Source organism: Engystomops pustulosus, chromosome 1 (assembly GCF_040894005.1).
Source record: "Engystomops pustulosus chromosome 1, aEngPut4.maternal, whole genome shotgun sequence".
NCBI lineage: Eukaryota > Metazoa > Chordata > Amphibia > Anura > Leptodactylidae > Engystomops > Engystomops pustulosus.
The window spans coordinates 142032114-142154009 of NC_092411.1; the positions used below are offsets into that span (position 1 = coordinate 142032114).

The following is a 121896-nucleotide window of genomic DNA, read 5'->3' on the forward strand; positions in this document are numbered from 1 at the left end:
TAGATAGGACATGTGCGCCATATATCTCTATGGAAAGAAGCGGGGGCGCACAACGCTCACCCCCTCCTCCTCCCCAGTGAGCCGTACCGTAGACCGGCGGAGCTCAACGTTAGTGTGAATTCCACCTTAGTATAAGTTAAAATAAAGGTTTAATAGAAATCTACCATAAAAATCAAGCATGATAAAGCAGGGGCACTTTCAGATTCAGGCACCGTGACTGTAGTATTCTTCTTATATTTGTTATCCATGCTTCCGTCATTGAACTCAATTTTTAAAATTATGCTTATAAGCCATAAGGACCCTGGATGGTATTAACAGAGTACCTCTGTGTTGTAGCTTCACATGATGTTACACTGTGCATGAGCACTTATCTCTAGTAAATAGTATGCATTGAAGATTGTGGCTGTAACAATGGTTTAACCCCTTAACGCCGAAGCCACTTTTCACCTTCCTGACACGGCCCGTTTTTTCATATCTGCCCTGTGTCACTATAAATGTTTATAACTTTGAAACACTTTAACATATCCAAGTGATTTTAAAATGGTTTTCTCGTGACACATTGTACTTCATGTTAGTTGAAAAATTTTGGTGGTATGTTTTGCATTTATTTATGAGAAAATCAGATATTTGGTGAAAATTTGGAAAAATTCTCGATTTTCGAACTTCAAAATGTTCTACTATTTCCACACATAGTCATAACAGCAAAAAAACTTAATAACTAACATTAACCGAATGTCTACTTTATGTGGACATGGTTTTTTATGCATACTCTTATTTTTGTAAGATGTTAAGGGCCTATGAACGTTAGGTGCGATTTTTCACATTTTCATACAAACTGCAAAATCCTGCTATTGAGGGACCTGCTCAGGTTTCAAATCACTTTGAGAGACCTAAATAAAAATAAAACCCCATAAATTACCCCATTATAGAAACTACACCCCTCAATGTATGTAAAACAACTTTTATGAAGTTTGTTAACCCTTTAATTGTTTTACAGGGGTTAAAACAAAATCGGATACAATTTTGAAAGTACATTTTTTTTGGCTAAATTAATGTGTTTTTCAAAAAATGTACAAATTCTCAGTGGATAAAATACCAAAACGCTCCACCAAATTTGATACCCAATCCCTCCCGCGTATAACAATACCCCATAAGTGGTGGTAACCTGCTGTATGGGCACACACCAGGGCATCAAAGGGAAGCTGCGCCATTCAGAGAAGATTATGCATTGTCACTTTTTATTGGCTATACAATCTTTATTTTTTTGGCAATTTGAACATATAAGGGCTTATTTTTTGCGACATGAGATGCACTTTACAAATACTTCATTTTAGTGGGTCATTAGCTTATTGGTGAGATTTTATTAACTCTTGAATGTATGGGTGAAAAGAAAATTGTCAATTTTGGTTTCTTTCGTACACCGTACACTAAAAATACTATATTATCTTTATTCTATAGGTCACTACGATTACGGTGATTGGGGATCCGATAATCTCATCCCATTTTGCCATATACGCGTGTGTGACCTGCGCCTTCGGTTCTGGGTGCAATAGTAGTGCATAAATACTACAGATTAATCCCGCTGTATGAGCTGTATTTTCCAAATAAATTCGAATTCTGTAGGTTTAGAAACCGTATCAGTTTTGCCCACTGTCTGTAGCAGGTGGCGTATTTGGAGGTAGTGATAATGGGATGCTAATGGGATGTCAAATTTCTCCCTAAGTGCGTCAAAGGGTAAGATTTTCAAAGTTGTATGGTCTACTACATCCGCCAAGCGGAATAACGATTTATCGTGCAAAGGTTTGGCATTCCGCCCCTTGAACACATTAGCCATGGTTGGAGTGTAAAGGAACGACTGCATGGAGGAGGTTTTCAAGGAGAGTGGGAACGTAGCATTACAAGTTTGCCAAATTTTTAGAGTAAAAGCTATGAGACCCAGCAACGGGGCCGGTGGCTGATGGCATCCAGTATTCCACAGATATGAATTAGGATGACATGGAGCAAGCCACAGCTTTTCTATTTCCATCAATTTTGAGTAGGCCAAAAGGTTTGACCACGATCAGGATACTAGATACTAGATCAGGCATAGATAATCATCCTTTTGATTTATGTGCAAGCAGGACAGATTTTGCAGCCCGATGGCGTCTCTAGGCCCACACAAAACGAAGTAGGGAGGCCTGTAATGTTTTCAGCACCCGTAAGGGGACATGAACTGGTAATGTCTCAAATAAATACATTAAATTGGGCAAGATAGTCATCTTAATGGCGGCTATCCTTGCGAAAAGGGATATCGGGAGACTGTTCCATCGGGACAGAAGCCTTCCAATCTCTCTGGGCAAGCTAGGGAAATTGTGGTCATATAATGTGGCATACGAAGGGGTTAAATTAACTCCTAGATATTTTATAGCATCAGTCTTCCAGGTGAATTTGTAGTTTGTTTTGTAATGTCTAATCAGTTCGTCAGGAATGTTGACCGGTAACGCCTCTGTTTTGGATACATTGACCTTGTAGCCGGACAGGGCACCGAACTGCCTCAATCTAGCTTGAAGGTTAGGGAGCGTCGTTAGTTGCTGGGACAGGGTTAAGAGCACATCGTCAGCAAACAGTGAAAGTTTAAATTCTACCCCTTAACTAGTACACCCTGAATAGTAGGATCTTGTCGGATGATAGCCACCAGGGGTTCGATGCACAGCACAGAAAGGAGAGGGGATAGTGGACAACCTTGCCGCGTTCCATTTTTTAACTGGAATTGAGACGAAGCAGCATGCGGTAGCTTAATTGTGGCCGTCGCATTAGAATATAAACCACAGATTGCTTTAAGGAATGGTCCATTAATTCCAGTTGTAATACCTGAAACATAAAGGACCAATTCAGCCTATCAAAGGCTTTTTCAGCATCTAAGCTAAGGATAAGGGCTTGATTGTCTGTTTTGTTCAAAGCATCTATGAGGTCAATTGTCCTTCTTGTGTTGTCACCCCCCTGGTGGCCAGGAATAAAGCCAACTTGATCCTTGTGGATCAACTGGGGAAGCCAACGAATCAACCTGTTGGCCAGTATTTTGGTAAAGATCTTTAGAACCGTGTTTAACAATGCAATTGGTCTATAGTTTGCAAAGTCCTTACCTGGCTTAGGGACAAGGGTTAGATAGGAGTGTGTAAAAGTGGTTGGGGGAATTTCGTCATTTAAAAATGCATTAAGCAGTTTTACCATATGTGGTAATAGTACTTGCAAAAATGTTTGGTAATATAAGTAGGTTAGACCATCAGGCCCAGGGGATTTTCTATTTGGCAAGCCCCCTATCACTTCACTCACTTCCTCTGAAGTTATAGGCTCATTAAGGAGCTCGCTGGCTTCTCTTGGTAATCGGGGAGAGAACAGGAGTCCAAGAATTCATTCAAGAGCTCCTTTCTTTCCATTCCCGAATCAGGGAGGGGGTCCGGGAGGGAGTATAATTTGGAGAAATAACCCTGAAATTGTTTGGCTATCTCTCCTGGGTCATGGAGCGGTGTACCTGTATGATCTCGGATTGCATGTGGGATTTGATGCAGTCTGTTCTCTCTAAGCTGTCTTGCTAAGAGTGTGTGAGATTTATTGCCTCTCTCATAATAACGCTGCATGGAAAAAGTCAGTAATTTCTCCACATGTTTTAGCTGGATTTCCCTTAACAGCTCTTGCAACTCCACTAACCGACGCAACCGCCTCGTGCTGGGGTTGGCCGTCATTTCCTCCTCCATATTTTTTATGGCTTTGTATAGTTCTTGTTCCTGATGCTTCCTATCTTTTTTTGTTCTCGCCCCCTGCTCTATACAGTGGCCTCTCATTACCGCTTTATGTGCTCCCCATAAAACAGTTTGGGACGTCAATGTGTCAACATTAAGGTGAAAGTATTCTTTTAGCGCCTTTGTGAGATCTTCTCGTGTGTGGATGGATTTCAATAGGGTTTCGTTTAATCTCCAGTGACATGTGCGAGTGTATTGGAATTCATCTCTGAGGTAAACAGATACAGGGGCGTGATCTGACCAGGAGATGATGCCTACCTCTGCGCCCCTCAGCATACAGAGGATCTGGATGTCCCCAAAAAAGTAATCGATTCGTGTATGTGTCTCATGCGGTGTGGAGTAGAAAGTGAAAGTTTTATCTTTCGGGTTACTAACCCGCCACAGATCCTATAGGCCATGACGCCTAATTAAGCTGCGAAAAGCTGCGGCCATGCCGTTCTGGGATCTACCTAAGGGTACCTCTCTAATCGCCAATCTATCCATGGACTCTGAGAATATAAGGTTAAAATCACCCCCTAGGATTAACGGTGCTGCAGGTAGTTTGGCTATCTTATTCAGTACCTTACTGAGAAATCTAATCTGGGATGTGTTTGGCGCATATACGTTGCATAAGTGTACAGGTACTCCGTGTAATGTGGCTCTTAGTATAATGTATCTACCCATTGGGTCAGATACTACTGAGGAGACTTGTATAGGGCAATTAGCAGAAAGTAGAATGGCTACCCCTGCCTTTTTACTGTCGTGTGAGGCTACATAGGTTGTTGGTAGAGTTGATTAGCAAAGGCAAAAGTGCCTTTTGAGTCATAATGTGTTTCCTGTATGAAAACCATGGCAGCTTTACTCTGCTTAAGTTCTCTTAATGCGAGTCTTCTTTTGGCTGGGGAGTTCAGTCCCTTAACATTAAGCGTGATTATCTTGACCATGTTGTGTAGGGATAAGTAGCTTACCAGGGACTTGATACTTTAGGTTTCCTGTGCGTTCCTGGGTCTCCTCCTCAGGGACCGATAGATCTGTTACCTAGAGCCCCTGTAGAAACAGGGGCAATTGGGGAGGGAGGGGGAGATTAAGGAAGGTAGGGGATCACAAGACAAGAAAGAATGGTATTCTACCTATCTCAGTAGTATTACCCAATCAAGGAGGTGTACCTCACCTCCTTCTGGGTGGGGTAAAGACTAACCTACTTTCCCTCTTAAGTTCCCTTAAGAGTATGAGCTCAGTTGAAACCCCAAGGTTGAGGCGATACGTGAACCAATCACCTTCCAAAGATGATATCAAAAACTTAAACTACTACAATGAATAGTGTATTTCCGATCCCTGGTGCCATAACCTGGTAAGAGAAAAGAAAAAACAAGGACAAAGTACGCTAGCATAACGTCCTCAGTATTATAGCAACAGGAGTAGGAGCAAAAGGATACCACCCTTAGCAAAAGGGGATGTTCAAGACCGGGGTTCTTTGGGGTACCCTCTGGAGGGCTGTCGTTTCCTTTTCTTTGGAACTGTATTCCACACCGGCACGAGCGTAGGGGGAGGATAGTCCAATTTCCAATCATGAAGAGGTGGGATCGGTATCTCCCAGGTGTTGCAGAAGGATTCAAGATCCCAGTAAGAGCATAGTGTAGCTGTTCTGCCGTCTCTGGTGGCAGAAAGGGCGAATGGAAAGCCCCATCTGTATGAGATGCCATGATGTTGTAGAATGTCCAGCAAGGGGCGTAGATGTCTCCTCTTTTGTAGTGTCACCCAGGAAAGGTCCTAATGCAACTGAACCCTGGCTCCGTCAAAGTCGACAACTCCATGCTTTCTAGCTTCATTCATAATTCACTCTTTCAGCTCAAAATCCTGTAAGAGGCATATTATGTCTCTTGGATTTGTGGTGGAAGATTTCGAGCGTAATGCTCTGTGGTCTCTGTCAAACTTTATTCGGATGGAGTCATCTCTCAGGATTGTTGCAAACAGGGATGTCAAGGTGGCTTTCACATCTTCTCTCCCCTCCACCTCTGGGACCCCCCGCACTCTTATGTTATTCCGTCTTCCTCTATTATCTAAATCTTCCAAATATTTGGACATTTATCGCAGTACATCTGTTTCGGTAGCGACCGTCATTTGTACTTGTGACAAAGTGTTTCTGGTTTCATCTGTAGCTGATTCCAGGATGTCTACTCTGCCCACCATAGTTTGGAATTCGTTGCACATTTCTGCTATCTCAGTTTTAAATGCATCCTTTACCTCTGTTATCAGTAGTTTAAAGTCCTCTTTAGTGGGGAGGTTTTGTAAGAAGTGTTGAAGAGAGGTAGTCTCCATTGGTGGAGGGAGGCCATTTTTGTGAGTCTCTGGATTAGACTCCGGGGAAGAGGCCCAAACTGGAGAGGGTTCCTGGTAACTTGTAAATGTTGGGGTAGCCCCTATGTCTTCCTCTTGTACATCTTCTGATCCCCATACTGATCATACTGACTGGTTGACTTCCGTTGCGGCTTTGGAAGGTGAGGGGATGTAGGGGACCTGTCCAAGATGATGGAGCTTGGGCATTAGACTGAGCACATGTGTTCTGTTGGGGCATAGAGTCTGGCTCTATAGGGTTACCCTTTATGTTTTCTGCATCTGCAACGCTATGCTGCTGCTTCCCCTCTGAACGGGGTTTATTCCTGTTCACAGCTTTCTCCCCTGCCCACACAAAGAGGGGAGCTATTCTTCCGCTGTGCCTGCTTGTGGCTCTGCCGTCTTCCCCTGCCCCAAAGTAGCTGTATTCTGTGGGAGCCTGTTCCCTGAGGACTCAAACCAGATCACCTTCTGCGGCTGAGCGGCTCACTTTACTGGTGCTGTGGGTGCCATTACTCCTCCTCACTGTTCTCCCCTGCTCCGGCTTTACAAGATGGCACCGGCCTGTGCACAGGGATCGCTTCTGTGGACTTAAGCGGCTGCAGGTACCGGGCTTATAGGAGAGAGAGCTTCCCGATTCAGCTTACATGCTGTCGTGGGGCGTTCTGGCTCCTTACAGGAGCGTTTCCTTAGCTTTGGTGCCAGGGTGCTCTGCTGTATTAGGGCAAAATTGGCACCAGGGATCCGGAGCTACTCGCCTAAGCAGCCATCATGGTCAGTGGTTGGCCACGCCCACCCTGAATACTATTTCAGCCCACTGTATCAATTATTTAGGGCTACGTTGACTTTTAAACCATGTCTTAAAGCATGAAATATAGATATAGAAATACTAGTTTTAGGTTGCATATGCAAAAGACCACATCAAGGATACAAATTGCTTTGCATAGCTTTTCAAAATTCTTGATATACAGGTAGTCCCTGTATTAAGTACAGGAAAGGTTCTGTAGGTTTGTTCTTAAGTTGAATTTGTATGCAATTTAGGTATATTTTGTAAGTGTACGGCAACCTAGGATAGCAGCGGCTAGCTTTTCTTCCTGCTATAGATCGTTGGTAACCAAGGAAGCACTCACCAGCATCCACAAAGTACTTGAGTACACTGGGCTCCGCTGTTTTAACCCCACTTCTGCATGTATACATTGCTTTAGACTATACAATGAGTAATTTGAGGACAGGCATTTCTAGCCTGAAATGCATTGTTTCTAGACGGTATCTGTTCCAAAAATTTATATATCACAGATCGATTTAAATCTCCTTTTATTAGCCATGAGCTTCATTAATTAATTGTCCAAGAACATATGGACATGGCTAAAAAATATTAATGGAAAAGACCCTTGTTTAGATAATACAGATAGATAAAATGAAGCAGGATTTAACCCATGAAATGTTCTCATTCTTTGTTTTAATTCTGAGACTTTGCAAATATATGTAAATTAATTCTCCTCACACCCCAACATGCTTTGCTTTATCTCATGTGATTGCAATTCACCCAAGCTAACACAAAACTTTACAGTTCATTATCAGAAAATTACTGGTTGCTTTGTGAACCATAAATTGTATTAGATTTTCAAGTACAGTAGCGATATTTAATTTACAAACAGGAATATCAAAAACTAGCGAAAAAAATTTGTAGAACTGCAGTGTGATCTTATTCATCAGTAAACCTGTTTTATATTTGCATACCACCATTTAACCATAGTCCTAATCAAAGTCTCACAATTTTTTAAAGGGAGCCTGTCATCAGGATTTCACATTTTCGCCTAATGACAGGTTCCCGTAACCATTTAAATACTGGTTAAATATCATTAACATCACTGCTTCCACTTACTTTTAAAAGTATATAAAAGTGTACCTGACTCCCTGCCAGCAAACTGCATCATCTCCTCTCAGCTAGATCTTCCTCTTTGATGATGACAGCATGGACTCCAACATCCCTGTAACTGGAGCCATTTGCTGGCAGGGAGCCAAGTAATCACTTGTGAAGTTATAGGAACTATTAATAATAATAATAATTATAAAAGCAGATTGGTAAATAATATTAAATAGGCTAGAAGAACCTTTGATTAGGTGAAACGGAGTGTCCCGACGACAGGCTCCCTTCCACTGGGATTTTGTTATAGCTTCTAGATAAAAGATCTTATAACAAAATCTAAATACTAGTGAATAGGTAAAGCCTATGGGATATCAGATATTTTTACCTCCACATTAAAGAGACACAAAATAAGAATGGATATTGTTTATTGGTGACCACTTCTTTATATTGACACATGCCTGCCCTTCTACAAGATCAATTGGAATTAAAGTTAATATTTTTAGAGAGGTATCTTCTTGGGAACCATTACATCAAAAAAGGTTATGCAACACTCATAAATATTTAATACAGCCAGGTCTCACCTTTGGAGCGCTCAGACTGCCGGGGCGAAAGCCAGCAGTGTTAAAATCTTGCAGAGACTTTCCTTCAATGCACCGAAAAGGAAAGTCTCAGCGTGCATGCACGAGATTTTTTGACTGCCAGCTGACGTCACCGGCAGTCTGAACAATCCAAAGGTGGGACCCACCTGTATTAACCACAATGGGATCTGCTACCTTGACAGCCTTGTGTCATAAAAAGACCCAATGCTGTCTGATTTTAGCCATCTATTACAATATGAAATTTTAATAGATGATGTGCAAAATTCCCATACACTGCTATCCTGTAATATGGCAGTATATGACAACCTAGTGTTAAAGTACCCTAGGGGGTTTGGGAAAAAAAAAAAAAAAAAGTACAAAAATACATTAAAAACCTTAAAAATTCAAATCCCCTCACCTTTCCCTAGAACCGATATAAATAAATAGTAAAAATCATAAACATGTTAGGTATCGCCACATCCCAAAATGTCTTACCTATCAGAACATAATGGTTATTCCCGGCGTTTAACGGAAAATAGCGCCTAAAGTTGAAAATAACAAATTTTCACCATTTTGCAACATATAAAAGATGTAATAAAAAGTGCTCAAAAGGCTGTACAGTCCTCAAAATGGTAGTATTGAAAATGTCATCTCATCTTGCAAAAATTACAGCACAGACAGCACAAGAAGATGGCAAAATACCCTGTTTCCCCATAAATAAGACAGTGTCTTATATTAATTTTTGCTCTAAAGAGGTACTAGGTCTTATTTTCAGGGAAGGTCTTATATTTCCATGAAAAGTAATGCATATTTATTGTTGAACAAAAAATCAACTTCTCTAACATCCTTATAATTCTCCAAACTCTGAATTTCATGCTGAATTTCTTGTGACTCCATTTCTATTAGAATCATTGGCCCCAGTCTGTCATGTTTAGCAATAGCTCTTTCCTTAAATGACCCTTCTTATCCTGGTAACTACTGGTATCACATTTTCAACACAACAGTCATTGATTGATCCCATGATTTCTTCCATGTCAGAACCTCTTGCTGTATCCAAATGATCTACTAACACTAATGCACAGTCTGGGGGGAGCCTGGTCGTTAAGGGGTTTTCTTGTGTTTTCATCCCATGATAGAGGTATGTCCTGGTATGGCATATAAAGCCCCTTACACCAGGACCATAATGTAACAATATGAGAACTACAAATGTGTAGAATACAAATGTTCTGCCATAGCTACTACACTTATTTGTATTCTATGTTTTTCAAGAATTACGTTTGTTTTTTTTTTAACTCTGCAATTATAAGTTGCATTAGAAACAGAAACAAAAGAACAAAGAAAGCCGAGCAATGTTTTATTTTAAGATGATGTAGAAAATTTACAGTAATTAAACTGTAGCCGAATCTCTCACTAAAAAATATTACTTCCCGATAACAACATTAAATTTAAGAGAATAGAGGAATTTTCTAGGACACAGGTTCAAGATGTATTCCCTTGCATCAGACTGACAGATCTGTAAGGTCCTCTCATCCTGATCAGCAGATGCTTAATGTGTTTTGGCTTTTTTTTTCCTTTGCTTAATCTTAAGTAAACTCGGGTCAACATCAGAAGGTCTCCATTTCTTACGTTTCCTTTTGCCTTTATTCAGTTGATCATTACATTTATCGTTCCTGTAGACATCTTTAAACAAATCATCTTTAGGTTTTTTCTTTCTGTTAGCTTTTATATTTTTTTTTAGCAATTTCAACTTTCCTCTGGGAAAGGGTTCTTCATCTTCAACAAAGTGAAAAAACTTTTTATTTTTATTTTTGAACTGCTTCTTCGAATTTATGGGGAGGCCATTTTTATCTTTCTGATGCTTTCTTTTCCTCCACTCTTTCTGTTTTTGTAGCTGTGTTTTCGCTAATGCATTTTGTTTGAATTCTCTTTCAGCCTGTAATGTCACTGGTCCCCCTTCAGCCTGCAAAGGTACTAGTCCTGCTTCTTGAAGCTCTATTGAAGGACAAAGAAAAGAGAAAAATAATAAATGCTGACCATCAGAGAAAACCAGTGAAAATGCATTGGAATCTGCAGGCAGCATGGTAACACATGTACAGCTGTATGGAGAGGGCTCATAAGCGGACCTTCCTCCATACAGAGCGGCTGTTAACCTCATAAGTGCAGTGGTCTAACGCAAGCCGATGCCATATTGCATTTGATCAATGCCCTATGTCACCTCTTTGGAGGGGTGCGATTAGTTCCTATCATCGTAGAATCAGCTGTAATGAAGTAGTGATACATGAGAAACTTGGGGCTTAAATAAAAAAAAAAAAAAGTACTAAAAATGTAAAAAATAAATCAGCTCCTCTTTCCCTACAGCACAAAAAATGAACATCTTGGGTATTCGTGTGTCCCAAAATGCCCAGTCTATCAAAACAAAAATATAATTATTCCATATGGTGACTATATTAATGGGAAAAAAAACATCCAAAAAACCCTACTTCTTCTTCTTCTTCTGAATAATAAAAGGTGTTGTGCATCTCCAGTAAAAACTTTAGCTGGTCCTGCAAAATATATTTAACATAATAAATATGGTCTGAATTTTGTAACTCTATGATTGTATAGACTGTAAAAACAAAGCCTGTAAGAAATTTGTTCTTCACTGATCAACAAGGGCACGTCATAAATGTGCATGATGAAAAAATATAAAAGGTAAATACTGTCAGTGAATTACACATATCCAAATACAAACAGACCAGAATATTTATTACTTATCACTATAATAAAGTACCGTTCAGTTTCCATTTTGCCCTCTGACTCCTCTTCCAGATGTGGTTTGTCTGGTCATACGAGAACACAAGCTCACAATTGGGGTACATGGAGCTGTACATTCGTTGCCCATTGCACTCCTAAAAAAATACACATGGATTTTCAGTTAAATGAGAAAAGAACCATATGAGGCTACAAATATGCTGTACATAAAGTTGTTTGGATATCATTCAAGAAAGACACAATAGTTTCCATGACCCCTAACATAAGCAATCTAACAATTTTAGATTTTTAGTGGATATTTTTATATATACTGCTAGCGGTTTGTTTGTTCTGCTGTAATTTTAGAAGCCTACTAATTATCTATAGGCATGCACACAACCACCACAGTGCCTCTGTTTTACCACATCTACTCCCCAGTGAATGTCACTACCAGGGCTGTGGAGACAATTGTCGGTGACAATTTTATTGAATTTGGAATAAAAAGGACCGACTGACTCCATATAATATATTATTAAAATTATGAAATTTCCTGGGTGAACAACATTTATTGGTCCAAGGGCCATATTGTCATTCTGCTCCATTTTAAGGGGCCACATCAGTAACCAAGACCCTAGTTGCATCAACAACCACAGTACAGCACAAAATGCGATCCAGACACAAGACAGCAATGAGTATAACCCCAAAAAACAAATACTGCATTCAGAGCAGACTATAATAGTGCTGACCCCAGAATAGATAAAAGAACTGGCTTAATATACAAGAGACCTCCCGAGAAGATAATAATAATGCTCTCCTCTGTGTGCTGCACTGGTTGTATATGTGTCGGTTTCAGGACGCAGAGCAGAGCCACGCCAGTAGCACTGAAGGACCCGGCTGCAGCACAGTACAGCACAGTTGACAAGCACTTGCCACTCCTGGGACCTCTCCTGCTCCTCTGGGCTGCTCTGCTCTCTGTCCTAACCCAATGCATACCACCAGTGTCAGGAGTCAGGACACAGAGTAGAGCGGCAGGAGAGGACCTGCGAGAAGTGAGGATTTCTTAGGTGCATCACCGCCACACAGCATTCTGCACCAATTACATCTTCAATCAGTTATGGAAGCGCTCATTGCACTCTGTCTGCAGGGTAGGGATCACAACTCATGGCTTAACTGGCCGCATGTGACCTATAGGCATGTGTTGTGTCTCCCTCTTCTAGGCTTTTAGCTGAGATGAATGTGCACTTTATGTACATGCCCAGTACTAAAGCTCGGTAGGAATAAGGCAACGGGAAGCAATGCCGGCATTTATCTCAGCACCAATAGAATGACCAAGAAAACAAAACGGTGGAGTCTGTGACCATTGTGGTGGAGCTGCAGTTGAAGTTTGGGAAATTGAGGAGTCGGAAGTGTGGCTTACCAACTCCACAGCCCTGGTCACTACTAAAGTACATGTATCTATATATCATTAGTGTCTGCCAAATGCTAAGCCATTTGAAAGCATGCAGTTTAACCAGTAAACAATAATAGACCTATACAATATATATTTTATTATACCAAGATTATTTTTTTGCCATTTTCCAAATTTTATAAAATAAGTAAAAGATACTCACATAGCCACAATGACCTTTCCTGCCACAATTACAACAGTACACATTATCTTTTGGGTTACAAGCAGAGCTTGATTTCTTTATTGGCCCTGGCTTTACCTAAAAATTGAAGAAAACAGATTAACAACAAGAAATCCTAAAAAAACAAAAGAATATTTAAGGGCAGGGCACATTAGAGAAGAGATATTTATGATGAGAATTCTGACCCCACACATGATTTCTACAACTGAATGCAATGGCACAAAGTAAATGCACAATTTAATTGAACATTTTCGGAAACAGATTAAAAAACAGACCTGCAATGTAAGAGAGCTGCAGATGAAACCAAATACAGGCAGTCCCCGGGTTACATACAAGATAGGGTCTGTCGGTTTGTTCTTAAGTTGAGTTTGTATGCAAGTCGGAACTGTATATTTTATCATTGTAATCCCAGCCAGAACTTTTTTGTTCTCTGTGACAATTGGATTTTAAAAATGTTGGGTTGTCATAAGAATCAATATTAACACTAAAGCTTCGTTACAGACACCTTTGATAACTGTTTCAGCTGATTTTTGTAGGCTGGGACTAAAGTACAATAAATTACCAATATCCAGAGGTCCGTTTGTAACTAGGGGTCGTATGTAAGTCGAGTGTTCTTAAGTAGGGGACCGCCTGTAAGCCATTTTAGTGTCCAATAGGTTGCACCCCCCTCTGGCAGCTTATGTAAAAGGGCATTTTCTTGATGTTTTTGAAACCTTATATATTCCCCTATGTTTTGCCTGTGAGAGAAAGTGAAGGGTGCAGTTTGGGGGGGACAAGTATCAGACATACAGGCAGTTAAGAGTGTGTGGTAAAAGCCCTGGAAATGTCCACAGTAACCTAATGGTTAAAGCAGACATATGATAAACAGGAGTAGCCCACATTGTTGTCCTAGCCAGAATAAACCCTTTATAAAGCCTATATTGGGCCTGCTTACTATGTAGTAGGGGTAGGATGGTAGTGGGATGCCTACTTTATCTGGGCTTTGGTTTTGCACACTCCACATGTGTGGGTCACATGGCTTATTAGGCTCTGACAAACTGCATGACAGTGCTAGTAGGTCAGGCATCATTTGGGAATCTGAAAGCTTTATACTGTATTGGCCACATACAGATCATAGACAATTCTGTTAATCCGCTGGCTCTCCCTTCATCATTACCCAAATCTACATGTTTTCCAGAATGCAGAAATTAGCTCCTACTTATGGCCTTCATGTACATAAATTTGTGGCAAGGAAAATGTGATAGACATTCAATATGATTTTGTTACACCTCTTAGATTTTCCTAAACAATCTATTTTGCAGTGTGCATAAGCTTGATGGAAAAGTTAATCTGATACCAAAAACCAAAACATTTTAGTAAGACAATAATGTGCTTTCCCAGTAAGATGTTACATGAAATGTATCAGCACATTAAAGGAGGAGGATCATGGGAGCACCATTTAAATAATGTCTATTTGTTGGGTGATATCTTGAAGATTATTTCACTATCAATATTTAGAAAGTAATAGCCTGGTAGATAGTGTTACCTATAAGGAGCCCATCCCATCTGTTTTTCTTGCTGAAAACCTTTCATGCACCAGTAAACTCAGTAAATATCAGAAGATAAAGGATGAGGCTACCACGCCAAGGATTTAAGTCCTAATGTCTCCTCAAAGTGCTGGTGATGCAAAGATTACAAATCATTTTTTCTTAAATGTGATTTTTACATAACCCTTTTTTCTGCTTGAGTAGTTAGTCCGGAATGAATGAATGCCATTAAAACACTTAATCATTATCTGGGAGCTGGCCTCCACTACTAGGAATCTCCATGACAAAGACCAGAAGATCAGACAGGAAAACTGCCTCAGCACAGTGTGTCTGCTGGCAATAGTATATGCAAATGGAGGCTCTGGCCAGTTCCCTTGGTGACCTTGAACCGGCCCTTATCGGAACTCGCTTGAATATGCAGTTCCTGTTTGCAAGCCAAACCTCATTACTATGCAAGATCAAGAGTATTAATGAAAGACAGATACTCTCAACATGAATAATTACCAATCTTATATTATAAAATTTCCATACTTGGAGTACAGGAATGTACGGTTATGTATGCTGATGGTTACAATATTTGCTTGAGCAGACTGTATATGCTAATAAATTACATTACATAGATTTGGCCCAGGGAAATCTCTAGGTATCAAAAATGGACAAAGCAATTTAATGAGAAAGAAAAATTAGGATGTAAGAATATGTGCTCATATGACATTATAGTATGGGCAGGGGCGGCATGGTGGCTTATTGGTTAGCATTACAGCCTTGCAGCGCTGGGGACCTGGGTTCTAGTCCCAGGTCAACATCTGCAAAGAATTTGTATGATCTCTCTGCGTCTGCGTGAGTTTCCTCCGGGTCCTCCGGTTTCCTCCCAGACTCCAAAACCTACTGGTAGGTTGATTACATTGTAAGCCCCATTGAGGACAGTGACTGTGAGCGCTATATAAAGGAATTATTATTATCTTGTTAAAAAATTGTTTGTAGAAATGTCTTAACCTCAAAGACAAAACTTTTTTCAAGCTCTGTGCATTATTATATGAATGGGATGAAGAAATGTCAGGCTCATCTATATATGAGGAAAAACACATCTATTTGCACAATGTGATAAAATCACTTTGGATTTTAAAAAGAATAGTAACTGAAGTGTATCTCACAGGCTGGCGATATATTGGAGATGATATTTAGTAAGTGGTCTGTTTCACAATTCAATCAAAAATAGGACTTGGCACTTGCAAGAGACACTATCTGTAAGGTGGCCATGCGTGTTGGACGCCTGTTCCATATTTGAATGTTAACAGCTATTTCTTCTGACTTCCCCACACACATGCCCGCTTGTCTCAGCTTGAACATATGCCTGCGTTTCCAATAGCAGATGAGAACAAGTTGAAACCTTTGATGTCAAAAGGGAGCTGCCTTACAAGGTAGCTTGTAGGCAAAGTTTTTCTTTATCCCACACCTTTAAATTCTTGGCGGTGCCTGCATGGCCTCTAAGTCTATGAACACCTGCAGAGGTGGCCTTTAATAGGGATTTCTCCTGAAGGAGTTTAATTTTTTCCCTGTCTAAAAACCTTTGGTAGTAAAGGGCTAACTCCATTTTGAATAGGATCTAAAATGATGGTCCCTTCTTTCTCTAATATTTGGGATAACTCAGAAAACATCCTTTACACATAGAAAGAATGGCTGACCTTGCCATGATTTATGTGTATGGGCATGTTGAAGAAAGACTATTAATGTAAAGTCCTTCAGATCATATTTAAGATTTTTTTTCCTGGAGAATATTTAGCCTTTAAATTAAGTGAACATTTTTTGACTGGATTAAATATCACACATAAATGACCAGTCACAGATAATCTCGTCATTTGCATGGATGTATAAAGAGATATTAGTCATTGAGGTGTAAATGCAAAATATCTTACAAATCCTCCAGTCATTGTACCTCTTAAGGAACATTACAGATAGACTTACAGAAAAAATAACTTCAGGATATTCAGGAGGTAATGTGTTGCCCAGTAGTGGATTTAAAAAAAATCCCATGTTATTTTCACCCTTTGTTAAGCCATTACAGAGCCAGTCCATCAATATCAGCTCATTGAGGGCTTGACTCTCCGCACTGTCACCAATCAGTTGTTTGAAGGCCTGCAGAGCTAAGGCGAGCAATGCCGTCTCTTCATTTTTTAGAATGGGTCCATCAACCTCATTGCTGTCTACTTAGTAGTGGTGGTTCAAGGCATTGCAGCTTTGTCCTATCAAGTAGACTGGATGCAGGTTAATTCATTTTAGAAGAGAAGGACGAGACTGCTGCGCTTCCTGTGCTCAACAATTTAGGCCCTTCATGTTGTGAAACTGGAAAATTCCATCATCTAACAAAGAATGAAATAAAAAGTCTACATTTTACAGATCTTTGTAGTAGGAATTCTAAAAAAGGAAAAAAAGGAATATGGGTCCATGATGTCCCGTGGATTTCATTATGGGGCATGCCAAGGCTTTTGGCTCCATAATAAAGACAACACTTGACATTGCACAGGACAGAACTTTAAGCAAAACCGGTCACCAGGAATGGCATTTTTATCTGGTGACAGATTTCAATAGCCTATCCTAAATGTAATTTTCTGAATTATTTCAGTACTTTATATAAGTTTAAGTCACATTACCTGGCTTGCCAGCAGCATGTTGTGAGTCCCTTGGGAGGGGCAACTGAAGCCTGTGTCTGCTCAAGTATTCTTCCTCTCCTTCACGCCATCACCCTCCCTCCCCTGCCTACTCAATGCACACAACACTGGCACACACAGGCTGCAGCTGTCCCCTCCCTGGGGTCCAACCTCATGCTGATGGCAGGGACAAAGGTAATGTGAATTAATATTATGTAAAGTACTGAAATGATGTAAAAACGGAAAAAAGCATTTTTAAAATCAGCACAGCATGGGCTACCTGTCACCACCTAAAAGTGACAAGTTTGCTTTAATGTAGGTATAGTTTTGATTATGGAATTTACAAGTGTGACATCAGTAAATAACCTGTAAAATATATATCAACCAGTAACTATATACCAGTAACTATTTTATCTATATTTCCAACAAAGAAATAAAAATCAATGTTTACAGCAAAATGATTCATACCTAATAAACAGTTCTTTTAAGATCATTGATAATAATATTATGTTGTGATATTTCTAGCACATCGGCCATTGCCAGCATGGAATACATTTCATATTAAGGGGAAAGCTCCACAGCTTTGATAGAATTCAAAAGCAGTTTATGTCTATTCTAATTTCTTAACTTCTTTGTATCCAATCGAACAGATCATGGCAGTGAACACATAAAGCAGCAACCCCTCAGGTGAAGCATGAGGAATTACACTCCTCATTTCCATGGATTGCCACTTTATGATAAATAAGCCACAGCCATAGGTCTTACTAACAGGTCCAAATAATGAATTCTCACTGATGCAAATGCAACACGGTGCCTTTAAGGCTTTAGTGTTCCCCTTTTTGTCTTTAGGGCTAATCCAACTGTCAAGAGAAGGAGAAGAAGATAACCTGGTCTTTGGCAATCTGAAATCTAACTGCCTGTTTCTACAAAGAAAAGCGACTGTAATGTTAACCAGGAGTTTCCCTTCAAAGGACAAAAAGCCTACAGCGTGTGTGGAACAATGCATAATATATGCAAGATGGGCTGATAGGAGCAATTCACTCCATGAATAAATGTAAATCAATGGCTCCAAAATCTTCATGGCTTAGAACGCATCCCAATTTTCTCCAAAAGGTGGTGACTTTTATCCACTGGTCCATAGCTAATTTTACATGCAATGCAAAAGCGTTATTCAAATGGGGCCAGAGCATTAAACTTCAGCACTCTCCCCACATTGCTCTCCGCACAGTTATCTTTCCTCCATTTTAATTTTAAAGTGACTTAGCAACAGCTTCCCTTGAAATCCCCGGAGGCTACCTACAGTACGCAGCTTACAATTTATGACATCGGTACAAATGCTTCTTTGCGGTAATGTGCAACTTTAAGTGAAATCACTTTCTAAGAAGATATACTGCTGCTATCTATATTTTATTTGCCATCTTAAACATATCTGGATCTTTATAGTCTTATTTTTTCTCTCTAAAATGTATTGCTTCTCTCCAGTTCTCGCTGCAGATGGACTGCATAAATAAGCAATGTGCTATGAGGCTTCAGACTAGCCGATAAACCCCTTTCAATTTTCATGCCAGCTTCTTCTTTTGTAATTCAAATCCGCCTGAAAACTGGCAGCTCTGAAAACTGAAACAAGCACTGCCACAAATACCTTGTAATGCTATCGACCTTGTCTGCCCATGCAGTGAGAAAGGGGGATGCATATGTGTCTGCAGTCATCCAGATAACATAACTCATTTTTTCCCCTTTGGATAACAGGAGCCAACGCAGGCCTTTGGACCAAAAGTAGTCATTACTAAGCAAACAGGAGACCATGTCTCTTCAAAATACATACTGCATGTATTATATGTACATATAGAAAACATGTACATGCATGCAGAATACACCGTTTATAGATAGTTAGAGCATAGATAAGCTGTAACATGCACAAACCTTTAAGTAAAGGGAAGTCATCAGTAACCTGTTCTGGAACCACTACAGCACATACAATTCATTTGCTCTGTAATATGGCACTAGAGATAACTACTGACCATTCTGTACTATAAATATGTATTTACACAATGAATTAAAAAATATACCAGAACTTTCTCTTAATAGCTGCACGTACTCTGATACCCAGACTTTGGAAAACAAACAGAAGACCGACCATCACTGACTGGTTTAAGGAGATATTATATCTTCAGAAAATGGAAGAGCTCAGAATAGAAAACAAAGAAACCCAAGACAAATACTCAAATATCTGGTCCCCATGGATTACATTCATGAGTTCCCCTAGATACCTTACCATATCTGATTAATACAAAGTAATTATTCTACACACCGAAAAATAGACCTACGCAACAAATTAGAACACAAATTCCCCATCCCTCTCCCCCACCTGCACATTCTCTCCTCTCCCCCATCCCATTTAGGTTTATCTTACAAGATTGATAATTGTGATGAATCTTAATGTTTTACTGTTATCTTGTCCAAACTATACTTACCTTTAAGATTAATCATATCTTTACCAAGAAATATATTCAACTGTAACGCTTTTTTGTTATTGTTACACTTTTTTCAATAAAGCTTGATTGATACTAAAATAACTCAAAAAATATACCAGCAGCAAAACAACTAAAAAGTTGTGATTGTATTTTACCATTAAATAGGGGAACGTTCTTCCTTATACAGTATAGGGAACAGGACACTAAATCAGGAGTGTACATAGGACAAGTGCAAAAGGCCATCACAAAGTTCTGAATATTTGCGGCCAAATCAATGTTTGCATAACATCTGACTTCTAAAGTCTGAGAATGTGTTTACATGTCTAGGTTTTTGATGCAGTGTTTAACTACTTTAGGGACTATTTTTTTTAGCATTTTTATTTCTTACCCCTTCATTCCTAAATATAAAGATTTTTTTTAGTTTTCCAGAGGCATATGTGTGGAACTACAAAATATGTGTGATTTAAAGGGGTGGGGCAACTTTTGTGCACTGGTGTTTTTATTAACTTTAATTATTTTTTAATTTTTTAAAATTACTTTGCCCCCTAAGGAAACACTGACATGAGATTGTTTGATTTCTTGTATAATGCACTATTTATGCAGTGGATTGACCTAATAGACAGTTAACACAGAGAGCATAGGGGTCCTTCACCATCGGTCCTGCAGGGTGCTGATGGAGGACAGATGGAGCTCACTCCCTCTGCAGCTCCGTGGACAACATGGTCCATGTCTCCGATCTCAAGCGTTAGTGTTGGACTCCTCCAGGATGCGTTAGACCAAATTTGGTTTATTTTCTACAGCATTCGCCACATTGTTTTGTATATGTTAATAGTATAAGCAAATTCAAACATGAAGAAAGTATTTTTTTTCATTTAAAAACTTTTTTTCTTACTACTCCCATGGGGGCTTTACATTGTGATCAGAAGAAACTACCATGGACTGCAATTTTATACTATTACTGTTGAATGCAGCCATTCAGTACACATAGCTATAGGAGCGTTAAGGGGTTGCATGTGCACAGGCCCCTCTTCCCCACAGTGGACTCCTGCCAGAAAAGACTATTCCTTGGGGTGCTAGAGCAAAAATCTGTATCTGCATCTTTAAGATGCAGATATAACTGGCACTGAGAGCTGCTCTCACTGAGGCTACATGCATACAATCATTTTTTCACCCAGTGTCATCAGTGTGTAATCTGTTTCCCCATGTAAATGATGGGAAACTGCAAGGACACTGTAAATAAAAGTTCTATTTTAGGGGCAGCAAAAAAAAAAAGTTATGTGACCATTAAATGATTTCATTTCATGGATGATTTTATCTGCCATCTAAATAACCCACTCAAAAGAAATACTTAATAAATGAAGTAGGAAACTAGGAACCCGGCCGGTGACGTCAGAGCTGGGGCATGGAGCGAGCGAGGCCTGTGCTATCTCCTAGTTCCCTGTCTAGGAGGGACAGGTGGCGTCTAGGTGGGTGGTGGTGTGTGTGTATGAATTAAAAGCCAGGGAAGTGATCGTGCGCTATCAGCCTGAGCATCTCCGGCTGTTTTACAAAGTTAATATTTCGTTATTAAAGATGCTCGAAAACTTGTAAAAACCAGTTCCCCCATTCCCTAGATGAAACAAGCAGCCTAATTAGGAAACTTTACCACCAGTAATCTGGCAAAAAATAAAAAATTAATAAATGTCCTCGGATTCCCCATCCAATATAAAAGTCAAATACAACATGATAAAGTGAAATTTCTAAAACCCATTACATATTGGGTATCCCCTACGTCCATAACAACCATACAATAAAATAAAATTGACACTGAACCCATATGGTGAACGCTGTAAACAAAATAAAAAGTGATCAAAAGTAACATTTACCCCATGATACCAATAAAAACTACAGCTTGTCCCGCAAAAAAAAAATAATCAAGCCCTAAAACAGCTCTGTAATTAAAAAAAAAGGCAAGCTCACTAATACATGGTAATGCAAAAGCAAGTAAATTTCTCACAAAATGAGAGCTATATTCTGCAAAACAAGTCAACCATAAAAAATATAAACCAGTATCGCCTCAATCATGGGGACCCGAATAATAAATACCGTATAAGCAGAGGTACCTAATTTTAACACTGGAGGCACCGGAAGCAAGAAGATGATCTACTGGAGGCGTCGGAAAGGTGAGTACAGAGTCCATTTTTAAAAAAAATATATTCGAGAATATATTTATATTCGAGTATACGCGGTAATACGATATTTTTAGGATACGTTAATCAGAAAGGAAAAAAAAAGCTAAAAACCGGAAACCAGAATTATTTTTTTTTAACTACCACCAAGAAAGAGTCAACAAAGTCTCATCAATTAGCAATTGAATTCTTCCAAAAGATATACCTGAAAAGTGGATCTAATCCCGTAAAAAATATTCCCCCATATGTCCAAACATTTTATAGCCTGTAAAATGTGACAATGCAAATCTTCTCTGAATGGCCCGGCCTTGTGCCCATTCAGCAGTTTATCATTACATATTGGGGCATACTCTGGAGAAATTGGGTATCAGACTTTGTGGAGTTTTTCATCTTTTAATACATTGTGACTGCTTAATATTTACCCAAAATTAATGTATGGTTTAAAAAAAATTACAGCTTGTAAATTACACCTCCATATTGTTTTATCCCTTGTGAAACACCTGAAGGGCTAACATACTTCTTAAAGGGGTATTCCCATCTTGGCATTTACATTTAATTTAATTCATTTGCTATATGTAAACATTTCTTCAACTGGATGTTATTAAAAAAAAATGTTCCTGTGTGAAGATAATGTAGTCCGGTTGTCCCTTAGAAGCTGTGCATTATGCAGTCACACCCAGATGTTTAATATACAAACACCCTTTGTGTCTTTGTACAATCACTCCAGCAGAGGTGGTCGTATCCAAGGAGTCAGTCTTGTTTCTAAGGGACCATAAGATTACATTTATGAGAAATTATCTTCACACAGGAACATTTTTTTTAATAACATCTAATTGAAGAAATGTTTATATATGGCACATTAACAAAATGTGAATGCAGAGATGATAATACCCCTTTAAAGTTAATTTTTCATACACTAAGGGGTGTAGTTGTTAAAATGCCATAATTTACAGGGTTTCACTGTTATTTAGGCTTCTCAAAATAACTTAAAGCTAAGCAGCTGCCTCTAAATACAGGTTTTGGAGATTTTCATAAAAATGAGAAATATTGCAACCAACATTCAGAACTTCATAATAACCTAGAAAAAAAGAGAATATGCATAAAAAACGATGCCGATATAAAGCAGACATTTGGGAAATGTTAGTTATGAAATTGTTTGGGTTCTATGGCTATCTGCCTGAAAAAGCTGAAAATTTAGAACTTTGAAAATGAAGAATTTAGAAACAAATTTGCCAAATTTGTCTTTTTGTTTTATTACTAAACACATAACACATCATGTTGTCATGATTAGGGAATAGGAGATGGGAGCCTAAACGACACAGCTAAGGCTCCCTCTGGTGGTGGAAAATTAATAAAAAATACAGTACAGACCAAAAGTTTGGACACACCTACTCATTCAGTTTTCAGCATTTTCATGACTATAAAAAATTTTGATTCACACTGAAGGCATCAATACTATGAATTGACAGGTGGAATTACATTTACCGGCCACTTTATTAGGTACACCATGCTAGTAACGGGTTGGACCCCCTTTTGCCTTCAGAACTGCCTCAATTCTTCGTGGCATAGATTCAACAAGGTGCTGGAAGCATTCCTCAGAGATTTTGGTCCATATTGACATGATGGCATCACACAGTTGCCGCAGATTTGTCGGCTGCACATCCATGATGCGAATCTCCCGTTCCACCACATCCCAAAGATGCTCTATTGGATTGAGATCTGGTGTGGAGGACATTTGAGAACCGTGAACTCATTGTCATGCTCAAGAAACCAGTCTGAGATGATTCCAGCTTTATGACATGGCGCATTATCCTGCTGAAAGTAGCCATCAGATGTTGGGTACATTGTGGTCATAAAGGGATGGACATGGTCAGCAACAATACTCAGGTAGGCTGTGGCGTTGCAACGATGCTCAATTGGTACCAAGGGGCCCAAAGAGTGCCAAGAAAATATTCCCCACACCATGACACCACCAGCCTGAACCGATGATACAAGGCAGGATGGATCCATGCTTTCATGTTGTTGACGCCAAATTCTGACCCTACCATCCGAATGTCGCAGCAGAAATCGAGACTCATCATACCAGGCAATGTTTTTCCAATCTTCTACTGTCCAATTTCGATGAGCTTGTGCAAATTGTAGCCTCAGTTTCCTGTTCTTAGCTGAAAGGAGTGGCACCCGGTGTGGTCTTCTGCTGCTGTAGCCCATCTGCCTCAAAGTTCGACGTACTGTGCGTTCAGAGATGCTCCTCTGCCTACCTTGGTTGTAACGGGTGGCGATTTGAGTCACTGTTGCCTTTCTATCAGCTCGAACCAGTCGGCCCATTCTCCTCTGACCTCTGGCATCAACAAGGCATTTCCGCCCACAGAGCTGCCGCTCACTGGATGTTTTTTCTTTTTTGGACCATTCTCTGTAAACCCTAGAGATGGTTGTGCGTGAAAATCCCAGTAGATCAGCAGTTTCTGAAATACTCAGACCAGCCCTTCTGGCACCAACAACCATGCCACGTTCAAAGGCACTCAAATCACCTTTCTTCCCCATACTGATGCTCGGTTTGAACTGCAGGAGATTGTCTTGACCATGTCTACATGCCTAAATGCACTGAGTTGCCGCCATGTGATTGGCTGATTATAAATTAAGTGTTAACGAGCAGGTGGACAGGTGGACCTAATAAGGTGGCCGGTGAGTGTATATACTTAGCAAAAAAAGTGTGAAACAACTTAAAATATGTCTTATATTCTAGGTTCTTCAAAGTAGCCACCTTTTGTTTTCATTACTGCTTTGCACACTCTTGGCATTCTCTTGTTGGCCCTTTTGCCTTCACTCTGCGCTCCAGCTCACCCCAAACCATTTTGATTGAGTTCAGGTCTGGTGACTGTGGTGGTCAGGTCATCTGGGTGATCACACCATCACTCTCCTTCTTGGTCAAATGGCCTCTAAACACACATCCAGGCTGTGTAAGGGCAATTGTCCTGTTGAAAAATAAATGATGGTTCAACTTAACGCAAACCAGATGGAATAGTATGCCACTGCATGATGCTGTAGTAACCATGCTGGTTCAGTATACCTTCAATTTTGAATAAATTCCTAACAGTGCCACCAGCAAAGCACCCCCGCACCATCACTCCTCCTCCTCAATTCTTCACGGTGGGAACCAGGCATGTAGAGTCCATTTGTTGGTGGTTGGAGCCAAAGATCTCAAATTTGGACTCATTAGACCAAAAAAAGAGATTTCCACTGGCCCAATGTCCATTCCTTGTGTTCTTAAGCCCAAACAAGTCTCTTGTGCAGTGGTTTCTTAGCAGCTATTTTAATATGAAGGCCTGCTGCACACTGTCTCCTCTTAACATTTGTTGCAGAGATGTGTCTGCCGCTAGAACTCTGTCTGGCATTGACCTGGTCTCTAATCTGAGCTGTTAACCTGCGAGTTCTGAGGCTGGTGACTTGCATGAACTTATCCACCGCAGCAGAGTTGACAGACTCTTGGTCTTCCTTTCCTGGGGTGGTCCTCATGTCCGCCAGTTTTTTGCAGCGCTTGATGCTTTCTGCAACTGCAGAAGTTTTCCCAATTTTTCGGACTGACTGACCTTCATTTCTTAAAGTAATGAGTATACACCTGTCTTCTACACAATACAACTGATGGTCCCAACCCAATTTATAAGGCAAGAAATCCCACTTATTAACCCGGACAGGGCACACCTGTGATGTGAAAACATTTTTGGAGACTACCTCTTGAAGCTCATCAAGAAAATGCCAAGAGTGTGCAAAGCAGTAAGAAGCTAGAATATAAGACATATTTTCAGTTGTTTCACACTTCTTTGTGAAGTATATAATTCCACATGTTTTGGGGCCTTCAGTGTGAATCTACAATTTTTATAGTAGATTTTTTGAAAATACAGAAACATTTTTAAATGAGAAGGTGTGTCCAAACTTTTGGTCTGTACTGTACAGTATATATACCGTATATACGCGGGGACGGGAGCATCGTGCTCAAGGGGGTCTGGCTGGCCACGGTGCTCAAGGGGGTCTGCAGGGGGCTGGCTGGCCGTATGCTACAGGGGGCCGGCTGGCCGTATGCTACAGGGGGCCGGCTGGCCGTATGCTACAGGGGGCCGGCTGGCCGTATGCTACAGGGGGCCGGCTGGCCGTATGCTACAGGGGGCCGGCTGGCCGTATGCTACAGGGGGCCGGCTGGCTATATACCACTGGGGGCTGGCTGGCTATATAATGGTCAGCTGTGACCAATACATGTCCCACCCTTGGCTTATATTCGAGTTAATAGGTTTTCCCAGTTTTTGGTGGTAAAATTAGGGGCCAATCTTTTTGAAATGTATAGAGGAATAAAAACTGCACAAAAGAAATCAGGAAATAAAATGAAATGTACGTCCATAAAAATTTTGTGTGTGACATTTTAATTATTTTTTATTTTTACCCCTTGCCATTAATGGCCCTTTTCCATTTCAGCTTTTTGCTCCCCTCCCCTTTTGCTCAAAAGCCATAACATTTTTATTTTACTGTTTATAGAACTATAAGAAGGTTTATTTTTTGGCATAACAAATTGTATTTCTTAATCTTAATTTAATATCCCGTACAGTCTACTGAAAAACTGGTAAAATTCAAAAGACACTGACATTTACAGGAAAAAAAACTTGTGCCATTTTCTTGAGAGCCATGTTTTTACATCTTTCAATGTACAGTATTTTTCGAACTATAATTTTTTACAATTTTGTCTAAAAAAGGAAAAAAAAACACAACAATGATCACATTTTATCAATCAAACACAGCAGTTGGGGGATGTTGCAGCGATTGATTATTCTGCCTGGCAGGAAGAACATTGCATAACTGTGAAAGGAAAAGCGCCAAGCCCAGGCACAGAAGCGAGAAAGCTATCATAATTTTATAATTGTTTTTTCAGCAAAATCACTCAGCATAAGGATTAAACAAAATATGATTCTGTAACAGTGTAGCTAAAGCATTCTCAAGGTATGTTTGGATCATAATGCAGCAAATCAAATGGTACGTTTCCTTTAGATTTTGACAGATCGAGCATTTTGGGACACGACAATAACCAACATGTTTATGATTATTTATTTACATTCAAGGGAAAGGGGAGTAATTAGACTTCTTTGGCCACTCAGAGTTTAAAAGGAACCTGTCAGCAGAAATTGACCTAACAAACCACTACCAGTATGTTGCTAAGCAGCTGAACAATTTCCCTTTAAGTCTAATCGTTCATACAATATACTGCAATACAATTGAATAAAACAGTTACAGATTATAAGCCTTGATTTTTGACAAAAATTTCCTAAATCATTTCATTAATGACCGTAAAAACCTACCAAAAAAAACACGCATTTTTACAAACATTGTACTGTTATAAAGTACAATATGTCCCACAGAAGACAAACATTCCACTCCTTTTTTCCCCACATTAGGTTTTTACTGACCATTAGAATAAAAATACCATTGCTTTCACATAGGCATTCTGCGATATACAGACGGTCCCCTACTTAAGAACATCCGACTTACAGACGACCCCTAGTTACAAACGGACCACTGCATATTAGTAATTTACTATACTTTAGCCCTAGGCTACAATAAACAGCTATAACAGTTATTAAAGCTGTCTGCAATGAAGCTTTATTATTAATCCTGGTTCTTATGACAACCCAACATTTTTAAAAATCCAATTGCCACAGAGACCCAAAAAATTCTAGCTGGGGCTACAATTATTAAATATACAGTTCCGACTTACATACAAATTCAACTTAAGAACAAACCTAAAGAACCTATCTTGTACGTAACCCGGGGACTGTCTGTATTATATTATTTTTCACATTCAACTTTCACATTCACAAAGAGCCATCCTTAACAATATCACAACAAGAATTGTCATTTAAAATTGACTAAAGATTTGACTGGAGCATTTGTTTGACAGCATAAAAAGTTTTTGGAACTAAATTTTATGTGGTTTATCCAAAATGAAGCTATATAGGCAGAGAGACCTGCAAACTACCACAGCTTTTACTTTTATAGAGGTGGTCACACTTGCTGATGTTCAAATAATCAAGGACAATAGGTTAGAAGCACTTTCCATATTATTTTACTTTTCACACACTAGTTCTTCAACTACTTAGAATCTAAAAATGAATAATTCAAAAATGACACACTTGGTCACTATATGTACTATATATATATATATATATATATATATATATATATATATACATATACATATACATACACAAGCACATAGACCTCTCTTATATGGTAACAGAATATGGTGCAGGCTGTATATTGTATTGCTTTTTAATTTACCTCCTCTAGCTACAATCCTGATAAATTCTTTAGTGTTATGTGTGTTTAATCTATTTGCCACATTTGTGATCCAGATTAAAGCAAAAGCATGGAATGGAAGGATGGAATCACTTTTCTAGGCGAATAAAAGGACGGATCCGCTTATCAGCAGCCATCAGAAAGTTCATTAATCAGCTTGGCTTTGTGCCCTCCAAATTGAAAGGTTAAGTAATCCTCTGAGGAATATTTCTGGGAAGCATTGCCAATTGTCCAGAGAGAACCTGACATACACTTCATATAGGATCACTAACTTGTAGTTTAACACTGTTTTGACCCCAAACAATTGTTGAAGGATTAATAAGCATGAATTTTGGAAAGAGGTTTATAAGACACATAGGAAAGGGAAAAGAAAATGAAAAAGCTGTAGATGTTAAACAGACGATGAAGAATAACCCAAAATAGAAGTAACAATCATACAAAACGTATAGACTGAAAGCAGCATCTTTTAAATTGCTTGGTACTGCAGGAAGATTCTTTGAGTCCTTTCTGGTGTGCTGGAGCGATGGCCTGAGTGCCAACAGAAATGGCTCTGAGTGCCGCCTCTGGCACCAGTGACATAGGTTCGCCACCACTGTCATAGGTGAACCTCAACTAAGAGAGAGAAAATGTGAAAACAAATCCAGAAAATCACATTGTATGATTTTTAAAGAATTTATTTGAAATTATGGTGAGAAATAAGTACCGTATATACAGGCAGTTCCAAGGTTACATTCAAGATAGGTTCCATAGGTTTGTTCTTAAGTTGAATTTGTATGCAAGTCGAAACTGTATATTTTATAAATTGTAGATCCAGACAAAATTTCTTTTTGCCCCTGTGATAATTGGAGTTTCAACATTTTTTGCTGTAATGGGACCAAGGATTATCAATAAAGCTTCATTACAGACACCTTACAGCTGATCATTGCAGCCTGAGACTAAAATAAAGCATCCAAAGAGCTACACCAGAGGTCACAGTGGACAGAGAGATCCGTCTTTAACTAGGGGTCATCTGTAAGTCGGGTGTCCTTAAGTACGGGACTACCTGTACTCCAACATAAGCAGAGTTTTTCAGCACATTTTGTGCAGAAAAAGCCCCACTTATTTATATTATATATTATATTTGAGTATAAAAAAAAATAAACATAGTACTCTCGGCGTCCTCTTCTTCCCGCGGCACCTCTTCAGGTTCCCGGCCGTTCTGCCAGATGCACGTCTATGCGATCTTCCGGCACAAAAACTATGATGTGGCAGTGTCGCCACCTGCAGCCGTCATAGTTTGTGTGCCGTAAAATCGCACAGAAGTGCATCTTTTCCAGAGTGGCTAGGAACCAGAAGAGGTGCTGCAGGGAGAAGAGGACACCGGGGGTCAACCATGTAGGGTAAGCACTAAGTTTATTTTTTAAAGGGGCCACTCTGCCGGACATTACATTAATTGTAGGGGCTGCTGTGAACGTTTCATTCATGAGGCTACTGGACTACAGTATTTTTGTCACCTACAAACAAGTAAGATTTCTGTTACAGAAAGTGACAGTCACAGATCTGTAATTTCTTCTCTGCTTCTCTGTCCTCCACTCATTACCTGTAGTAATGACACCTGTTTGAATTTGTTATCCATATAAAAGACACTTGTCCACAACCTCAAAACAGTCACACTCCAAACTCCACTGTGATGAAGACCAAAGAGCTGTAGACAAAATTGTAGACCTGCACCAGGCTGGAAAGACTGAATCTGTAAAAGGCAGCTTGGTGTGAAGAAATCACACTGTGGGGGCAAAAATTAGAAAGTGAAAACCATACAAGACCACTGACAATCGCAGTGGTCAATGAACTTTGCTAGAGAGCATTCGGATGTTCTAGAAAAGTATTGGGTGAATGTCATATGGTCAGATGAAACCTAAGTAAAACTGTGTGGTAGAAACACAACACGTCGTGTTTGGAGGAGAGTGAATGCAGTGTTGAATCTAAAGAACATCATACCTAATGTGACGCAACATTATGCTTTGGGGTTGCTTCTCTGCAAAGGGTGAAGGAAAGTCATTAAGGGGTTAAAGGAAACCTAATGAGTCAGGTCATCAAGCTTTCCCATAAAAAAGACAAACTTCCTAATTATTCATGTATTAAAATGATTGCGATAATTCATGCAATATCCAGAAAATCTTAAAAAGGAGCCTATATGGGTGGTATGGTGGCTTAGTGGTTTGCAGTTATAGAATTGCAGCGCTGGGGACCTGGGTTCAAGTCCCAGGGTCAACATCTGCAAAGAGTTTGTATGTTCTCTCCGTGTTTCCGTGGGTTTCCTTTGGGTCCTCTGGTTTCCCCTCACACTCCAAAAAAATACTGGTAGGATTAGATTGTGAGCCCCATTGAAAACAGGGACCCATTTGGCAAGCTCTGCGTACCGCTGCCTAATCTGTGTGCACTGTATAAATAAAGGAATTATTTTTGTTATAAGAAGACAGCTTCTGGAATCTCTGGATGATGCCAACTTTATGGTCCACCAAAGCAGCATGATCAGGAAGTTGTTAAAAGGGTTTTCCCACAAAATAAAATTCTCAAATCTCAATCCCTTTACACAATAAAGATAATTTTAACCCCTTACTTTACAATTTTACTCAGTTCTAGTGCTGTTTTAACTCCTATCACTCGCCAGGCTGCTCATTGCAAATTCCCAAGGGTGTGGGCAGGGACTCTCTAAGCACATAATAATCCCTCTAGTTCTGTGAGGTAACAATGTGGTTAGATCATCATGGTAGAGGTGTAGAAACACTTGCATCTGGCTTCTGACATTGTACTACAACACTGACACATAGAAAGAGATGCATGAGATACCTATTACACAGAGACATGACAGACAGAGGCTGACAGACTTTTACACAGTCAGCCCTGCTACATCTCTGTCCTCACAGATATGTGCCTGTCTCCCCTTTCCCCCTGATCACTTATCTCCTTGTAGTTTGCAGCTTATCTCTGTTCATGATGTGCTGGCAGGAAATGAGCGTGTCTGTGAGCTCCATGCTAGGACTGCAGGGGGTGGAGCTACAGACTCAGAGCAGAAAAACACAAGTCAGAAGTTACAGGGTCGTGTCTAGGGGCAACTGAAATTGTGTACACCAGGACTGATAGAAACAGGTTGCTGTGAAAAGTCTGTGAAATGTCTGTGAAATGCTGTATTTTTGTTAATAACAGTGAATTAGAGAATGTGTTACTTTGTTATTCTGAGTACATATAAGAAACATGTCTTCATGAGAATACCCCTTTAACCTGACAAACCTTACATACCTAACCTGACAGACCTACTGAGTTTGCAGTGTTTCCAAATCTTCCTCAGCAGCAGAGAAGTGGGTGAAGTCTAACCTCTGTCTTTACTCTAAATCAAGGTTTTTAAGAGCACAGTGGGCTGCATAATCCTTAAATGGAAAATGTTTGGGACAACCACAAGTCTTCCAAGACCTGGACATCCAGCCAAACTGAGCAATCGTAGCAGAAAAACCTTGGTGACAGAGGTTAAGAAAACCCCGAAAATCACTGGCGCTGAGCTCCAGATATGCAGTAGGGAAATATTTTCACAAAGTCAACTGCACTGCACACATATCAAAGCCCGAATACAGCTTGCAAAAAACACAGGAAGGGCTCCCAGATAATGAGAACTAAAATTCTCTGGTCAGATGAAACAAAGCTTTAACTTTTTGGTGTTAATTCTAAGTGGTATGAGTAGAGAAAACCAGTGACTGCTCATCACCTACCAAGTACAATCCCAACAGTGAAAACATGGTGGTGGCAGCATCAATGCTATAGGAGTGTTTATCTGCTGCAGGGACAGAACATCTGGTTGCAATTGAAAGAAAGATGAATGTGGCCAAGTACAGATATATCCTGGATGAGTGCTCTGGACCTAAGACTGGGCCGGAGGTTCACCTTCTAACAAGACAATGACCCTAAGCACACAGCTAAAATAATAAAGCAATGGCTTCAGAGCAACTCTGTGACCATTCTTGATAGGTCAGGGCTCTGGCTGGGCCAAAACCCCAATTTAAAGAGACCTGTCGTCAGCTCTCTGTCACCACTACCTGTTGGAGCAGCTCACAAGGATTCCGTCTCAGCCTTTATCTAGTCAATTCAATTAATTATAAAATCATCTTTTCTTTATTATGTAAATGGGGCTGGTCACATGGTCAGAGGCTGTGATGTTACCCCTCCCCCTGCTCATGTCTTTGTGTAATGTATAGTAAAGCATTGCTAGTGTCTGTGCTTTATCTACTGACATGCTCTCCCTCCTAATACACATGTGTGAGACACAGAAATCAGCTATACATGAATCTGACATGTTCTGCTATAACATGGCTGCCTGGAGCTGTTGTATCTCTCCCATACACACACAGGCTGCAGGGACCCAAGCACCAGGAAGCACATGGAGGAGCCATTACACCATTATACAGGCTGTCAGTCATATGTATAATAGTATCTCATAAACATAGGCTGCAGGGGGCGTGGCCGCCAGCACCAGGAAGCACTTGTATATGTGTATAGGAGTATGTAATATACACACACAGGCTGCATGGGGCTGCCAGCATCAGGAAGCACATGGAGGAGCCATTACACCATTATACCTCACACCATTATACAGGGTGTCAGTCAAGAACTAGGGCTGTGGCTGTGCCTCCCATTCATGAATAAGCTGGACAGCTTGAATATCATAGTTCATAGTATCATAGTTTATACGGTTGAAAAAAGACACTTGTCCAACAAGTTCAACCGAGGAAGAGAAGAAGGGATTTAGGGGAAACAATTCTATATAACATAACCATCAATGCTTTTTAGGTGTAAAAAGGCACCTAGACCCTTCTTGAAGGTCTCTGCTGTCCCTGCAGTGACCAGCACCTGAAGCAGGCTATTCTACAGATTGACAGTTCTCATAGTAAAAAAGCCCTGTCGCCTGCGGTGATTAAACCTTGTTTTCTCCAAACAGAGACAGTGCCCCCTCGTCTTTTGATTTGATTTAATCTGAAAAAACTTACCACCATATTTTTTGTATGGACCATTCCTATATTTAAATAAAATTAATCATGTCCCCTCGTAGTCGTCTCTTTTTCCATACGAAATAAATCTAGTTGTTTTAATCTTTCCTCATAACTGAGACCATCCATACCCCTTATCATTTTTGTGGCTTTATGTTGAACCCTCTCCAGCTCCAGGGCATCCGTTTTATGGACCGGTGCCCAGAACTGGACAACCTATTCCAGGAGAGGCCAAACCAATGCCTTGTACAGTGGTAATATTACATCCCTATCACAAGAGTCCATACCACTTTTGATACATGACAAGATCCTACTGGCTTTAGAGGCAGCTGATTGACATTGCATGCTGTTATTCAATTAAAGATCTGCTAGTTCCCCCAGGTCCTTCTCAATAAGGGACTCTCCCAGATTTACTCCCCCAAGGACGTATTTGATAATATATTTGATGATATTTATGATAATGACTCATTGAACATCTCACAGGTTATTTGCATACAGCTTTAGGACCCCATTGCTTATTTTATAGCCATGTAGAGGGACAATGAAGGGATATAGACAATGCTCTCTAATGGCAGTTTATGAAAATATATTTAGTTTAGGGGGTTAATTTGCCTTACGGGTTCTCTGTGAGCATCTCTGGAGAGACTTGAAAATGGCTGTCCACCAACTTTCACCATCCAACCTGAGGGAATTGTACATTGCACAGTGTACATTAATGAGCAGAAAAAGAACATCATGTGGCATAAGGGCCAGTGCCCCAGAGCTGTTGGAGGGCCCAACACAGCCAAATCTTAGCAGACTGCTGGGCACTGGCCTGCGTCTCTTCACGGAATGTGCTTTGCGGTTGCCGGTAGAAGAGAGTTGAGAACTGAGGTATTCCTTTCTTTTTTTATGATTACATTTTGTCCATTGGGGATACTTAATCTATGAGGTTTGAGGGAGCTGTATATAACCCATGCATACTTTTTAAAAAAAAAACACAATTTGGAAAAATTACAAAAAAGAATGTTTTCACATTTGTAGTCAATTATTGGATATTTTGAATATGTAATTATTAAAACTATTATGTCAAGATAAAGTCTCAAAAAACAAAGTTAAATTTGTTATGATACGTCAGAAATTGACCTGATCTTTATGGCACCAATGACCATCGTTTTTCTAACCATGGATAGCCTCTGCAATAGTAATCAAAGACTCCAGAGGAAGACACCAAGCTAACGGACAAACCAGTCCTGAAGCCAAATGTTACAAGCAGTGTGACCACCTGCTTTCACAGGATATCATCTCCAACCAGCCTTGTAGAAAATGGTCTGAGGGATGGAGAAGAGTCACATTGACGCTTCTCGCGAGACGTCACGATGTTACACAGGAGGTGCGAATGATTAGTCCCTGCACTCCGGCCTGGTTTTTCTTACTCTTTTTTTTGCCATGCAATCCTGGCATGTCAACATTAACAAAGACCACCGCCCGGATTAGGATGAACTACTATGTGTAATTTGTTTTGTGTTATCCCTACTGTTAGTTTTCCTTTAAAGGAAACCTACCACTTGTAGTGGCAGGTTTCTGATGGAAACACCGGGCACCAGCTCAGGGTGAGCTGGTGCCGGAGCTTATTTTCGTTAGTGTTTTAAACCGCGGTATCGCGGTTTAAAACACTTTTTAAACTTTATAGCCGGCGCAGGCAGGTACGCACTCGGAGCTTACCATGCGCGCGGCTCTCATTCACTTCGTATGTAGCCGCGCGCACGGTAAGCGCCGAGCGCGTACCTGCCTGCGCCGGCTATAAAGTTTAAAAAGTGTTTTAAACCGCGATACCGCGGTTTAAAACACTAACGGAAATAAGCTTAGGTAGGTTTCCTTTAAGGATTAAGGCCCACAGGCTCCGGTCACCTTGTTCTAACGCGGTTTTCCAGGTGATGACGGCGTGTCAGCGTTAAAGAAGGTCACCGCTAGGATCAGGATGAAGAGGACTTTTGGTGAGTATGTGTAGTTAGTTTTGTGTTATCCTTACTGGTAGTTCTAAGCTATTTTTCAGAGTCAGAAGCCAGAGTTTGCCAAACATTTCATGAAGATGCCCAACAACCTTCCATATGATAATACAAAATGTCTGAACCACACAGGAGATCTTCATAGATGATAGAAAGACTGCACATATCTTAAATGTGCCTTACATCTGTTGTGCAACTGGACTACGTGAGGACTTTCTGTAATGTGACTTTCCAGCTACATTCCATGGGGCTTAACAGAGTTGAATGCTCTGTTTCTAAGAATCTTTTGCCGTATGCAGTATTAGCCTTTTCCTATTAAAAAAAAAATCTACACAAAACATGATACACCATGATCCGCTTTCATCCAGCAGAGAAGCTGAAACCATCGCTGTCCATCCCACTGCTGAAACACTGCAATCATTGAAGTCATTCAGATAAAAGCAGGGCACTTTTTTCAATTATTACTTCATGTCAAAATAAATATGTGTTTTACTGCAACTGATGTGGCATTGTAAAGCAAGTATAAATAGCATTTAAAAGGGACAATCTGGTGACCCAATGATTTTGGAGACAAAGGACACATTTAAAAGATTTTCTTTACATTCTAATTAAATGCATGTATATTCTGGCTTAAAGGGTTTTTAATATGGACTGTACTTCCCAATACCAACTATTTCTACAGTATGTGAAACTATTAAATAGCTAGTCACTGCATGGGATGATGCCACACTCGGGATCCCAAATCAAACTATAGGAGAGTTGTGTTATATATACACTGGAGATCAAAATGACAGAACAACACTCAATTTCCTAAATGCCATAGTGTAGTCCTATGTGAATATATCCTAACAGGGGTAAAATAGCAGTATTAAGCTTATTTCATAAATTGTATATATTCTAAAGCACAAAATAAAAATGTAAATGAGATAATTCTAAAAGACACTGATCCAAAGTAGAGAACACTTTCATATACCTGCAAGTTATTGGTGTTAATTTGGCACATGGTGCTAATTTTCTAAAAGGGTTTGGCCACTTTACCTCATGATTTTGTAATGTGTGTAAGTGTGGGAGCAGGATATTAGGTAATATACCAATATACATCTATTAAATGATTTGTGCCTCTTTATTGATATATAAAATGAAGCCTCCTGTTACCTCATCAGTCAGACATTCCTGTCCATGAACAATAGCCCTGCAGTACCTTATTATAGTATTTGCGAACCTCTACACCATGGGCAAGACCAAAGAGCTATTTAAGGACACAAGGTACAAAATTGTAGACCTACACAAGGTTTGGATGGGCTACAGGATAATAGGCTAGCAGCTTGGTGAGAAGACAACTGTTAGCACAATTTTAGAAAATGTAAGAAACACTAGATGTAAGAACACCAATGACCAGAACAGAAACACTAGAAGAGCATGGGTGTACTAGTAGGTCACAGATCAAATAACAGCATGCAATGTCCATCAGCTTCCTCTAAAGCCAGCATGATCTTGTCATGTACCAAAAGTGGTATGGGCTCTCAGGATAGGGATGTAATATTACCACTGTACAAGGCATTGGTCTGGCCTCATCTGGAACGTGCTGTCCCGTTTTGACCACCACTCCATAAAAAGGATTCCCTACAGATGGAGAAAGTACAATGAAGAGCCACAAAAATGATAATGGGTATGGAGGGTCTCATTTATGAGGAAAAATTAAAACAACTAGATTTATTTAGTCTCGAAAAGAGACGACTAAACAGGGACATGGTTAATTTATATAAATATATGAGAGACCCAGACAAAAAATATGGCGGAAAGTTCTAAAGAAAAATCTAAAGACAAAGCGGCACTGTCTGCATCTGGAAAAAACAAGGTTTAATTACAAGAGGTGACAGGGCATTTTACTATGAGAACTGTCAATCTGTGGGATAGTCTGCCTCAGGCGCTGGTCACAGTGGGGACAGCAGAGAGCTTCAAGAGGGGCCTAGATGCCTTTTTACACCTAAATAACATTGACATTTATGTTATATAAAATAGTGGTTTCCCCTAAATCCCTTCCTCATCCAATCCCTTCCCTGGTTGAATTTGATGGATATGTGTCTTTTATATAATATATGTGACTGGGGCTTCCATGCAAGATCTAAGCTTGTGGAGTAAGGATAATCCTTAGAAAGGACAGGAATCAGCCTAGAACTACACAGGAGCACCTGGTCAATGACCTGAAGCCAGTTGTTTGTAACATACTACGCTGTCACATATTAAATTCATGCAGGGCTTGCAAAGTCTCCTGCTTATGTCAGCACATGTCCAGGCCCATTTGTAGTTCCCTACTGACCATCTGGATGATCCAGAGGAGGCATGGGGTTATGTGGTCAAATGAGACAAAAATAGTACTTTTTAGTAAAAACTCCACTTGCTGGTTTTGGAGGAAGAAGAAGGATGAGTACAACCCTCAGAACACGGATCCAAACATGAAGCATGGTGGTGAAATCATCATACTTTGAGGGGGGTTGACTGCACCATATTGAAGGGAGGATGGGCCATATATTGCATGATTTTGGAGAAGAACCTCCTTCTCTCAGTAAGTATGTATGTAGGTAGAATATATATATATATATATATATATATATATATATATATATATATATATATATATATATATATATATATAAAACACACATCTATTATACAATACACACACACAGTGAAGGAAATAATTATTTGATCCCTGGATGATTTTGTACATTTGCCAACACGACATGAACAGTAGGTTAAATTTACCATTTAAAGCTAGGATATAAAAATAATTTGGTGCCACTGTAAGAAAATGGCAGAAATACAAAATGACAATCAATCGAAATGGATCTTACAGCTAGTTATAAAATAATTATTTTCTTCACTCTAAATTAATAATTAAACAACAAAACAAATGGTGTCCTATATTCAGAGGAATTCAACGTTATTCAGTAATAAAACTTTAACCCCAGAGTGCATAGAAGAATTATACTAGGGTGTGTTTTCCTGACTTATTTTCCCATAGTCCAGGTCTATCATTACAAATCTAGGTGGCTGCTGCTGAAGGTAGATGAAGGTGATTTACTTGTGCTAAGGGACATTGTGTAGGCCAGGAGCAGTTAGGTCAGTGAGAGTCTTAACCACCCATGTGACTCAGGTGATTTGAATAGTTTCAAAATTCTCTTTCTTATAGCCAGATCACCCATAATACAGAGGGACATCAATATGATGCTGTCTCCATAACAGTATTTCAACTCCTTGATCACTACACAAGTTGAAACCTTGAAGTTTATCATTGCATTTTATTATTTTTTTATCATTAGGTGGTTCATTTGTTATCAAGTTATACATTTTCTAGGAATTTAATACTGATGTTTTAACCATCTCATCAGGTGCTTGAAGGGACTAGGGCATTGTGTTCACAATTCATCTGATACAGGTGCCCAGAGGGCCTAAAAGGACGTAAAGTCATGAATATATTTAATAATTTGCACAAAAACAATTAAACTGGACACATGGATTATGATGTGTATTGTTCAGTAACAACGTCAAGTAAATTTCACCACCAGAAAGAAAGATAGAAAGGAGGAAAGTAGATAAAAATAAATGGCTTCAAGGGACTCAAAAGATAGAGGAGGTCAGACAAGGATGAATGTAAGAAGGAAAGTAAAAGGGATGAGAAAGGAAGGTCACACAGACAGTTACAAGTGTAGAAGGGTGACAGACAGTGAATTAGGTGGACCAGTAGAAAAAAATCAGGGGGATAAACAGAGGATGAGAGGAAATTAAATAAAACTAGAAGGAAAATAAAGAATGCAGGAAGCAGGATTCAGGAGTGAATGAATAAATAAATAAATAAATGTATAGATAAAATGTTTGAAAACTATGTTAGGGGAGGAGCAGAAAAAGAATAAGGTTTAAAGAAATAAAGAGGGGAGTAGAAAACAGCAAGTAAAAATATTGTGAATCAACGAGGAAGAAAGTAAGAGAAAAAGCAAGAATTGGAACAAGGGTGAAGAAGTAATAAAATAAAAAAATAAATCTAAAGTTTTAGGGAGTAAATACATTTGGAACACTGACAAAGTAGGCAACCCAGCTATTTTTTGTTCTATCTGCCCACAAATTGGTGCACTAAATATGAGATTTTTGCCATTAAAGATTAAAGAGATTAAACAGCAAAACACCAGAAATAAATATCTAAAGTCACCATATTTTATTGGTTCATGCTTTATATGGATAAGTATTTCAAGAGAATTATTACCGTTTGTAGTCTAAAGGTCCCACCAATCAAAATATGATACAAATCCTAATATTACACAAATGCATTTATAGGGGAAATTTTGAAAGTGAGACAGCAAAAAGCAGTTGATTAAAAGGTGTAACCTTTCCCTCGGATTTGTAAGCAAGATGAACACAACCAGAAACATTTTGGGTCTAATTTCCTGGACCTTAAGGAGTTTTATACTCCAGACTAGATTTTGATTTCAAAATGTAATATTTCACCACAAATGTATTAGAATGAACATTGCAAACATTGAACCATTTCAATAAATCCATTTCACTTCAATACAGTCTAATATACTGACACTGAAATTGTAGCTCAATATTTAAATCATGCAATAATGATAGGACCTTTATTTTCAGTTATGTATATTTAAACTGACGTTTAGGACATCAGAAATATATATTAGTGATTGAAAATATAATAAAAAATATATATATAAAATTCAGGCATTATCAATAAAAAAAATGTATTATTTACGATTTTTTTTTTAATTAAGACAGGTTACTTTTGGGACACTAAAATGTGTTTATGTCTCACAAGTCAAAGAGAATTGTAAAGATATAAAGTGGTATACGATCATCTAACATCTTTAATCTTACAATTGGACATTTATGCACACTTTAATAAAGGAAAAATGTCCTGAGTAGATGACCTGACACTCTAGTGACTAGAAACTGACAATTTTTCTGTACAATATACTAAGGGCATGATCCTTACCCCTCCCACCTAATTTTCTTGACCTTAAGAAACCCTCAATCTGATCCTGCAGTTAGGACCTTAATCAGTTGTTGTTGTTGAGATAAAATATATTAAGACATTGTCATTATTTTTCAGGTTAAGGATATTTTTAATAATAAAATTACATGCTACCTTGTTATACCCCAAAACTAAGCATATGTACAGATCATAATCCTATAAAGAACTGTTATATAGTAACAGATTAAATGATCATCTTCACCAGATGAAATAAAAGGATTAGTGGAAAGCAAGAACTGCACAGTATATCGCTGAAAATCAGGATCACCTGAAATATTGGGATCAGTCTACTTTTAGCCCTTCCATTTCAACATTTATTAATATACATTATCAGTTTTAGATTCAATGATTTACAATATCATACAATAAAGGTCAAAGAAATAAAGCAACAAATCTCTTCTGAAAAAATGTAAAATATTAATAAACATTTGAACTTTAACAGCATTGACTTTACTCAATTAGAAAGGTTCAATAAAACCCATTTAAAATATTTTCCTGCATAAAAATAGCACGGTAAGGCCATTAAGATATGTTTTATTCTGCAATGATAGGTCTGTCTCAACATACACCCTTAGCAAAAAATTTCCAAACATTCCTGAAAATAACATCCCAATTCAGTTGGAGAATCTTACAAAAATCTTATTTAAAAAATAAAAATCACTAACTGTGCATTAGCAGCCTTTTACCAAAGCTACCAAGTATAAATAATAAAAGAATATAGACCAAATACACCAGCAGACAAAAGGTTTTGTATTTAAAAGGAAAAAATTCTAAATTTAAGGGATGCACGGTAGTAGTAATGCAGTGTATAAATTCTCTAAAGGATGGCTGTACACCTCACCTAAATAGTAGTAATCAAATTTGTTATTAAAAAAAGATAGAATAAAGAAACATAACCAATAAATGCTATAGGAAAAAATGCACAACATTCTTACTCCCTTGGGTAGTATGTTTCTTACGATTGCTGTGATACTTCCTCCATATGCTATTGTTTTTCTTAGTCCTATAAATAATATCACATTATTTGAAGGAACCCTTTTGTAAAAGAAATTCTAACTACAAAGTGACGGCAATGTAGTTTTACCGATGACTTTATGCAATCTCCTTAATTCTCCAAAATGGAAAGGCAGACCTATGGCCCTGCAAAGCTGCAGGGACTGTATACTAGACTGTAAGACTGCTGACCCCAGAACCAGCAACATCTATTGAGATTGTCTGCATTATTCACCAATACACAATTCTAGATTCTTTAAGAAAAAGGCTGCTGTTTGCCACTAACTCTCTAAAAAAAAAAAAAAAGATTTGTTACATTATGGTAACTTGTAACTTTTTTTTACATGTAGGGATGTACCAAAATTAGTGATTATTAGCCAAGTATGGAAGTTCTAAACATCTTTTTATAATAGTAAACCGTTATCCAGGGCTAATCCATCTATTGTCCGTGAAAACACCCCCAGTCCGGAGCAGTGTGCTCTCTGCTGGTGAATCAAGGCCAGGGCAGACTTCCATAGGAAACAATGGCCGCTAAAGCAATCTGCCTGCAGGGAGCAGAGGCCGTTTCCCTGACTGTCCATCAGAAATGTAAAAAGTGACAAATGCCGCTACACCTGTCACATTCAATTGAGTAAAGTGTAAAGTGTATGGAATAAGAGGCCACCACATATACACCGCAAAAATAAAGGGAAGGAAAGCACTTACAAGGTCAACATGGGCTCAGAACTAAGTGATTGAATTGACAAAGGATGGTGGTGGTTCTTTCTACAACTCCTGTTGACTTTTCCATGGACAATGTCTCAATAAATATTAACAGATTACCAAGTAAATAAAAGCCCCTCTATTCTGACCTGTGGGATTAAGCTGAAAGCTAGGCGTGTTCACCACAGCAAACTGACAAATTAGCATTCTTATGACCGAGAACTTATTTAATAAGAGATTATTCATATTCCACAACCCTAGTCTTGATACAGGGAAGTCTTGATACACTATAAGTCTCATAGTAAAGCCTTGCTTCAAAAAGCACATATTGATTTTGTTTAAGTCGGCCGCAAAACATGAAGGTTTCTAAATGGTTTGTAAAGTACAATATGACCAGAGAATAAGTGTTAAATACATATTTCATTATTTCTGCTCCAAGAGAACCAATCATCTATCCATATATAGGCTAAAAAGTATTTTATACAGCCTCAAAGGGTTCAACATTTTCAATAAAAATAGATTAATTTCAACTAAATGAGTCCATCTAATACATGCTATTTACAGAAATAACCACAAACCAGTCACTGTCCAGCAAAAAAAGGGCAAACTTTAACAGAATAAACTTTGCTCTTATGAAAAGTGGCCTAGGGTTTATGGTTTATTAGGGCTAAGACCCATTTTGGATGATATGTAAACATTGTAGAATTTGTATAAGCTATAAAAATGACAAAAGGCAGGTTATGATATGCTTATCAAACTGCAACACCTCAAGTTACAGTTAACACATAACCCTAATTCTATCAGTTTTCCCACAATTAAATATTTAATACTTTCCTTTTATTACTACCACTATGAATTATTTATTGTACCCTGGTAGTTCTTCCTATGGATAGTGTATTACAGTTCAACACTAGGTAATGATGTGCTATTCTGAACAAAAAGGTACACTCGGCAAACAAATGAACTGTATCATATTTCATTGATCATCATCTAATCTACTGCCCAATCAATACGTGTCAAGTGGGTTTCTTCATCAGAGGCCACTCATAAGTAGATGCCGCAAGTTTGCCATAGTTCTCCGTAGACATGGGACAGGGACAGATCCCAGCTTTGTAATCTCTCCATGGAGCAGCAGATGGCGCTCTTTCCCTTGGTAAATCAGAATGGATTGCTATGTTATGGTGTTTATTACAAAGTTTTCCTATGTTATGGAACCATATTTATTCCACTAAATGAGACTGGTGTGTGCACAGAATTAACTAACTTACAGATTAGCTATGAGTAAATGTTGCCAACCTCTCATATGGAAAATGTGAATAGTCAACTGTGCAAGTTATAGTCCTCACAAGAAGTACAGTATGTGTTGTAGCTTTGCTATTTAATAAAAAGTAAAATCTAAGATTGTTTTAATTTGGTATAACAAATTCTGAGAATGGATATCTTGTATTACTTGTATGAAGCTCCTAAGCAATAATCATTCGCTAGAATATTCCATATAAAATGCATATGTAGAAGCAGAAGGGCTGGTTATGTCAGCAATGCAGGTAAACCTAAAGCATTTTCCTGACAATGTAATGAGCAATTCATATTATATAAAAACAAATATAGATGCAGTTGCAAAGCACTTTACATTGGGCTAGCGGCCAAATTCTCAATCCTCCACTATGGTATAGTGCACATAAAGCAGAAGCCCAGCCTTCAGTCCAGGGAGAAGCTCTCTAAGGTCTCTGATTATCTTTCAGCTGAGGGAACACGACTACATTCTAGTGCTGGAAACTTCATGGAAGAGTAAATAGTTTAGTCGGAAGAGAAAATAATCAAGGTGGATCTACTTACAGTTAGGTGGTACTGCCTCCATATTTCTGGGCAAGCCTAGAATATAAAAAATATTGATCAGTTAGCAGCATGAAACAAGGTGCTTTACAGCCTGTTGGTTTTGGCATAATAAAACATCTGCTGGTGCTGGTCACAGGCAAAGAAGAAGCTTAGCTGAAAGGCCCTGGATTTCAGCTTCAAAAAACCTGGCTGCACTGTTTAATTGAATTTTACACTGCTTTAACACACCCTGTCACTGAAAGTAAGCCGGAAAAGCCTCCACCTACTTAAAAGTTTTCAGAATCTTTTACTTAACTCATCCGAATCCTGGGTGTGGAAAGAGGGTCTGCTATTCATTGTATTCCAGACAGGGACATTATTGATAAATAATATATTATACACACAACCATATATCCATGACTTATGCAAGTTACAAATACATGAACAGTAGTGGATTATTATACAGGTGGTTTGGGTGGTAGCCTAGGCCCAAGCCAAATTTTATACGGAGAAGGACCTTCACCCATGAAATCAAGAAGGGACACATCTTTCACATCTTGATTCCAGTACCATTTACAGTGAATTCCAGACTTGTAGGGGCTATAATAGTCATACAGCCAGGGCCCGCAGAAGTATTAAATTGGCCCTTTTGTATGCACACACCACAGTTGTTTTTTGAGTATTAAGACTGTGGAGTCGTACTTTAGACCAGCTAATAGTTGGTTTAGATTAGGACTGAATTGTCTAGTGCACCCACTGTCTGGGACAGACAATGTCCCCTTTTCAGGCAAGCCAGAAAATTGTCTGAAAATGGTTTAAAGCCCTCAATAAATGTGGTAGACAACATTTATGTTGCAAATTACTTCTGAATTCTCATGTAGACAGGTTGATAAATCTCCTCTCCTGAATCAATCTTTCTGAAAACAGTCCCATTCTAATGAGCCATTTTTTATATGTAGGTTTCTAAGGACATTTGGATTTAGCAGGCTAGGTTTCTACAGACTTATCTAGTCCCTTTTTCATGGCCAAAAGTTTTATAGTCATGGAAATCGCACAACTTTCTAGTTAAAAAATGTGTGGCTATGGAAACCTGTGCAGCCATTGAAGGGAATTTGACAACAGTTAGGACCATACAAAACTGCAGAAAGTGTAAGGCAGCAGCCCTGGAGATCTGTATAACCTTACCTTTGTGTATGTTATTAGTAGTGACAAGACAGTGAAAAGTGAAGTTATAATCCAGTTTTGCAGCTTTTTCCAGGGCTCTGGGTGGGTCTTTCAGCCGGTAGAGCTTTATACTCACTGCACTTTGCTGCTACACAGCCCCTCCAGTCCGCTACAAGTAGGAGCTTTATCAGGATTTTGGGTGGATACTAACAGTAGTTACTCAGAGCATAGTGGTGGGGCTGTAGAAGAGTTCATTGCAAAGAGCAAACAGTTATTTGGATTTAAAATTTACTTTTCACAGTCCAGTTGCTACTTAGTACACACAAAAGTAGGGTTATACAGCTTTCCTGACCCTTCATTATGGCCAAAACTGATCCCTTTCTCAATTAACAAGCCATAGGCAACAATTAGAAAATCTTGGTAGTTTGCAAAACCCTTTGAATTTCGCTCACCAAATCTTTCCTATGATAACATTGTCTTAAAAGGGAACCTGTTACCATATTTCCACATATACAACGAGTGACAGGTTCCCCATATAGTTCTGTTAAGCAACTGAAACACTTATTTTAGCTAAAAGGTTTCCCTTACATCCCCATAATTCACCTTTATCATATATAGCCTGACATGAGAGGAAACGTGCCCTTCTGCCCTGGCCCCTCCCATCCCCCCCCCATGTCCCATGCCTCTTCCCATGTCCCATACCATGACCAGGGTGATGTCATCTAAGGTCCTTTACCCAGTTACATTTGGTGAAACAAAGCTCTCTATCCATGTTCTACAAGGCTGCATGTCCTAGCAGTCAGACTTGTCAATCACGAACAAGGAGGCGGGTCAATAAAAGTAAAATTTATCATGAAGGACTCTGTTTGCATGTAAGTTTACAAACCAATTTTCTTAAAATTGCAGTCCTGAAAATAAATCATTTAGGGATAAGGGCAATGATTTTTAATGAAACGTTAACTATTACAGGTGATGATCACTTGTCCCTCATCACAAAAGTAAGGTGTATCCTACATGATATAACTGGATCTTCATAACAAGAACAGAACAATAACAAATTGTATTGACAATTATGTTTAGCAGCCAATAGGCTGCTAAAACAGATCGCCTCTATATAGACCTTGAAAGAGCCTTCATTTATCATTTTCACAGGTTAGACTGAGAGGAATCGTGTCATTTCCACTTTAGTTATGGTTAGTTTTCAAATACTCCCAGCGTTTCAGAATAACATAGTTGAAAAATGGCAATTACAGATATGAAGTATCCTGGCAGGTTGCCACAATCTTGTAGGATCCCTGGAAACAGGCAAAGAAAGTCAATGATTCACAAACCATTGATTAGAGTTCCAGCTTCTGGTTTACTAGGATGTGTCTAGTACCTGTTTACATACAATTTAACTAATAATAAATGTCCATACAAGTCAATATACCTGCCCCCAGCAGTTTGTAACTATTTTCAAAGGTACTGTAACTTCAACCAGAAAAATCTTATACAAAGCATAGATGAAAGTCGGAACTGTATATTTTATAATTGTAACCCCAGACAAATAGTTTTTGTTCACTGGGACAATTGAATTTTAAAAAATGTTGGATTGTCATCAGAACCAGAATTAACAAACTTTAATTGCAGACACCTTTGATAACGGTTATAGCGGTTTATTGTAACCTAAGGGATAAAGTACTGTAAAATACCAACATCCAGAGGTCCGTGTGTAACTAGGGGACATCTGTAAGTCGGTGTTCTTAAGTAGAGGACTACCTACATGCAGGCTGCATAAAATGTATATAAAGTGGGTATGGTGTATGGATACTTCATAAAACCAGAGTTATCTACTCATAGTTTTAGAGTAGTAAAATAATTTTCTGTAAAGCATACATAATCCACAACATGAGACCAGAATTGTGTTTCTGGGTGCCAGGGTTCAGGAGATATAGGCATTTGAAATGTGTCCCCACCAGCATGCCAGATGAAGGCAGAATGTAGAAGGAGCTGCCGGAAAGACTTAGATTACAGTTTGCAGATTTGTAGAAGTACATGCATCCTCTGCATCTGTAGTTGAACTTGGGGAAAGGGTGATGGAATTATACTCTTCATGTTTATAAAATTTTCATAAAAGTTTTACATTCAGTTTTACATTTTTTTCAGTAAAAACACTTTAATCAGAAAAATGACAAAACATTTTTTCACATTTGTAGTCATAAAATACCTGCAGATGGAGGGTCATGTGATCTCTATCTGTCCATGAACAGTCATCAGTTAACCCCTTAAGGACACAGGGTTTTTCGGCTCATTTCTCGCTCTCCAACTTCAAAAATCCATAACTTTTTCATTTTTACGTGTACAGACCTGTGTGAGGGCTTATTTTGTGCGTAACAAATTTTACTTTCCCGTAATGTTATTTATTTTAACATGCCGTGTACTGCGAAGCTGAAAAAAAATTCCAAATGTGGAAAAATTGAAAAAAAAAAACGCACGCCACGTTCTTGTGGGCTCAGTTTTTTCGACTGACTGTGCACTCCAAATAACACCTCAGCTTTATTCTTTGGTTCGGTGCGATCGCGGTGATACCAAATTTATATAGGTTTTATTGTGTTTTAATACATTTTCAAAAATTAAACGAATGTGTTCAAAAAAGAAAAAAAATTTTTTGCCATCTGACGCTAATAACTTTTTCATACTTTGGCGCACGGAGATGTGTGAGGGGTATTTTTTTGCGAAATGAGGCGACGTCTTCATTGCTACCATTTTGAGGTATGTGCGACATTTTGATCATTTTTTATTTCATTTTTTATGTGATGTAAAAAGGTGTAAAAGTCGCATTTCAAACATTTGGGCGCCATTTCCCGCCACGGAGGTCACCGCTGCCCGTAACTGTTTTTATATTTTGATAGATCGGGCATTTTGGGACGCGGCGATACCTAATATGTTTGTAATTTTTTACTGTTTATTATGTTTTATATCCGTTCTGTTTTAATATTTTATTAATTTTTTTATTTTTTAAACTTTTTTTTTCTTTTTTTTCACTATTTTTTAGACCATCTAGGGTACATTAACCCTAGATGGTCAGATCGCTCCTACCATATACTGCAATACTACAGTATTGCAATATATGGCATTTTTGCACACTATACATTACAATGAGCCAAAGGCTCATTGTAATGGATATGCAGAAGCCATGACGTTCGGGGGCGCGGCGATCGTAACAAAGATGGCAACGCCCGCGCGCCGGCGACTTTGCCGGCGGCAACGGAGGGGTTATTAGCGGTTGGGGTTTTCTGCAATATGCAAAAACCCCCACCTTTGTATGAAGAGGACTCAGCCCGTGAGCCCTCTTCATACATCCCTTATACCTCTGCGCCGTAGAGCTACGGCACAGAGCGTTAAGGGGTTAAAGATCATATGGCCCTCCATCTGCAGCCATTTTATGGACAGGAATGTCTGGCTGAGGTAAGAGACTTCAGGAGGCTTCACTTTACAAGAGAGCGGTGCAGAACTATTAATAGATGTATATTGGTAAATTACTTAATATCCTGTGCCCCCCACATTACACAAAACAAAGTGGCCAACCCCTCTAATAAGAATCTACAATCTGAGATTTAAAATGGGATACAATACTTTATGTACATAGGAGTAGATGTCAGGAAAACTACCCATATGAGCTACCCAAGCTCTCCGACTTGCTAACAACACACATGGGCATCAATCTGTTGATTTGCTGGTAATCCGCAAAATGTATGACAAATAAAGACTAGCACTCATTTTTAAAAGGAGTTACCAGGTTCCAGATCCATAAACAGATTCACATAAAATATAAAGCTCACTTTTTTGTGAGATCCAGCACTGCAAGTTTCTGCAGACTTCTCCGATCTTTCTTTTGTATTAAGTGTAACAAGAATGTTACAGCCAATCAGTAGCTTTACATACATTCCATACTCATTGGCACGATGCCTCCTTGGTGGGGACCAGCATGCCAGTAATACTGAATGACATTGCTTAGCAATTAATTGGATCTCCACGGGAATAATTAAGGCAAGAAAACGTTATTATCTTATGTTAATGCTCTTGTGGATCTATATATTATAAAAACCTTTCAATAGGTTGTACATTTTATATCCCTTGTGGGGCTGCAGAAAAACTTAAAGGGAACCTGTTATCAGCAATTCAAATAATAAACCACTAAAAGAATATTGTCAAGAAGCAAAACACCTTCTAGTTTTTGTTTCTTTTATGGTCCAGTGTGGCGGCATAATCCAAAAAATCAACTTTGAAGTGAGATGTAAATTGGTTGCATAAAGTCAAGGATGAGGAGAGTTTAACTCTGGAGTCAAAATGGGGAGCTCTGAATACCTCCCCCCCTGTGATTGACATCATGCATGAGACTTCAAAAGATCTGGTTAGGGATGTTTTTTGATGCATGACCATCAATTACAATGAATGGGGGCTTTCTGAGGAAGAGAGAGCTTGACTTCAGCGTTAAAAACTACCTCCTTGACTTTATACAATCAATTTAAATCTCACTTCAAAGTAGATTTTCTCAATGATTCCATACTGGGTCATGAAAGAAACATGATTGGGAAGGTGTTTGGCTGCTTGACAACATACTGGTAGTGGTTTATTCGTTCAAGTTCTGCTGACAGGTTCCCTTTAAGAATTATACAGCTGACCTTAAAATCAAAGCCATACAAAGGGTCTACTGCAGCCTATTCAAACAGTAGGTGATGTAAAAGTTAACGCTTATCCTTAAAGTGCAACTAAACATTTGAAACCTTTAATTTTAGAAATGAACAGCACAACTGAGAATACTACAATTTGTAAAATACTTCATTAACCCCTTAATGACATGGCCTGAGTGACCAAGGATTTTGGTGAATTTATACATACCGGTTTAATGGCCATAACTTCTTTTTTTATAATAACTTTTATAATTACTTTATTGCAAAAGGAATATCACAACGAGATATAACAGTGTTCTGGAAGGCATACACAGATAATGTATCATAGATTGTCCACTGCTGTGTGTACTGTAGAAACCATTCTGCAATGGCATAGTCTTACACAGCAGAAAACTAAATGCACATAATCATGGTGTTTGACACACATTTTGAGGCATTAATGATAAAGATTCCTTTTGTACTGTAAATCATTGTAATTCATAATTGCATTATATATTATAAAAAATAAGGGCCCTTTTACGCAAGTGAAAAACTGATGATTTTCCATAAGAATCAAATCAGGTTTTCAGATTTTGTTGCATTTTCATAGAACAAACATGGTCCATGTTTGTATATCAACAGATCACTGAAAAATGAATTGCACACGCATTAATGTCATGGAGAAATGCAATTTTGATGCGCACCCAGATTCGAATTAGGGGTGTTTTTCAAGTGCACCTCTTGCAAAAGTAATGCATGCTGTGTGAATGTGCAAGAAAGAAAAATGTATGTCTGAATAAATCCATTGCACTCGCTGTCCATCACAAACTAATGCTGGATGTGTGTGTGTAAATCACTTGTATGAAATGGCCCTTCTTATAGTCTGGAAGTCCTTCATGTGTTTTTTTGCAAGTCTTGCACTGAGGAGAGGCTTCCATCAACACACACTGCCATAAAGTCCCAACTGGTGGAGGGCTGCAGTGATTGTTTATATTATGGAACCTTCTCCTATCTTTCTACAATATCTCTGTAGTTTGGTCGAAGAGAAACTGATGCATACACATATCTTGTTTAATCCTTGAACTGAGTGGTTTTGCTGAAAAAAATAAAAACTAATTATAAAATTCAGGAACTTTGGAAAGCTGGGTGCCAACATAAACACATAACCCAAGGAGCTTCCCAACTGTTGGACAGGACTAATCAAGTTGAGCTGATTGACTCACACACAGCAGCTTGAGGATCATGCCTGTCAGGGACAACACAATGATGACTATTCTCTGCTTATTCTGGGCGGAACAAGGCTGGTGCAGTGCATAATTAGGGTGAGGAGAAGCACCAGGGACAGCCACAGGCGCGAGTGAGCCTCATTATCAAATATTTTTTCCAGTAAAACCACTTTGTTGAGGGATTAAACAAGATATGTTTCTGCATTAGTGTAGCTACAGCATTCTCAAGGTACTGTATGTTTGATTCAAAATGCATAAAAGCAAATGGTAGATTTCCTTTAAGGATTATGGAGGCCACTGTGCTCTTAGGAACCTTGAGTGTTGCAGAAATTCCTTGCAACCTTGGCCAGATCTGTGCCTTGCCACAATTCTCTCTCTGAGCTCCGTAGGCATTTCCCTTAGACCTCATGATTCTCATATGCTCGGACATGTACTGTGAGGTCTTATATCGACAGGTGTGCGTCTTTCCTAATCAAGTCCAATCAGTTGAATTCAACTCAGCTGGACTACAATGAAGAAGAAGAATCATTTCAAGTAGGATCAGAAGGAAATGGACAGCATGAGAGTTAAATATTAGTGTCAGAGCAAAAGGGCTAAATGCTTATGACCATGTTTTTCTTGTTTAATAAATTAGCAAAAATATCTACATTTTTGTTTCTCTGTCAAGATGGGGTGTAGAGTGTACATTGATGAGCAAAAATAACTTTTTTGAAGTTACCACTTGGCTGCATTGAAACAATGGGGTCTGATTACTTTTTGTACCCACTGTATGTATGAACAGGAGGTGAAATAAACTTCTATTTTTTTTTTTACTTCATTGGGAGTGCTGCCTTCTTTGAAGTTATATATTTATATATCTAATATTCCAATACTACAGGTATACACAATTTTTGAGAGCAAAAATTAAATATATTCATTTTTGCACTAAACAAGGAAGCAGCATGTCCTCTTTAATTTGTATCAACCATATGGACACATGCCATTCTTGGAAAGAAAAAAAAAAGTCTAGCCTCCTGTATATGCGCATTTATTAATACCAAGTCTGGGAGCTGCCACCAAAGAAGTAATTTAGTCTATCCTAATGGATTCATTACTATACAAAATGGCATGTAAACACATCTATTTTTATTTATGAGTGTGTCTCTCTCTCTATACATGTGTATATACAGTATACACACACACACACAAACATATAGATATATATTTGTATGTATAATAAGTAGATGTCTGTGATCTATAATTAAGGTATAGCACTTGATGGTAGGAAACATTCCTCTTGTGTTAGAGCAAGATCTCCATACCTTGTCTTTTATTTTCTGGTCTTGGTAATGTTTGCATATATTACACACATTTTATACAATGGGCATAGCTGAACCTTTGGAAGGAAGGGTGGAATTACTTAAAGTGCTGAAATGTAATTTTTCTTTTACCTCGCCACCCACTGAAATGTTTTACTATCAAATCTCCTCATAAGACGCCAGATAAGGTGCTTTGGCATTCATAAAATAATCTCATAAAAGGAAACTGCCACATCAGAAGAAATGAGGGTTTTGAGCAGCATTTTGTGCGCCCATATTGAATTTTATCAGGCCCTAATTATTATTTTACAAGTTAAAAACAGCTTAGTGCATCTGTTGTTTAATTCCCACTTCCCCATTCTCAAATGTGAACATCAAAGAAAATAAAACACTCAATCTTAAACAGCCCCTGACAGCAGACCGAGACTCAAGTGCTCAATAGGCAAGGCCCTTGCCACCAGTTCTTGTATTTCCACAACAGTGAGCAAACACAAAAACACCACTAAGCGGCCTTGCCTCCTTTTAAGCTACTCTTGGCCAGTTGTCTGCCTTGTACCAAAGAGAACTCTTGTACACAAACCTTCTGGGAACATAGCACTGGAGAAAGGATTAGCCGCACTAACATGCTAGTATTTGAAAAAAGTAAAGGGAGGGAAGAGCAAAGGGAGTAAAAAAAAAATAGAAAAAAAAAAAATAAAAATCTACTACAGTATCCGATATATGAATAACCAAAATGTATGAGCTGACAAGAGACTCGGAACAAGTCTGTGTGCTCCCTGGGAGAAAATGTTGCTGTGATGAGTGACAGGGCTTTCAGGAAATATGTTCACAATCACAGACAGGGAAGGCCATGACCTAGATCGTTTAAGAGCTTGTCTTGTCAAATTATCAAAAGCTCCTTCCTTTTCTGAATAAAAAGGGTGACATAAGTGAGTGTCAGGAAGCTGTGGGCTGACAAGCCAAGCATACAATAACAGGACGTCACATACTTGGCAAAACACCGCCACTGCTGGCGGCAAATCTTAATGAGAGCGTGGCTGGCCCAGGAGACTCGAGTCCCTGCTGGCACAGCAACTCATCTCGCAGAGAAAATCCTTCAGCTCCCAGTCAGTTATGCTCTGACACGATGCCTACAATTACTAAACACAACTTTTTAACAGAATCCTCTGGTGCTTTGTCAAAGCCGCTTGCTGTTACAGCCTTCCCATTACAAGACACAGATATAAAACAAAGGCTTTATTAATATCTGCAATATTCAAAACACTTCTGCAAGGGGAGACACGGCCAATAAAAAAAACGGAAATTAGCCTTTGCCATGCATATTCAGGATTCAATGCAGGGGTCATAGGTCAAGAGGGAATACCGTCCAAAAAGATCAGACTGTCTGGAGGTTTAAATACGTAGGAATTTTCTCTGGGAAAAAAAAAACCTTAAACCATTATGCGGGCAAATGAATGAGAAGATACTGAAAAGTCCTGTCCCCAGATATTAATATATTATACAAGGATATCACTTATCGTGATATGCAGAAATGTCTTAATATTATGGTTCTAATAGAAGCTTAATATAACAGTTGTATTTACAGCTAGGCACATAATTACATTTGGTCATCCACTTAATCAATTTATGTACTATATCTAAATTGCCAAAAGTCACTGACCCATTTAGAACTAAATCAAATTTAGGTGACGGATGAAAAGTTGAATCATACATTTGAGTCCATGCATAATAAAATGCTCAGTGACAACAATGATCCGTAGGTCACGTGTTTGCCCATTCAGGGGGAATCAGAAGACATATGTAAACAGAGTTCTCATCTGCCATACATAAGATATAACTTATTCAGTATTAGGCCTGGCAGGTACAATCCTAATTGACAAACCAGTCAGAACTAATTATATTGCTATTGATTTGATTTCTGAACTTTTACACTGTTGCTTCCTTCTCCGCTGAGAAATGCTATAGTGCAAAGTCTTTGAGATCAATTCGGGTTTGGCTGTCTTTATTACTGCAAGACAGAAATTTGACACAATATGAATATTAATTTCCTTTGTAATAGATACTTCTTCCTACGTACAAGTATAAATGCAACTTTCCTTTCCCTGGTCTCCTCTTTTAAATATTTGGGGATCTGGGTATCACCTGAGGTTGAGGAATTTGACTCCCTTAATTTACAACCATTATAATACCACAGGTCAAGGTTAAGGATTGGTGTAAGCTCCCTTTAACAATGGTAGGTACAATCACTCATTAAAATTATATTGACGGCATAAATATTTATCTGTGCTACACAATGCCCCTATATGGATCCTGCTTAAATGGCTTCATAAATTAAATGACATATTTAGAGACCTAATAAGGAAGAAGGGCATCCCTTATATTCAGCTAATGACTCTCCAGAACTCCAAAGTGGATGGTGGCCTTGCGTTCCCTAAACCTTGGCTATACTATAGGTCTTCTCAGCTTCAACATATGAGGGGTGGGGGAATCCCTCTGCAGGGTTGTCATCTTCTTTGCTTCTTAAAACATTGATGGGAGTGGATAATCTGCTGAATGGCCTTGAGGGAGGACTGTTTAGGAAAGTTGGGCAACACCTAGAAACGCTAAGGGCAAAACAAAGTGTGGTGGAAGGTGAGGCAAGTGCTTGGTATTCAGGGTTATACAGCTCACACTCCCATTTAGCCCAATATCTAATCTGAATAACACAAAGTACCTAAATTTGTTCAGTGGGAGTCTGGGGGTTTTACTGCTTTGATGCCTATTCTGGAAGATGCCTCTAATAAGTAATTTGATAAATTGCAAGAGTAGTTCTCCCATCCAAATTCATGTTTCTATTAGTTCATTCAGTTTGGCCATGTAATATCTTCTCAGAACTGCATTAGTCACAATGGAAAAGCTCCTAATAAATAATATGGTGCTTGAAATGGCAGAAGAGGGGGTAAACACCAAGGGGATCATCTCCACACATTATAGCAGTGGTTCTCAACCTGTGGGTCTGGACCCCAGCGGGGGTCGAACGACCAAAACCGGGGGTCGCCTAAAGCCATCGGAGCCGCAATTTTACTGTGTTTTTACTGCGAGTTGCATGGTTTGGGGTCACCACAGCATGAGGAACTGTATTGCGGGTCACAGCATTAGAAAGGTTGAGAACCACTGCATTATAGTTATCTGTTATAGACACTCATTTGAAGTCCCCACCGACAGTAAAACCGAAATGAGACTTGGTTTTGGGGAGTATCTCACATGACCAGTGGCGGGACAATCTGGAATTCATATCTAATGCCTCAGCTAGCGACGCACATCGCGTTTCTAACTTGTATCACCTTCACAGAGTAAATTTCAATCCCACCAGGTTTTTTTTTAAATGGGCTAGAGAGCAGATGACAATTGTCTGTCCAAGATGTCAAGAATCTAGAGCGGGTTTAGTACACTTTATGTGGAACTGTCCTCGACTCAGGAATGGTTCTGCAGGAGTTGAGGGTCATTTCACAGGTGAATATACAATCTTTTTTACTTTGTTTACATTCCCCTGCACTGGGAAAATCATTGTAGATCTCCATTAGCAAAATCTAAAGCTGGTTGTTTTCTTCAACTTGTATGGAAAATCTTTAAAAATAAAAATGCAAGCTGATATAAAATTAAAGGGTTGGCACAAAACTTTTTTCTATAGTAGCCTATTCTATGCGATTTTAAAAATGCCTTTGTCAGCATTCTGAATCATTTCAGTAGTTTATAAAAGTTGGTTACATATTACCTGGCTCCCTATGGCGAGTGTGGCGAGTCCCAGGGGAGGGGGCAGTTGCAGCCTATGTGTGCATGTGTCAATCTCCTCTCCTCCACACTCATGCAGCTCCCTTCCTACTTCCTGTTATGTGCATGGAGCAGGTAGGTGGGGAGGTAGAGGGATGGTGTGGAGGAGAGGAAGAATATCTGAGGTAACACAGGCTACATCTGCCCCACCCTGGGATTCACCACATGTTGTCGGCAGGGAGCCAGGTAAAGTGAATTAAACGTATATAAACTACTGAAATCATTTAGAATGCTGGCAAAGGCATTTTTAAAATCATCATGGCATAGGCTATTGGAACCGGACACCAACTAAAAATGACACTCCTGGTGACAGATTCACGCAAAAATAACTACAATTTATCAGCCTAATATTTCTATTTTTTATATTTTAATTTACGGTATTTTTTTTTTAGACATATTGTTTTCATTTTTGAAATATATTAAAACCTATATAAATTTGGTATCACCCTGATTGTACCAAACCAAAGAATAAATTAGACGTATCATTTGAAGCGCACAGTGAAAGTCATAAAAACTGAACCCACAAGAAAGTGACGCAAATGCATTTTTCGCCAATTTCACCACCTTTGGAATTTTTTTCCAGCTTCCCAGTACCTGGCATGGAATAATAAATAACATCATTGAGAAGTAAAATTTGTTACACAGAAAATAAGCCCTTACACAGCTCTGTGCACATAAAAATGAAAAAATTATAAAATGTTTGAATTAGGGGAGCAAAAAATTTACAGAAAAACTCTGCAACGCAAAGGGGTTAAACGACGATATCTTTGAAACCCGCTTTACGTATCGTAACAATTTTTACTTTGTTTTTTTCATGATACGTGACACTAACTCAATAGAATAATTTTGTGCACAAGATTTTATATAGAATTAGCAGACAAAACCAAAAATGTGAAAAAAATATGATTTTTTTTGTCATTTTTCCCAATAAAAAATGTTTAATAAGCGGTAAAACTGTATAAACCTTTACCAAAATATGTTATAAATATGTACAGGGTTAATCCATCACCATTTTCCAGGTTCAGATAAAGATGCAGAGGGTGGATGTACTTCCATATACAAAGTATCTTCTTCAGCCACTGCCTACAGCGAACAGGGTGGAGTGGGACTCAATCCAAATGGTCATGTTTCCTAAACCGTGGCACCTAGAAAAACATTTTTGGTTCCTATTAAAGAGTGGAATTGAATATCAGGATTCTGTTTCTATGTGAAACAGAACTGGAGATATCCACTCCTAAAGTTACAGTCGGGAATTAAGATGTGTATTGAAAAATCTAATTTTTTACTGTAACTTAAGTGGAAATCTTGGTTCTGTTTCACCTAGAAACACAATTCAAGGTGCCACGGTTCAGAAGATATGACCATCGTAAGGGGTTAAAACATTCTTTCACTAATATAGTGACCGGGTGAAAGTTCATCTCTTGCCAAATGATCTAGTGACTTCTAAACAAAATTGAATCTTTGAAAAGATCAGGTATTTTACTCTAATTCCTGAGCACTTTAAAGAAATATGTGACAAATTATTTGCAGACATAGGCTATGAAACAAATATAACATAAACCAAACTAATACAAATTCACGCCAAATATACTTTATGAATCTAATAAATAAAATTTTTAAAAAATTAAAGGAAATAGATCCACAGTGAAAACCAGACTAACATAGGAAAATCCAAATCAACTCCCTCAAATAACTAATGTGGAAGTTGTTAGATACCTCTAAACCAGGGGTCGGGAACCTATGGCTCACGAGCCAGATGTGGCTCTTTTGATGGTCGCATCTGGCTCGCAGCCAGGGCTCCTATCTAGGGGTGTAACTACAGCCGTAGCAGCTGTAGCTGAGAAGCTGTCTTGGTTGCCTTCTTCTGGGGGTTGTGTCAGAAAACATGTGTCATTGCTTATAAAGAACTATCCACCAATCGGGACAGTTCATAATTAAGCGAAACAAGTATAAATACTCACATCTGCATAATGGCCAGTCATATAACACCGATGACATTTTTTCTGCCAACAAGGTCGCTCTGTACAGTCTTCATAGACGTGACCGGGCATAAAGCAGTTCGTACAATATTGGGAGGTGCAACCAAACTGTAAATGTCCTCGTCTACCGCAAAGGCAACAAGCTGGCAGTTTCTGAATAAGAAAATCATTCATTGTTAGTAACTGATAATGCAAAAGAGGAAAAACAAACAAAATATTCAAAATATAGCCCCTTCTCTTTCACACACTATAGTAATGGATTTGCCAATAGACGCAGAGAAATATTTGCTCTATTTTAGTCATGATCAAACCGTAAACCAGCAAATTAAAGCTATTCCATTGAACAGGATGTCTGCAGATGCCATATTATAAAGCAGGAGAAGCTTTGAAAAGGCATTCCTAAGACTCACAACTTCAATGACACGTTTCACCCAACTAGGGAGTCCTCAAGAGTTATAAGACTCCAAAGCCCAGAGGAAGCCCCAGTCAGGTAAAACATGTTGAGTAACCTGCTTGTTGTTTTTAACATACAATTGAAACAGCACAACACTTCATACTTAGTGAAGTGGCTTGTAGTCACTTGTTGACTTTACATATTACAAATACCACGTTCATAAATTGAATTTGTGACAATTAGGAATGAGATTGTGCACTAAACTGTGGTTGGATTTTTAAAGTTTTTCCCCATTTCATTTTTTTGTGAAATAAACTTTTATTGTATAAAACACTGAATTATATACCAGTATTTGGTATATTATTTGGTTATTATTTGCCTGCCCTCACAGACTAGAGCATTTAAGAGTCCTTTCAGCACCACCTGACCCTGTCAGGTCCATAAAACACTCTAGCTGCAGATACTAAAGGAAACAGCCCCAGCCCTCCCCCAGTTAGAGCATTGTTAAATTTCTAGCATTATCGGAACATGCAGAAAAGCTATGAAACACTGAGGCATGTAGTGGTCCGATGATTGGACCTAGCTTCTGACAGTTTAGCGTATTCATGAGGGGGTGGTCTGAGGAGGTGGCAACTGCAGAATCAAGCCTGGCAGTAACTGCCGGCATCTGATATGAGAGTGCCGGCCCCCCAAGAGAAGATGAAGAGAGGTAAGTGCCTGGACCACCCCCACATGAATAAGTCGTACAGTTGGAAGCTAGGTCCATTAATCGGACTACTACATACATCGGCATTTAATAGCTTTTCGGTATGTTCCAATAAAGCTAGAAATTTACAGTGCTATACCCGGGGAGGGCTAAAGAGCTGTTTTAGTATATGCAGCTAAAGTGTTTTAGTTGGGACTATCTACGGCAGTCTTCCAGCTCTCAGATCAATCCAAAAGTAAAAATAGAACTGTAATAGACACTCATATACATCAATGCACCCCTCATCCCTAAAGATATGTACAATTTCTGTTTATATAATTTATGAGTAACTTATTGTCCAATTTGCATAATAACCTTGCAGCATTTTTGAGAAATACAAGAGTAGCGAGGTAGAATGCCACAGACAATATTGTTAATTACATTGGGGGAGGTTTATTAATCTGAGGCAGAATTCTGTCGTAGTTTACACTAAAAAAAATTGACTGTACAACATTTATAAAGGGTTTTGGACGGTTTTCTGGCTCTCCTACGACTAGCTCGACAAAAGGGGCGTTAACTAAGAAAAGGGTCATTGCCCTGCGGCAAAAAGGCCAGTGCGCCAGAATTACTGCTGACCCGATAGAATTGTGCCCTAACTTTCTGGTGTAACGTAAGCCAACTTAGAGGTGCAGAGTACAACTAGACAGTCTTATACTAAGACAGATTTATCATTCAGAATCAGACACTTACCGTATATACTTGTACACACCTTACGATGCCCTTCACCTCCTACAACAGGTCCTCTTCTATACAGTGATGCTCCAGCATCGGCATACACTATGTCGTCAGTGAGCGGCTGAGTCATGGTGCCTGCAACTGACGGCGCGGGGATACGAAGCCTATGCTAGAGCATCAGGGTATAGAAGAGGACCTGCTGGGGGGCAAGTACACGGTTTGTTTTTTTCTTACAGGAATTATATTGGGAGCAGGGGCTGCAGGCTATAAACTAGGGGTCTGGCAGGCTATATACTGGGGAGGCTGTGACCAATGCATTTCCCACCCTCGGCTTCTACTTGAGTCAAAAGGTTTTTCGTGTTAAAATTAGGGGGTTTCTGCTTATACCCGGGTTGGCTTATACTCAAGAATATACGGTATAGGAATCTGGTGCAGAATAAGACGGTTTAGTCTAACTCTGCATAGTCTAAGCTTAGTCTAAGCTTAGAACACTTTTTTATGAATCTGCCCCGTTGTTTTTTTCAGTTCAGTTAGTATGAAAAACAAGACAGACCTGGTCAGAGTTTAGTGGAAAAATAAAACATTTACATAAATAGAAATAAATAAATATAGATTAGAACAAAATATTTACCCTTGGCTGTGGACAATTTTTGGAGAGATGACCTCGATAATTACAATTCCTGCATATAACATTTTTATCTCCTGCATAGTAGCGTTGGCTGGAACGCCTTACTGGAGTATAGTTTAAGATTTGAGCCTAAATATGAGGAAAAAGAATAGAAATTAGAGTAACTATTACATAATTCTCAAAATAAACAGTTTTCTGACTCGTGAATTAATTCATCTCATGCTCATTACCTTTATATGTACACTTCGGTCAACGTTTGTCAATCCTGAGAAAGGTGTCATAATCCCCAACATTTTATTTATTTTTTAATACCATGAAAGCAGAGAGCTTCTAAGTTATTCTGTGCTACTTATTTAGTTTCTGAGAAGTTTACATATGTTTAACTAATGATCTGATTATATTATAATAAACCCAAGTTTCTATTTCGCTTCAACTGTTTTATGTTTAAATACTCTGTACTGTTAAAAAAATTGTTAACAAAGTAATCTACACTAGTCTATGATGAGTCACCCTGCCAAAGGATGACAAAATATAAAAACTTACAATTTATTAAAAACATCTAGGTGTATACATGTAAAAGAAAAAAATAAATCGGCAGGACTTCTAATCCTACAGTCCCAGGCCCATTTATGACAACTGCAAAAATTTAGGATGAAAATTAGGATTAAACTAAGGCTGTGTTTACATGGGGTTGGAGGCTCCATTCCATGACAATTTAGAGATCTCATTGAAATCAATGGGGTATTTTGGGGCATGGCTTGTGCCCGTTTCACACTATGAGGCTTAATTTTATTAGCTGTTCTGCTTCCAAAACAGACCAGAACAATAGAAATAATTGTTGCTAGTGGTAACATAGGCTTAGCCAACATAACAATTGGCATAAGGTTAGACAAAAGTGTGTGGGAAAAAAAAATATATAAGTAATTGGGGCACATGTGCCGTATTTATGCCGCCTCTTTTCAGTTTGAGATACATAAAAATATATGTTGTGTAGGTGCATATATGGAAGTATAGGTTAGTTGTACTTTGCTTTGCGATTAATAAGTCTCTTATTTGCTCATAAATAGGGGGTTAAGGCGGCATATATAAATGAAAACATTAGGAACACTGCAACAGACACACACATCTGCAGACATCTTAACACCCTGGTGTCGGTGCAAAAAAAATCGTAAATACTCCCAAAAAGGCAAAGCAAAAAAAAAAAAAATGTGCAAAACGAGAAGAAAAAAATAAAGATACATGTCCCAGATTATGTAGAATTACCCACTGAGGGTGCATCTCTATACAGTATAATCCAAGGTTACATGGCATAAAAACTAGAAAGAACTTGAAATATGCACGAGTATGCACAAACCCTTCGAACATATAACAATATAGATGCAGTAAATTTCATGTCTTTTTAAGCAAAACACATTAGGAAGGAATTATTAAAAGCCCCAACAAAAGTTGTGAAGAAAGCTGTACATTTTTATAAAATTTAATTTTGACATCTTTCAACACAAAAAAGAGCATGGAGGGATTTAACAAGAGGTATACATTTATACCAGAAACAAACATATTATACTTTAGATCTACACTATCTCCTAGAACATATTTAATTACCTCATAAAAGAACAGAACCTATAAAAACTTTACAATTTATACTATAACAATTTAGAATATTCATTCAGAAATATTATTAGGTGGGACACAGTTGATTTTTAGCATTGTAAGTGATTGTGTCCTGTGTTGAGGAGGGGGATCTATAAATTGTTTATCTTTGTATATTCGTTTATAGATCTCTTCACTGGAAAACTTATAGTGCTATGATCGTTTTGTTACATTTTTCATTAGATAACTTAACATACAACGTAACAGAATCAACATAACATAACATTCATATGATATTACCTCAGAATCCCTCTCAATAATTGACCACTCCAATCCATCATCACCTAAAAAAAAAAAAACAAAGTTCAAGTTAGGGTCACTTATTCATATAAACCAAATATTATATATTTTCTTAAATTGTTATTGGTATAAACAAACACTTATATGATATTAATGTGACAACTTATTTTACACGTTTAGTGCCCTCAAAGTATAAAGGCAGACTACAGGCCACTATTTGGTTCTGGCTTTAGTCTACAAATAACTCCAAACAGGGTAGAAAAAAAACCCTGCTTTCTCAGAACTTAAATTCTCTCAGCCTTAGGCTAGGCCTCAACACGTGCATTCTGGACCACGTGGTGGCCGAACTGAACCAACCGAACACTGGGAGGGTATCATAATATATATAATGCAAGAAGCCGCTAGATTACCTCAGGACAACAGTACTCAACTGTTATCAGTGCAGAAGAGATATAAAACTATGATGCTTGAAGTTCAGTCCCCCGAATAGTGTTGGGTCTGTGAAATTCATCCAAAAACCGTCCATGAACCACACGTTCTAGTGCTTTTAGCGTTAATGCCTGGTCAATGTGCTTAGAGTGGAAAAGGGTGAAACTCCAAAAGGGTACACCATACATTCTACTTTTTCTATTTTCGGGCAAAATGTAGCACTTAGAGAAAGAACTTATTTAATGATCAAAAAAAAATACATTTTTTCCCAGCCTAAATTTTATTGAATTCATATATATAAATTCTTTCTTATTCTTTAGGTCAGTACAAAATGATACTAAATTTATATACCATAGGTTTTATTGTGTTTCAATACATTTTGAAAAATGAAAAGCATTCTGTGCCATCTTCTGGCACTAATAATTATTTTATACTTCGGTGTACGGAGCTGTTTGATGTCATTTTTTGCAAGATGGGATGATGTTTTCATTGCTAACAAAATATGGGGACTTTACCGATCATGTATTACAATGTCCCACAACAAATGATCAGAAACTATACATTGTTGTCATAGCAATAGATCTTCACTCCCTGATGACGTCACAGGGAGCAACAATCTAACCATAGATGGCGTCGCCAAAGGGCCCGCCTTTTACCACTGCCGACAGCGATCGAAAGGTTAACACCCAAGATCAAACACTCATTTTGTATGGAGTGAGCCCCCTCCATACACCCACAGACGAGGTGTGACGTACTAATATGTCACATGTTAGTAAAGGGTGAAAGGTTTTGCTCTACTGGTCTCCATGCAGTTGGAATCACCTAGCAATCACTTTTGAATACTTGAGTATCTATCTGGGCTCTGCAGATGAGTGGTGCTCCCTTGCTTACTTAAGTCTAGGACTGCCTACCTGACAAAAATAGCCTTGATTAAATTCTTATTTGCTTAGAAACAAATTCAAATTTGCTGGAATCAAGTTGGTGGATCTAATGAAAGCTCTTCTCTAAAAGGGTTGTCCAGGGATAAAAAAAAATGGATATATGGCTGAGGGGCTTAAAAGAGAATGAACTACTTATACACACCTCTCCCAGCACTACCATTCTACCATGGCACCTCCCATCTCTGCTGGCCTCTTGTTTACAGAGGCCAGCGGTGCCGTCATAACCTGCTATTGCTAGGCGCCCAGCAGTGGTTGAGACGGCATTGTAGCCATATTTCAAAATGTTTGTATCCCCGGACAACCCCTTTAAAAATAAAACAGTCCATTGGCAGAATGAAACAAGAACTTTTTTGGTCTATATTCTCAATGAAAAAAAAAAAAGTTAGAAAAAAAACTATAAATAAGGGTGTATAGTAATAGTGGGGATCAAGGGGAGATGCACACAACAGTGAAAATAAGCCCCCTGTACCGTATGTTTTGCAATGGATCAAAGCTTAAAGCTGTTATTTTGGCTGTGATTTTTTTTTTTTTTAAAAGAGTGAAGCGCGTCCTAGTCAGAGCCATTTTTAATGGATCAACAATAGTCTATAGACTCTATAAGGATGCTACTATATACTATTTCAATGGTGATGAACAATCATCAATAAAATTTGCTGCATTTAACGACGAGTGTTAATTTTACATCATTGCACATTTTTGTAATTCATCTCTCTTTCTCATAAACAACTTATTTCATATGCATACTATCTATTGTACATCATTATGGTTTAAGGGGGGACAAGCAGAATTGGTGCAAAATAGTATAAAATATCAATACATCATCTCTTTATTCAAAATATAACAACAGAACACATAAAATGTTATTCATTCTTTATACAGGATTCCGAAAAATTCCATTTATGGTTCAACTGGGAATCATCACATAGGGTATTTCTAGATGACTCAAAAGAAGAAAGCTAGTGCTCGGTTATCCGGGATAGTAACCACACGTATACCCCTAGGTGAGTGACTAACAAATGGTAAACAAAAATCAGCTAATCTTACCCATAGTGGTAAAATAGAACCAGTTGGACACCCCAACGCACGTTTCGCATCTCTTGCTCCTTCAGAGGGCTTCTTACTATCCCGGATAACCGAGAACTGGCTTTCTACTTTTGAGTCATTATTTGACTCTGCCCCAGGTGCTTTGTGGGAACATTAAGGAAAATGATTTCTTAAATATCTAGAAATGCCTTCTGTGATTATTCCAAGTTGGTCCATATATGGAATTTTCCGGAACCCTGTATCTAGAACAAAGAACAATTTGTGCGTCCTGTTGTTGTTGTATTTTCAATAAAGATGTGCTAATTTAACTACTGTTGTATTTAATGACCCACATTCTTGAACAGGATTTAAAAATATCTAAAAATATTTTCAGTACAAATTATTAAAATAAAGCATTTTAGAATTATTGTTTGAAAAAAATAAAAGCAGCTATTCAGTGTAGGGAAATTCCGGGAACGCTATGACAGTTATGCCCAGCTAAATGCCCCACGCTTGCCAAAAATCTGTTTTTCATGCTTGCATTATTATGCACCAGAGAGACATTCACTACACTGTGTAAATTGGGGGCAGTGACCTCTTGTAATCACTGCAGAAAAGTACATGGTAAGACAATGGGGAGCTACAAAGTTACACAGCTCAACTCAATTAAAACACCTTTGTCTCAGATCTGGACTGGAAGGTTTCCATAAAAGACTGGGAATGAGAGAGTGCCGAGATACTCACCAATACTAAAACCTGGGCAAGCCTATAGATCATGCTCCAATTCTGAAAATGTATACATGCATGCCAACAAGTCATATTCACTAGCCCAGCTTTATATGTTCACCATGTATTTACCGCTCATTTACTTCATTCACTATCTAAATGACATTGGCACATTCACTATTAAGTCAGATGGACAATTCTTATGCTTCACTTCCTTTTTAAATCCAGAAATCTGTTTTTCAACTGTTTTGTCTGTCCTCTGTTGTATGTGCGATGAGTACGGGCGTATCTAATTTTAAGCCTTTCAGTAATGCTCTTTCATGAAATGCATAAAATGAGAAGCCACTGATAATGAGTCCGTTATTATGCTGGTTAGTAACTTCTACTAATCAATGAGGTTTTATTCTGTACACATCTACAGAGGGCTAAAGGGGAATGAAAGGATGTATGCTTAGAAGTACAACACGCATACCACACATGCATGAGAGTGGGGTTATATAAGTTACTATATGAATATACTGTATATGTGCTTGACCATACTTTTATCAACCACATAGTATATGCTATCACATGTTTTACTGCCATTACACACATTTCAATACGCTTTTTATAAACTAGTTGAAGTTACATATTAATAGTCATCTAAATAATTGAAGTAAAGAAACAATGATACAAAGTTACTTATATTAGATGAAATTTTATCCAACATTGAGCTGTGATGGCTACAGTTCATATCAATTTCTGACAGATTGTGTACAGGATTTAAACAGTGAACCTTTAAACTTAACCTAAATATTGGAGGTTTTCTGTAGAATTAATCTCCTGCTGAAAAAAAGCAAATGAGAGTCCTGCTAAAAACCATACTGCTAAATGAAAGCAATACAATATAAAGGATTTAACTTAGGTCCAGGTTAGATACTGAAGGACAAGACCTGAACTATGAAAAACCCCAGTGGTTGTAAGTGATAAATGATCATTATAGATATATATCTTTACATAAATTTTTATTAATTTTGGTTACATCCCAATTCAATAGACTCTATGCCTCTGGAGCAACAGAACACTCACTCTATGAAAAAGCTCTAACTCTATGATAGTAAAAGCTACTCATCCAATCTACTAGAATAGTAGAATTACAAAGCGATTCAATCTGCTATCAGGTTTTGGAGTGGTCATAGAAGAGAGGAGTTTATTCAGGTGAATTGGTAAAATTTACATCCCAACATGTCCAATTTTTGTATAATAAATATTTGTATAATCATTTGTAAATAATCTATACTTCCCAAAAACAAAAACTAACATTTCCTATATATACACCTTTATGAATACTGTACATCTGAGTAGACAATTGTAGGAATACTTACAAGATCTATTTGATACATTAACATAGTACAGTATTTATAAAAGCTGAAAATCTGACAAACTGTACATACTTGTATGCATGAGTTTTCAAATAAAAATATTTTATTTTTTGGGGTTAAAAGTTTAGAGAGTTTTAATGTCTACAGAATATTCACTGTGGTCCTTTTTGTAGGTCACAAGCGACCACAGGAAGAGTTAAATTGATGGCATGCTTGGACTGCCACACAGTTGGTGGAGTTCTTTAAATGGGGTCTGTCACTCTTGCAAGCTTTCAATAGGATTTCCTCCACAAACTGCTGATTTGTTCAGGTACAGAACAGAGGAAATTTCAGTTAACCTTTGTTAAGAAGGGGGGAAAACCCCCTGTCTGGAGAAAATGTATAGCATGACTGGCAAAAGTCGGAAAAGGATAGCGTGCAGAATTAACGCGCAACAAAACCCACTGACAAAGGCAGTTTCATACATACTCAGTAAGCATACTAGATTTTATAAGAACAAAATACATATTTCCTGATATATTGCCATCACTACTTATTTTAACCACCAAAAGGAGTGCTAACCAACACAGAAAGCTAAATTCAAGTTAATACAATTTTTTATGGAGCATTGCAGAAACAAAAAATGTTTAATAATAAGTCATAATTGATAACTATTACCGATACCCTTTATGGCACAAATACAGATGATTATCAAGCATTAGATGTTATAAAGGGTCTGAAAAGACTTATCAAATTTATTCACGAAAGAAAAAGAAAAAAAAAATCAATTCCTAAAATCAGAGCAGATTTAAAAAACAGTCCGGAAGCAAATTACATTTTATAAAAGAAGTTTAATGCAACACATGAGCATTTACTTTCTACAGAACCCAACCCATACTTTAACTCAATGCTTTCAATGGCGCAGGCTAGTGATCACACGGTTCTAGTGATACTTGTCTGTTGCCCCTGGTAACCCTCATCAAGTGTAACGATGCTGGTCTACAATGGCTTCAACTGGGAAGCATTATCTGCCTTTCCATGAATGCCACTGGGCCATCTGTGTCGGCAAGCATAAAAGGCCAGTCTGCCTGTGGGCCCGTCAGTCTGAACACCACCCTTCTGACCCTGATTAAATACAACTTTCACTCTCTTTTTGTCCTCCCCGTTGACTTCTCCTATTAAAGCAGAGCAGAAACAAAGAAAGCGGAAGAGTGGACTATCTGCCCCCAAGAAAGGTGATGTCTGATACCGCTCAACACAAGGATTAGCAAGGCAATACATAACAAAAGTGAGTTTGGGAGGGGGAGGTGGGAAAAGATAGGAAAAAATGTTTCAGACAGATATTTGACTGACTTGGTGGATACACAACTCATTAAATAGCCATACAATAGACACGACTTAAAAGAAACAACAGGCATAAATAAATGATTTGCGGAAGAGACACTTCATCGCATCCTGACACAGGGCACTGGCAGTGACAAAGGCACACAGTTTATAACATTAAAGTCATCCAGACAAAGCCCTGGGATGAATAAAGTGGAAATACAATACAGACATGTAAATGAAAGCATGATGTGCAATATCCAATAAATATCAGAAAGCTAACATTTTTCTTATAACAGTTATAACAGTAAATAGGAATCATATTTCAGAGCTATATTTTGCAATAAAACCTCACTTTTAGAGACAGAGTTCATGACTTCGGTCTCTGCTTAGAGTAGCATTGTGGCTAAAGTCACCATACATTGCACCAAGGATGTTTCTTTCTGCAGCGGTGCCTTAACTTTCAACATTTGCAATATTGATTTATGTGATCATATACATAGTAACACTATTTCTGCCAATTGTAAGTGTATCCAGCATTTTTAACAGTTGTCTCTGTAGGCTCTATTTCCAATTCTCAGTGTTCTCAGAGTCCGTGAAGATTTACTACCGGGTTACGAGCAAGATTGGTTCTGAGAGAGTTTGTTGTTATTTTTAATTTGTATTTAAGACAGACTAGGTATATTTTGTAAGTGTAACTGTCTTTATGGTTTTCAAGGGAACTAGGATTAACAATAAAGCTTCATTGCAGACGCCTTTGATAACAGTTACATTGATTATTGCAGCCTGAGGTTAAAGGTCAGTAAATTATCAGCATCCAGAGAGCTTCACCAGACGTCACAGTGGGCAGACATGTACCTAAGAGTTGTCTGCAAGTCAGATGTTCTTAATTCAGGGAATGTCTGTGCTATGATATCTCCCATGTGGTAGTGTTATTCAATTATTTAAGGGGGAATGTGGATGTTGGTAAGGAATTAATGTATATTGTACTTCTTATTTAATTATATAGGAAGTTCTTATCCCCAGAGAACAGAATGACATACAGTACTTAGGGGTAAAGTATGAGAACACATTACCAACGTTAGAAAACCAAATCCTAAAATCAAACTAATACCTAGTGTACCTGCTCTAACAATGACACATTTCAATTTTATGGGACATTCGGGATGACTATGTCGGTACTTCTATACTTTTCTGAACATACTATGCCAGTTAAGGAAGTCTATCACCTTCTAGCTCAACAGCTTTGTGCACTTTTTAAGATTCCAGATGTACCTTTCCCGTTTTCATGTGATCTGTCATTTTAGCAGACATTCTATTTATACAAATGACCTTCCATGTGCACCAGGTTAGGGCTGTAGGGTGATGTTGGTTGGTTCTGGGCAGCATATAAAAGAAGAAAGTCGGTATAACCTTTCGCCAAGAAGCGAATGTGCTAACCCCTATAATTTTTTTTTCTTCTAAAATAATAGATCACCAAGAAACATGATATGTATGTCTAGAAAGCTTATCAAATTCCCTCTGAATTTCTGGTTTTACTTGTGGGTAAATGGTACACTCACTTAGTACACTCAATTGGTAAGACTCGTAGAAATAAAAGGAAGAGATGAATGTTAAAAAAGGATATTTGTGTATTATTTCACCAATTACTCCAGTGTAAAATTCAGCTATAAGTGCATTTCTAATAACCTCCAATATTGGAGGACCCAGACGAAAGAATAAAACACATCTGTGCTGCATTGGATATGGGACACATTGAGGAACATTCAGCCACATAACAACCAGGTTGCTCAGAGGCGCAGCAGTTTCATACCTATGACATGGATAGGAGATAAATCTTTTGTGGCATAACCTCAAAGTGGATATTCACTGACATAGAAAATGTTATCTTTGGATGGTTTACAGAATATATAAAGCTCTAAAAGCTTAATTCCCTTTTACCCATTACAGTATTGCTCCTTGGAAATATTATTGAGGGGCATAGTGTATCCTATATTGAGTGGCTACAGTATGGTCAGTATTGCTGTGAAGTACAGTTTTGATATATTCAGCGGTGTGGTCAGTGTTATCAATGATGTGGGTCATGTTATTTAGCAGACACTATACACATCTATGTTCTGCAGGGGCACAGTGTGGAGATGGGATATTAAGGGGTACAGTGTGGAGATGTGCTGCAAAAGCCAAATACATCTAAAAGACAAATTTCACTGATGAGTTGCTAAATATCACTTCTACCCTGCAGTCAGCACTTGAGTCTCCTAATGTCCATCTGGATTGTGAGACAACTTATCCTCCACTGTAGCAGGAAAATGTGAAGTGTACAAAATGGTAGATGACACCCCCCCCCCCCAGTGAAGGATGCTGCAATGTAGTTTCAATGTTTGAGGATTTTGGGCCCAGAGTGATTAGTTGGATGAACTTATTGTTGTGATCACTGGGAGACCAATAAACTATATACAGGCAGTCCCCGGGTTTTGTACAAGATAGGTTCCATAGGTTTGTTCTTAAGTTGAATTTGTATGTAAGTCAAAACTGTATATAATTGTAGATCCAGACATTTTTTTTTGCCCCAGTGACAATTGTTGTTTTCAACATTTTTTGCTGTAATAGGACCAAGGATTATCAATAAAGCTTCATTAAAGTCACCTTACAGCTGATCATTGCAGCCTGGGACTAAAGGAAAGCTTCCAGAGAGCTTCACCAGAGGCCACAGTGGGCAGAGGGGTCTGTCTGTAACTAGGGGTCGTCTGTAAGTCTAGTGTACTTAAATAGGGGACTGCCAGTACACATACAGACACACACACACAAATATTTACTTTATGTTAAATGGTCTCTAAATAGACCTTTGCTAAATAATCACTGGATATTGAAGGTTCACAATGCAATGTTAAAAAGAACGAAAGTCATTAAAAATAGCATATATTTATATCTCCACCAGCATATGATGTACAGAAGTTAAAAATACACAAGAAAGTTGTAATAAAAGAAAAAACCGCCGATGTCAGTTTTCATGCCTGACTCAGCAGAAGATGATGCTTTGCTCAGAATGGCAAAAGTTTAATTTACATAACTCATACTGAGTGCTAAAATGTTTTAATATCAGAGTAGACATCACTCTCAATTCTTTCAAAGACAATAACTGCTTTGTAAGCAGTATCTGCAGAGCTTTGTATAGATGTGTTTGGGAATTTTTTTGGAAGGTAGAACATTTGAAGGGCAGTGTCTCTTTTCTGATAATTTAATCTCAAGAAAAAGAAACACTCTTTCCTTCCTGAAACAAGGTGTAGATCTTTTAGTAATGACTGGGTTACATTCCTATGGAATGTATTGATGGTGGATTTTAATGTGGGAATTGGCTGTAGAAATTCAGCTGTAATGTACAACCATGGCCATGTGGATGCGAATATAAAATTTTTTTACACACACACACCAAAAAAAGTGCCAAGATGACAAAATGATGTATATTCTTAAATGCAACAGCTTTTTAGAGTAAAGCATAAAGGCTTTCTGCTGCCCGCCTTGATTAAATGGTCACATCTTATAAGAATAGTGGAAGAGAACCTACATGCACAACATGCCTATACTTCTGTATACTAAAATCCACTGTAGATATACAGTATTTTTCGGACTATAAGGCGCACCATTAATAAATGCCTACTAAATGTCTAGGTTCATATATAAGGCGCACTTGATTATAAGGATGAATGACCAGCAGGTGGCAGACCTGTGCACAGTTCAAGGCAGCTGTTGTCTGTCAGTATGGTTCATATATAAGGCGCACTGGACTATAAGGCGCACCTTTGATTTCTGAGAAAATCGAAGGAGTTTTTATTGCGCCTTATAGTCCGAAAACTACAGTAGTATGCTAATAAAATACCCATATCATCAAATTTGATACCCATATCAAAACTATTTTGTTAAATCTGACTTTTTATCTGATTTTGTTGCCAAATATATTTTATTGGTAATGTCAACCTTCCTTATGATGGCCCTTCAACGGTTTGTTTTTCTTTGACCAAAACTATCAGCATGGCAACTGTAAGCTAAGGTTTTCTTTCACTCATTTCACTTATTATGGCACTGGCCATAATAAAGTCCAAACTTTTCACATAGAAGGGTAGCTTTTCATTTAAAGGGAACCTACCACCACGAATTTACCTATAAAAGGTAGATCGGGTGGTAGGTGGATCAATAGGACGTGAGGATTGCCCCAATATTCAAATTTCCTTATGCGGCTACTGGGGCGTGGAGTAGCCGCATCTGAGGTTACACAGGGCGGCTGCTCCACGGGCGGCTTTCTCCTCCTACCGAAAATCTTTGCATGCGTAGAACAGCAGGCCCGTGCCTCAGATGTGGCTACTCCACGCCCCAGTAGCCGCATAAGGAAATTTGAATATTGGGGCAATAAAACTTTTCAAAACATTGCGGGGATGTGAGGATTAGCCCTTAGAAGGGCTATCATCACGTCCTATTGATCCACCTACCACCCGATCTACCTTTATAGGTAGTTTCGTGGTGGTAGGTTCCCTTCAAATAGGGTAAAGACTGGACAGAACCAACTGGGGTGCTTGTTTTTTTTTTTGTTTTGGTATATTTAATTTATTTTAAGAATAATTTAATTGGGACCCAGGAAAAAAAATGTCTATCCATTTTGTGTTTTTTTCAGGATTCGTGCATGACCAACCTAATAGAATGTCATCTATTTTGTCGGATTGCTACAGGTAAATCCATTTAGTGGTTACATTTATTTACATAGTGAAAATCATTACAAAAAATTAATTAATAGCAAATTGTATAGTAGGTTATTCTGAATTCCTAATAAGCCAACAAAAGTATATTAAAAGGAAACCTTTCAGCAGAAATTGACCTAATAAACCACTACAAGTATGCTACCAAGCAGCTGAACACCTTTCACATCATGTTTTTTTTCATGACCCAAAGTGGTGTCATCATCCAGAAAATCAACTTTGAAGTGAGATGTGAACTGGTTGTATAAAGTCAAGGAGGCAGAGAGTATAACACTGAAACCAAGCTCTCTCTTCCTCTAAAAGCCCCCTTCATTGTAATTGATGTCCAGAGACATTACTAACCAAAGTCCAATGAATGATCTCAATCACAGAGTAGGAGTCATTCAGAGTCACCCACCTTGACTTCAGTGTTACAATCTCCGCCTCCTTGACTTTATAAAATCAATTTACATCTCACTTCAAAGATGAATTTTAGATGATTCCATCACACTGGACCATGAAAGAAACAAAAACCAGGGGGTATCACGCAGTTTGACAATATATTGGTAGGGGTTTATTAGGTCAATTGCTGATGACAGGTTCCCTTTAAAAAGATGACGCTCTCTTTAGTATTTTAGGATGTCATTTTATGTGAACACTAAACATGGAAGAATAATACATTTTATACATTAGGTATACATTCTTCTGTAGTCACACCAAGAACATTTCATTTATGCCTACAAATAACCACTGAGAAATGTGCCAAATCATTTAAGGGAATGTCTCAGAGACAACCATTTCAAGAAATCAGCTGATCAATGGTTCTGTATCTGGCAGTTACTTGATTCCACCAGTAAAAGCAATAGCCAGCCAAGAATATCACCTGCATTGATGGAAAATTTAGTATTGCATGGTGACTGCTAAGGTAAACAGCCATCCATGAATTATAATGCGATCCCTATAACGGACATCTATATGGACTAATCGGCCGTCTTCATGAGGCAAATCTTTCATGAGAAGTACAGTAACTACTCCTTGTTCTACACCTATGAATAGTTCAGAAGCCAAGGCATTGCATAATATTAAGAAACTACAGACTAAAGAGCCACTTCTGAAGAGCTCAGAGAGAATGCCCACTTAATCAGGTCAGTAGAAAACAAACCAATATAATGCAGAGCCATTTGTATTGTTTAGTTCTAATTGAATGGTTTCTGTTTTACGAGTCTGCTGGAAACATGGCATGCTTATTTGTTTCTTTGAAGGCGTCAGATTTTCTAAGAATACTAATTAATTTTCTAGCCTAACTCCCTTTCTTTTTTGCTTGGTACTTTCTCTTGTTGCCAAAACAGCCTTCAATTTGTGCATTCTGGTGAAGGAAGAACAAAGGTCATGAAGGTCGACAAGGTATATGAACAAACCAGCAGACACTGAAGATGAGACACAAGAGTCAGCCTTTGATGAAAGCACAAATGCGGTCTTACAATGCTGGAAACTAGAGGCCTTTGACTCTTTACAATGACATTATTCACCAATGTTAAAAAAAATAATAATATTAAGCCACAAACCTAAAAGCTGAGCCATTTCAAAGACTCATCTACAACAAAAGTCATAATAAACATCACATCTAAAAACACAATTCATGTAAATGCGGAGACCAAACACAAGTGGCCGTTGAGTTGCTTTCGCAGATTTAGGTTCTAATCCTATTGTGAAACTAAAAGATAATAAGGTAAATACTTTAAAATGTAAATTGAAATTTACAAAAGTAGCATGACCTGCTTTCATTCACTGTATCAGTTTGTTGAAAAATTTTAAGGATCAACGAGCAGGAAAACGGTTCCAAGGTGTTGCTTGACTTGGCCAGTTTTCCCACTTGTAACACCTTAGGGTCACATGCTTTAAATGCTGGCTGGATAAATTTGCTCATTCCAAAAACTTTCAAGAAATCTATAGATAAAGTACTGATAAATATTCGCTTTCATTTCTCACTCCTTTTATCAAACTTCACTGTATTCATCTTAAACATGGCATATGCTTGTTTATTGCTGTGTACACATAGAAAGCGTATATGCTTAAAAGATTTCCTAACTCTACTTATTTTTCTCTCAAAGGCTGAAAATGAAATTTATGGATTTGAATATTAAAATGGATATTCAAAAACTAGCAGTATTTTTTTTTACCGTTTGTCAATCACAGAATTGACACAATTTAGCTGTAAATTTCTTGTCATTATAAAATACAGATCTTCAATTTAAATTTACAGGAATGAACCACAGCAGGCTGTACTCAAACAATTTTAATAACCTATTAAATTGCAACTTCTGATTCATTTTATAACTGCGTTCCTTTGGGGACCATTCTATCAAGATAAAGACAGATTTTTTTTTATACGTTAAAGAGATAAATAGCGTCATTAATCTGCAACATTTCTTTTCTATTATCTGAGAAAATGAGGAGTTATTTTATTTCGATCTTCAGGTAATTAGCCTCCGCTTGCCAGGCAGAAAATGTCTGTGTTCTAAAAATTAAATATGTGTCATTAAAGTGGAATTTACCATAATGTCATTTATCTTCATATAGTTCATCAGTGACTGCAATGGGCCTGGGGATGCATCGGCTTTTGCAAAGGAAGCATTAAAACAAATTGAAAAACAGAATAATCCCAAACCCACTTCAACATCGGCATGGCCATTTGGGTAATTAAATAGTGGTATTTAAAGTTTTAATTTAGATTTCCCTTCAGTTCATCAGTAGGCAAATGAGGTTCTCATATTCATAAATGTTTGTGGAAAAAGGTTCCATAGAAAAAGCAGATTAATTAAGTATAGAAAATGAATCATCAAGCAGTATTCCAATTTGTCTACGTATGTACAGACTTTATTTCTGAAATCCATTTATACTAGAATTGTAGAAAAACTGAATAGAATTAATATTGCCACATTTAACATTTTCCAATGACAATTTATATAATTAAGAGAATATGTCCCATACAATTTATCCTGTTACTATTTTGCCTGGCTGCTTAGAAAGTGTCATAAAAGTAAGAATGTTTTAATGCTGCTGAAGGCAAAAAAAAAAATCTCATAAAAATTACTTTTATAATATTTATTTGCGTATCCCGGAATACAGTTTTCTCCAAAAAAAAAAAAAAAAAAGCTGAAAAAAGGGGGGAAAAAATATAACTAATTTTAAGATTTTCACATTTACCATTATGTGTGCTGGCTGTTTACTGGAACAGTAAAAAGATTAAATTCTACAACAGTATGCTAAAAATATTGTAAAATCCATATTACTGTATTAAGCACTATCGTACTAAGTAAAAAATAAATAAAATAAAAGATAACTTAGTATGTAAAAATTGTCTCTGTGTGGGTATATATGTTTAATGATGTATGTGTATTTTCTTAGTGTGTGTATGGTACAAAAGCTTCAGTGAGACTTATACTATGTCTTGCCATAGCATTTATTTCCGCATATTACATACAATGTATGCTTATGCATCACAAACATAAAAGTCCTAATTAAATAGATAGAAATGTAAAATATTTATAATATTACATAATTAGGATAAAGGGTAGGTAATCCCTCTATAACTAATGTACCACAGCAAGGTTCAATCTCAACCAGCGAGCTGTCTAAAGACCTTTGCAATATTATTGTTCATAAAGTCACTGGTGGTATTGGTTACCGAATGATCTCTAAACTACTGAAAAGTCCACTGTTGGGGTCATAATCCAGAAGTAGAAAGAAAATTATTTTACCATACACAGCCAAACACCCCCCATAATATCTCAGTGGATCGGTTGTTAACATCTCATGAGAATTTAATTTCAATAGCACCACTAGAAATGTACTGGTTTATTGTTAAAGAGAATCTGTCACCAGGAATTTCCTTTTTTGCTGTTGTTGGGTTCCAACAGCCTAAGCTGTCCTGTAATGACACGCCCCGCAGCAGCTCGCCAGTTCATGAAACGCCCCGCAGCGGCTCGCCAGTTCATGACACGCCCCGCAGCGGCTCGCCAGTTCATGACACGCCCCGCAGCGGCTCGCCAGTTCATGACACGCCCCGCAGCGGCTCGCCAGTGCATGACACGCCCCGCAGCGGCTCGCCAGTGCATGACACGCCCCGCAGCGGCTCGCCAGTGCATGACACGCCCCGCAGCAGCTCGCCAGTGCATGACACGCCCCGCAGCAGCTCGCCAGTGCATGACACGCCCCGCAGCAGCTCGCCAGTGCATGACACGCCCCGCAGCAGCTCGCCAGTGCATGACACGCCCCGCAGCAGCTCGCCAGTGCATGACACGCCCCGCAGCAGCTCGCCAGTGCATGACACGCCCCGCAGCAGCTCGCCAGTGCATGACACGCCCCGCAGCAGCTCGCCAGTGCATGACACGCCCCGCAGCAGCTCGCCAGTGCATGACACGCCCCGCAGCAGCTCGCCAGTGCATGACACGCCCCGCAGCAGCTCGCCAGTGCATGACACGCCCTGCAGCAGTTCGCCAGTTCATGAAACGCGCTGCAGCAGTTCGCCAGTTAATGAAACACCCTGCAGTAGCCCCCCTGTTCATGAAATGCTCTGCAGTAGCCCCCCCTGTTCATAAAATGCCCTGCAGCCCCTCTCTCTGCCAGCCAGTGCTCACTATGAAATCAGCAGCGGCGACACTGCTGCTTCATAGTGTGTGCTGGTGGACAGAGCGCAAAGACGCATCTCTGCCCGCTCCGGTAGGAGTGAAGAGGAGGCGCCGTGGGGTGCATCGGAAGGAGAGTATGTTTGTTTTTATACAATAGTGTATAAGCCAAGGGTTTTTTTCAGCACATTTTTGGTGCTTAAAAACTTGGCTTTTACACATGTATATATGGCAAGTTTCATTCACATTATCTAGTTCCCTGCCAGCATCATATGGCAAGTCCCAGGGGAGGGGACAGCTGCAGCCTGTGTGTGCCTGTGTATCCTCATGCTTTCTTCCTCTCCTCCACACCATCCCTGCCTGCTCAATGCACATGACAGGAAGTGGAGAGGGAGCTACATGAGTATGAAGGAGAGGAGACAGGCACACACAAGCTGCAGCTGCCCCCTCCCCAGGGACTTACCACACGCTGCAGCCAGGTAGTGTGAGTTATATAAACTTATATAAACCTATATAAACCACTGATATGATTCAGAATGCTGACAAAGGCATTTCTAAAATCAGCATAAAATGGGATTCCTGGTGACAGGTTCCTTTTAGCATGTTTTAGACTTATTTTAGATTACAGATGGGACAACTGATCACTAGTACAAGGGACTAGAGTTCTGCCTTTCCTTTCACTGACATATCTGCACTAAGGAGAAGACTGTAATGAGCTGTGGATGTTTCAGACAAAACAATCCACCAAGTGGATATACCTTTAGCATTGGGCATATTGAGAACTGTATCATTGCTACATATAGACGCAAAATGATGCTGCAGCCGGTGTCAGGAACTGTAACTTGGCGGGGAGGTTGTGAGGGGGGGGGGGCTGATAAATTCCCTAGGTCTCAAAGCTGTTAAATTGAGCACTTGTCAATATCGGGCATTTCTCAGGTCCCCTCATAATTTAAAGCAATCATTGTAGGAAGAAAAAAAGTTGAGAGGGTTGTTAGAATGCATTTCTGTGTCCTCATAGAATTAAAGGAAGTGAAACTGATGCAAGGCCTACTGTTATTACTGTCCCACAAGTACTGGGGCCCCAGACTCAGCCAGATTGTACAGAGAGGGGCTTTTTCAGGACATGAATTCTCCTGGGGATTCTATGCAGCTGCCATCTGTATTCACAGGAATCAGGAGGTAACAGCTGCATCACAAACCACCACATATTGCAAACATACCTTACCTAACAGAGGGCTACATTTCTTACTTGGAAAGGGAACAAACATGTGTATAGTTACTTACACAACTTACACATAAACTCTTTGCTACACAATGGTGCAATGGTCACCAGCAGTAATGGCAGAATCAAGAAAGGTTTCTGTATCAGGGACCAACTATAGTATGGAAGATCAGAGAAATGGAGTGTACCCAGTTGAAAATGCACTTGATACAACAGAAGGCTTTGAATTCACAGAGAACATAGGATAAATACCAGCATGGTCATTGGATAAATTAAGGCATTATGGTCCATCACATTTTTTTATTTACTTTTGCAAAAGACTGGGCACCTTTTGGCTTAAGGCAATCTAAGTAGGCAGAGAATATCTCTGAAACGGCTGATATTATAGACTCACCGACATGGCACCTCATGCAAGTGAGTAGGGGCCAGGACCATCACATTAACCCTCATGCACTTTGCATACAAACATAGGGGGGAGATTTATCAGAAGTGTGTTAGAGCAGAACTGTTCTTGTTGCCCATGGCAACCATCAGAGCTCAGCTTTATTTTTTGCCACAGCTGTTTACAAAATGAAAGCTGAGCCGTGGACAACTACAGCAGTTCAGCTCGCACACACTTCTGATAAAGCTTCCCCATAGTGCACGGACAACAACTCTCTGTTCTTTTCTATGGGATCATACACACAGCTGTGGTTCTGAGGGCCCCAGTGTGAACCGACTCAGCAAGTCATTCTTGCGCATTTGAGCAGACCTCACACACCGATGATACACAGACCTGTGATTTGCACATATTCATGCGCATGAAGGCTAAAACAGCATTGGCTCAACACAGATGCCTTTAGACCCAAACACTTGTGTTCAGAAACGAGCAATACATTCTTGTTTTGCTGATAAACAACGCAAAACATGATTCACATAATGTACGCTACTGAGTCTAAATGCATCTAGGATCAGGAGTAGCTCCTCCCCATTGTGCTTGAATTTAAATTCTAGACAAAATTCAGACACTACATGTAAACATTACCAGAGTTAAAATAAAAAAGAAAACCTACAAAAAAACCGAAACTACAAACGAACTAACAAAGGTTACACATCAAAAACTGGCGAGAGATGTACTTTAAATGGCTCGTCTCATGTTTGAAAAACTATCTGTAAAGAGGTTGTCCTTGGTATTATTCTGCAACTCCAAAAAACTTAAAAGGAAATCTTCCATCAAAGTCAAGAATGGTAAACCAGGGACACTAAAGGCTCAAACTATTACAGTTCCATCACAGCTGTTTGGCTCTGTACAGCCCGTTTCCACAGACTCCACATGTTTGTGTGCATGAGTCCTTACTCATAGATTCAGGCACTGTGACTGTAATACTCTTCTTATATTTGTTATCCATGGCCTCCTTTCTTCTAAAATCAACTTTTACATTGATGCTAATAAGGCAGAAGAGCTCAGGGAGCCTTACCAAAGCCCCTACATACTGCAGCTTTACAGTCTGTTACACTGTCTTCCCCTCCCCCATTCTCCCCCAGCACTTCACACCTCCCTCTACCTGCTGTAATCTCATGCAGCAGAGGAAGTTTCAGCATGCAATGGGATGGGGGAAGCGCGCCTGCACAGTGTAACAGCCTGCGATTCTGCAGCATGGAGGATATCTGCTAACACTACTAGAGCCCTATTATAGAAATTGCACCCCAGAACCTATTTAAAACAGCTTTTAGTAACTTTGTTAACATTACAGGTTTTCGGGGATTAAAACAAAATGGAGATGCAATAGAGAAATAAAATTTTTTGAAAAATACTTTAATTTAGCCCAAAAAATTACACATATTCATAAAATGCTTGAGGAGATGCACTTTACAGATACTTCATTGGGGCATCTATAGATTATTGATGAGATTTTATTAACTCTTACCTGGTGGAAGAAAATTGGTTTTTGGTCAACACAGGAAATGAAGAGAGATGCCTCCCTCATTTGACAAAAACCATTGCCTTTCAGATTCCTATAGCACTTGACTCTAATGAATCTGGTCTTTTAAGAAGCATTAATGTAGGATTAGGTCAATAAATGCACACGACAGGTGTGCTAAACACAGGTGAATAGATTTATGAGATGCAAATACTTTGGAAACTCCAGCGCGCTTATTTGTACACCAGCACATTCTTCCTTACTTAATCCCGTCTCAGCTGATACCCAATTAAAAGGGCATTGTGCATCTAATTAGCAGAGTATTGTACATCACTGGCAAGCACAACAGAATTTAAGAGTGGCTGAGCACGAGGAACATGGACTGAGGACTCAAATCCCATTTTGGTGGTTTGCAATCATGAGTTCAATACTCTGTTAATTGGGTGAACCATAACCTTCTAATTGGGTCTCAGCTGAGACACAGAGGCAAGGGGGGAGGAAATGCAGGGATTTAGGTGAGGGGGCTAAAACAAAGAGCTGCAAGTGAACAAGTTGGAGCTAACTAGATCCTTTACATGTCCAAGCAGTGCTTCTAGTACTAAACCCCTGACATCAGAAACATAACAAATAGACACACATCTTAGCCACACATCAAAGGCAAAGGTGTTGCATAGATCTGCTTTAAACATTGAGATTTTACATTTATCTTCAATGCAAACGAGTATCACGGTTTGGAAATGAGTTAAAGTAAATATGAGATCCATTACCAATAATTTCTATTTCATGATAAAAAGACTGTACAGTCCTGAAAATGTTAGCAAAAAAAATGACACCACCTACAGCTCTGTACACCAAAGTATGAAAAAGTCATTAGCGCCAGAACATGGCAAAATAATATTTTTTTTTTTTTTGTACAGGTTTTAATTTTTGTAAATGTATGAAAACATTATAAAACCTATACAAATTTGGTAACCCTGTGATCGTACTGACCCAAATAATAAAGTAAACCTGTAATTTGGGGCGCACAGTGAAAGCTGTAAAATTCAAGCCCACAAGAAAACAGCACAAATGCCTTTTATTTTTATTTTTTTTTTACCAATTTCACTACATTTGGAATTTTTTCCCCGCTTCCCATTACACGGCATGGAATATTAAATACCGTTGCTATGTACAATTTTTTAAGCAGAAAACAAGCCCTCATACAGCTCCTTACATGGAAAAGTTGTGATTTTTGAAGGCAAGGAGTGAAAAATGAAAATACATAAAACCAGAAAGAGCTAGCATGTAGCAATAGTATGTATTGCTCAAAAGTGGGGAGCTAAAGACCCACCCCTGGCAGGTACATGGTTTAAGCTTTTCATACAAAGACTACGAGAAAATTTGGTTTAGAAACAAAAAGGAGGAAAAAAAAATATGAAAATCTGGGAAATCTGGCAAGGGTAGAGCACGGGATACTCCTAAGTGACATTACGGAAGGTGGGAAGGGTTTGGTTTTTTTGCTCTTTTCTTTTTGCCGTTGGAGCAGAGGGCGGGTCGGGGTGTAGGGGTTGTATTTGGCCAGTAGAAAAGCTTACGACTAATATACATCATAATGACTTTAAATCAGTCTGAAAACTTTTAGGAAAGAGGGTAAAACCTTTTGTGTTCTTCCTCTTCTGCCTTTTGGTTGGCCTTTCGAATGTTACACATTACTGAAGTATATTCAAAAGAATGGTAGCTGGAATTCGAAGTTAGCGCAGTATTGGATACCCGTTACACTTGGTTGAAAAATTTATGTATATTACAGCACTGCAACCTTCCGAGTCGCATTTATCGACTTCACGCTTTTTGAGTATTGTGATATGTATATGTATGATATGTAGACACCTTTGTAACGAATTCTGTAAGGCAAATATCTGTTTTCCATCAGATGTTTTTATATATTATCTTCTTGGCTTTTAAACAGGTTTACTGTTTAAAAAAAAAAAAAAAAAAAACCAAGACAAGTACATTAGAGTCTCTAGTTTGAGAAACTTACACCTGACAGGTCCCTCAACTGGCAGCTTCATTAACTAGTACCAAAAGCCAGTGTCAACCTCTATAATGAAAAGTCTAGGATGCTGGCCTTCAGGGCAGAGTGGCAAAAGAAAGCCATATCTGGACATTTCTAGGTTTGAGAAAAAAAAAATTGAGACACAGAGAAACTGAAAGAGTGCCTGACACCATCTATCAAGCATGGTGGAGGTAATGTGATGATCTAGGGCAGTGGTGGCGAACCTATGGCACGGGTGCCAGAGGTGGCACTCAGAGCCCTTTCTGTGGGCACCCAGGCCTTCATCCCAATTTGCCAGATAGGACTCGAGGCTTTCTCCTGTGATCCAATACAGCCCAGGATGTGCCAAGCTCAGTGCTATTTTCAAGCAACATCCTTGGCTGCCAGGACTACTGGAGGAGCAAGAAGGTGTGGATAGAGATGGATTATCATTGGAGCTCCTACTCTTGGTTACCTGATTCTTCCTCTTCAGGGGACCCTTTAGGGAAGCTACAGTCCAAATTTCTCCATCATCTTTCTATTGTATTGGTGAACTCAGGACACCAATACGATTAAAACCTGTGATACAGCAGGGATCAATAAGTTACTGCTTAAATTGTCATGTTGGCACTTCGCGACATATACGTGGGTTTTGGTTGTAGCTTGGGCACTCTGTCTCCAAAAGGTTCGCCATCACTGGTCTAGGGTTACTTTGGTGCTGGTAAAGTGAAGAGTTGTACAAGGTGTGGACAGCACTTTCTTGAAGTCAATTTCATCCTAAGCACACAGGCCTCTGCTTTAAATGATTTCAGCACATATGTGGCCACAGGACATCATTAGTCTCTCACACTGCTCTGATGGGATCATGGCCCACTCTTCTTCTTGTCTCTTCCACAGTTCTGTGACTGTTGTGGCTTTGTCACTATGGGTCTTCCAGTGATTTTCTATTGGGTTTAGATCAGGACTCGGGGCTGCCCATTTTATTGTTTCAATTTTTCTGTTTCAAGGAATGGCTTTATCCATTTTGCTGTGACAGGTGGCACTGTCCTGTATAAAAATTGCTGGCTGAAGAACACAGGGAAGGAAACGAATGTTGTTGAAGAAGGTTCTGATTTGCATTCCATCTGCCATGTAGACATACTGTACCACCTCTCACTGACTTCTTTACACACTTTGGGTTCAGTCTTCAGTTTGTTGACTAATATAATGTTTCCCCATCAGACCCAACAAAATTAAACTTTCTTTCAACATTGAAATGAACTGTGGACCACTTCCCCTCTGGCAACACAACAAGCTCCTGAACAAAAGTGAGTTTAGCCTTTCTGATAATGAGAGGTTTGGTCACTGCAGAGTGGGCTTTCAGTCCAAATGCTCTTAGAAGTTGTGACACTGTATGACAAGCCAGATCCTTACCATATTCATTTCTGAAATGGCAGGTAATTCCAGCTCTACGTTATTTTGTACTCTCTATCTTTGTCTTTAGAGGGTAACCCGCCTTCTTGTGGAACTCGAATGAGTTTGTGAGGTTGTAAATATGCAATATTCTAAAAAAAAAAAAAATCAAAGACTTGGAACAAACAACTTCTCTTGAAATGGCTGGGTCACTGCTTCGGCCTCCAAATGGTCAACCTGCTGCCGCAAGGTTTCACTCACTTTGGAACAGCACAATTTTGAGTGAAGTTAGGATGCCACTTAATGACCAGGACCTTTTTGTTTTTGCATTTTCATTCTTCACCTTTAAAAATCCATAACATTTTTATTTTTCCATGTAATGAGCTGTGTTACAGCTTGTTTTCTATGTAACAAATTGTACTTCACAGTGAAAGATTTCAATATTACATATCATGTACTGGGAAGCAGGAAGGAAATTCCAAATTGGTGAAAAAAATGCATTTTCTTGTGGGCTTGGATTTTACAGTTTTAACGGTGCTCCCCAAATGACAGGTTTACTTTATTCTTTTGGTCGGTACAATCCCGGTGATAGCAAATTTATATTGGTTTTATAATGTTTTCATATATTTACAAAAATTAAAACTTCCTGTACAAAAGAAATTCTTCATTTTACCATCTTATGGAGCTAATAACTTTTTCATACTTCAATGTACGGAGCTGTGTGTGGTGTCATTTTTTGAAACATGAGATGACATTTTCAATGCTACCATTTTGAGGATCGTATGGACTTTTGATCACTTTTTATTACATTTTTTATATTTTGCAAAACTGTGAAAAAGTGGCATTTTCTACTTTAGCCACTATTTTCCGTTACGGGGTTAAACGCCATGTATAATCATTATTATATTTTGATAGATTGAACATTTTGGGATCAGACATAACACGTTTACGTTAATTTTTAGTTTACAAATTTTTTTAAAACTATTTTTAAGACTCTCTAGGATACTTTAACCATAGGTTGTCTGATTGATCCTACCATATACTGCCATACTACAGTATTCAATATTGAACGCATCTAGCATGATACTTGTATATTAAAAAAAACTAATACAATTTAAATGCTAATAAAAACAAACAGATATCCTGTTTTAATTGATTTTAATGTGAACAGAACATTTTTTTTTAAATGAAATGACTGAATCAGAACACAATTTTATGCATTAGTTCTTGAAGTCAATATACAAAAAATCTAGTTGTAGCCTCTATACAGAGTCTAGCCGTAATTTCTGGCAGTAACCAGAGACAAATGAGAAACACGCTATGAGTGCTGGCATGCTTCACCTTCCTCCTGCCCCAGAACTCTAATATTCTGCACCTTTAACGCACAAGTGAGCAAGAGAATTTTAAATTGTGCAGGTATATTATCTGTAAGCCTTTAACTTACTTTCACTATATTACAAAATTACTTTGGACGTATTCTGCTAGCTTAAATTTATGGATGATGAAAGCGCTGGTCCTAATATATTAAATTTTGATTCCTTGTAGGGCTTATTTCTCATTTTATCTCCTTCATCAAATTAACTTTAACCATAGCTCAACATCTAATAATCCTAATATAATGTACAAAGTTTAGGAAAACCTATCAAAATTACATATATATCCAAGGGCTCAGAATAACAATGTCACACATGAATGGTTGCACTTCCAATTCCTTGATTCTGGTATGAATCAACAGGTGACAAATATTGATTATTATATATAATATATCACACATACACAAAATACACACACACACACACATACATACAGTATATATACACACACACACACAGAAATATACACATATATAAAGAAGCAAATATGAGTCACCATATACACTTAAAACCCTTTGAGATGACCATCCAAAATGTTTTTTTGGTCAACCCAATGAGACTAGCTAGTGCCCATCACCTATTCATGAAATAGAATTTTGAAAGTGGATATTTGGTGTAGATTTGGAAATATTCTTATGGAAGAGGTGGAGTTTCACAGTACAATTATTTTTGGGCGATTAGATATAACTATGTAGACTCGCCCGGGGAACCTGACAGTAACACTTGCCGCATGCAAGTAAAGACACAATGCAGCAGGTGACAGTACACTCAATCCAGTGATGTAACTAGTATAACTGTGAGCCTTATAATTATTAAGTCTCTTAGATTTGAATACCCTCATATATATTAATGAGGAAAAGCAATCAGTTGTTATGTTAGGCCTATAATAGCTAATCAGTAAATGTACAGTATACTGCAATACAGGATGTTAAAACACCTGATAAGTGTCATAACTTAGTTACTTGTGGTTCTAAGTGGCTTGTGATATAAATGGCGTTTAAACAAATGGAGTCCAAAAAAGGTGAGTTCACAGAACTAAGAAACCAACATTTTATACATCTTGACTTAATACACTTCACAGTTTTTGTAACTAGGATATACCTAGCAAGGTTGGTGGTATGCTCCAGTGCACATTCTGTCGCATGTATACACTGCTGGAGCAGGACTTCCAGGGTGAATACCGCTGCAACAGATGTGTCCATATTTTTCTACTGGAAGCTCGTGTTAGAGATCTGGAGGAAGATATTGCAGGTCTGCGAGCAATCGACAATCACTGAGCAAGCAATAAATGGGACAAAAGTGGAGGGTAGAGAAGAAAGCTTGAAGGACCAGGTAGGTAGCTGGGTTGCTGTAGATAGAAGGGGCAGAAAGGGGTCCAAGAAAATAAAATTCTGCTCCTGAACACCCAAGCAAAATTGTGGAAGGATGCAAGGATCCTGCTCTCCCTATAACAGAGAGAACTTCACCAAGCAATTAGAGGCTTGTAAAATAATTTGTTTGGCAGGAATCTTTGCAAAACTGACCGAGGATCGTATCCGGAGAGTTGTGCTCAACAATTCTTACTCAGAATGATCCCCAATTATAGTGGTGTACCCCAGAGTTCTATGCTGGGTCAACTTTTATTTAACTCCTTAGTGATGCGGCCTGAAAATAAAATAATTATGTAAAAATAATGTTTAAAGTTTTTTTTTAATTTTTAGTTTTACTTTGGGTTAAAAGTGGGAAAAAGGCTTTTTTTGTAATATATAGTACATTTTTTTTTACATTTTCAAATTAACTCAAAAGGGACGACTATGGCAATGTTTTTGTAGTTTATTTATTTTATTACATGGGGAAACGTAAATGTATTTCTATGAATATTTATGAATATCTTATATCCCCCCATGAAGTCATAAAAGACCCCTTTTATTTTTTGCTTTTACAATTTTTCTCCTGTACCTGGGACATCTATAAGAGCCCCAGTTACAGGGGGAAATGACTCTCTGTGACTGCTGATGTTTATTAAAGCTGGACTGGGTCTGAATAGACCCAGCAGCTCTAATTAACCCCTGTAGACCCAGCGAGTCTACAGAGCCGGTGGAAGTGCCGGCTTTGCTCCTCTATGCATCACGCTACTTCAGCGCAATGCCATGACGAGTGGAATAAACCACATCTCCCTTCTCCCTAGGATCTCCAGGTGTCTTTGACACCTTGAGACCCGGACCTGCTCCCTCACCTAGAGGCTCTGGACCTGTGCCTGCTGACATCTAGAGTCAGCTGGCAGTCAAAGAGGGGTTAACTTATTTATTAATGATCTAGAGGTATTAATTTATAGAAATGTGTATTTTTGCAGATGACACCAAGCTGTGCAGTGTATTACAGTCTATGGAGGATGTTCATAGTCTGCAGGGTGACATGGACAAACTGAGTGCTTGAGCATACACTTGGAAAATGAGGTTCGATGTGGACAAATGTAAGGTTATACACCTGGGAGCTAATAATCCAAATGCAACATATGTTCTTGGGAGAGTTTCCTGATGAGAATGACCTTGATGTACTAGTACACCATAAATTAAATAACAGCATGCAATGGCAAATCAGCTGCCTCTAAGGCCAGCAAGATCTCAACATGTATTAAAAGTGGGATGGACTCTCAGGATAGGGATGTAATATTACCACTGTACAAGGCATTGGTTTGGCCTCACCAAAAATGATAAGGGGGATGGAAGTTCTCTGTTATGACGAAGGATTAAAACAATTAGATTTATTTAGTCTCGAAAAGAGTTGACTAAAGGGGGAAAATGATTAACTGATATACAGTACAGACCAAAAGTTTGGACACACCTAATTTTCTGTATTTTTATGACTATAAAAATTGTAGATTCACACTGAAGGCATCAAAACTATGAATTGACAAATGTGGAATTAAATGCTTCACAATAGTGTGAAACAACTGAAAATATCTCTTGCAATCTAAGTTCTTCAAAGTAGCCACCTTTTGCTTAGATTACTGCTTTGCACACTCCGAAAGTTTTTTAGCACTTGTTGGCCCTTTGCCTTCACTCTGCAGTCCAGCTCACCCCAAACCATCTTGATTGGGTTCAGGTCTGATGACTGTAGAGGCCAGGTTATCTGGCATAGCACCCCATCACGCTCCTTCTAGATCAAATAGTCCTTACACAGACTGGTGGTGTGCTTGAGGTTATTATCCACTTGAAAATAAAATATTGGTCCCACTAAACACAAACCGGATGGAATAGCATGCTGCTGCAAAATGCTGTGGTAACCATGCTGGTTCAGTATACCTTCAATTTTGAATACATTTCCAACAGTGTCACCAACAAAGCACCTCCACACCATCACACCTCCTCTTCCATGCTTCACTGTGGAAACCAGGTATGAAGAGTCTATTCATTTGAGTTCTCATTCATCTCAAATTTAGACTCATCAGACCAAAGCACAGATTTCCATTGGCCTAATGTCCATTCCTTGTGTTCTTTATAGCAAACAAGTCCTTTCTGCTTTTTGCCAGTCCCAGGCGGTCCTATTTTACCATGAAGGCCTGCTGCACACAGTCTCCTCTTAACATTTGTTGTAGAGATTTGTCTGTTGCTGGAACTTGGGTGGCATTGACCTGGTCTCTAATCTGAGCTGCTGTTAACCTGCGATTTCTGAGGCTGGTTACTTGGATGAATTTATCCTCCGCAGTAGAGGCGACTCATGGTCTTCCTTTCCTGGGGGGTCCTCGTGTAAGCCAGTTTCTTTGTAGCGCTTGATTTTTTTTGCAACTGCACTTGGGGACACTTTCAAAGTTTTCCCAATTTTTCGGGCTGACTGACCTTCATTTCTTAAAGTAATAATGGCCACTGTTTTTTCTTTACTTAAGCTGCTTTTTTCTAGCCATAATACAAATTCTAATAGTCTATTCAGTAGAACTATCAGTTGTGTATCCAACTGACTTCTGCACAACACAACTGATCCCTCAGCCCTCTCCATACCTGGTGAGCGTTTGCTGTATATTGAAGAAAACACCCACTGGTAACACCTACAATTGGTACTAGCACCAAATTGTGAGTTTTAACCCTGCGATCACCACCGGCAAAGCCGGTTTTCGCTCCCTGTGATGTCGTATGGGAGCGACGATCTGTCTCCATGACAGCCTTGGGTCTTTGTAATGAGTAGTAGAATCCCCATCTATGGTAGCATCAGAGGTTTAAGTACCCTAGGGCAGTGATGGCAAACCTTTTAGACACCGAGTGCCCAAACTACAACCAAAACCCACTTATTTTTCGCAAAGTGCCAATGCGACAATTTAAGCAGTAACTTATTACTCCCTACTTTTTCACAGGTTTAATTGTACAGGCACCAATACGATAGAAAGAAGGAGAAGAAGTTTGGATTATCATTGTAGCTTCCTTCTAGGGTCCTGGGCTGCCTGGTCCTGCAAGAGGCCTTAAGTCCTGTCTGGCAAACTCTACCCTGGGGTGATGGCAAGGGTGCCCATAAAGAGGGCTCCGAGTGCCACCTCTGGCACCCGTGCCATAGGTTCGCCACCACTGCCCTAGGGGGTCTGAAAAAATAAATTTTAAAAAAATTTCAAATCAACCCCCTTTCCCTTGAACTGTTATAAATATAAATAAACAGTAAAAATCATAATCATGTTATAATCGGACATTTTGGGATATATCAAAATATAATAATGGTTATCCTCAGCATTTAACCCATTAATGAAATAAAAATACCACCCAAAGTCAAAAATTCCACTTTTTTGCCATTCTGCAAGATATAAAAATTTTTTATAAATAGTGATCAAAAGGCCGTACAGTCCTCATAATGGTAGAAATTATAACATGAGCACAACAGGTTAATATTCCATGCCATGTATCTGAAAACTGGGGGCAAAAAAATTCCAAATGAAATGCAATTGACCAAAGAAAAATGGCTTTCCCTGTGCACTCCAAATGACACATACCCCATATTCTTTGGGTCTGTACAATCATGCAGAAACCAGATTAAGGTTACATTCAGACGAACGTATGGGGGACTTATATACGGCCGATATATACATCCCCCATAGACGGCAATGGGCGCACGGCGCCCTATGGGAGCGGTAATGTGCTGCACCGTACCGCTCCGTACCCCGTGAAAAGATAGGTCATGACCTATCTTCTCACAGTATACGGCGCCGTGCGCCATATATTCCTGTGGAGAGGGCCAGGGGTGAGCAGCGCTCACCTCCACCTACTCCTCCTGTACCCGCGCGCCGCTGTGTGCCCGCTGTGCTATGGAACGGCAGGCAAGGGGCATCTGAATGTAGCCTTATATAGTTTTGAGAAATGTAAAAAAAAAAAAAAAAAACTTGTTGTATCGCCATATTCCGATAGCAAGAAGTTTTTCATACATTGGTATACAGAGCTGTGAAAGGCGTAATTTTTTTTCCATAAAGTTTAACTTTTCATTGCCATCTTTAGGATTTTTTTCAACTTATGTTTGCCAAAAAGGAGTGCACTGTATGTGGGCTTAATACATTTTATAATTTGATAAATTAGACATTTGGGGACACAAGGATACACAACATGTTTATACATATGTTTGCTTATTTCTATTGCTATTCTATGGAAAGGGGGTAGTTTGAACTTCTACTTGGGTTACTTGAACCCTGATCACTGATCCTATATAGTGCAGTACTGCTTTATTGCAGCATATTGGAAATGTACTGGATCAGTAAAAGACCCTGCCATCGACAGTGTCTAATACAGATGCTTCTTGAACAACCATTAAATACTCTGTGAGGGTATGGGCTATCAGTGCAGTTAAACAATGCCCCCCAATTGCATTGACATAATTTGAGTACTTTAATTGTGTTTATTTCCACCTAAACAGTTAACACCAGCACCAATCGCAGGAACCTATGAACCCTCTCCATAAACAATTAACAACGCCACATGGCATGCGTAGCTAAGGAATTAATATACAGGCAGTCCCCGGGTTACGTACAAGATAGGGTCCGGAGGTTTGTTCTTAAGTTGAATTTGTATGTAAGTCGAAACTGTATATTTTATAATTGTAGATCCAGACAAAAAAAAAATTTGGCCCCAGTGACAATTGGAGTTTAAACATTTTTTGCTGTAATGGGACCAAGGATTATCAATAAATCTTCATTACAGACACCTTACAGCTGATCATTGCAATCTGGGACTATAGTAAAGCATTTAGAAAGCTTCATCAGAGGTCAGAGGGGTCTGTCTGTAACTATGGGTTGTCTGTAAGTCGGGTGTCCTTAAGTAGGGGACCGCCTGTATAAGCATAATGTACTGGTATACATAAAGACGTACAGCTAATACATATTATTTACATAAATTCCTCCCATAGATAGTGGTTGAGTCAGTGGATCACTAGTAAAGGTCCTGCCTCCCACGTACAAGGTCAGTGGATGCATTTACTCAATGACCAAGTAAAATAAATGATATTGTGTCAGTTCCAATAGCACTAGATGGGGACTCATGCTATTCAGGTGACCTGTCCCCGATAACATGGCTTTGATTTGGCTGTTTCCTGATCTCCTTAGGGAATTCCCTGCTTCCTGACATCTACTCCAAACTATGCTGAGTATTTCAAAGAGTTACGCAGTGAGCAGCACTCTACCTTGGATTGTAAAACGGATAGCATCTGCCATAGTGCAATCACGGCCATTATTTAACGTTACAAATTACTGGTATCAATAAAAAAGCAATATTAAAATGATTGTGCCACCCTAGTATAGAACAAAAGCAGCAGAACGGGTTGATATAGAGTTTGTGGGAAAAGATTTGGTGTAACTTATCCATTTACGTCTCTGCTCTTTCTATGTGGGGACATCGGTAAATAACATTAGGGACAGACATGTATCTGTGTATTCACAGTCATGGAGGGAATAATGTCAGTTTCTACTAGAATCAGAGGTTGCACTTATTTTATTTCTGAATAAAACTACTACTTTCAGTGTTATCTTTACACAAAATTTGTAGATCACTCATGTTAATACATATTCAGTATATCACCACCAGCTATTTAATACATCAGCGCTCATGGCTGCTATTTTAATGGGCCCTGTGTCCTCTTCAATGCCTGTGTGTGAGGAGCTGCACAAGCTTTAATGCAGAGTGCTTCCTCATTTCCCAGTGAGTACATGGAAACTCTTTTAGATGCTGCAAGAATTTTTTATGGCGTAAAACGGTCTGTGCAAGCGTAATAGACGCTTGCACAGGTGTTAATGCGACTGCTGACTAGGACCGCCTTCTTGATTTCTCAATATGGATGGCAAAGGTATAAATGACTACATGAAAATTTATCAGGAACCTTTACTACTATTGTACTCAGCTTTTCATACTCTAACACAATATCTAAAGATAGTATCCTATGTACAGTCCTACTGCACTACAACATGCTGTCTGCCAAAAGAAAGACACAAACTGCTGCATTTTTCAAGTGCAAAAAAAAAAACAATCTTACTTTACTTTTAGTGAAGCGTTGCTCTTAAGTCTAGCATGTTAAAGTCTTCCATAAATACTGTAATAAATATTCAATTTACAACCATATAGTCAGTTCTTTAGGCCTTGCCCCCCTACCTCACCTGTGCTCACAAACCTAAAAAATTTTTTTTAAAGGAATGAAAATGACTGATTTCTAACTAAAGACATTAAATTCTAACAATTGTCAAAAGGGTCGAATGTTTTGTATTTTTTGCTCGGATTTTCATCATACTTAGAATAGAATACATTACCAGGCATGCTCCAGCCTATTTCATGATCAAATTGTTGCATTTATTTTTTTTTCCCTAAAATTATTAAGTTCTAACTTAAATTTCAATAAAAGCATTACTATACATACCACATAAGTAAAGCTACCAAATTTTTATTTTTCCAGCTTCATTTCATGGTTTAAAAAATTATAACTTATTTTATATAAGCATCTTTAACATGCAGCATTGACAAATAAAGAACCACTCTCAATGCTCCTTGTGTGAATCTGGTCTAAATGAATAGCACTTACAGACACTGCTGGTCCTTGCGTGGATGAAGACCCAAATGTGTGCCTGTATATTAAGTGTGTTTGAAGACCACCTCCACATTGAATGCAGTGGCTACAAGTTACACAGTAGCTCAGCTGCAAATGGGAAAGTTAAATAGGGCTCCCCATGACTAAATGGATTTAGCTTTCAGACAGACTCAATTACATCCTTCCCTTTGCCTCTTTTGAAAGGTTAAATAAGCATCCAAATCTCATTTAAGGCAAACACACTCTAAATCGAGGTATAATCCTTTGCGCAGAAGTTTACTTTCTTGCATAATCTTCAATTTAAGATATAATGCAAGGCAAGAAACAGGAAAATTATGTTTTAAAAACGGTTTTCATGGTGACATGTATTGTTGCAGTGGGGCAGCTCAAGTTGCCAGTTTTATAAGTAGATGTCTTTCTCTCTTTTTCTGGAAACAGCCTGGCCTTCCCCAGAAAGAGGGGACAGAAAGAAGAAAAAAAAGATTTGGAAGAGGAGAAGAAAGTTAATACTGCTCATCATCAACGTCACAGCATAGGTTATAAGAGATGGGAGATTTCTTTCTACTTTTTTAACTTACTTAAAATAAAATTGAAGCAAAAAATGTATCTCTCTTTTTTTATTGTGGGCATATTTCATACAGAGATTACATTTTCTCCTGAACAGAAATACTTTACATTTATATTTTCAGTATCTTACAAATTTGTTTTGAAGTTTTGGTTTTTACATAAAGAAGGTGTATCACTTTTCAGAAAAATATGCGGGCACTGAATTACTTTATGAAGTAAAGTCTAAGGGTAAAAAGTTATATGGTTGGGAATGGGTGAACAATTAGAAAATACTCATATTTGTGATGTGGTTAAGGTTTTATTTTTTATATATTTAGATTAAATATATTTATATCAATACAAAACATGGTGTAACAAAAAGGTCGGGAGAATGGAATATCTCACGAAATACACATAGGATCGAAAAACAAAAAACATAGATTTCAAATATTTTTGAAAACTATCCAATAATACTAAATTCAGTCCCATACCGAATTCAAGGCAACTTAATTTTAAATGCAATGAGCTAAAAAAACATTGGAACAGGGGATATTTTGATACTTCAAACGCAAAATCTTAAAATAGATGTATGCAGTACTTTTTTAAAAGATATCCTACATTAGCAAATTCGAGAACTTATTGCATTGTATATTTGAAGATGTGGATTTTTCTTTCCAGAGGGAAGGAGACTTGAGTTCCTCAAGTTCTCTGATGTGCAAGAGATGGGGACTCACATTATACCAACACCATGAAGAGAACAGAAAAATACTAGTGGAGATTCCCACTTAAGATTTTAACGTTGCCCTCTCACCCCACTACCAGGGGTAGGACGACAATTTAAGAAAAAAAAAGTTTGGGAATTTTGTAGGTAAAAAGCTGAGCAATAGTAAAAAAAAGGGCACATACCCCAAAAATATATTGACCACAAACATCAAAAGAACAAGGGATAATACAATGAGAGGCAAAGAGGGTTTGGTTAGGACAACCCCTGCTCATAAGTCACATTAACGCATGGAGATATCAAAAATAGGGGCTCAACACTAGACACGGACATTCAGCGTTTCTTAATATCAAGCTGTCACTATATGACCTGGATAATCATTCATCTGACGACTGCTATGTTACATAATTTTTTGCTGACAGAAACTGTTCAAAAGTATCAGTTTACAAGCAAATCTCTATATTATGTTCTAGTGTAGCCTGCAATATTTGTAGTCCACTCAGGTTGATGGTTGTGGATCCCCTCAATGTTGTAGTAGAGATTAGCTAGGTTCCACTAGTCAAGCGTTCTAACCATGGGCATCTAGTTCAGGACCTTTACACTGCAGTGTTTAGATGGCGATAGGTACTCCTTAAACATGACAGTTCTCATTCTACTTTAATCACTTCAGAACTAGGCAGAATTGCTGGTGGTAACTGCTATAATAATCATCACCAACTTTTTCATTTGATATGAGGATTACACTCAAGAACATTTATGTATTGTTCTTTTTTTAGAATAGGTAAAAATGTGTTTTGATATAATATATATATATACGGTATAAATACAATACTGGTTAAAAGACATATAAATAAACATACTATGCCAAATCCTAACACAACTTGGTCATTTACCAATTTAACATGGAAATGTTTCAAGTTCCCTTCTTCTCAAACATGGTAGGTTCATACATTTATCTGTTCGTGTAGACTAAAAAAAACACCTTTGAATCTTTGTTGCCATTTCACTCGTGTTCTGCAATTCTATTAAATACTCAATACCTAAGCAAACAGCCCTCACTGCCAGCTGCTCAGGATATGTTAAGATCCTCGAGATTAAACTGTTTAATTCTCTAAACCCTAATACATGTAATCTTCAAATTATATTCACATGGATAAGAAAACCATCTGTATAATGAACTTAACATTTTCATAATACTCGGCACATCAAACCTGAAGCAGTAGTTTCCTCACTTAAAAAGTTTATGAAAGCCAATTTCTTGGTGGTAATCCTTTTGGATTTCTAGTCGTGCTACAGGGAATATTGCGGTGCCGACTATAATTGAAATAGTTAAATATTCAACCAGTCAGCCAATCAAAAGTAGATTTACTACCTGGAACGTGAAGAAGGTGAACGTGAAAATTATATATACATACACACATACACACACTCTATGATTATTAAACCAGTGACAAATACCAGGAAGAAGTGAAAAAGTTTTTTCACTTCCATTTTTCACTCCCCACCTTCAAAAATCTATAACTTTTTTATTTTTCCACATAAAGAGCTCTGTGATGGCTTATTTTCTGCGTTACAAATTGCACTTCGTAGTGACGCAATTTAATATTCCATGGCGCGCACTGGGAAGCGGGAAAAAAAATCCAAATGCAGTGAAAATGGTGAAAAACACATTTGCAACGTTTTCTTGTGGGCTTGGATTTTACAGCTTTCACTGAGCGCCCCAAATGACGTGTCTACTTTATTCTTTGGGTTGCTACGATTATGTGGATACCAAATTTGTATAGGTTTTATAATGTTTTCATACATTTAAAAAAATTAAAACTTCCTGTACAAAATGCTGCAATATGCAGCAAAGACTTACCGGCTATGGAGAGGGCTCGGCCCGCGAGCCCTCTCCATGCACCGGGACCCGGCGGGAAGGGGTTAAGATAAAAAAAATATTCAAATCAATGTTGACTGACCACATATTCCTATAACCCTATGATAAGCTGATCCTGATCCTGTTTTCGTATAGGATGAAAGCAGCTACAACTGCTAATCTTGTGAAAAATTTTCATAACAAAGAAAACAACATATATATATTTTTCAGTTATTCTTTACCAGTTTACCGGCTTTGACAGGTATTTAACAAGGGGTCTACGCTTGCATTGTGTCGCACATGATCGCATTTTGGCGCAGCTGTGCTGGCTTTCATGTAACAGAAGTTGAGGGGGGAGTGCCGTAGGACGACCTGACCGATTCGGACTTAGCGCGGGATTTAACTTTCAAATTGTGTTGCAAAACAATGCACTTGAAGAAGCACATGCACCATGAAGAAGAAGGTGAACTCTCGGACCTGAGTTGGGAAGCGTCACTTGCAGGATATTCGGACACACAATCTTTATGAATTGTTGCACCGTGCATTATCGTCGGATAATGCACTTTCGGGGGATCTTCGTCAGACAGGTTTTGGAAAGATTATTATATCTACTACTACTACTACTAATAGGGTCCTGTTTAGACCAGTTGTGACCTGGCAAAGATTTAAGCAACCATTTCCACCAATTTTCTAGTGGAGACTATAGTAAATATGGCGGGCTGGGGCAGGAGAAGCGATAAAACTGCAGTCCTTTATAAATGCTTGGTATCCCAAAAAAGGAAGAAAAGCTTTATAATAATAATTCTTTATTTATATAGCGCACACAGATTACGCAGCGCTGCACAAAGCATGTCAAATTTATAAATTCCCACAGTATTTTCAAGCTGCCACCAGGCCAGATCCACCCCTCCTACTTTCCTGCAGCTGAAGTCTCCTCAGCATACTGGCATTGCTACTGAGAAGGGTTTGCCTCTCTGACAAGCAGGGCAAAAAAAAAGCCAACTTTCCAGGGAGTCCACAATGCAAAGACATGACTGAGCATGCCAACCAGCACTCAAGTCCTGAGGTGGTCATGCTATAAACTTTGAACACAAGATGGCACCATGCCATGAAAGCAAGTCACAACTCTTCAGTGGGCATTTTAACTACATACAAAACATGGTTTCTTTTTAAAGAATCGAATACTAAAAACAAAGTTTATGGTAAATCCTTCCTCTTCACACCCTTTCCTCATTCCACTCATCCCCGGAGTACAAAATCACAGGGATAATCTACAGATGTAGCAATAAAAGGAAGGAGCAGTGTTGGGTTTAAGGAAGTTCAAAAAGATCAAGGAGGATAGTTGAGAAAAAAGGGGTTTCAGCACTGAATGTAGCTATTGAGAGCCAGCTAGGTCTCCTCCCGGCAGCTTTGCAACTACTGTAAATTATAGAAATACTGCAGAAGTAAAAACGGAGAGAAAATAGAAGAGTAACAAAATAATAAGTATTAATTTCTGTACTTCAATCACAATCATGAACGATCAAAACCATTACATATTCATGTCTGACTACATAACTGAAAAAGCATATTCACAGAGATAGAACTGTAAATTTTAAGAGATGAGTGGACCTGAAGTTCGCGTTTGGCGCGACCCAGACATATTACCAGATTGCCGGGCAAAGCGGGCAATCCAGACAAATTAAAGCCCCAAGCAACTAGCCATTAGCATGAAGCTAATTAATTTCGGTTTGTAAACTTTAAGATTCGAAGTGCAAAATGTTATTAAAAAAAAAAAAAAAAAGGTGCCGGTGTCAACTTAAAAAAAGTTGGGGAATGGGGCAAGAGCGGGCTTTCAGAAAATGTATGGTTTTGGGGGTTTAGTAAAATTCTTTATGTTGCAATTTCAGTTTTATAGTTGTACATGTCAAAATTATACAAACAAAAAATTCCAGAAACGCCCAATGGTCAAAGTTATAAATTTTTAATGTCAATTCCTTCATTTTTTCCCACCATTATCTACCATAGTACCATATCTGTACACAACAGAACTCGTACTTTGCAATTAAAAAAAAAAAACTGTCTGCACCACATTTATAAAGGGTTTTAGACAGGGGATGTGGCCTTGCGCCAAAAAGGTCAGTTCGCCAAAAATACTGCTGATCCGACAGAATTTTCTCCTAGTTTTCTGGCCTAAAGTAATCCAACTAATGGGAGGTGCAGAGTACAACTAGTCAGTCAGTCTTATACTTATATAGGATTGGTTTCCATGGGCACCTAGAACAGTTCTACTCTCACTTCTGATAAATCTCTCTCAATGACTCAATTGCAAAGCTATAGCCATGCAACGTCTCTATTTTAATTTTATGTAACAGAAATGTGCCAATTAACCATTACAGAAAAAAACATATGAAGGTTGTCAAAGAAAGAAATTGTTCCATGGGCTGCATCCCTCATGTTAAACTGGTTAGACAAATAGGGTGGAGAGATATATCACAACTCTGTCAGGTCTGATGCGAGTGTTTGCGGACCTGAAAGTTTTATGGTGCAAAAACACGCACATCACACATGACAGAGTTGTGGTAAATCCCTCACAGTGTTTTTAAAGGAAATCTGCCATGGGATTTCCAAAGAAAATTTTTTATGTTAGCATACCTTATGTCGCTAAACGGTTTAGTTGGATGTTCGGATCCATCATACAAAGATTTACAAAGAGGGCAGTAAATCACAACTGTGTTGATGTGTTTGTGGACATGCTACTTTTTTGTGACAGAGTTGTAATAAAATCCCAGCATAGTCTTTTTCAAGGGAATATACCGTTGATTTCCACTTGATTTCTAACTATTAAAGGACATATACCACCAGGATGAAGGATTGTAAACCAACCACACAGACATACTGGTGTGCGCCTCCTCTGACAGGATTTGCTTTTCTTTTAGCTTCTTATTCTCATTTTTTTATCAAACAGAAGAATTATGCAAATGAGGCCGAGGGGCTTCAGGATCCATAGGGGTTAATGGAGCTTTGATTGGTTACTATAAGCAATAGTATATGAGAGTATAAAACAGCTTATGGGTGAAATGATAGCTGAGGTAACAGGTGAGGCGATATGAGGCAATATGCAAGTATCGCTCTTACTGCTTACCAATGCTGTGCAGTAAACCGTCAGGACCCCCGTTCTCATGAACCGTGGGGGTCTCATCATTGAGATCCACCTTAAAAATTTTTAAGTACCGTATATACTCGAGTATAAGCCGACCCGAGCATAAGCCGAGACCCCTAATTTTACCACCGAAAATTGGGAAAACCTATTGATTCGAGTATAAGCCGAGGGTGTAGTATACCGCCAACCAGCCCCCACGTAGCATACCGCCAACCAGCCCCCACGTAGCATACCGCCAACCAGCCCCCACGTAGCATACAGCCTGCCCCAATCAGTATACAGCCTGCCCCAATCAGTATACAGCCTGCCCCAATCAGTATACAGCCTGCCCCAATCAGTATACAGCCTGCCCCAATCAGTATACAGCCTGCCCCAATCAGTATACAGTCTGCCCCAATCAGTATACAGTCTGCCCTTAGTAGTATAGAGCAGCCCCTAGAAATATACAGATAAAGAAATAAACTTAATACTCACCCTCCGTTGTCCCCGATGTTCGTCGCGGCTCCCGGCGGCTTCTTCACTCTTCAATCTTCTCTGGCCGGGAGATTGCGCCGGCCGTCGCACAGCGGTGACAGTGCTGCATCACAGTGTACGGCGGCCGGCAGATCGCATGGACGCGACTCTGCCGGCTAGAGAAGATAGAAGACAGAAAAGTAGACACGGGGAGCCGTCGGGAGCCGCGACAGGGATCGGGAGCCACGACGAACATCGGGGACACCGGAGGGCGAGTATTAATTCTTTTAAATTTATCATTGACTCGTGTATAAGCCGAGACGAGGTTTTTCAGCACATTTTTTGTGCTGAAAAACTCGGCTTATACACGAGTATATACGGTAAGCAGTAAAACTGAATAAACCTTTACAAATATAGGTTTTAAATATGTACAGCGTTGCTCCATTGTCCTACAGATGGAGAGGGTGCATGTACTTGTGCAAACTGTAAGAAAAGTAGCTCCTTATACATTATGTTTTCAGCTGACAGGATGGAGAGGGTCTCACTTCAAATGCCTGTAACTTCTGAACAATGGAACCTAGAAACACAATTCTGGAGTCATACTAAATGAGAAACTCCCCTTTAATATAACATCGTTTTTATGCGTTTCACAGAAATTGAGATATCCACTGTTAAAGTCATAGTTGGAAAAGGAAAGATATATAAATATATTGAATAAAAGCATTTTTAAAAAATCTCTACTTTCATTATCAGTTACACTCTGATAAAATATCAAAGATATATATCCATTTGAAGTTGGCTACTGTCATGACGTGTACATACCTGCCATCAGCAAACATGACGTATATATATCCGTATGGCAGTCAAGAAGGGGTAAACAAGTTCTACATTTTTCTGGGGGAAAAAAAACTAAAATAGGAGCAGAGTGGAATAAAATAACAAAATTATTGTTATTGTAATGTAACTTATTTTTTAACGAAGTAACAACAGCACCTGGTTGCAGTGGTCACTTAAGGGACTTCATCACTGTGGGAAAAGTTTATACAAGGTTGGTATACGCAGCTGATGCAATTTTGGCGCAGGGATGTACATGCCGACTATAGAAAACCATTGGTGTGGTTCGGCTGGGACACAAATGGATTTACCAGATGAATAATAGATATTTTTTATTTTGCTACATTCTATTTTCAATTCACACAATTATTGTAATTATTTGCCAACATGAGTTCAATCTATAGGGGTATCTTTAATTACTAACCACTAGTGGTCTTCAAAGCAGAATATCCATGAGCCATAACCAGAAAACCCTCAGGATTGGAGGTCTCTCCGATTCAGGCCACCAGTGTAGGAGCTCAGCCCAAAAAATCTGATCTGCTTCTCAACCTCAACTTAAATTTCAGATACAGGCAAAAATGACCAATCATATAAAATGCTAAAAAAGGAGGATGACAAACTTGAAACAGAGAAGGGTGAAGCCTCCCAATTTTATATTGTTAGAAGATCACCTAGAGTTCTTAACAGGCCTGAAATGTCCAAGTAATATTGTTCAAGACGCTGGGAAGATACAGTGCAAAGCTCTTTCAGACCACATGCTAAGTAAACTGCAAGAGCACAGCGATGGTTTGTTGAAAACCGTCACTGTGCACAAAGGTCTTTTACATGTAAAACACAATGAAAAACAGCAAGTGACAAAGACAATCTCTCTGGCATGCAAATCAGTTCTATTTCCAGTCGTTGTTTCCCTATACCAGACACAGCTGTAGCCACCCAATTTTAATACCCTAGGTGGTTATTATATCAGAAGGCAAAGCAGACTAATGCTTTAAGTTGGCCGGCTGCTCCAGGAATTAAAGAATTGTATTCAAATGGATCCTACACTAGTAACAAAATGAGAAGCTAGCTTAATTCTACTCCAAAGGCTGCCTAATGTACATTTGTCATTGGTAATCTCCTTGTCCTTTGTACTGAATGGAAAAACCGTCACAAGAGCAATTGTTCCACACATGATATCTCAGTACGCCCAGCGATGCTGCAGCCCGGCTGACGTATTTAGCTATGTGCAGTGATTTGCTTTTAGACGGTCTTACCGATTTATAAAGCTTACATGCCCTTAAGACAAACGCAAAAGAAAATCACAAAAGCTACACCAGAGGGCAAGATTGGGATTTATTTTTTTTTCCTTTTAAGATGATTACGGACAAATTAAATATAAAATAAAATTCAGCTCATTGCTTCATGAAAGGAAGATTCGGGGTTTTTTTTCTCGTGCGAAGACAGAAAAGAAATACAGTGGTTACAGCCATCACAATTATATTTTACCTATGAAGTGCTCTGTATAATAAGATACAGCTGTACATGGAGTTTTGATCATAACGGCAGTATTTGGCACAGTCAACCTATTAACATTTACAAATAGAAAACAAAAAAGCAATAAATGGCCATCGGCAGGGAAGACATTTCAAATGTGTCTCACAATGCAATTGGCTCCTTACCACAGGGGTCAGATTATCAGTATAAACTCTGGTTATCTGTAACATGGGCTGAATTATCTGTGAGTATACTGTCTGCTGTGGCTGTCATCTGTCTGAAAAATATACAAAAAGCCACTGGGCACAAATTTGACAAATCTCAACCACTCATAGTATTCCATCAAAGGACGCTGACTAGGATCCATGAACAGATTTACCCCAACAATATAAACACATAGGTCAATCCTAAAACATTGATGGGGGGTTATTCTCTTCATTTTAAATGGAGACCAAAACGAATTCTGCTTGGATATCCAATTTCATTGCTATGTGCTTTTTAGAACAAGACATGTTAGTTCAGATACATATCTGCCTTCAGACTGATCGAAAGACAAAGGTATAAAGGTTATATACATTTCTTACATAAACTACACCAACTAATAGAAGGGGCAAAATATAACTAAAAAGTCACCAGATTACTCATCCAGCATCAGTCACAGCAATAGCTCTGATGCAGAATAAGATGACTGTTTAGTCCAATACGAGTAAACCTTTTGGACAGACTGTACTAACTACAAGCCAAAACCCACTTATTTATTGCAAAGTGCCAACTCATCACTTGATGAGTGGTGCAGGTGAAGTCTTTTCCTGCACTTGGTGTCTGTAGTACAGCCAGGCAATGCACTTTCGAGCTGACATCCCATAAGCCATCTGCAGTGTGGGGGGAGTAGGGAGCCAATTTATAGCTCCCTGCTCTGCCACAGCTGTCCATGGTATAGGGGTCCTGACTGTGGATTGTATAACAATATTATTGGTGTAGCTTCTATCTTGGTCCTTCCACACCAGGAAGAACCCAGTGCAGGGGATCTAATGATAAGCTGGCCCTGTCTGCATCTCCTCAATTGCTTATAATAGTAGAATAGGGCGGATCATGATGGGCGGTCTGAAAATGCTGTAGGATACCTTATGTCTTTGCTGGAGTATCAATGCATGTGCCCACAGGCTTCAGGTGCCTCCTGTCGTCTAATCTAACTGTGCAGTTTCATACTGCGCCACTTTTGATATCCCCAGTACATCAATTTTCCATTGAATGTCCCTTTACACCACCCATGTAATAATGTTCTTTCTTACCCCCGTTGATAAAGCTACTTCAATGTCCCAAAAAAAAGAAATAAATCTAGCCAGTTTATTAGAATATACTATCCTAATCACCACATCGCTGACAAATCTCATTAGCCTCTTAAAGCAGGAAGCAGTGTTAACATACCAATGCTTGCTATGAAGCCTTAAAAGCATAACTGTAAAGTAACTGAAAAACAATAGTTTTATCACAGCTGGAGAAAGCCTTTGACAATAATTCCAACGATACCTGTATCATGCTGCTGGCTTCTTCCTAGCCTTAGATACAGCCTGGTATATCGACCAGCCCTTCATATAAAGTGAAAGCACTTGGCTTTCATATGAAATCAGGACAGCATGTTTGTAATTGGGCCACCTGAAGCACGAGAAGAGTCACTAAAGAGAGTCACTAAAGGTCCTTTTTTCTTGCATTCCTATTCTACAGCTCCTCCCAACAAGCCCCGCCCCTCCTCAAGATAAAACCTCTGCTAGCCGCTAAACACCAGAATATTGCTACCGTAATTAGAGAATTGCTCATTTTTGCTTAGTACACTGTTTGCCCGTCTCAACGCATACCAAAGCATCAAACATTCTCTCAAAACCCATTTATTTAGGCAGGCCTAATACTCGCTAATTGCATGCAACTTTAACTCTTTATTAACCAATTCTTGGTACTTTCCCTGTCTGTTATCCGGAAAATGCTTTTCTGTAATCTCACTGACTTTGCACTTTGTATAGAAGTATATATAACCAGCTGATGGCTGGTTCAAGCAGAAGCATTTTTATTTATTACATTTTTTTTATCCCATTCCCTTATAAAAATGGCTGGACCATTATTGAAGCTCTTATACCTCGTGTCAACCTCTCATTCTCAGACTGCAAGCTCTTGTGGGCAGGGCCCTCACTCCTAATGTTCCGTATGACTTTTACTACTCTGTAATGTCTTATTTTATTTTTATACTTTATACAGTTGTTCTTTAACTGGAAGAGGGAGTCATAATGTTTTCCTCAAAACTACTTTTGCATACTTTTCTCCAGTTGTGGGACTAAAATGCCCAGTTCCATGAAATCCATTTTGTCACATGAAAATAAAATTCCCTGCATCCAGCTGTTGAGAACAGGATAAGTGCAAAGTTTTTCTCAAGCTGCCTTGGGGAATGGCAGCCAGAGAGCATTTTGAAATTGGCTACAGTAGAGGGGTCTCTATTTCCAACCTGTCTCTATCAGTCCTGATGTACACAATTTCAGATACCGGTTTTCAGACCCTAGATCTTCTGACTTTACGGTTGGCCGCGATCTTGTTTTTCTGTCTGACGCTGCTGAGCTTCTCTATGCTCTCTGCCTCTAGCCCCCACCCTTGCATTCCAGGACAAGCTCACACACACACACTCACTTCCTATCGGTAAACAGCACATCGCATTTGAGGAGAGCTACAAGCTACAGGCAGATGAGGCAAAGCAGAGATGTAGAAGGTCTGAGAGTGTTATTGAGTGTAATATGCATCTCATGGATCTCATCATCTAATCTCTGATCTGTCTTATCTCTCCATTTGTCAGATAATAGAACAATGTTCAGAAGGTAAATAAAAGTGTGTATAAACCTTGTACCCGGAAAATCTAACCAGATTTTCAGCACACTGTATATCACAGCAATACAGGGAACATAAGGTGTCTGCTTAGAGAGTCATTGCCCACGCCTTGGATTCTTACACTGACCATCACTGAGTGATAGGAGCTAAAAACAGCAATAAAATGTCTTAAATTTGTAACGCAAGTGGTTAGAAATGATCTTTGAGAATTTTCTTTCATGGGCAAACTTTATGTCAGTTTCAGAGATGCCTCCGTTAGGAAGAAGATGCAGTTCCCTAGAAAAGCCAAAAGTATTCCCCCCCATGGCCCTCATGTCCACTTTTTGGGAATGGAACATACATAATTAGATAAATGTGATGGAAAATAGTTTGGCATCCTTGTTACAGTCAACATATTAAAATATTAACCTATTCAAAAGGGGAAATGAAGGGGTCTAACCATGGCAAATGCTTCCAAAACCAATAAAGTCTCATGTCTGGGCATTTACTGTAGTATAAACATAAAACAAACCGATGAAGCAACGGAAAGTCCAGACACAAGTGTGAACTGGGTCTTCGAAGTTATATAGAGACCCACCACAAGTGGTACACTGAGCAGACAGACATCATACCGACAATAACTCAAAAAGTCAAGTCAAAGAAGGGGATGTCAAGTCATAACACCAACAAATTAGGTTGCCTCCAATGGACTAGCAGTCTGATTTGCATGAAAATTCTCTGTACACTGCTTCCCTGGTTTATAGCCATAATAGGTATGTTTGTTATGATTTTATTAAATGTACATATTTATAGAACATTTTTAATTCCATATGCCTATACATTTAAAAATTAGATCCAAACACATGTAAAAAAAAAAAAAAAAAAAAAGCACCACTAGTAAGTACAGAAAGGCACAAAACTGAAGACTTAACTTGCACAAATGATGGGATGACACTGTATGACCCCCAATAGTACTTTTTATTTATATGACCAGGGCATCTCCCAGACTAAAACCAAACTGGATTCTGGAGTGACAAGAAAAAGGCTAAAGCTGGAGGGTGCAGTCACACATTGCAGTTGCAAACAGTTTTGTTGATTTAACTGTTAAAAGACATTTGTTGTGCCCCTTCAAAATCAAATGCACCAATTCAGTTAATTAAAGACATTAATTGAATTGGTGCATTTGATTTTGAAGGGGTGCAAAAATGTCTTTTAAATGTTAAATTAACAAAACTGCACCTAAAACCACCTCAAAACTCGTTGCGATGGAGTTTTAACTGCTACGTGTGACCGCATTCAGCCAAACACATTAGATTGTTATAGGCCAAACCTGTGGCAGGTTAACTTGCCCCTTATATGGACACATATAGAAAGTAGAGATGAGCGAGCACTAAAATGCTCGGGTGCTCGTTATTCGAAACGAACTTTTCCAGATGCTCGAGTGCTCGTCTCGAATAACGAGCCCCATTGAAGTCAATGGGAGACCCGAGCATTTTTTTAATAAAACTGAACAGTAAAAGAACAGTGCAAAAAAAAATTTTCAGATGTTTGCAGATGTTTTACTTGTAAGAACACATTGAAATAACACTATTCTTCACTTTGCAGGTGTTCGCGCGTGTCTCCCACTAAGTTAGGAGATGTGCACGAACATCTGGAATGTGAAGAATAGTGTTCTTTCAATGTGTTCTGCACTTAAATGGTCCTGTATTCACTGTTTTTAATGTTTTAATTCTATTCTTCACATTGCAGGTGTGCGCGCATGTCTTCCAATAGGTTCGGAGATACGCGCGCACAGCTGCAAAGTGAAGAATAGAATTAAAACATTAAAAACAGTGAATACAGGACCATTTAAGTGCAGAACACATTGAAAGAACAATATTCTTCACATTCCAGATGTTCCGAACATCTCCGAACCTAGCGGGAGACACGCGCGAAAACCTGGAAAGTGAAGAATAGTGTTATTTCAATGTGTTCTTACAAGTAAAACATCTGCAAACATGTGTAATATTTTTTTTACAATAAAAATACTTTTATTCAATTTATTTTATTAATTTACTGCTCGATCTCGAGCCGACGAGATACTCTTCCGAGTAACGAGCCGGTCCGAGTATGCTAATACTCGACCGAGCAGTATACTCGAACGAGTATACTCGCTCATCTTTTATAGAAAGGTAAAATGGGGCGCTAGGTTTGCAACATGAGCGATTCATTTTTTTTTTTTTTTTAATTGGGTCAGTGCTTTCCTTTCCCCATTCAGAACATTTGCACACGAGTCAAAGTCTACAGTAATTTGTCCACCCAGCTTATAATGCAGATATCTTTTTCCACCACTGTATTCTTAAAATGGCAAAATCATGTATTCCACATGCGCCTTTCAAATGCTCCACTGATGCTTTGAATAAATGCTGTCATAAGTTTTGCATGGCAAGACATTCATTAAGAGGTAACAACATCATCTTTACCATGTAAGCAATTACAATAATAATGTGACTGTACCAGAAGCGATTTGCAGCATTCAGTGTCTTCAAGAAACAAAGATACAAATCCTTAAGCTGCGAGGCACTTTCCAAGTAAGAATAGGGCCATTAATGCTCATCAAAGATAAAACGCTCCATAGATCATTGGAAGATTTTACTTTTTTTTTTTTTTTCATTTGATCAATGGCATCTCTTCCAATTATGGTATCAATTCTCCGGATTGTAAATAGTTCCAGTATTCAAAGCTTCACTGCTCGCAGTGTTATCACCTATCCTGAGGAATCCCTTTAAGGAGGTCACTCTTAAATCATAATGTTTGACCAGCAGGGTTACATCCCACTAAATCATGAGGGTGAGGGTCATGCATTAATGACTTGTTTTTTGGTGGCCCCACAGAGATAAATGGAGCAAGAGGGAGCATGCTCAACCACCACTCCATTCATGCAAATTGACACATGACCACCATTGCCCTGATAGGTTGAGATTCAGTCAGTTGAACTCCACCGATTAGATTTATGTTTCTTATACTCTGGATTGGACTTACTTGTAGTTTTTGAACAACCCCTTTTAAGAATTAAGGGGTTGGCCACCTCACTTTATGTTTTTTTTTGTAATGTCTGTATAAGTGTGGAGGGCAGGATATTAGGTAATTCACCAATACAGGCAGTCCCTGGGTTAAGTGCAAGATAGGGTCCATCGGTTTGTTCTTACGCTCAAATTGTATTGTTTAAAATTGTAGCTCCAGACGAAAAAAAATTTTTTTGCCCCAGTGACAATTGGATTTTCAAAATTTTAGCTGCAATGGGACCAGTAATAATCAATAAAGCTTCATTACAGACATCTTATCATTGCAGCTGGGGACTAAAGTAAAGCATCCAAGGGGCTTCACCAGATGTCACAGAGGGCAGAGAGGTCTGTCTTTAACTAGGAGTTGTCTGTCGGGTGTTCTCAAGTAGGGGACCACTACATCTATGCATCTATTAAAAGTTCTGCACCACTTTTTTGATATGTGTAGTGAAGCCTCCTGTCTTTTACTTCATTTCTGTCCATAAAATGGCTCTTCATGGACTAATAATATCACAAGACCCTCCATCTGCAACCACCTTGCCAGGACCTCATTATAATATTTAGAAATATAAGATTAAGGTCTTTGCAGGGCGAGGTAAAAGACAGGAGGCTTCACTTTATACATCAAGAAAGTAGTGCAGAATGTTTAATAGATGTTGGTAAATTACCTAATATCCTGCCCCCCACACTTAGGCCTCATGCTCATGAAAGTAAAGGGGACTGTGATCCAGCCACACAATTTGCACTTGGAACACAAACTCCATAAATGTTTTTAACACCCATCCTATATGGACATGTCCTATATTTTGTGGTGCTGGACGCTAGTCTGTCTAAGGAAAGGGGACAGCTGAGGACCGCTCACCCCTCCTCTGATCTCCACCTGGCTGGATGCACGCCCGGGCCGTAGCATCCGTTCAGGTGTATGAGGTGCTACACACATATATAATAAAAATCATGAGGTAAAGTGACCTACCCCTTTAAGGAAACCTGAATTCTGAACAATTTGGTAAAAATAACTGCTCTCCTTGGAAACCATCTTGGTTTGTTTTACCAGGTGTGGGGTCTGTACAGGAGGTCAGCAATAGGTTTTAGCAGAGACAGGTTTCCAGGACGGACTGTAGCGGTCACCCCACTCGGCTGTCAGTCAGCTGTCATCAGGACACCAGATACAATGTATTATTCATCTATAACTCATGGGTGAGTTCAATTTACCTCATTTCAATTTCAAAACAAGAATACAGTTTCTGGAGCGCCTTGCTTTATTAAATCCAAGTCTTTATTCTAAACCCAGGAATTTCTTATTTTATTACTTCCTGAAATTTGTGAATATGACATTGTCCTAAGGTGTAGATAACAAGATAACAGACTGGTACTATCCTTATTTAATATTGCTTCTGTACATACATAAATCTTCAATAACATAGAAGAAAAAAAAAAATAAGGGTCCTAGTTCTAAACAAAATGCCAGTCTTTGTTATTTATTACACAAAGAACAAAATCTTTTACATATATACAATGTATGAGAAAGTCTTCGTTTCTGATTAACACTTTAAAAAGGAAAAAAAAACCACAACAAAAAGATTGTTAACCATAATAATAAAATGTTTCATAAAACATAAAATGTAATTACAGCAAAACATATTTTATTTAAATAACAGCGTAAAACTTTAACCTGGGACTTTATAGATTACCACATGCATTCATTCAATGAGAAGCTGGCCCACACAGGGTGTTATCTGCATGGAATGGAAGAGCGAGATTAGTGGTCCCCAGGATGCTTGTCCCCTATACACAAGGAAAGTTAATATTACATTCTTGTACATCATCCTCATGAGTCACAATTCTAATGGAATTGGAATACTGACCAAGGCACAGTTCAATTTGGCGTGTTGCTGGAGCATTGTTGGTGCATGCTGGGCGCTTCAATGCTGGCTTGTGTGCAGCGCTGGAGCTACTGCACATGCAGAGATTTCCGGGAGCCGGCGGTGCACCAGAATGCACAGATGTAGGAGAGGCTATTCCATGCCCAAGTAGCCTCTCCGGAAAATTAGCATATTATATAGATAAATTGAAGATTAGGTTACAAATTGTTATAGGGTTAGGGAAGAATAGTTTAGGATACAGGTGGTTCCCTACTTAAGAACACCGACTTACAAACGACTCCTAGTTACAAACTGACCTCTGGATGTTGGTAATTTACTGTACTTTAGCCTTATGCTAAAATAAACAGCCTTATCAATGGTGTCTGCAATTAAGCTTTATTGTTAATGCTGGTTCTTATGACAGCCCAACATTTTTAAAATCCAATTGTCACAGAGATCAAAAAAAAATTAGACTGGAAGTACAATTATAAAATATACAGTTCTGACTTACATACAAATTCAACTTAAGGACAAACCTACAGAACCGATCTTCTACATAACCCTGGGACTGCCTGTATTAATGGTAATAGATCAACCAAGCTACCTTAATAGGCAGATTCCTGATGGTAGGTTTCCTTTAGTTTAGGAAACTATTAGTGCCCTAATAAACCACTACCATACCAGGTTAACGCCCTTCAGATAACGCTCCATTTAAGGCACAGCATGATGATATCATGCAAAAACAAACTAACTTTGAAATTATATGCAAATTAGTTGTATAAAGTCAAGGAGGTAGAGAGCTCAGCGCTCCCCTCAACTGTGCGACATCTGGGAACATCAATAAACCTGTTTATGATGCTTAAGATCCCTATTAAGGTCACAAGAGAAGACAGGTCATTTGTAAGGTCATCATTTAGATACAAGTGGCTTTTTCAGAATTTCTCTGTATTGGAACAGCAAGGAAAAAAAGGTTCTTGCAATTTTCAACATCTCTGCTTGCTTAACATGTATAAAGTATTCATATAGTTTACTCTTCTGATTTTCCTGGTGACAACACATAAATAGGTTATCTGAATAATATACAAATTTTTAGTATGAGTTCAGGATACTTAAGATAACAAACGGTGGACTTAAAAGATGATGCCAGTCAAAATAAAAGCCGATATTTGCTTAAATAAGCCTTAAGGATGAATTTTATTTCTTTGCACTGACGGAAATGTTCCTCTAAGCTATTTAATTCAGTGCTGAAAAAAAAAAATCTTTTTCCAAGCATAAGCCATTTTAAGAACCTCCTTTGTATCAAAAGCTGATTGACATACTGAATACATCAAGCTTGATAGTCTGTGTTATCAAGGGAAAGAACAGGTTTAACAACGTTATCCCTGGTGCAAAAGTGGAATTACAATTTAAATGAAATTTCTAATTTATTGCTACCCAGGCAGTTTAGGGGAACATCCACATAAGGGTTAAACCCAAACGGAAAAAAAAAAAAAGCAGCATTTAGCAAAAGTTATATTATTCATCTACACCTCTCCCAGTGCCGATTCCCCTGATGGATTCTAGCATGAGTGAATGTGAAGACATGTGCACAGTAATTCCCAATAAGAACAGAACTTGTCTTAGAACACAACTTGGAAACTAAGAAGGAAACTTGAAGAACATCATTAAAAGGAAAAGAGAAAAATAATAAGCAGCCAGTATTACAGAAGCTAGGCACTTTCCATTACATTTTTACTTTTCTGAAGTTTTTTTTCCAAATCTTTGAATGGGCTCAGCAGCATATGCAATACATACATTCTTCTCTAGTGAGACACTATACCTTTCCATGCTGCCTAAGAACGCTATGTGTTATAAGCAAGTTCAGTATAAGAATATGCATGTAGATTCCTTGGCCAGCATTTAACACCTTCAAGAACAGGGCATTTCAGGACCACTTGGAATGTATTTTTTTCTAAATCTCACTATTCAGGAACTAAATATTTAACCCCTTATCACCTACGCTTGTTTTCAGCTTAATGACCAGAGACTAGTTTTACAATCTGACATGTGTCACAATGACTGGTTATAACTTCGGAACGTTATAACATATCCTGGCGATTTTAAGTTTGTTTTCTTAAGACACATTGTACTTCATGGTCTTTGAAAAATTTAAGTGGTAAATTTTGAGTTCTGTACAGAAAAAAATTTGGAAGACGTTTGAAATGTTCTGCTTTTTAGAAAGTTAGTCAGACCTCCCTAATAACTTGATAACTAACATTTCTGGAATGTCCGCTTTATGATGACATGTTTATGCGTCCTCTCATTAGCCTTAGGAAGTTAAGTGTGATTTTTCTACTTTTCATAAAAATTGAAAATACTTAATGTTTTGAGGGACAACTCAGCTTTCAAGTGAATTTGAGAGGCCTAAACAATAATAGAAACCACACCCCTCAAAGTATGTGAAACTACTTTACAAAGTTTGTTAACCCTTTAAGAATATCACAGGGGTTAGAACAATATGGAAGTGCAATTTACAAAATGTATAATTTTTGGGAGAAAAAGTATATTCATTTAGGCTCTGAAAGTTTGATGCCCAATTTCTCCCGAACATGGCAAACCGCCACATGGGGGTGTAAACTGCTGTATGGGCATTTGGCCTGGCAATGAATGAAAGCAGGGCCATTTAGAGCAGATTTGTATTGTCACATTGTACCTTTTTTTTTTTTTCGGGAGTTGCAAACATAAATTCTTTGTGGAATGAGATACACTGTATAGATTTTTCATGAGATTTTATTAACTATTTAAAGATGGACAACAAGAAAAATATCAATTTATGTTTTGGATTTTTAGCACTTTTTTCGCCCGCATACCGTAACATTAAAATAATATTTTATCTTTATTCTCTAGTACACCAAGATTACAGTGATACCTCATTTATACAGGTTTTTCTTATCTTTGTTCCATTTTACTTAGCAAAACCAATATTGGAGAAAATCGCATTTGTTTTAGTATCAACAAAGTTTCAGGGGCATAACTTTATTTTTATTGTTGACAGATTTGATTGAGAGCTTATTTTTTTTGTAAAAAGTTGTTTTTTTGAGTGGTATTTTGGGGAACAATTTTTTTAATTGGGAATTATTTGTGGTTTTTTTATGCGGAGAAACCAAATGTGTTATATGTTTTATGTTTCATATTCTTTATTTAGTTTAATTATACAAGTGTGCTTGTTATGGAAATTCTTACAATAAAAAAAGATTTTTTTTAAATTTTTTCTGACTTGGGCTGGAAGAAGTGTTTGCCTGATCGCTTGTTCAAGCCCTTACAAACTGCAATACACATGTATTGCAGTGTATAATGTAAGTATGCTGACGCATGCTCAGTTAGTTACAGCCGTGTCCTGCCAGGAGGCAGAACCCAGCGAACAGAGGACCCGGCAGCCCTAGGGCACACGCTAGACCCTGGGGGTGCTGCAGGATGGATCGGAAACCCGGGGTCCAATCCAGGGGGAATGCCCTTAAATGCCACGGACATGTTTGACCATGGTGTGTAAGGGTTAAACAACTGGTAACGTAGCTTTTCCATTCCCAGGTGTTAGTACCAACAATGTCACAGTACACCAACTCCAACCAGCAGGCTTCGAAACATGTCATCTACACAGGCAGCCATAGAAGGTCATTTATTTACGCCTAAGACAGGCTAGAAGGCAATAATAGGCAACTCCAGGGAAGGATGTGAATATCAGAATCTACTGATCCATATTTATACAAGAGCAATGCAACATTATAACAACTAAAGAGAAAGTACAATGACGGCAACTGGGAATATAGTGCATACCAATAATGCACAAGGTTTCATAACTATGGTGCATATTAAAGTCCATAGCCAAGTTTACACCTCTTTTCGCAGGTACCATTTCACTTTCTGATGTTAATAGCAAAGAAAAAAAATTGCACAGCAGCTAACATTTTTTTCCCACTATGATTAATGGATCCATACAGGTAATAAATAGAAGTAATAAACCTTTTGTCCAACTTCTGTTTTTAGTTTCCAGATTGAACCAAGCCGAAAATGTCTGTCCTTTAATGTTACTCCACTTTTTACACCCCCTTGCGGTGAGGTCTTCAGGAAGGAGTATAGAAGCGAGATTGCATATAAATCTACCATACATCAGAACACCAGGCCACACTCATCCACTTTATCCACCCCATAGTGAGCAACATAAAAATTTTTTTTTTTTACATTTTTTTTGTGTCCAAAACATCTTAATGACATACGTCTAACCTTCGGTAGCATTGTTAAATAGGAAAAGACATGGTTACACTCTAGGGTGCCATCTACCCAATACAGAAGCCCATCCCCTCTCCACAAGGGGTACACACAATGTAATAATATACATTGGGCATTAGCTACAGTATTGGAGAAAAGGGACAGGACTAGAATAGATGTAAATAAGCATTTGGCGTTTACAATACTGTAACATCCTGACATGTTTACAAACAGAAGATATAAAGGATGAATGTCATGGTATCCACAAATAAGGCAATGATGGTATCCAATAAGAGGTGCTATACAGTAACATTAGTAAAACAATTTCCCTTTATAGCAGCACATTGTAAGAGCTGCAGAAAACCTAAAGCATTGGCATATCTTATTGAGACATTTACGGTATATGGAAGCTCAATGTAGTAAACAACAATAATAAATGATGAAAACATTCAATATAAAACAATGGGCCCGTTAACCCCTTTCTTGCACATTTTACACTGCACACCCAGGATGACTGCTCAGCCAAGGAATGGGACAAATATTGGTTCATAATGTCTAAATCCTCTTACAGTATGCAGACAGATTTATTAAAGGATGATTTCCAGCAGTTCAAAGGGTACTTTCACAATGATTAATATGGCCAGACATTTATTATTCATTGCTCGACCCAGCTTAATAGAAATTGAACCAGCAGTGAATTTTATGGATACCAATGGAAGCTTTCCAAATAGAACTGCTTTGCTGGGAGCTTCTATTAACCTCAAATTGCTTTTAACCCCTGCAACTTTGGAATCAGTTAGATGCCATGTCTATATTTCCATCATCTTTACTCTAAATCAAAGCATCTTCTGCACATCAATCATCGGATGAAGCAAACTGGAAAAAGACATAGCAAATGACAGGGAAACAAACACATTTACCTACACTCCAATGTTATGGGATATATCCTAATACCAGAGATACTACACACCAGTTATTCTCAGACCATAGGAATAAAATACTGTCCGGTTGGAAACCTCTTAAGCAATGTGTGAAGAAAGGGATCAATATTACACGATGTTACCTATTACTACTAGTATTGGTGAAAAGCCAAGGTACATCGTGTATGCACGGCCCCATCAATAAAAAGAAAAAACGGTCTAGGTACATTGCAGGGCATGCATCATTGTATTTACATTACTTTCCTGCATTCAAAAAGGTTTTAAAATTGTCGCTTTGAGTCTTTTGCCAAGCCCCTCTACTCTTCACTTCGGACAACTTATTCCAGACAGATTGTGAATCCATGTGTTAGATTTATAAAGTACGACTTTTCCAAAAGTTATGGATTTCGACGCAAGTCCTTTTCAGGCCACAAGTTTTGCAATAAAAATTAAGGAACCGTTTTTTGACTTTGATGCGACATTTTAGTCAAAATGTCACAAAATGTAATCCAGCCATTAACACCTCATGTGCCAAAATGAAAAACACATTTATCAAGCCGTCTTAGTCACCACGATAAATCTGAGGTGCAACATCCACCAAAACACTCATAAAACTGGGGCAAGATAATAATACATTTTCCCGATTGTGTATCACTCCATCAGTAACATAACCATAACTGCGGCAAGTGATAATAAAATGTAAAGGGGTCCCCATATAGATCTGAACCTTACCTTCACAGGAGGGATGTCTACAATGAGGACTATATGGGCAGGCTAAAACTAACTGACAACATTAATAGTTCTTGGTCACTGCACTCAAAGCCAAGAGCATGTCTGGTTGTCTAAGGGGGTGGACTGGAATTAGATCTCCCAGACGTAACCAGGATTTTAACTAAGGACTAAAAGAAAAGGAACAAAAAAGACATCTGGTAATCACAGCTTTTGCTTTACTCTGAGTAAAATGGAATCTGTGGGGTGGGGTGCAACTAAAATATCCCACCACTGTGTGGTGTACAAGTCTGAATGTATTGGATGACATGACAGGGTCACATACCATGACAAATATTATCAGATAATCTTATAAGGCACCAGTTAGATGTATGTCATACTTCCTTTTTTTTATACAATTACTTTATGAAGGTACAAGGCCTGTCAATGGTATTTAGGTTGTTTTCCACATGAAGATCCCCTTTATGTGCATTTAAGCAGATTTTCACTGTAACAGAAAAAATTTCCCTAATGCACTAATAAACTAGAAGTTATTTTTTACTAGTTCTTAACTTTACAGTTCCAGCCTTCCACCAATAGCAACTTCTCAGTTCTAACTTATTGTTTGAACTGATGACTATTTTTTACTACTGAGTACTGCCTTATTTTGTCTGTATTTGTACCTTATTAATAGTATCCTGCTTCAGAACAAGATGGCGCTATATTAAGAGGATTATTAGCTGCAGTAGTGATAACCAGTTTATACTAGAGGCATCCATTCTTACTTGTTATCCAAATTAACTTGTAAAATGTACTTTTTAAATTATGCAAATGAGCCTGAAGGACTCTTTGGAGGCTTCCCTGGTTTAAAGGACATCTACCATCATATTTAATGATGGTAGACTTCCCTAACCTACCTGCTTGTTATGCTCGCTAGGGGATGGTACTGTTATTGACTGGACATGGAACAACCGGATTCTCACAAAAAAAAAAAAAAAAAAATTTATAAACCTATGCAAACGAGCCTGTGGTGCTCCAGTCAACGTCACAGCAGCATGTCCTGGCTCTGCCGTCTACCCTCACTCTCAATACTCACGCATGTGTGGAAAGAATGATCACCAGACTTGAAGTCAGCCAGGTGACGTCACTAGCTATCTGCAGATGGGGACGCACATAAATTATGAGACAGAGGAGGCAAGAGGCGCTCTGGTGACGTAGGCCTGAGTGCCTCAGGCTCAATTGCATATTTTTAAGTCTTTTTTTTTTCTTCAAGAATCTGTTTCAAGTCTAGTTAAAAACAGTGCCATCCCCTAGAGACCATAACGAGCAGGTTAGTTAGGGCAGTCTACCATCAGTAACTCATGTGATGTTGTCACCTACACTCAGAACCACTGACAGAACCAGGACAATTACATATAGAGTCACTAGTGGAACTGTTGGCCATTAAAGTGAGGCAAATGTACCTTTCTTTGTATTTTTATACCTAGGCTGTCTTTCAGGGGGGGGGGGGGGTCATTAACCATTGTAAAACATTTTAGTCTAAAAGGGAACCTGTCAGCAGTTATTAACTAATAAACCACTAAAAGTGTGGTGTAAAGCATCCGACACCTTCAGAATGCTCCCTTTACTAAGATTGATGTCATTCCAGAGTTCTCCACCTACATGGCTTTATACAGTCAATTTACATATCAGTTCAAAGCAGATTTTCTGGATGATTCCAGATTACCATCAAAAATCAAGCATGGGAAACTTACTCATAGATCCAAGCACTCCAACTGTGGTAATCTTCTTATATTTGTTATCCACACCCTCCTTCCTTCTAAAAATACACTTTTAAAATGATGCTAATGAGCAAAGGAAGAGGGGGTGAAGGTCTGAGCAAGGAGAGGTGGAAGACGAGACAGTCTAACAGCTTGTGAATCTGCAGCATGCAGGGCTTCAACTTTAAGAGTTGATTGTAGAAGGTAGGAGGCCATGGATAACAAATATAAGAAGATTAATACAAATACGGTGCCTGAATCTTTGTCCCTGGTTTATCCATGCTTGATTCTGATGGTAGATTTACTCGAAGATGCTTGACAACATATAGGTGGTGGTTTATTAGGTTAATATTTGCTGGAATGTTATCTTTATAATGTTCTGTGGCTACTTTACATATTGTTGATGTGCCTGAAATACATACTTGACATATCCCCCAAAATCTTCCATGGCCAGCAGAATACCTATGCATCAGCCCGGCTCCTTGACATTGAGAATGGACATTAGCAGACAGATTCCACTGACTTTTAGATAAATTGCTATGGCTTAAAGTTACGGTAGCATCTGCTTTCTAAAATTCCCTCTTTTATGTGAAATCTCATCCATTTACCTATATAAAGTCTCCCCTCCAAAGTCTGGCAAATATGACTCTTGTCACCTCATATAGTCAAGTTCAGTGGTTGCAGTGGTAGTATCAATTCCAAAGTCCACGTCTTTGGTTCTATAGTACCTAGACATGGGTTCTTTGTGCCATATTAAAGATAGGAATATAATGTTTTAGATCACATCAGGCCTATGGTTCTGAACAACTAGACATACAGGCAGTAAAAAAAATAGGTGAGAACTTGATCTTTAACCCAGCATGCATTTCTAACTAGTTGTTTAGCCGCCTGTATATCTGGTTTTATAGCTCTCAAAGCCATAAGTATTTTAGATGTAAACAGGTAACATTTGACACTAAAAGAGGGAATTCTAGGAAGAACATTTCATCCAATAACTAACGGGGCTAGTAGCTTAGTGTGGTAAAATTTGGATTCAGGTTCCATTTAAAAAAAAAAAAACATTTTGGATAGTTTAAATACCTTCATTAGAAGCAGATCTATCAGCCATAAGATTAAGCGAAATGCTAGCATCTCCATCCTCTCTTGCTCTTCCCAACAACATCCAATTTTCCACATCACTTTGGTCACTTTCAGAAGTTGGAGACATTTCTTCATCGACTGATACAACTTCATCTTCTGAACTTTCTTTAATCACCAGAACTTGCTGGACAATCTCACCTTTGTAATTTTTTCCACTGTTAGGAGACTTTGTCTCTTGAAGTTTTGACAACTTTTTCCCCTTAAGCGTGACTTTAGGAGTTGACTGGTTTTCTGGTTTTCTAACTACTGATGTCACTTTATTCTTAATCTTCGAACTGTATACACTCTCTTCTTCAAAAGTGTCAGAGAGGATGATCACTGCAGAAGAGTCTGAGGCCCTTATATCATCACTGTCTGAGATCACAATCACAGCATTGTTTTCCTGGGGTTTGGTCTTTAGATTCTCTACAACATTATCTTTCTTCTGATCCTCTAATTTATCAATGCTGTCCTCATTAAGATTTTGGGAGTAATGCACCTGGCTATAAAGGTAGGTTTCCACCTCGCTGTCAATGCTCTCATCGCTGGAAGAGTCTTCACGGTAAAGTTCGTCTTCATAAGCAGCAAGGTCATCCTCATCATTAAACATTCTAGAGAAAGTTATGTAGAAAATTAAAAAATACAAAATAGAAGTCAATAAAAATTGGTTCATTCAACTGGCTATACTGGTACTTTAGTAGAAGCTCATTCACTTGAAAAAGACTTAGCTGCAAGCAATGTGACAGCACTTAACAGCAGATTGGTGGGGACAGCAGGTGACATCAAAACATCAGTCTCATATGAAAACCTAGATAGATGATCAAAAATAACAGTCCTGAAGCACCCCCTTTAAATGTCATCCACTTTCCTGCTACTATGCCCGGAGCATGCATTTGTGACCCAGCCTTGCCATCAATTCCCTCATTGTGTGGTGTGACTTCTGGGCCACAGTGATGGTGGTAATAGTGATATTATGTAATCTATTTAGATCTGCCACAGCAAAGTGCTGATCATAGAGAAGAATCTGGCATTAAGCACAGTGTCACAGGATCACATTAATCACAATGATAACGTATGCTAAACAACGCCAATCCCGGCACATAAGAGAATGACAACATAAAAACTAGACTGACATTTGCATAATGTAGGCAGCACGGGGCTCACATAGACAGGATTAACACTATATACACCATACACTACCACATGCAGCTGACAAGGCATGCTGGGAGTTGTGGTTCCACTGTTACTAGATGCTACAGGTGACAGATCAATGTGCACTCCCTGTCATATCCGTCACAGAACTACTACTATTATACCACACAGGTTACCTCAGCGATCATAGACTAATCCACTGCTGCACATGTGAGCCGGTGCCTCAGACAGGAAGTTCCGGGGGAAATAAAAACGCAGCCTACTACACGTGTGGGAACTAGTGTCGCCAGCAAATGGGCCCCCTGGAAACAACAAAGTAGCTCCGTAGTTCCGCTCGTAGCAGATGGAAGGCCTTGGTTTGTTAAATGAGACTAGCTTTATCGGGTAGGGATGGTATAGATTGGTATGAGTTGCAGGAAGGATTTGATATATGTGAATGCATGCGCAGGATACCTGTGGCTTTACAAAAACCTGGAAATGTTGCTGTCCTGTGAAAGTGAGTGTGTATGATGTATGTTTGTACAGTGTATATGTTTACTCACTGTATGCACATTTACAGCTGTGTATTCACAGCTATGTATGATTTTTCTAAAACGTTGTCTATACAGACATGTATACCTCCCAACTATCGGAACAATGAAGGAGGTACAAAATTTTTTCCCCCTAAGCTGTGCCTTTTGCCTTGTCCCTTACCCCACCCAGCATAATTCCCCCTAAGTGCCACCCCCATACCCCTCAGAAAGTATAACCAACAAAATTATAAATTTCACCTATATTTTGATTTGATTACAATAAAGATCTCAATGAGTTAACAAATAACGGTAGATGCGAGTGGTCTAAAGCAGTGATTTTCAACCAGTGTGCCGCGACACATGGACGGGTGTGCCGCAGGGAAAGTTCCCAAAACTATGGTGCCCCCTGTGTTTTGTTTCCCGGCAATGCGCAGCGATGGGCAGTCTCGGCTTCTTACAATGTAGGAGACGTGTACAATAACACATGGGCAAGCTTTGAACAAAATGGGCAAGCTTTGACAAAATGACGTCACCGAGGCCGGCGCATCATCCTGAGAGCGGAGAGACTCTCGCATTTGCCCACCAATAATGCTGACTATATGAGCTTATGCCTGAGTATATGAACTGTTGGCAGAATACTCAGCATATGAGCTGGTACTTTTAGTACTCCAGCAGTATACTGAATATAACAATGAGAAATGTAAAATGAGAAATACTATAGTCATGAGGCTGGAGTACTACAAGTACCAGCCCATATGCTGAGTATATATGCTGAGTATATGAGCTGGCACTTGTACTCTGGCCTCATGGCCATAGTACTTCTCATTGTACCCCTTTATTTTGCAGTATATGAGCCACATAATAATCAGCACCATATACTAAAAACAGGGAGAAACTGAGAACTGTTGAGGAAGAGCTTCGTGTGTGTCTTTCCACCATTCCTGCCAGGATATCCCTTTTGTGTTTATTGAAACAGGCCCAGGTTTCACACTGAGTAAAACAAATTTAGAATCTATATTATTAATTATATGTATAATATGACTGTTTTAGTGTCATTTTGTGCTATTTTGGTTGGTGGTGTGCCCCAGGATTTTCTAAGCATAAAAAGTGTGCCGCGGCTCAAAAAAGGTTGAAAATCACTGGTCTAAAGGACCTCCAATGACGTCATGACCATGTGTCCAGGCTCTTGTGTAGGAGGTGCAACTCTAGCATTTACACAAGAAGCCTGGAGATCGCGGGGATAGAGGCGTCTGCTGAGGAGAAAAGTAGGGGTAGGCTGTGTGTCATGGAGGGGTTGGGGTTGGGGGGGAATGTAGCAATAAAGTTTTCTAAAATAAAATTAAATAATGAAATAAAGAGAAGTCCCCCAAAACGTCATGGAACGGTGCAGTGGGAAGTGACTTGCAACACGGCTCAGACACAGCGATCAGGGCAAGTTGGCAGCTGCTTCTGACGGCCATCCATCCTGTCCCATGGACCAGAAGGGTTTTGTAGACAAGGTGATCGGGGCAAGATGGCGGCTGTTCCTGACAGAAACCATTATGCCTCGTGGTCCAGACGGGTTTCTCGCTGTCAAAACACCC

General features: G+C 38.7%; 1 protein-coding gene and 1 long non-coding RNA gene across 4 annotated transcripts; one reads left to right on the forward strand and one right to left on the reverse strand.

The window, feature by feature from the left end:
- Positions 1–9816: 9816 nt before the first annotated feature.
- Positions 9817–120134, reverse strand: ZCCHC7 (zinc finger CCHC-type containing 7). Of its 3 annotated transcripts, none has more exons than XM_072155057.1 (9): positions 119978–120134; positions 118611–119260; positions 62066–62109; positions 60179–60304; positions 57716–57886; positions 43626–43661; positions 12881–12976; positions 11311–11428; positions 9817–10532 (listed from the first exon to the last, which is right to left on the reverse strand). In XM_072155057.1, the coding sequence occupies exons 2-9, from the start codon at positions 119257–119259 to the stop codon at positions 10087–10089; spliced, it is 1686 nt and encodes a 561-aa protein (XP_072011158.1). In that variant the 5' UTR covers position 119260; positions 119978–120134; the 3' UTR covers positions 9817–10086. The 3 variants fall into 3 exon arrangements, with proteins under 3 accessions (XP_072011158.1, XP_072011164.1, XP_072011149.1); XM_072155063.1 differs by lacking the exon at positions 119978–120134 and adding an exon at positions 119850–119967; XM_072155048.1 differs by lacking the exon at positions 119978–120134 and adding an exon at positions 119783–119805.
- On the forward strand, positions 72509–74132 carry LOC140134619 (uncharacterized). Its single transcript, XR_011856365.1, has 3 exons — positions 72509–72568; positions 73631–73719; positions 73924–74132. It is a non-coding gene; the product is annotated as an uncharacterized lncRNA (long non-coding RNA).
- Positions 120135–121896: the final 1762 nt, after the last annotated feature.

Coding starts and splice junctions, on each gene's coding strand:
- ZCCHC7 (XM_072155048.1), bottom strand. Junction 62,110..118,610: donor TAGATCTGCTTCTAATGAAG/GTATTTAAACTA, acceptor TTTTTTTTTTAG/GTGATGATGGATTGGAGTGG. Junction 60,305..62,065: donor TTATTGAGAGGGATTCTGAG/GTAATATCATAT, acceptor CCTCATATTTAG/GCTCAAATCTTAAACTATAC.